The 113020-nt window shown below is 57.7% G+C and overlaps 4 protein-coding genes, 2 long non-coding RNA genes, 1 other non-coding gene and 1 pseudogene across 19 annotated transcripts; 6 read left to right on the plus strand and 2 right to left on the minus strand.

The window, feature by feature from the left end:
* The first annotated feature begins 367 nt into the window (after nucleotides 1-367).
* On the plus strand, nucleotides 368-6132 carry LOC101093872 (pyridoxal phosphatase). Its single transcript, XM_023257491.2, has 2 exons — nucleotides 368-995; nucleotides 4822-6132. The coding sequence occupies exons 1-2, from the start codon at nucleotides 422-424 to the stop codon at nucleotides 5136-5138; spliced, it is 891 nt and encodes a 296-aa protein (XP_023113259.1). The 5' UTR covers nucleotides 368-421; the 3' UTR covers nucleotides 5139-6132.
* A 4721-nt stretch (nucleotides 6133-10853) lies between these two features.
* LOC123386739 lies at nucleotides 10854-23495 on the minus strand. 5 transcript variants are annotated; one of them, XR_006601113.1, is made up of 4 exons: nucleotides 16330-16610; nucleotides 15160-15545; nucleotides 14181-14401; nucleotides 10856-13541 (listed from the first exon to the last, which is right to left on the minus strand). It is a non-coding gene; the product is annotated as an uncharacterized LOC123386739 (long non-coding RNA). The 5 variants fall into 5 exon arrangements; XR_006601117.1 differs by lacking the exon at nucleotides 16330-16610 and adding an exon at nucleotides 16617-17418 and having other exon boundaries at nucleotides 10854-14401; XR_006601115.1 differs by lacking the exon at nucleotides 16330-16610 and adding an exon at nucleotides 23356-23495 and having other exon boundaries at nucleotides 10855-14401.
* On the plus strand, nucleotides 15265-18692 carry LGALS1 (galectin 1). The gene is made up of 4 exons (XM_003989245.6): nucleotides 15265-15403; nucleotides 16644-16723; nucleotides 18029-18200; nucleotides 18495-18692. The coding sequence occupies exons 1-4, from the start codon at nucleotides 15395-15397 to the stop codon at nucleotides 18639-18641; spliced, it is 408 nt and encodes a 135-aa protein (XP_003989294.1). The 5' UTR covers nucleotides 15265-15394; the 3' UTR covers nucleotides 18642-18692.
* Nucleotides 23308-29473, plus strand: NOL12 (nucleolar protein 12). 2 transcript variants are annotated; one of them, XM_003989246.6, is made up of 6 exons: nucleotides 23308-23442; nucleotides 24781-24886; nucleotides 25377-25425; nucleotides 25980-26122; nucleotides 27269-27366; nucleotides 27788-29473. In XM_003989246.6, exons 1-6 carry the CDS (start codon nucleotides 23360-23362, stop codon nucleotides 27951-27953), a joined length of 645 nt encoding a protein of 214 aa, XP_003989295.3. In that variant the 5' UTR covers nucleotides 23308-23359; the 3' UTR covers nucleotides 27954-29473. The 2 variants fall into 2 exon arrangements, with proteins under 2 accessions (XP_003989295.3, XP_044918270.1); XM_045062335.1 differs by lacking the exon at nucleotides 23308-23442 and adding an exon at nucleotides 23669-23968.
* LOC111561574 lies at nucleotides 26476-26604 on the plus strand. The gene has a single exon (XR_002744216.1). It is a non-coding gene; the product is annotated as a small nucleolar RNA SNORA21 (small nucleolar RNA).
* A 3352-nt stretch (nucleotides 29474-32825) lies between the features above and the next one.
* Nucleotides 32826-32931, plus strand: LOC123378964 (annotated as a pseudogene).
* A 2757-nt stretch (nucleotides 32932-35688) lies between these two features.
* Nucleotides 35689-88889, plus strand: LOC101094113 (TRIO and F-actin binding protein). Of its 8 annotated transcripts, XM_045062337.1 has the most exons (25): nucleotides 35689-35808; nucleotides 36303-36432; nucleotides 37503-37737; nucleotides 41803-41942; nucleotides 43146-43335; nucleotides 44353-44521; nucleotides 48534-51198; nucleotides 56120-56234; nucleotides 56924-57808; nucleotides 59748-59825; nucleotides 60386-60463; nucleotides 62653-62790; nucleotides 72007-72063; nucleotides 74497-74565; nucleotides 74691-74780; nucleotides 75100-75209; nucleotides 76651-77170; nucleotides 77829-77939; nucleotides 82956-83103; nucleotides 84806-84908; nucleotides 85451-85610; nucleotides 85686-85799; nucleotides 86329-86415; nucleotides 87181-87347; nucleotides 88168-88889. In XM_045062337.1, the coding sequence occupies exons 3-24, from the start codon at nucleotides 37624-37626 to the stop codon at nucleotides 87343-87345; spliced, it is 6306 nt and encodes a 2101-aa protein (XP_044918272.1). In that variant the 5' UTR covers nucleotides 35689-35808; nucleotides 36303-36432; nucleotides 37503-37623; the 3' UTR covers nucleotides 87346-87347; nucleotides 88168-88889. The 8 variants fall into 8 exon arrangements, with proteins under 8 accessions (XP_044918272.1, XP_044918277.1, XP_044918271.1 ...); XM_045062336.1 differs by lacking the exon at nucleotides 35689-35808 and having other exon boundaries at nucleotides 36133-36432; XM_045062338.1 differs by lacking the exon at nucleotides 35689-35808 and having other exon boundaries at nucleotides 36133-36432; nucleotides 37597-37737.
* On the minus strand, nucleotides 77386-77830 carry LOC123386740. Its single transcript, XR_006601118.1, has 2 exons — nucleotides 77678-77830; nucleotides 77386-77590 (listed from the first exon to the last, which is right to left on the minus strand). It is a non-coding gene; the product is annotated as an uncharacterized LOC123386740 (long non-coding RNA).
* Nucleotides 88890-113020: the final 24131 nt, after the last annotated feature.

The raw sequence follows: 113020 nt of genomic DNA on the forward strand, positions 1-113020 counted from the left end.
TGATTGGCTGGGGAACGTAAGCGCGGCTCTCCGCTCCAGATTTTCTATTCGTAACTCTTTACTGGCCAAGAAGAACGTCAGTTTATCCTTTAAAAGGCTAGTCGGGGTTGAAACTCGGCGGCAACTGGCCTAGCAGAGCTAGGGGGAGGGGCGAAGGGCTAGGCTCGGTCATCATTGGCCCCCGCCCCTCGGCCGCGGCCGCGATTCACCGTGCTCTCCAGGCTCTGTTAGCTCGGGGCCTCGGTCCTCTCCGAGATTCTTGCTCCCATTGGCCCGCGAGCCAGGCCGTGACTCCGCCCCCTGGCCCTTCCCGCGCGTCGATTGGCAGCTGCGGGGAACGGGGCGGGCTGCGGGCGAGCGCGCCGTGCCCGCAGAGGGAGAGCCGCGCGGCGTGCGGGCGTGCGAGCGGCCGGCCGGCTGCATGGCGCGCTGCGAGCGGCTGCGCGGCGCGGCCCTGCGCGACGTGCTGGGCCGGACGCAGGGGGTCCTGTTCGACTGCGACGGGGTGCTGTGGAACGGCGAGCGCGCCGTGCCGGGCGCCCCGGAGCTGCTGGAGCGGCTCGCGCGGGCGGGCAAGGCGGCGCTGTTCGTGAGCAACAACAGCCGGCGCGCGCGGCCCGAGCTGGCTCTCCGCTTCGCGCGCCTCGGCTTCGGGGGCCTGCGCGCCGAGCAGCTCTTCAGCTCCGCGCTGTGCGCCGCGCGTTTGCTGCGCCAGCGCCTGCTGGGGCCGCCGGAGGTGCCGGGCGCCGTGTTCGTGCTGGGCGGCGAGGGGCTGCGCGCCGAGCTGCGCGCCGCGGGGCTGCGCCTGGCGGGGGACCCCGGCGAGGACTCGGGCGCGGCCCCGCGCGTGCGCGCCGTGCTCGTGGGCTACGACGAGCACTTCTCCTTCGCCAAGCTGAGCGAGGCGTGCGCGCACCTGCGCGACCCCGACTGCCTGCTCGTGGCCACCGACCGCGACCCTTGGCACCCGCTCAGCGATGGCAGCCGGACCCCCGGTGAGCGCGGGGCTGGCGGGGAAGCAGGTGGGGTGGCAACCTGCGCTTCACCTCCGCGCCGAGGGGAGAGGGGCGAGGAAGGGGTGTCTCCGGGTGACAGGTGGGGAACCGGAGAGATGCGAGGGCGGTTCCCACCCTGCAGGAGCCCAGGGGAGCGTTTTCATGGCCACGTCTGGTAATTCTTGAAACTGCCACCAGTCGAGGGGCAGTAGTAGGGTCTCCGTTTAACAGATGAGGAGACTGAGGCCCGTTGCGGTTCAGGGGGGTTGCAGGCGGAATCCAGGTCCTCGACCCCCCCAGCCCTAGCCTTACCGAACCAGCCTCAGGGATTCCTGTCATTTTGTCCTACCCGCCATCGGGGTGAGGTCGGAGAGTTGGGAACAAAGCCTGGGAGGATTGTCCCCCCCGTCGAGCGGTTGGAACACCATTGGCAGCGGCAGATTGTAGGTGGGTGTGCGGGGAGCCTTCGAGGTGGATGGAGTTTGACCCAGGGCCCTGTAATCTTAAATTACATAACGTCGGAGCATCTCTGTCCTGGGTGTAGAATGGGAATGCTAACCATGCCAGTTCCCTCAGAGGGAGAGTGATCAGGGTGAGTGCCTGGCACATAGTAGGTGCTCAGATGGTGTGGGTTGTATCCAGAGCCCTCTCCTGTTAGTACAGGGCTTCATGAAGTACCTTGCTGTTTGTTCTTAGTTTCTAAATTACTCTGGAGCTGGGAGTTACTGTCCCGTTTCTCAGATAAAGAAACTGAGGCTAAGAGAGGGGAAGTGAGCTGCCCAAGAACAGGAAGACCTGAACTTGGCTCTTGTGGCCACCCCAGCCCCCACCCCAGCCCCATCCAAGGCTCTGTTTGCTGCTGTCATCTGGATGTTCAGGCCTGCAGAGGAGGCGGGAGCAGGTGGAGGCTCCTACATCTTGGAGGGTTTGAATCAGTCAAGGGCAGACGGTGGCAGAAGCTGACAGTGGGGAGTGTGTGTGGACAAGTCACTACCCAAGTCAGGAGGCTGAAGGTAGGGACAGGTCTCCCATCGTTCCCTCCTCGCTGGTCACCTGGGCCATGCTATGAAAAGTGAGTTTCTCCTTGGAGGCTCACGGTTCAGGTTAAGACTGGGTTAAGGGGCCCTCTAGGACTCAGGAAGGGTGGTGTGGACGAGCCCGAGAGAGGGGCCAGGCCCTGCCTACGCCTGCCTGCCCCTTTCATCTCTGGCTCCACCTGATTGGGTCACTGGCCCTGTTGATTGTTCCCACAACCTAGAGGGGGAAGCAGAGGCTCAGCCGTGTTTGTGCACAGCTGAAAGGCGGCTTTGAAACGGTGGTATAGAAATAAACTAATAAAGGCCCCGTCGTGCGTAAAATCTGAACTAACGCAGCGGGGGTCTGTCACCCCCGTTTCCCCCTCCGTTCCCCTTCCCTGGTGGGTCTCCTAAATGTGTGTTTACCTTCTTGCCCACATGGCGGTCACTTGAACTGGCAAATAGAAATGCCTGCTGTCTGAGGACTATGTCACCACTAAAACACGTGACAGCCTTGGATGACAGGATGTTAAATGAAGTGGGATGATGGTAGTCTGAGGACAGAGCTCTCTTCACAGTTGCCCCTGCCAGGATGCCCGCTCCCCTACGGTAGGGATCCCTGTTGCATTCACTGCTCTGTGCCCAGTGCCTAGCATAGAGCCTGGTAAATATTGGCTGAGGGGATAAAGTGGGCTGGGCGGGGGCTAAGGGCGATCAGCTCTGTCCTGGTGGGAAAGGAGATCGCCGACCCGGCCGAGACCAATCTTGAGCCGAGCAAAACACTTTGGGGGTGACTCAGTTGAGCCCTTCCCATCCTGGAAGGAATTTCTAACCAAGGAGGCAAATGGCTTTTCTTCCCTACCCAGTTATCAAGAAAGCAAGCACATTCTAGGTCGGATGTCAAGGCGAACCTCCCAGGAGTGTTGCTCCGGGTCAGCTCCGCCCTGGTCCTGTGACACTGGGGAAGTTCCTCCTCCTCCCCCTCCTCCTCTGGGGATTTGCTGGGCTGAGGATTTCTTGTCTTTTTTTTATTTTTGAGAGAGACAGAGACAGATCATGAACAGGGGTGGGGAGGGGTGGGGCAGAGAGAGAGAGAGAGAGAGGGAGACAGAATGGGAAGCAGGCTCCAGGCTCTGAGCTGTCAGCACAGAGCCCGATGCGGTGCTCGAACTCACGGACCATGAGATCATGACCCGAGCTGAAGTCGCATGCTTAACCGACGGAGCCACCCAGGCGCCCTGAGGATTTCTTGCTTTTGAGCCTGCTTTACCGTTCTGTAACTTCGGCTTGACTGCTCAGAATGTCACCCTTTGTGAAAGGAGAGAGGCCCAGGGCATTTGGGGTCAACCCAGTGGTGTACTGACAATTGTTTCATAACTGGGGGGGGGGGGGGAGGGAGGGGGCTTAACTGATACCATTTCCCAATTTCTGTGGCACAAGTACTCCCACCATGGCCAATTTCAAGCTGCCAGCATAAAGTCACTGAACTGTGGAGTTGGGAAGGTTTGTGCACACACCATTCATTATACAGTATTTCCATCATTACAGATGTAAGCAATCTCAAGAGGATAGATGATGCTAAGGTAATTAGGAAGAAATGAGTTTTGAGAACTTAGTGCCTTTGTTTTCAACAGTTAATTTGACTGTACGTTTAGACGGTAAGTTGACTTTTCATCGTGGCTTTCACAAGCAGTTCACCAAATTCCTGAAAGTGAAGCACTCAGCACTCCCAAGCCGGGACAAGCCGGCCCAGCGCGTGACTGGGTCGGACCCACCCGAACACATACCCTTTGTCTGCTGCTCGCGAAGCTGTGCGGCCCCGGATAAGTTACTCAGGGTCACAGAGCGTCAGCTTTCTCATCCGTGAAATGGGCTTTCGTGAGCACCCAGGACAGCCCACTTGAGAATGTGCTCCGTAAATAGTGATTATCATCATCGTTGGTTCAGGGACATTAATGCGAAGGCAGAACCTTCTGGCACAAAGATGTGCCTGTGGGACGGGCACAGTGGACTCATTGTGTGGGGCAGCATGGTACGGGGCTGGGAGTCAGGACTGCCCTTCTCTAAACAGTCCTCCTATTGTTAAATTCTTGGGCATGTCCACAGTTTTGCTTATTATAGTTATTGGGGCCGCGGACATCTTCAGGCATGTAGCTTTTTGTCTCCGGTTTGAATTTCTCTGCCTGTGATCGCTTTCCCGGCCGAGGCCGACGGGGGCAGAGGTGCGAACGTCTCTGTGCCCTGCTGCGTTCCAAAAGGGCTGTGCCAGTTTCTGATGCCAGGAGCCCACATTCCTGTGGCGGTAACCACACTGCTGTCCGTTAAGTACTTTCCGCTTTCCAAACCGCTTGCCCCGGCGAAGCCCACAGCACCTCTTGAAGGTGGGCAATTATCACTTGGATCCTCCTTTTCCGGTGAGTCCAAGGAAACTCAGAGAGGGTCCCGTGGCTTGCCCAAAGGCACACAGCTGCCAGGGTCCAACAGTGAACCCCAGACGGGACTGGCTGAGCCAGGCCCGGTTACACGCAGTGGCTCATTCAGCCCCTACCGGGCCGTGTTCGCGATGGGAAAACGGAGGCACAGCGAGGTTAGGTGGCCTTCCCGAGGAGGGCGGAGCTGACGGAGCCTGAATCCAGGCATCTGGTCGCAGTCTGTACTCTTAACCACTACACGAAGACTGGGAAGATTTTGACCCATTGCAGTGCCTCATTTAACCCCCGTGCCACGCCGCCTCCCTGGAATTCCGTTTCCAAGCCTGCATGCCTCCCCTGCGACCGCTCCGCACTGACCACGTCTCCGTCTCCCTGCAGGCACTGGGAGCCTGGCTGCTGCAGTGGAGACCGCCTCGGGCCGCCAGGCCCTGGTGGTGGGCAAGCCCAGCCCTTACATGTTCGAGTGTATCACGGAGCACTTCAGCGTGGACCCCACCCGCACGCTCATGGTGGGTGACCGCCTGGAGACCGACATCCTCTTCGGCCACCGCTGTGGCATGACCACCGTGCTCACGCTCACAGGCGTCTCCCGCCTGGAGGAGGCCCGGGCCTACCTGGCGTCTGGCCAGCACGACCTCGTGCCCCATTACTATGTGGAGAGCATCGCGGACTTGATGGAGGGGTTGGAGGACTGAGCCCACCTGACCAGCAACAGCAACCCTCCACCCCGATCCCGTAGGTGGAGGCGATGGGCCAAGAGCTGCCGGCCCCTGGGCCCCGTTTTCTGCAGCCTGGTGGGGTTGGGACCCAGGGAAGGTGTTAGGGCCCTCGCGTCCCCTCCCAGTGGTGGCTGGGCACTCTTTGCCGTTCCGGAGGCTGTCCCCCTGCCCCTACCAGTTCGCCCTGGCCTGACCCAGCCAGGTGGCCTTATTTCCTGCCTCGTGAACTCCCCTCTTTGAAATCTGGGCCTTGTGCCCACTGAAGATTTCCCCTGACCCTGAGCACTTAATCCCCAACTCCTTCCCTGGGGCCTCTAGAGCCCTTCCTCCCTCCAGTCCTGGCCTTGGGTTCCTGCTGACCAATCAGAGGTCTAGGGAGCCACCGGCCATTATTGTCCTGATCCCTGAGTGGACCAGTCAGAAGGCAAAGTGACAATGACCCTTTCAGGTCCTCACTCCTGGGTAGACCGATCAGAACACCAGGTAATAATGACTCACTGGTCTCTTTGATCCTAAAGAGAACAACCCAGAAGTCTGAGAGAGCGTGGCCTCTTGACAATCTGGATCTGACTGGACTAGCTAGGGGTCCAGATTTCTGTCCACACGTGTCAAGTGCTGAAGACACCCACCCCTCCACAAAGGTTGTGATCCGGGGAGGGCCCACCCAATGGCTCTGGGGGCTTCTGTGGCCGAGAGCCCCACGTTTCCCTGATCATGGTACTGGTATCAGTCCAGCGTTGATGGTGGCCACAGCTGGGGGGACGGGGGGGGGGGCTTTTGTGTCCCCGTGTTGTCAGTGTTTGCTGTGCCACTTCTGCCCCGTGCCCGCCCCCGGCTATTTATTTATTTATTTATTATTTATTTATTTATTTTCGCGTGTCAGTGATGGTGGGGGCGGGGGCTGGGCCTTCCCGCCACTTCCGCCTCTGTCGTAACCTGCCGTCCCGTACTTAATAAAGTGCGAGCGGGAGAGCCTGTGTGGCCTCGAGTGTGTGTGGGCCACGGGGCGGGCGGGAGGAGGACCCCCCCCCCCCCCTGCCTTGAGCCGGGTCTCCACAGCACTGGCCGGCTTGGCAATCTTCCTCCGCAGGAAATGACCCACCCCGGTCCCAGAGCCTTTTCTTCTTTTTCTAGATGTATTGATTTGTTCTGAGAAAGAGGGAGAATCCCAAGCAGGCTTTGGGCTGTCGGCACAGAGCCTGACGTGGGGCCGGAACTCACGAGCTGTGAGATCATGACCTGAGCCACGGTGAAACCAGGAGTGAGCGTCTTAACCCACTTAGCCAGCCAGGCGCCCCCGCGGAGTGTTTTCCTGTGCCCTGTCCTACCTCAGCCCAGTAGCGCTTGATGCCCCGCTGGGTCTTTACGTCCTGATGTGTTTCAGTCCTTCCGAAAACTCAGCCAGCTTGTATCGCTCGGTCCCTTTTGCCTCTTGGGGAATGAGGATCAGAAATGGCGGAGTTAACTTACACAGCAGCACACGTCTAGAAAGCGTGATCTCCTGAGACAGGGTTTGAACTCCCGTTAGCGGATTCCGGGGGGCTACAGCGCCCTCCCTGCAGAGACCCGAGAGGAAGGAGGTCCTGGCTCTCCCGGAGCTCAGGTGAGATCCTACACCCCCATCCCACCCACCTTCGGGCTCCCTTCCCGCCTGGGATGCTCCTGTGACTACCCCCCCCCCGCAGTGAGCTGGTTGAGGGGCTGCGGGCGGGGAGGTGTCACGATTGCTCCAGGCCTGACTGTCACTGATTGGCTTGTCGCGAGCTTGCACAAGGCCTTCCCGCTCAGCCTGTTCCCTCCTGTGTAAAGCGAGGGGTGCGAGGTCTGGGCGATGTTCTCCAGGGTGGTTCTTCTGGGGAAGAGAAAGTGCTGACTGAGCCCGGCTGCATCACGAAGTTGTCAGAGCCCATTTTCCCTCGCGGGGACTTCTGGCTGTGACAGGAACTCAGCTCGGCCTGGCTAAGGCATGAGGAGTTCACTGTCGGCCCCTGCGAGGTGCTCCAGCCCTCCAGGTGCACCCGCCTTTAGCCGTGCTCATCCGACCGACATCCAAGGGCTGAGGCCACATGCCCATCTCAGAACCTGCGCCGGAGGGGATAGAGCAGAGTTCTTGGCTAGCCTGGGCCAAGTTCCCGCCACCCCACCCCCCACGCCCCCAAGGAGTGCCCACCTCCGGCTCCGCTCTGGACCTAGCGGCCCCTCCCCACCGTCCCTAGTGGACAGAAACCTGACTTCCTTGAGCGGAGCACACGGTGGCCTGTGAATCAGAAGGGGGAGGCAGCCCAGTCCCAGGAAGTGACTCTTGATTGGTTTAAAGCTTGAGTCTGAGCCAATCATGGTTATTTGATTCCCCGGCTATCCAGTGATTGGTTTAGCCGTGGACTTGCGGTACACTTCTGACCGGCAAGACATGAGGGGAGGGCTGTTGGGAGATCCTGGGAATGTTTGCCCCACTTTCAAAGAAGGACATGGTTGGGGGTGCCTGGGTGGCTCAGTCGGTTAAGCTTCCGACTTTGGCCCAGGTCATGATCTCCGGGTCCTCGAGCCCCACGCCCACCTCTCTGCTGTCCGCTCAGAACCTGCTTCAGATCCTCTGTCTCCCTCTCTCTCTGCCCCTCCCCCGCTCATGCTCTCTCTCCCTCTCAAAAATAAATATTTTGAAAAGAACATGGCCGGAGGAGGGAAACACTCTTCTGGGCTTTGGGTGCGGAAGTTGTTGGCAGCCATTCTGTGATCATGAGACCCACCCAACAGACTTCTCCACTTCAGGTGGCAGAGCAGAAAGATGGGAAGAACTTGGGGCTGGCTGTTAACCCCCAACTTTTTAATTTTAATTTTTAAAGTTTATTTTATTTATTTTTGAGACAGAGAGAGAGAAAGAGGGAGACAGCGAGAGGGGGAGGGGCAGAGAGAGAGGGAGAGAGAGAATCCCAAGCAGGCTCCACACTGTCAGCACAGACCCTGATGTGGGGCTCGAGCTCACCAGCCCTGAGATCGTGACCTGAGCTGAAATCAAGAGTTGGACACAACTGACTGAGCCACCCAGGCGTCCCAATTTTAATTTTATTCTAAAGATGTTATTTTTAAGAAACCTACACCCAACATGGGGTTCAAACTCACAACTCTGAGATCAAAAGTCCCATGCTCTGCCAACTGAGCCAGCCAGGTGCCCCTTCCCCAACTTTTAATTCAGAAAAAAAGTTTGTTGTTTAATGTTTCTTTATTGAGAGAGAGAGAGAGAGAGAGAGAGAACAAGCAGAAGAGGGGCAGAGCAAGAGGGAGGGAGAGAATCCCAAGCAGGCTCCGTGCTGTCCACGCAGAGCCCCACACGGGGTTTGATGTCATGAACAGGGAGATCATGACCTGAGCCAAAACCAAGAGTCGGACACTTAACCCACTGAGCCACCCAGGCACCCCCAGAAAAGTTTTAAACCAACAGAAAAAGTGCAAGAAAAGTACCCTAAACATCCATATGCCCTTCACCTGGATTCCCAGTTAATATCTCAGGAAGCTGATGACCCCAATCCTCGAAATGAAACTCCTTCCCACTATACTCTCTGGTGTCCATAGTTTCCCGGTTTTGTCTCCCTCCTCCACCCCCACCCCCACCCCCATCCACTACCTTCTTGGTGACCAGAGGCCTTGGAGGGACTTTCTGGTGACTGCATGATGTTTCCCTTTGGAGGTGGCTGTGAGGCCAGTGACAGGAGCTCAGATTCACGGAAACCTGAGCTCGGCCTAGCATCACCTTCCCGCCTAGCACTCTGGTGATTTCATTTTCGCCATTCAGAGGAACCACAACCAAGGGATGGTCCCTGTGCGTGGCTTTTCCCGCATTTCCTTATATGTCCAGTAGACCAAGTCCCCGTGAATTGGAGTCGTCTCTAAATTCCATGGGTAACTTTTACCATGAGTAACTCAGCACCACACAGCTGCCACGTGGCGCCTCGGCTACTCGGGAACCGAAGGCTCCTCATCCCTGCCCTTCCTTTCTCTTCCCAAACCACATGTTTCCATGAGCCTGGGCGGTTCTAGCAAATCCCACTTCTCCGACACCACCTAAAAGGGAAAGCTGTTTCCTCTACCCGCAGAACACTTCTGACACCAGATGTATGGATTTTCCTGCACCAAGGAAGTCTGTAGCCTTCTGTGGACAACTGGGTGTCCTAGAATTCGATCCTGGCACCACCCAGAGTTAGTGAAGTCTCCACAGGTCCACAGGTTAAGGGTCCAGTCCCATGAGACTCCCTTTCCCCCCACCTCCGCCTTCCTCCTCCCCTCCCCCCCCATCAGATGCCACTCGAAAGTCCTGGGTGTCACCTGAGCTTCTGACCGACTGGCTATAAATTGGAAGTTCCCAAAGCCCCCTTCTCAGATCCAATCATATGCTGTAACAGCTCACAAAACTCAGGGAAACATGTTTACTGGTTTATTATATAATAAATGATATGTAAAGATACAGATGAACGGCTGGATGGAGAGATGCACAGGGCAAGGTCCAGAAGGGTCCCAAGTGCAGGAATTTAACTCCCCATGGAGTTAGGGTGATGTATGCCTGCCAGGAACTTCCAAGGGATTTAGGAGCTCTGTGTCAGGCACCTGAGTCAAAGACCAAACATTAAAACAAAAGACGTTCCCAGCTCTTTTGTCACTTAGGAAATCCCAAGGGTCTTAAGAACACTGGTAGGAACTGGGGTCAGAGACCAAATATACATTGCTTATTATCTCATACCCCCCCCCAAGTTTTATTTTTACTGTTTTTTTTTAATGTTATTTTTGAGAAAGACAGAGGAAGTACAAGCTGGGGAGGGCCAGAGAGAGAGAGGGGGGAACAGAGGATCCCAAGCAGGCTCTGTGCTGACAGCAGAGAGCCTGATGCGGGGCTCGAACTCACAAACCAGGAGATCATGCCCTGAGCTGAAGTCAGATGCTTACTGGAGCCAAGCAGGTGCCCCTTCCCCAACTTTTAATTCAGAAAAAAATGTTTGTGGGTTTTTTAATGTTTATTTATTTTGAGAGAGAGGGGGGGGGGGCATGAGCAGGAGAGGGGCAGAGAGAGAGAGGGAGACAGACTCGAATCCCCAGCAGGCTCCGTGCTGGGCCACCCAGGTGCCCCCAACTCCCCAAGTTTTAGTTTAGAGAAGTTTCAAAACAGCAGCAAAGGTGCAGCAGTGGGATAATGAACCTGGATCCCCGGTTGTCGATATTTGACCAATGTGCTCAATCACCCTTTGTCTTTTCCACTCGTTCACGTGAGAATACTTTGCAGATGTTAACACTGTTCACCCCAAATCCTTTAGCTGGCCTCTCCTAGGGGCAAGGACTAGTCCTGGATTATGGCCACATAGAAAAGCTAGGACTGTCTCCGCAGCCATGCTCCACAATCATACAAGAACCCAGATCCTGGATGATTTCATCGACCCACTGAATCAGCTACCACGGAAACCTCCTCGGCCCAGATTTTTGTGATGTGAAAGTTTCCCTTAATTTTAAGATGATTTCTGTTGATGGGGCACCTGGGTGTCTCAGTCAGTTAAGCGTCTGACTTCAGCTCGGGTCATGATCTCACGGTTTGTGAGTTCGAGCCCCGCGTCGGACTCTGTGTGGACAGCTCAGAGCCGGGAGCCCGCTTCGGATTCGGTGTCTCCCTCTCTCTCTGCCCCTCCCCCACTTGTGCTCGCTCGCTCTCTCTCTCTAATAAACATTTTTTTTATAGTTTTTAGAATGATTTCTGTCGAGTTTTCTGTTACTTGCCACCCAAAAACTCTCCTGATCCACAGGCCCCAGGCATATTCTAGAAAACATTAAAATGCACCCCCTTCCGTAAGCCCCACATTAAATAAAGGCGGGGCGGGGAGGTTGCTATGCATTTCCAAAGTATTTTTATACGTTTGTTTGAGACATTATTTGGCCAATGGGGATCTAAGGTAGGAGTGACCAACCTCTAGGAAGACTTGGACACACTTTTGAAATAAGAAAATTCAACCCAAGAAAATTGTTTCCAAACGTTTCCGTTTTTACCACCACCAGGTTTTAAGCGTGAGTAAAGGTTGATTCGTTTCAGCTTTCCAGTTTTACCATTCCAGAGCCAATACATTTTTTCTCTTCAGGTCTCAAATATTTTCTAGGCTCTTAAAGAGCTCTCCGCTTCCTGCGAGTCTATACTTATGGCAAAAGAAAACGTTACAAAAATAAAGACTCACGCCTGAGCCCTAGAGGGCTAATGAATGGCAGGGCCTCAACCCCACCCAGACCTCCTGGAGAGGAGAGGTAGTTCCCCAAAGACGAGTGAGGGCCTGTAATCAGAAGGGGGACAGACACCAGGTGGGAAGGCAAAAGTGACAGAAGCCCACTGTGTGGGGGGAGGTGGCTGTCTGGGCAGCAGAGGAAGGCAGGGAGGTAAGACGGATGGGCAAGGTAAGTGGGGGCTGGGAGAGTGCCTGAGCTTAGGGGGCATCCCCCCACCCTGCCACAGTCCCTTCTACCCTTCATGGAACAGGAGGAAACGATCACTTGTTTTTTACATTTATTTAGTTTTGAGAGAGAGAGTCCGAGCACAAGTGGGGGAGGGGCTGAGAGCGAAGGAGACACGGAACCCGAAGCAGGCTCCGGGCTCTGAGCCGTCAGCACAGAGCCCGACGCGGGGCTCGAACCCACAAACCCGCAAGATCGTGACCTGAGCCGAAGTCGGCCGCTTAACTGACTGAGCCACCCAGGCGCCCCGGAAAAGATCACTTTTTGAGGTCCAGGTATCCTGGGATCACGTTCTTTCCTTGGCTCCATAGACGGAAGTCACTTCAGCCCTGGCTCCCTGTGTGACCTTGGCCAAGTAGCCGGTCTCTTTGGGTGGCTTCTGCTCCATCCTTAAATGAGGGAGCAGATCAGGTGCAGAATCTCTGGGGTCGTTTCCTGCTCTGACTTCTAGGACTTCGGAGCCTGCTCTGGTCACCTCCACCGTCCCCAGGCTGGGCCAGTCAGGTTGGCTGAGGGGTGTGGATGGTGTTTCAATGCGTCCGGCAGCCCTCCCTGCCACTGCCGGCTGGAGGAGGGACTGCCTTCACACGGGCAGGGCAGGAGCGGGCAGGACAGGGCAGGAGTCGGCAGGCTGGGAAGGGCCGCGCTGGCCTGGGTCCCCTGTCCAGCTCATTTCTAACAGCAGCGGCCAAGGTCCAGCCTGCAGAGCTGCCTGTTAGAATGGGGGAATATTCCAGAGAGTTCACTGCCTCTGCTGCAGAGCAGTGAGGGAGAAGGAGAGCCCCCCCGGTGGGGAGCCTCGGCCTTGAGGGTGCAGAAGAGAGAACTAATGTGGAGCCCCCCCCCCCCCACATCACCTCTGTAATCCTGCAGCCAGTCAGTGAATGCTAACATTCCCACTTTCCAGGCCTGGAAACGGGTTCCGCGAGGGTAAGGTCCTTGGCCGCAGTCACAGCCAGGCAGCCCCCAAATTAGGACTCGCCTCCCTTCTCCCGATTCTGACACCAGCTTCATTCATTTCAGGGCCCGGAGCGGCTTCCCTGTGCGGTACATCCCAGCTGGCAAGCATTAGGCAGGGGGGAGGTGTAGATGAAATGAGATAATGTATGAAAGCAAGGCGCCGGGCACAGGGCCGGGCAGATAAGTGGGTGCCATCGCTAGGAGGCCCCGAGGACTGGGCGGGAGCTCGGCACACAGAGTGCGCCTGTGGTCCCTGCCCCCACCCGGGAAAACCATGACCCCTGTTACAGGGGACACTGGAATCTGGAGAGACTCCCTGCTCCAGCATAGGCAGGCAGGGACTGTTGGGGGTCAGGTGGGGGTAAGAGGGAGACTTCCCAGAGGCGTTGACCCCAGAAAGGTAAGCTCAGCCTAGAAAGAGACAAGAGGGAAGCTAAAACCTTCTGAGATTGCGGGGGGAGGGGGGGGGTGGGGGGAATCACCTATTTAGTGCAACAGACATGAATTCCACCCCGTAGCAACCTTGGGTAGGAGAGCAGGTTTAACCTCCCCAGTTTACAGATGGGCAGACTGATTTGCCAGGATGCCCTTGGGGACGGCGTGGCAGGGCTGGGACCGGATTCCAACTCCCCAGACTCCCAGAGGGGCCTTTCTGGAGGCCTGTTCCCCACGCCATGCCAATTCTCTACCAGCCCTCAGCTGGCCAGACCCTGGAGAATAAAGCAGCCCCTCGTCCAACAGCAAACGCTTCGTGGTGCTGGGCCTGTCTTCCAACTTGGGGGAAGCAGCTCTTGATGCCCTGGGAGCCCACCTGCTGGGCTGGGACAGCCAGCCAGACCCACGCGACGCAGCCAGGAAAGGACTGTGCCGGAACCACCTCTGCTCCTCGGTCCAGGACTCCTCAAATGCCCCTATTGCTTGATCAGGCGGAGGGTGTCCGTGGCCCTTGGAGGGGAAGCACACAGGAAAGGCCTCGGAGCTGGCTCCGCCCACCCCCTCCCTGCGTTGAGGTTTAGGAGAGGCCCTGGAGGAAAAACTGAAACAGCTGTGGTTGGTTTCGGAGGCTTGGGCTCCGAGGGGTGATGGGCTCAGACAGGGGGCGGCCTGCATCGAGGCCCAATGAGCCCCCCCCTTCCCACTCCTCCTGTGCCAGGGGTGGGCTTCAGTCATCCGGAGGAAGGTGGGGTGGAGGGGGGGGCAGCGGAGGGCCTGGCCTCCAGATGTGAGTCCCTCCTGGTCCACATCTTCGGTGCTGGCAATTTCAGAAGGGAGATGGCAATGCGGGGAAGGAGGTCCCAATGACAACTCTCCGAGTAAGTGACCCACCTTGCCTAGTGCTCCCCATCCCCCTCTCTCCTCCTGGCTCCTGGGTATGAGGTGAGCACCCCTCCAATCCACCCTCAACTCTTGCTGCAGCGATCTTCCCTGTAACTCGTGTCTGTCCTCAATACTCACCTTCCCTATAACCTTCTATGGCTCCCCAGCACCCTCAGTTAAAACCATGGCCAAGCCCCTTAAAGAGGCCCTTCATGATCCACGTACTGTTGGCCTCCCGGCCCCGTGCCCCATCTTTCCCCAACATACCCCAAACTCCAGCCATGCCCAGATGTTCACTGTTCCGGTCTGCGCCTTTGCTCACGCTGGAAAGCCAGGCCCTCCTTCTTCATCCGTCCTTCAAAACCCACCTTCTTCACACTCTGGACAGTCTCCTCGGCACCACGGTGCTTGTTCATGACTCCCCTTAGGGCCAGCAACATGCTACTTACTCAGGTTCATGGCCAGGTCCGGCCCCAGCAGTGTGCTACCTGAAAGCAGGGGCTGGATGGAGTTCACCTTTGACTCCTCACAGGCCAGCGCATAGTAGATGCTCAGTAAAATATCTGCTAAATGACTAGAGAAGGAAAAGGCAGTGCCTAGCCTTGGAGAGACAGATGGGAAGCGAGCAGGAGGGGGGGATGTTCAGAGGGGGGACCCCAACCCTTCACGGCTCGGCCCATCCCGGGCCGCCTCCCAGGCCTGACTCTCAGGCCGGAGGCTGTCAGGCAGGGGCTTTTGGAAGATCCCCAGCAGGCCCCTCAGGAGGACTGAGGCCTGAGGCCTGAGGCCTGAGCCCCGGAGGCAGCGTCAGGCCTGGCACCCGGCCCAGCCTTTCTTTAGCGCTAGCGAGAAGCTTGAACGGCAGCCACAATCCCTGCTTCCGGGGGAGGCCCGGGTGGGGCCAGGGCCTTGTGGTTAATGGTCCTGGGCTCTCTGCAGAGGCCTTGCAGCGCGGCCACGCCCTGGTCCCTGTCAGGGCAGCCTCAAGAACCCCAATTCTAATTCCCTGAAGGACCCTGTATCCCCTCAGCCATCTTCTCTGGCTACCCCCGGAGCTCGGCCTGCTGGCCCTAGGCCCCCTTCCCGCCAACTCTCGTGCCTAACTCATCCTCAAACTATTTTCCATTGGCTTCCCCCAATCCCTGCCACAGCACAATTTTTTGGGTGGGGGGGTGGGGAGGGATGAAGGAGAATGGGAGGTGGAGCCTGGACCCCGGGGGAGTGGTTAAAGAAGAAGGGGGTTTACCGCTCCGATTGGTCACCTCTGCTCCCGAAGGGCTTCAAAATTCCATTGACTCCGCCTCCGGTGGGGCCCCCTTCTCTGTCCTGACTTACAATTGGTTGGGCGCCCAGGGGGGGCGGGACTCACCGGAGTCTGGTCCAGTTAAAAGGGTGGGAGCGGCCCCGGGGGCCCATCTCTCTCCTAGAGTCTTGAGACCGCTGGTGCCGCAGTCCGCAGGAACATCCTCCTGTCCTCAATCATGGCTTGCGTGAGTGCGGGGACCCCGCTCCAAGGCCCAGGGATGGCGTGGGGGCAGACAGAGGAGAGTAGGCGCAGATGATCTGGGTTCTAGTCCCCAGGGTGTGGCTTTGAACAAGGGCCTTCTTTCTTCTGGGCCTCAGTGGCCCCGTCTGTAAAATGGGGGTGGGCGCCATGGTCTCCAAAGGCCTTCTCTGGCTTCAGACTTATCTGAATCCCTCCAGGGTCTGACAGCACAGTTATTTCTGCCAAGGTTTGACATTTTGCAGCTCCCTGATAAGTGGGAGTGAGAAGGGTGTGGCCAACTGGTGGGGTAGGGAGGCACTTTAAGGACGCCCGAGCCGCTGTCCCTTTCCCCCTCCTCCACCCCAAAGAGCCTCCTGTCCCCTCCCCCTCCTGCAGCTGTCCCCAGTCGCTGGGCCAGGGCAGAGTCATCCTCTGCTCCAGAGAGCTCTGCAAAGTCGCCAGGATCTGAGACAGGCTGCCCGGGAGGGCGCCTGCCTGGGTTAGTGGGTGGAGGGTGGTTCTGTCCAGGCTAGTCGGGTGGGGGCTGGGTAACCCTCCCCGCCACTCCCCATGCTGGGAGATGGGTGCTAAGGGAGAGAGAAGGAGGCAAGCCTCTTCCACAGGCCCCGAGGGAAAGGGTTCACGGTTCTAGCAGAAGGAACCACTCATGCCGGCTAAGTTGGGCGCTGGATCTTACTAGTGCTGAACCAGCCAGGCTGCTGACTCCGGCCGGTGGCCACTCTCCCTTCTGCAGAGGGGCCTGGCTGTGCCCCTTAGGGGTCTCTTCTCCAGCCCCTGCCCCTCTCTGCACCGAGGGGCTCGAAGGGGATGGGGGGGGGGGATCTCCCAGTCCCGGGCTGTTTCCTTTCCAACCGAAGGGCGGACCTCTCCATCCCCCTTCCTTTGCCACCAAATCGCAGTGTCACTCACTCCGAGTCAGATTCTCTCCATCTATTAAACCAAGGGATGGAGCATAGCCACTCTGAATCCAAAATCCTCAAGCCGAACCGCAAAAACTTCAGATCTTGGCTTCTACGACCTCAGTCGTGTTACAGATAGGAAAAGGACCCGGTTGGGAGCAGGCACTTGCCCAGGACCACGCAAAGAGTCTAGAACTTGCTACCGATTCCCCAGGCTTTCCGCAGGCCGGGTCAGAGGATCCCGGGCGGGGACGACCCCACCCCGCCGCCCCACCCCCGGGCACTGCGTCCTCTAACCCGGCTGGTGTGGTCTCGTCTTTGCAGGGTCTGGTCGCCAGCAACCTGAATCTCAAACCTGGCGAGTGCCTCAGAGTGCGGGGCGAGGTGGCCCCCGAAGCCAAGAGGTGAGGGGGTGCGGATGGGGGGCGGGGGCAGGCGGCTTGGAGCCCGAGGGTCCCGCCCCGCGTCTGGCAGGGGCGTGGCCGGCCAGGCCCCGCCCCTCCCTCCCTCCGGCTGCTAGGGGGGTTGTCGGCGGTGGCGTTTTCTGAGTGAGTCACTTCCTCCGCGGGGTCTGGACGCCCCCTGTATACTCGCCCCCTTCCCTCCCTGCCGGAGCCTCTTAAACTAAACCAGCTGCGGCCTCGTCATCTACCTTGGCTGGCCCTGCCCCCACTGTGCGCGCGAGCCAGCCAAGGCCGTGGGGGGGGGGGGCGGGAGAGGGAACAAGGGGTGTCGCCCCGCCCTTGGCCCTCGGAGGTCCTTCTTTCCCGCGCTCTTCACTCACTCAACCTTTCGTCCCTTCGGTCCTTCCTTCCTTCATTCATTCACGAGGCCAGCTGCCTAGTTTCTCAGCAGCCATGTGACCTTGGACCAGTCCTCCAACCGCCTGAGCTTCAGTCTTACCCTATCACGGAGGGGGCAGGTGGTGGTGTGGAGGAGGTGAGATGCTGGATCTCTCTCTCTCGGGGATGCTGGTGATGACCAGCGGACGTTAGAAAGAGCCGTACATTTCACGTGCATTGTCCATTTCATTCTTACCTCCACCCCCCACCCCCGGGGGTATTGCTATTGTCTCCACTCAGCAAATGTGTTATTGCTATTATTATTTTTTTTTAAGTTTATTTATTTTGAGAGAGAGAAACAGTATATGCAAGCGGGGGTGGGGGGGGGGGAGTGGGGAGGAGGAGAGAGAGAGAGAGAGAGGGAGAGAGAGAATCCCAAGCAGGCTCTGCACTGTCAGCACGGAACCTGATGCGGGGCTGGAACCCATGAACCCGGTTATTGTTATTATGTGTTTATTTGCGCCATCGTTATTGAGCACCTACTGTGTGTCGTCATGCTGGGCACCGGGAGTGCAGAGATATACCAGACAGGACACTTGCCCTCCCAGAGGTCACCTTCTGGAAGGAGTCCCCATCCTTGACCAAAGGGACACTAACGCCGGTGAGCGAGAGCCTTGGCCGTCAGTACAGCAAGACCCTTAGCGATCCTTCTTGTACTGCCCCCCATTGTGCAGATGAGGAGACTGAAATCCACAGAAGGCCAGGGACTTGCTCAAGGTCACACGGCAAGGACGTGGCAGGGCCAGAACTAGAGTCCAGGTGTCTTGCCCCCCCGCTCAGTGATGGTGCACTGAGTGGCACCGCCGGGTCAGTCTGCGGGGGCTGCTGCTGGCCGAGAAGGCCTCAATGCCCCCTGCTCCCCCCCAGCTTCGTGCTGAACCTGGGCAAAGACAAGGACAACCTGTGCCTGCACTTCAACCCTCGCTTTGAAGCGCACGGAGACGTCAACACCATCGTGTGTAACAGCAAGGACGCCGGGGCCTGGGGCGCGGAGCAGCGCGAGTCCGCCTTCCCCTTCCAGCCTGGGACGGTCGCAGAGGTGGGCTGGGGCCTGGGGGCAGTGGGCTGGGGCGGAGCTGGGTATGCTGGCTAAACACCTAGGTCCCACCCTCCCCTCCCTCCTCTGCCCCAGTCCCCTCCCTCCCCTCACTTGCTGCCTGATGGCCAATGAGCTGAGCGCCAGCCCCTCTCCCAGCCTCAGCAGCCCCGCCCAGGAAGTGGGGCAGCTGTTAGGGCTCCTTGAGGAAGGAGCTCTCCAAGGGCCCAGGACCCGCTGGCTATGACTGCCGAGGCCGGGCTCCACACCACTCACTGCCCTTCTCTGCCCCGCCAGGTGTGCATCTCCTTCGACCAGGCCGACCTGACCGTCAAGCTGCCAGATGGACACACATTCAAGTTCCCCAACCGCCTCAACCTGGAGGCCATCAACTACCTGGCAGCCGATGGCGACTTCAAGATCAAGTGCATGGCCTTTGACTGAAGCCAGCCGGCTCATGGCCCCTAATAAAGGCAGCTGCCTGTCCTCTCCCTAGCCCAGCCTCGTGTCCTCATGTGTGTGTGTGTGTGTGTGTGTGTGTGTGTGTGTGTGTGTGTGTGTAGGGGGGAGGGTGCAGGAAAGAGGGTTGCCATCAATTCCCCCAGGCTCCGCTCCTTCCTTCGATTCCATTCACCTCCTCGATTCCATTCACCTCCTCGGTGCACACTCTTAAGTGCCAGGGACAGCTTCCCCTGGGTCCCCAGGGCCAAACAGGGAACTCAGTGCATCGGAGGGGACTGGTGTCTGCTAAGTGAAACCCAGTCACAGTCCTCAAACAGCTCCCAACCCAGTGAGCCCCAGCACACAGTAGGTGCTCAAAAGATGCCGAATAAATGAAACCAGGGGAAAGAGGCTTGGACAGACCGATCCGTGCCATGGTTATCTGACGGCACAGGGGGAGGGGGCGGGAACAATCCCTGAGGCTCCCCTCATTGGCTTTCATGGGCCAGAAAGAGATCTGGTTCAGAGTGTGGGGGCTACGAGCTGTGTGGCCCCGTGCATGTTAACTGACCTCTCTGAGCCTATCGGAGGGCTGTCCTGAAGATGAAATGATGTGTGAAGCAGGACAAGTTTAATGCCCGGCACAAGGTGGGGAGCAGTTTCCCATCCCTGCTGCACTACCTCGCGAGACATTCTTCCCCAAATTTGAAGGGGAGGAAAGCGCTTCTGCATGACGACAGGACCCCTTGGCCTGCACCGGGCCCAGCTGAGCCCTGTGGGGCTCCCCAGGCATCCCAGCTTTGTGGGGCCCAGGCCACATACCCCAATGCTGGAGTGTAAGGGCAGCCAGGGTGCTAGTCTGGAAACTTCTGGTTCTGTGGCCCCGGGGCAGGACCCTCATCCTGACTCTGGGAAAGATGGGCTTGGGCAACGGGACTTGGCCTTTTTTTTTTTTTTCTTTTCTTCTCTTTTTCCTAAGTTTATTTATTTTTGGTTATCGCTACCCCCAATGTGAGACTTAAACTCATGACCCTGAGATCAAGAGTCACATGCTCTTTGGACTGAGCCAGCCAGGCAGCCCCTGCTGGCCTGTTTCTGTAGAGGAGGAACTGGGGTGTGAGGGGACCATGCCAGCACCCCCGCCCCTGCGGAGAACCGAGCAGACTTGTAGCTTAGCCTCTAGGCCCCCAGAGGCCTCCTGCAGGGCAGAGGAATTCGGGGAACTCACTGGGCCTGAGATGAGGTGTCCATGTGTCTCTCCTCTTGGCTTCCAAAGAGGACAGTCTTCAAGACCCTCCAGGCTCTGTCACCCCAGAGGGCGGTGTTTAACCCAGCCCATCACACTTACTTGTCACAAGTGATGGGATCTGAGCTGGTGGCCGGGCCACCCTGCAGACCGACCATTTCCCAGCACCTCTTCCTTCCTGCTTCCTGCTGCAGGCCCCTACCTCCCTGAGAAACAGCCCCCAGAACCGAGCCAATGTTTTGGATGACTCAGGCTCAGAACCTCGGTGTGGGCTTCCTCCAAACCCTAGGGCACTATCTCCTGAGCTGTGTGTGTATGCGGGGCGGTGGGGGGGTGGTGGGTGGGGGGAAAGGCTGGCAAATTTCATTCTCCGGGCAGCGCTTGGTGTGGGACTCACAGTGGCACTTTTCCACCCCGAGACTTAGTTTCCCTATCTGTAAAATGGGAGTCAGTATTTGCACCTCAGCCCTTTTGGGTGGCTGATTCCCATCTCAGTGGGTCCCCTAGGGAGAACATCCCTATAAGACGGCCCCAGGAGGATGGAGTGCACACGCTGGGGTCTGCCATGAGCCACACCCCATCTCCAGGCTCTCCTGGGGCACCCGAGTGGCCGCCTGAAGGGAAACGGCTTTGGAAGTCTGGCTGTGGTGGGGCGCCCTCTGCTGGACAACGGAGAAAGTGTCTCTTGGACTGTCTTTTCCCGGGGCCTCGGGGTTCAGCCCCACTGATGCTCCCTTAGGCGGGCTGAACACCCACCATACACCAGGTCTGGGAGGCACTACAACGGGGCAGAGGAAAGCCCTGGGGCAGATAGGGAATGAAACCCCTGGGTTTGGAGGAAGGAAACTGGGTTCAGAGTCAAACACACCTGTGTTCAAACCCCAGTTCCATCACTGTGTGTCCTAGGGCCGGTTGCTAGACCTCTCTGAACTCAGCTGCCTCATCACCGAATTGCAAAAATACTCGTATCCACCCTGTGGGATTGTTGCAAAGATTAGCTGAAATAACGTAGAGAAATGCATGGTGCCCAGCACCCAGTAGGTGCTCAGTAACCATAAAAATGATTTCAAAGGAGAAACCCATCCAAAGAGGGGTAGGTGTTTTAGACCATGAGCTGCCATAAAGGGGTCTCAAGTTTTGGAGTCTGGGTGGGGTACTAGGCCCTTGTCTCCTCTCCTGGGGCAAGGGGACCTGAAATGCCCTGGGAAGTGTGGAGTAACGGTGCCTGCCTGAGGTGGCAGGCTTCGCTCTGCACTGGAAGCTTCTGGACCCGAGGTCTCCCAGAGCTCCGCAGGGGCAGGCGGGCAGCAAGGGCTGGAGAGCCAACCACCCAGAGCTCCCCACACAAGGTCCTGCAGAAGCAGCTGTCCCCTTCCTCGGTCCCCGTCTCTGTGTCAGGCTGGAAGTTCGGGGAGGACAGAAGTCAGGGAATGGCTCTGTACCCCACTTACTACTTGAGCCACTGTGGTCAAGGCACTTCCCCTGCCTGAGCTTCCGTTTCCTCACCTGTATAATAGGGGCGAGAGCATGTATGACTTATACACAAGTCACAGGGAGGTTGGGAAGGTCAACTGAGATAATCCACGGGAGGCCCCGAGAACATTCCTCAGCACAGAGGAAGACTGAATGGGTGGACGGTGGAGAGGGAAGGAACCCAGGGAAGTTTATGATTTATCAAGTCCTGCGGCACTTTTCATCTATAGCCGGTCTGCTTGGGGCAGCGGAACCTGGTAAACAGCAGGCAGCAGCCCTGAGACCCAGTGCTGGGGATCCAGGAGGAACCCCAGCATCGCTGGGGGCATCACCGGAGCCAGGGCAATGCTTCTACCCAGAGGGAGGGTACCAGGGGTGTTATTAGGGTGTGGCCACTGAGGGGCAAAAAGTCAGAAGGGCAAGTGTTCATCACCCTGAAGCCCCACCATTGGGGCAGTCCCCTGCTGTGCCCAGGGTTCGAGGATAACTTCCTCTCAGCACCCAGCATGGAACCCTTCAGGCAGAGCCCCCTTGTGAAATGGGTTCGACATTCACAGAGAGATGTACCCACTGTGTGTCTGGCCCCTTCCAAAACCCACGGTCAGGGTCCGCATCTTGCCCTCCAGAGCGGGCACGCGAGCTCCTGGGGGAGTGATCCCTCAGGCCAGTGGCCCAGGGAGCTGGACCACGAGGCCACAGACTCAGGTTCAAGTCCCAGCTTGGACACAGAGTAGCCCTGTAACCTTGGACACGTTGCGTCTGCTGAAAGAACACGTCTCTTCTCCGTGTGCCTGGCACACAGTAGGCACTCAATGCACGTGTGTTTACTTGCTCTCTGGGCTCCCGTTACTTGTCAAAGGAGAAGGGGGCGGAGTCTTAAGGGCCTTTTATTCCTCCGCTGTCCCTACTCTCAGCTAGTTCTGGGGTCACCTCCTCTGAGAAGCCCTCTGCACTGGAGGAGCCAACACTGACCTCCTGCAGCCTCCTGTGCTTCTCCCTGCACTGTGACCCGGCACTGTGACTCTGCCAGACTGGCCAGTCTTTAAAAGCAAGGGTAGCAGCTTGTCTGCGGCACCCAGCACAGATGAACTGAGATAGGGGATTCAGGCACACAATCCTAGTTACTAAAATGCTCCTGCAGGTGGTGTTCTACTGAATGCCTTCACATGCGTGCCCTCATTTTCAGGAGAGGATGTGCTGTTACATCCCCATGGCACGCTCTGGGAAACTGACACACAGACGGGGGAGACGGCTTGTGTCGCAAACACGTGCGAGGCATGTCTTACTTACACGCACTGTGACATAACTCACCTTGCCTCAGAATCGTGGTTCTCAAAGTGTGGTCCGTGGACCAGCAACCCCTGAGAACATGTTAGCGATGCAGATTATGGGGCTCATTCTAGACCGGCTGAATCAGGAACTCAAAGCGGGTGCAAAGCCATTTGTGTTTCAGCAAGTCCTCTGGGGGATTCTGACGCAAGCCAACGTTGGAAAACCACTGCCTTGCAATAACCCTACAAAGTCACTATAATTATCCCCATTTTATAAATAGGCCAACCGGGGCAAAGCAAAGGCAATTGGTCCAGAACCACAGCTGTGCGTGGACTACCAGGGTTCTAATCCAGATAGTTTGGCCCCAGAAGTGTGCTCTTGGGAGACCACCAACGAGTTGACATGAGAATCGAAAGTAGGATCAGAAATATTTGGCCCGTTTACTAATATCTCCGTACTGAGCACCTACTGCACGCCAGCCACCGTGCTAGGCCCTGGAACCTCGCTTTCACTGTTGCTAGTCTATGAGACGGATTGGGGTTAGGAATCACGGAGGGGGAACACCCAAAACGCACGACTGGGGAGGCCGGCCCCGCGGCCCCTTTAAAAGGCGGGGCCTGAGGAACGGAACGACGGAGCCTAAGTGCGCGGCGCGCCCGAGAGGGTAAAAACGGTACACCCGGAAGTGTTTTAGGCGTGCGGGCGGCGCGCTGCCGGGGGCCTCACCGCTATGGGCCGCAACAAGAAGAAGAAGCGAGATGGCGACGATCGGAGGCCGAGGCTCGTTCTCAGCTTCGACGAAGAAAAGCGGCGGTGAGTGCCAAGCCTGGAGCGGATCTCCTTCGGGCTGCCGGCCAAGGCCACGGCCTGGCCCGGGCGGCTTCCACTCCCGCAGAGGTCCCTTCCGGCCCCTCCCTCTTGGCGTGGCCCGTTGCCCCCCCCCCCCTCGACACCAACCCCCACTGCGGAATGGAAGCGGCCGCTGCCGGCCCCCAGCGTGGGGAATGGAACCGCCCGCCCCGCCCTCTCGTTGCTCACTTTGCACCTTGCTCCTGCGGGGTGCGCTTCGGCTGGGAGCTGGGAGCTGGCGGCTCGTAGCGGTGGCTTCGATCTCCCTAGCCCAGCCCAGCCGCCCCACACGCGAGACTCAGCTGTTGGTGATGAGGGAGTGAGATGAGAGTGGCTCAAGTTCACGTATTCACTCGTCAAGACGTGTGCTGAGCTCCTTCGGTGTGTGTGCCAGCCAGATCGCAGGACCCCTGAGTTGGACCCCTGAGCCTCAGCGTTCAGTCCGTCAGATGCTATCCGTTCAGAGTGCCACTTTTGCATATGGTAGCGGGTCAGCGAAAAACCTAGTGTTGGGCCCCGGAACATTTGGGGATGGTGCAGCCAGCACTAGAGAGATGAGAAGGAGCCAAGATCAGATAGGAGAGGGAAATGCTGGAACGTCGTCAGGATACACAGGGTGGCGTCAACAGGCCCTACAGTTGGGTCCAGGGGGCAGGTGTCCTGGGCAAATGTGCCAGTCGGGTGGAAAGTTTGCAGATGTCTGGATGAGGGTGGCCTTAAAAGTGGCCTTGCTAAGGGGGCGCCTGGGTGGCTCAGTCGGTTAAGTGTCCGACTTCAGCTCACGGTTCGTGAGTTTGAGCCCCACGTCAGGCTCTGGGCCGACAGCTCGAGCCTGGAGCCTGCTTCGGATTCTGTGTCTCCCTCTTTCTCTGCCCTTCCCCCATTCACACTCTGTCTCTCTCAAAAATGAATAAACGTTAAAAAAAAAAAATTAAAAGTGACCTTGCTAGAAATGGCTTAATCCCCTGGGTAGTGGAATTTGGCAATGTAGAAGGGCCCCCACTGGCCCTGTTGCTTGAAGTCGAGAGCCTTGGAGGGTGGTGGGTGGAAACAGGCAGCATCTCCCTCTTCTTCCTAAACTTACACTCTCTATGACCTTTTGCAAGTGACCTAGCCTCTCTGTGCCTCAGTGTCCCCATCTGTAAACTGGGAATTGGTGCCTGCTTACAAGTTGTGAGGAATACGTGAGTTAAACCGGTGTTAATTTTCGGAGCAGTACAGAGGTAGTGGTTTTTCTCTCCCTGGAGTGAGCCTGCCTTTCCTCGTGTCCCCTCCTGACTCTCCCTTGCCTCTTTCCTGTAGGGAGTACCTGACCGGCTTCCATAAGCGGAAGGTAGAGCGGAAGAAGGCAGCCATTGAGGAGATCAAGCATCGGCTCAGGGAGGAGCAGAAGAAACTCCGGGAGGAGGTACAGGGGGAGGAAGGGGACTAGGGAGACAGAGAGAGTGTGTGTGTGTGTGTATGTATGTGTATATATATCTATCTGAATATATGTATGTATCTGAATGTATATATATTTGAATATATGTGTATCTGAATATATGTGTATCTGAATATATATCTATATCTATATCTATCTATCTATCTATCTATCTCTCTATATATAGATAGATAGATAGATATAGATATATATATCTGACTCCCAAGGGATTTACAGCCTTGGTTAGCCTTAATAGGGGTATCTGCAGGAATGAGGGGAGGTGTGGGCAGGCCTGGGGAGCAGTTTGTACAGGTAGAATCACGGTGGGCCCAGGTCTGGGGAAGGTTTAGGATGGAATCTCCTAGCGTTTCATCCCGAGCCACACATGGTCTCACTCACCCTGGAGGTGAGCAGTGCTCTTGCCTGGGGTTGGCCGGAGAGGCCATACTCACTGTGTTCCCTTCCCTTTTGGCTTTAGCGCCATCAGGAGTACTTGAAGCTGCTGGCAGAGAGAGAGGAGGCTCTGGGTAAGTCCCAGCTTTTGCCCGGACCTGGAGAACAGCTAACAGGCCTAGGCTTTTTTTTTTTTTTTTTTTTTTTTTTTTTAATCCCTTGGTGGGTGAAAGGGGAGAGGTGTGGGGGCTGCACAGAAGCCAACTGCCCTAGCTCTAGGCGTCTTGGTGGTGACCTGGGGGTCACGGGTGGTGTTCAGGGACGTCTAAACGTGAGTGGATCAGAGACGAGGAGGACAGACGTCTTGGGAAAGCGATTCCTTAGCAGAAAGCCCAGTTTCTGAGGCCTGGAGGGACTAGGGGTAGAGGGGATGGGCAGCAGCAGCTGCTGGGGTCACATCGGGTTTGTCCTAGATGAGAACCAGATGGTGTGAGGTCCCCCTGGAGCATCAAGGGAGGAGTTGAATCACTTACGTTTGTCCACAGGCCAGGCTCTGGAGCCGGTGACTTCCCTGGACACTCTCCCATAGAGTAGCGGGGGCTGCTGCGCTCCAGGGCTGGGAGGGGGGTTAGAATCTGGTCACTTGTGCTATGAGGCTGCGACCCGCTTCTTTGCCCACCTTGCGCAGAGGAGGCAGACGAACTGGACAGGTTGGTGACAGCAAAGACAGAGTCGGTGCAGTATGACCATCCCAACCACACGGTCACCGTGACCACCATCAGCGACCTGGACCTCTCGGGGGCCCGCCTGCTTGGACTGCCCCCACCCGAGGTGGGTGTAACTTCCAGCCCCAGGAGGGAAGGGGCCCAGGTGCAGACTGGCTTGTCGGGGTTGCTAAGTGCTGGCCCATGTCCTGGGGATGGCGATGATGCCGGGGGCTCTCTCCCTGCCGGGCGCTCGTTAGAGCCCGGACCAAATCCCTGACCCTGGGGCTTCCAGAAGCCAGTTCCATGCCTGAGCGGCTGTGGGGGCGTGGGCAGGTGTCTGCCTTGCCAGCTTTCCTTTCTGCCCCAGTAAGGGGGGGGGTCACTGGTGATAGCAGTCACACGGAAGTTGTCAGGCTTTGAGCTGAGAGGTGTTAGCAGGTTGCAATCAACAGTAAAAAAAAAAAAAAAAGGATCCCCCCCCTTTTAAAAGCACTCAGCGCGCCTTGACTAATGACCCACCGAGCCGTCACTAAAGGGCGGACTGAAAACGCTGCTTTTGGACGAAGCGGCAGCGTGTCATGTTCCGCTTCCGTTGGTGTCACAAGCTGTTCGCCTCGGGGCCGGGGGCACCGACTGCTGGGGGTGTGGGCGAAGGGAGAGGCTTGGGAAGTGACAAGGAAATGCTACGCGGGCGAACTGGCCTCAGCTCTCGACAAATAAATACAAGTGAACACTTAAAGAAAAGGAAAGAGAGCAGAACGTCATTGAAAACATCAAAAAGCCTCCCAGTTAAGTGTCATCTGAAACGTTTGTTTCCGGCTGAAGTTGTGTCTGCCTGGCCGTGTGGGCCTTTCACGGAAATACCTGTACGTACACGGTTACGAGGCAAACCACACTTCCTGTCACGGGTTCACGTGTCCTTAAGTCCTGAGCTGCTGCCTTGTCACGCCCTTAGTGGTCTCGCCCTCACCTTCTGTTTTGTGCTCATTCTTCCGCACGGTCCTCCCGGCCTCCGCTTACGGTGGACGGTCAGACGTTCACAGGTGAGAGAACTCGAAAACTGGGGGAGAGGCTCTGAAACACAGCTCTTCCCCGTGTGGTCCCCGCTTTGGGGGCACACGTGGCTTTTCCACCCGCAGCCTTCTCCGAGCCCCCAAGCCAGGCCTCGAAGCGGCAGGCCATGCCCTCACGTGACATAGCCGTGACTGCTCGGGGTCAGGCTTCCCGACCTGCCACTCTGTGTGACAGTCCTTGTCCTGTGCTTCTTTAGCAAGCGGCCGGGCACGGGTCCGAGGAAGAGGCGTCATCCACGGAGAAGCTGACCAGAGCCTTACCCAGGAAGTCCAGAGATCCCCTCCTGTCCCAGCGGTGAGCCCTGGCCTGTCCTCCCCTATGACGCTGCTCCCTCATGGCTGACAGTGGTGGCCGGGCCTGTGGAGTCGCCTCTCGCTGGCCTGTGGCGGGTGGCACGGGGCAGGTGTGGAGCCTGGAGCAGCCGCTCTGCTTTGCCTGTTGAGGAGTCCCTCCCTCCTTACTGTCCCCCACCTCCACTCCTTGAGAATGGCCAGCCCTGGGTGCCTTCGGTGCCTGGGGTAAAGGCCTTTTCATGAGCTGAGGAGCTGGCAGGGCCTCTGGGGTCAGAGCCGGCTGCCTTTGGCATGGATGTGGTTCTCCCGGCACTCAAGGCCTGTTCCAATGTCCTCCGTGAGCCGGGCAATCAGTCACCCCGCCACCCAGCCTCCCACCCATGCCTTGTTCCCAGCCTCACCAGCCTTGCACCCTCCTACAGGATCTCCGCTCTCACGGCTTCGCTGCATGCACACAGTCGCAAAAAGGGCAAGAGGAAACATCCCCGACGGGCCCAAGACTCCACCAAGAAGCCCCCGAGTGCCACCCGTACGAGCAAGACCCAGCGCCGCCGGCTGACGGGCAAAGCCCGGCACAGCGGAGAGTGAGCCCCGAGAACCAGGCCACGCTCCAGCCTGGGCTGTCAGGAGCCGTCCTGTCTCCGCTCGGCGGTCCCAGGAACCCAGCACTGCGGGGGTGACTCTGCGGCCCCGGCTTGGGAGGCAGTTCCTCTGTGGCCCAGAGCTTGGACGCTGGAAGGGGGCAGGCAGCTGAGAGCTGGCTTCCCTCAGGAGGAGACTTCAGAGCCAAGTCGGGGGCATCTGCCTTAGTGGGAAGGCTTCCCACTGAGCCGTCCTCGGATTTGTGAAGCTAAGTGCCCCTGTGATCTGTTTGTCCCTGACCCTGGTGCCACGTGCCCAGGGCAGGCTTCTGAGGGGGTGGAACCTGTCGGGGAAGTGGGTCTGTCCTCACCCTCCAGCAGTCTTCCCTGTGGGGGTGAAAAGGTCGCGTTGGGTCTGGGCCCCCTCACCCGGGCTCCAGGCCAGCATAACCACTGCTAGGGTCCGGAGTCGTCCTGCTGCTCTGCGAAGCGGGCCGCCGAGGCAGGTGGCTGAGCGTTGCCAACCTCTGCCCGTTACCGGCTGAGGCTGTGGGTCTGTCCCTTCTCCGTGGCCTCCTTGGTCCCCTCAGCTGAAATCGAAGTGCTGGAAGCAGATGAGTTCCAGAGCATTCCCCAGCCCCAAACTTGGGCATCCTCCCCGGGCTTCCAGCAGCTCGCGGAGAGACACCGATCGAGGCGTGATTAACCCCTTTTAAAGAGAGTGTGTCTCGACTCACTTGAAAGCGTGGCGGTTCCCAGGCAGACCCCTCAGGAGGCCAGCGGGTGTTCTGCAAGGCTGCCGGGTTTTCACGCCCCCTGTCCCTTCCTTGTCTCCGCTTGTGAGTGAGCCGCCTGACCCCCCCATCCCCTGGCCGAGCAGGGTGGAATCCTGCCTGCAGCAGGTAGATAGATGTACAGTGAGGACCGCCGGAGCACCTGTCGAGGAACCCCGTGAGCCGCCACCACCCTCTGCCGCTCGCTGGCTCCTGGGATTCTGGCCCAGAGCACAGGACCTGTGACCGGCTCTTCAGCCCCTTCCACCTGCTCTCTCTGCTGCCTCCCGGTTCTCGGGGGTGGGGTGACTCCCTCCGCCCGGCCGACTCCACCCTGGGCAGAGGGTGGGGCCCGCCAGCTCTCCAGGTGGTTCTAGTGCTCAACCCAGGGCAGTGAGCGGGAGCCTGGCCCTCACAGGCCTCCGGGAGCAGAACAACACCCCGGGTCCGAGGGATTCGTGCACACAGCAGGGCTCGGGTTCAGATCCTGGCTCGGCCGCTTGGCCTCCGTGTGCGCCTCGCCGGGCTGACCTCTCTGGGTCTGTGGCCATGCGTAAGATGGCAGGACACCTACCTCTTAGAGCTGCCCTGGGGCTGAAGGGAGCCATTTCCCAGGTGCACCTGCAGGGTGCCTACGGCTGCCGCTGAGACATCTGACCCACGTCTCGTCTCCCATCCCCAGAGACACGGGGTCCCTCACCACCCACATCTACAGTTTGTGCCGTTTACAAGTATTAAATTCTCAGCCACTCTCTCCTGTGTGTGACATCAGTTCCTCCAGCAGACCGAGGAAATTGAGTCAGCGATTTTGCCAGTCTTGGGACCAGAAGTGGTGGAATCAGAACCCTCTGGAGAACTTGTCTTTTCTCCCCGGAGCCCCTCCAGGCTTCACACCTGGATTCTTTCCTCTTGCCGCCATCCCGTTGTGTGGCCTCCCGGGCTTGGGGCTTCCGGGAGCTTTATAAAGAAGGGTTGGGTTTAGCTGCATATAATATGAACCAAAATTTAAAAATAACTGGCTTACTTGAGAGGAGCTTACCAGGGAAGTAACTAGCCTGGAGCCGGGGGGCTGGGATGGCAGACTTTTTAGCCTTTTGTGCTATTTTTTTTTTTTAATGTTTATTTTTGAGAGACAGAGCACAAGTGGGGGAGGGGCAGAGAGAGAGGGAGACACAGAATCCGAAGCAGGCTCCAGGGTCCAACCTGCCAGCACAGAGCCCGACGTGGGGCTCGAACTCATGAACCGCGAGATCATGCCCTGAGCCGAAGTCGGACGCTCAACCGACTGAGCCCCCCAGGTGCCCCTGTTTTGTGCAATTTTTAACACCTGGCTTCCACCTCGTGGTCCAAGATGGCTGCTTGAGCCTCAGCCATCACACCTGCCTTTCAGCCAGCAGGTGGGAGGACGGATTGAGGAGCATGCCCCTCCTCCTTGTAAGAACCTTTGACCCTTGTCAAGTGCCATTAGTCCAGCAGAAGGCAAAGACGGGGCAGGAGGAAGAGAGCGGACTGCGGTCCGTTCTGGAGAACCATGTTCCCAAATAAGAATTGAGGCTTGTGCTACTACGGGGAGAGTCGGTATTGGGGTACAAGCAGTGGGGTCTCCCCCGGGAGCTGAACATACGAGGAAAGGGCTGTCGGGAGGGGATCCAACCGTATGGAACTAGAGCCACAGCAGACGCTCTTGTTCCTGGGCGACTGCACCGAGCTTCCCCGACATGTCAGGCCTGTTCTAGGAGGAGCAAGGCCATCCGCTCAGCAGAGGACAGGCTCTCCCGGTAGGTTGTGTTTTGGGGTGGTTGAGCCCTCCCCAGGGGGACGCGTGGGCAGGCCTGGCGGAGCTACCTGCCTGGGGGGCAACCACGGAGGAGACGGTTCCGGGCGGGGGAGACCTCTGCTCTCATCCTCTCCAGAGCCCCCCGGAGCCTCAGCGGCTCGAAGCCCCCGGGTTGGACTGTCAGTGGCTCCGGCAGGGGCTTCCCAGCTTCTGAGCTGAAGACCTCACTGCCTTGTTCAGTTGGGAGCGGGTCCCGCGTGACAAACGTCCTCCGGGTTTTGAGCCGACATCTGCCTCTTCCAGATGTGGTAGGCGCCCTTTAGAAGTTCACGGACTGCTCACAGCCTCTCTTGCTCTGTTCTGAGCCACCTCCTCGGGGAGGCCTTCCCTGGCCCCTCCTCCAGCCCCAGGAATTAATCCTTTTCCCACGTGGGCTCCAGTGACACTTGGTGTTGCCTCCTTTCAAATGCTGAACATATTGTAACCTGGTTATGTCTGTCTCCCAACCCCCTCGCAGGCTGACCATGAGCCCCCTAGTGAGAAGTTGTGTCCGTAATTGCTATGTTTCTCCTTCTGGCCCAGGGCCCCTCTCACTGTGGGTCCTCAACCAATCCTGGCTGCATCACATGGGACCCAATTCCCCCTCCCCACAGGTGCTCCCAGTAACTCTCGAAACAGTCTGTTCTCGAATTTTCTGGCCCCAGTTTGCAAGTTTCTGTTTGCCTGTCTGCAAGTTTCTGAATCTGTTTTCCTCCTTCCCATCACCACATCCATCTCTCCTGGGGCCTGGGTGAAACAAACCTTCCCCGTCCAATGAGCTTTGTCCTCTCCCTTGCACCCTAGTCAGCAGGATTGCCAAACAACAACCAAAAAACAAAGAGGCTGGGAAAGCAATTTATCAAGCCCTTCTCTTGTGTCAGACGGTTACATTATTAACTCAGAACAGCACTGTGAGCGGATATCAGCTCCATTTGACGGGTGAGAAAACTGAGTCTCCAGGTACATAATGTCAGAGGTTACACGTCATGGCTAAGAAGACATAGTCCCTGCATCCCAGGGAGGGGGCAGACACATGGGAGTCCCTCTGGAGGTCAGAGGTTCAGCAAAGTATTAGAGGGCCCAGAGGGGCACAGAGCAGAGACAGGTGACCCTTGACCTGAATCTTGAGGGACGATTTGGATTGGCCAGGCGGCTGCGGGAGGGGATGAGCTGGCAGGTGGGGGGCACCCAGGGAGCCCCTGAAGGGCCTCAAATACTGAGCTAAGGATCTGGACCCTTAGCTTGTGGACACTGGGACCCCCTGAGGTGGGGTTGGGGGGTTGGCAGGGGAAAGTCGGGGTCAGTGACTGTTTTAGAGACATCCCCCCTCCACCCAGTGGCAGCGTGGATGGTGCACTGGGAGTACTGGGGGCTCCAGGACCCTGTTGTCATTCCGTGAGAGGCAGGGAGGCCCTCCTCTCAGGCAGGTGTCCATCCACTCCCTCCCCAAGCATTTACTGAGCGCTAAGAAGTCCCAGCCACTGGGGATCCACTGGTGAGCAGGAGAGGGCAGTCCCTGCCCACGGTCGACTCGTGGCTCACAAGCTATAGCTGTGGGGACCGAATGGAGAAGACTGGAGGAGAGGTATTAGTAGCATTTATTGAACACTCACTGTATACCAGCCACTCTACCTGGCTTCACTCACTGAGCTCTCACAGTAACCCCACGGTCTAGGCAATGCCATTAAGCCCATTTTGCAGTTGAGGCACACTGAGGTGGCCCCCTCATGAAGCAAGCCATGCTCTCGATACAGACACGAGTACTGACCCATTGGCTGAACAAGCCGAGTCTTCCCTTCCAGGGGCGCACTCACATGGTCCACAACACGAAAGACACCCTAGGAGCCATGTGAGTCTTGTATGAGATCTCAGCTCAGCACAGTGAGCCCTTTTCTTAAGGCCGGGGAAGCAGGGAGGGCTTCCTGGAGGGGGTGCTATTTCAAGTATCACTAAGGGAATAAAAAACCTATCTGTGAGGGGTGCCCGGGAGGCTCAGTTGGTTAAACGTCTGACTTCAGGTCATGGTCTCGTGGTTCCTGCGTTTGAGCCCCACGTCAGGCTCTGTGCGGTCAGCATAGAACCCCTTTGGATTCTCTGTTCCCCTCTCTCTGTGCCCCTCCCCCACTTGTTCCCCCCTACCCCCACCCCCCGCCCTCTCTTTCTCAAAATAAATACACTTAAAGGAAAATCTATCTGTGATTTACCAGTTCAGGAACACTGCATATTAGCTTGGTCTGACTCACAGAGTATTTAAAAACAATTTGACTTAAAGAAACAAACAATTTGACTTATACTCTGCTTTCTCTTCAGATCCTAGAAGTCTTTTGCCCTTGACTAAAGATCTCTGTGAAGAGGAACAAGTCTGAGTGTTTACCCAATTTTTTGAGGCAAAAACCAAACCCAAACCAAAACAATTTGACTTAGCCATATTTTAAGATGTTGAGATTTCATGCAGAAGTTCAGGTTTCTGGCTTCTCCAGTAAAAGTAAGCCTGGCTGCAATTAAAAAAAAAAAAAAAAAAAGGTGGGGGGTGGTGGGCAGGAGCCTGGGTGGCTCAGTCGGTTAAGCGTCTGATTTCGGCTCAGGTCATGATCTCGCGGTCCATGAGTTCAAACCCCACATCAGGCTCCGGGCCGACAGCTCGGAGCCTGCTCGGATTCTGGGTCTCCCTCTCTCTCTGCCCCTTCCTCTCTCTCTCTCTCTCTCTCTCAAAAATAAACATTAAAAAAAAAGTTAAAAATTTTTAATTAAAAAAAAAAAAAAGAGAAAAGTAAGCCCGGCCGCCCCGATGGCCACTTCCCAGGTGGCCATGGGCTGGAGCCAGCCCTGATGACCCCATTAGAGACTGCAGCCTTCCTGCTTCTGCTCTCCCGGGCCACGCCCCCTGCATCACTACCGCGCCTGCCCGGAGCACATGATCCTCCGAGGTTGGGATGACCATTCCCACAGGAGTGTGAGGAAGCCAAGGTCAAGGTCAGAGGGGGTGGAGTGGGTCTAGTAATGTCAGCGGTGGTTCAGCTACCCCAGACCCCTGGGAGAGCGGATCCCAGCCACAGGGAACAGCATGAGCAAAGGCAGAGACGAGCAGGCACAGACTCTTCAGGGAGCAGAAAGGGGGGTGTGAGGCTGAGATATAATGGTGACAGTGGGGACGAGCGCTGCCCTGAGCCATCTGAGCCATCCCACAGGACTCTGGGACTGTGTTTTTTAGGCCAGGCTCTGTCATCGAGTAACTGAGTGGCTTTGGGCAACTTGCTTAAGCCGCTTCAGCCTTGAGTTTGACTCCTATGAAATGGGGATGGTGACAGCTGCCCTTCTCATCACAGGGAGGTGCTGGGAGAAACCCCATCATGTACGCAGACAGGTCAGCTTTGCCCCCTTGGGAAAAAAAAGGAGGGGCTGTTACTACTTAGATGATTAAAAGCCCCGCTTTGGGCCTCAATCACTCTTAGAGCCACGGTCCCCTCCAAGAGTGGGGCTTCTTTCAAGAGTGCCCCGGGTTCCCTGGCCTCCTTCTCCTGCCTCCTGTCCAGTTATCTCTCCTTCAGGACCCTGGCTTCTGCCCACCCTCCTACCATCGTCTCCTGCCCTCCAGGGGCCCAGCCAGGCAGCTCCAGAGCTAGGGAGGGTGCTCAGGACAAACCCGTCCTGCCCCAGGACTTTTCCCCTCCTCCCTCCCTCGCTCTACTCTCTACTCCAGCCTCCACACTCTGTCCCCCCAGCCAGTCTGTTCTTCCCCAGGGCCTGCAGGCTCACTCTCTCTTTTCCAGGCCTTTGCTCAGAGTCACAGGTCAGCGAGGCTTTCCTGACCACCTTATTTCAAATGTGATGCCCTCCCACACCAGCCCCTTCCCGGCTTCATTTTTCTCCTTAGCACCTCTCACCGGCCCACATACTCCATGTATTGTTTATCTATCTTGTTTGGGGTCTGTTGCTCTCCACTGCAGTGTAAAGCACCAAGAAAGCAGAAGAGTCAATCTTTTCTTTGCTAAGTATCCTCAGCACCGCCTACCTGCAAGGTAGGGGCTCCGTTGAGTATTTCGTGAATTGAATTGTCAGGAGTGCGACCAACCATGAGTTAGCTCCAGGTTTTATTGTTTGGTGGCGGAGGGGGGCTAAGGACCCCGGGGCCCTGTCCTGAGCTTCAAACTCACACCAGATGTCTAACCCACCCCAGGCTCAGAGTGGTCAAGTAACTTTCTCAAGAGCACACAGCCAAGAGTCGCTAGAGTCGGATATTGACCATCGGTCTCCCTGCTCTCTGTGCTGCTCGTAGTAATGGGGATCAAGCTGAAAACTCGTGATCCCTGTTACTAAACTATGTTTTCACCCATTCCATCCTGGGTCGGGATGCCCTAGTTCAGGGGCTATCTCTTCCACGGGTCAATGGGCTTCCCATCTCAGAAGGAGGCGCGTTTTATTCATGTTACCCTCTCCCCAGAGCCCAGCACAGGTACATGTGAATGTCCGAGTGAGTTAGTGAATGAAGATGTTCTGTGGTGTCAGAGGACGTCAGGCACACCAGGGTTTTAGTCTCGGCTCTGCCTCTGACTAGCCGTGTGACACTGGTAAGTTAATTGTCCTTAGTTGCTGTGAAATGAGGATCTTGGTACTTAGCCCTTTGGGTTACTGTGTCCCGATGAATGTAAAGATCTGGAACAGGAGCTGGCACATAGTGCAAAATAAATATTAGCTTAAAAGGGGGGGGGGGGGAAGACTAAAAAAAAAAGAGAGAGTTGTGCATTTTGTGAGTGAGTTCTACGTCAGTGGAAGCGAGCAGATGGAGGCTGAAAACGCCCGGGCATTTCATTTCATCCGCACAGGTACTACTACCCTTCCCATTTTACAGATAAGAAAAGTGAGGCACAGAGAATTTAAGTCTTCTAGCCCGACATCTGGGTCAAGACCAGCCTAGGGAACTGTAGAGGGGATGCATCGACGGGAAGGAGGTCAGAGGGAGACAGCCCCGCCAAGTGCCAGCCCTCTGATGGGCCCCCTGGGAACCCAGACCCAGCAGCTCGGGCTAAACGTGCGGCCGGTCCCGCGCTCGGAGGCTTCTGGGCGCCGCCCGCCTCCGCCCCGCCCCTTGCCCTCGGGTGGTCCAATCTCACAGCCCTTATGTAAATGAGGCGCCTAGAGAGAGCCTATGCGCGAGCGGCAGGGGAGTGGTCTTCGTCCACCTCCCGGGCAACGTTCTGATTCATTGTTAAAATAGGAGCTGTGACCCCGGCATCCCACCCGGGCACCTCCTGTGCGTGGAAACCCGAGCCGAGGTCAGTAGTACTGCGCTGCGGAAGCGGGGGAGGGGAGCGGGGAGAGGAGGCCGGTGGGGTAAGGGAGAGGGGCGAGGCATACGGAGAGGGACTGGCTGACCCGCTGGAGAGGTCCAGGAGTCCATTCTCCGGGTGGGGCATGAGTGTCCGCTGAAGGCTTCCCATTGTTACAGCCACACCTAATGTGCATTTTTGAGCATTCTGCCAGTTGGTTGGGAATAAGGAGGAGGAGGAAGCGGGAGCAGTGAGGGGCACACGGAACAGAGCCCCCATCCGCCCCCAGGAAGATGAGCGGCGTATTCCTTCTCAGGCGATGCTCCTTTATATGGCCAGACCAGGAAAGAACCGCCCAAGCTGGGCGGAACCGGTTCGCGCCCCCTCCACCACTGGGGCAAGCGACGTCTCCGGGAGATGATGGCCCAAGAAGGATCGAGGGGCAAGTGGGTACCCCCCTCCAAAACACACATACACAACGGGCCCTGCCACCTCCCCAGGTCTGATGGTGGAGAAGCCAGGAACCTTCGCCCTGGCTGCCCCAGGGGAGGATGAGAAATTCCGCAGCCCTCAGCTGAGATTGGCAACCAAGGCTTTATCCCCTGGTAGGCTTTGCAGGAAACTTGCCAGGTGAGGACAGGTGTGTGGGCTGGTGACCTGGGGGCACCGCAAGGTGCATGGGATTTGGGGAGATGGGTTCCTCTTCTGTCCCACCCTCCTCCTGGGGCTCTGTGTACGTGAGGAAGGGATCTTCAAGTCACTCTTGTCGGGGCATCCCCCCTTCCCCCCTCCCAGGGCGTGGCATTGGAGCTCTCAGTGGCCTCCCCCAGATGGGAGAGCTCTGTGCTCAAGTCAGAGCACCAGTTCAGCTCCTGGGACCTAGAGCAAGGTATGGACCCTTGGTGAGTCTTCGATGCCTCATCTTAAATTGGCATTGGCTTTATCTACAATGTAAGATAACCGTGAGAAAAGGCACTCGAACTTTAGGGTGCACTGAATCACCCGAGAGACTTTTTAACAATGCACAACCCCAGGCCTCACACCTCCAAGAGATTCTGACTGGGTGGATCTGGGGAGGCAGTGAGAATTTATATATATATATATATATATATATATATATATATATATATATATATATATATTTTTTTTTTTTTTTTTTTTTTTTTTTTTTTTTTTTTAAGTAAGCTCTGTGCCCAACATGGGGCTCGAACTCACAACCCGGAGATCAGGAGTCACATGCTCCACTGATTGAGCCAGCCAGGTGCCCCGGGAATATGCATTTTATGAGCAGTTCGGCTGAGTCTAATGCAGGGTCCTTAGAACAGACTTTGAGCAACACTGTGGTAACGACTAGAAATCACATGTCTAAATGCTTGGCAGAGTGCCTGGTGCTTAGTGGGTGCTTCAGGAGTGTTTAAAAAATTTTTTTGTTTAATGTTTATTTATTTTTGAGAGGGGGAGACAGAGCGTGGGTGGGGGAGGAGCAGAGAGAGGGAGACACAGAATCCGAAGCAGGCTCCAGGCTCTGAGCTGTCAGCACAGAGCCCGACGCGGGGCTCCAACCCACGAACCGTGAGATCATGACCTGAGCTGAAGTCTGACGCTTAACCGACTGAGCCACGTAGGCGCCCCGGGAGTGTTTATTGAGTGAATAAATGAATGGATGGATGACCTTATTTCCTCGGTCCTTGTCTGTCTAGGGGCAGCTGAGGCCGGGTTCCGGGTGGTCCACCAGCCAATTACCTGGCCCTTGCCTGCCCCCCTTTCTTCCCGGTGGCCACCATCGGATCGCAGGAGCTGCCGTGGCCTGACTCAGCCAATATGGAGGGGGGTGCTGGGACTGTCCCCTGTGAACACTTTGAGGCCAACGCGCTTGCCCAGGGTTGCTGTCAAAACTGCTTTCACCCCGAGGAGGCCCACAGAGCGAGGAGCCAGGTAGGCCAGCTTTCCTGAGCGGGTGTGGTGTTCTGGGATGGGGATGTTCATGACGGATTGCCCCTGGCTGGGCCACTCACTTGCGGCCGAACCCAGACACTGGCCTTCCTCCTGGGCAGAACCCCGGTTCTGCCGTCTGTTCCACGAGGTGCTGGGACCACAGTACGTTTCCCAAATGTGAGTCACTCTTCTGCTTTTATGATTTTTTTTTTTTTTTTGCCATAGCCTCACGCAATCTAGTACTTACTTTATTGTTCTTTAAATAAACACCCTTTTAAACTTTATATTGAAACGCAACTTTCTATCATCCCTATAAATCGAAAACCAGGATCATATCCTTTATATAGAAGGTTAAAAAGGAAGAACGAAAAAAAAAAAATCTGAAACGTCTTTAAATTCTAGCTAGAGAGTCTTGTCGGCTGAAGGCCGGTTCTGAGCCTGAAGCTCGCTGTCTCTCTGTTACAAAGGGAGATTGGCGGGTGTTAGGGAGACATTAAAGGCACCCCAGCACCCACAGGAGACTTTCTCCTTGAAGGCATTGAAGGAGTGAAAGGGAATGTGTTTTCTCACTTGGCAAGCCGTGTGGTCTTAGGCCAAGCCCCCGCCACACGTAATCCCAGAGCCCTAGGAGAAGCAGGGGACCTGTGAATCTCCACGGACCCCCTCCAGCCTTGACCCCGCCTGCCTCCGCCCCCCTCCCCCCGCCCCCATGGCTCCATCATTCCCAGAGGATCCCGAGGCTCCTCTGAAGGCCGGCAGCCGGTTTATGCAGGGCGTCAGGCTCCACGAGGTGGCCATTATAAGGGAGTTGCTGTTCAGCTTTGAAAGCAGGCAAGCCAGAGTTCCAAACCTGGGTTTGCCCTTTACCTGCTGTGTGGCCTGGGGCCACTTACCCTCTCTGGCTCCACTCTCCTAATGGGTAAAGCGGGGCAACGGGGCGTTCTCGCTCAGGGCGTCTGGCACTGTGTAGCCCAAGTCACATGTGGTTAATTCAACATTTATTTATTTTGGGGACAGAGAGAGACAGAGCATGAACGGGGGAGGGGCAGAGAGAGAGGGAGACACAGAATCAGAAACAGGCTCCAGGCTCTGAGCCATCAGCCCAGAGCCCGACGCGGGGCTCGAACCCACGGACCACGAGATCGTGACCTGGCTGAAGTCGGACGCTTAACCGACTGCGCCACCCAGGCGCCCCCACATGTGGTTAATTCAATACACATCAGTTTCCTCTCTCCCGCCTTCCCGGCCCGAGAAGTCAGTCTGGAGGATTCTTTTCTACCTGTCTTGACACCACCAACAACAGCGCTCTACCCTCAGCCCCAAGTTCAGGGAACATGCCTGAAAGCCCCGTGGGTCTGTCTCTGAGGCACATGCCCTTCCCCAGCGGCTGGGGAGATGGCACGTGTGGGAACAGGAGGAGAAGCTTAGATACAGACAGGTCCGCATTCTAGAGTCAATCCAGCCACTTCTGGGCTGAGACCTGGGGCCAGCTCACGTGTTCACACTGTTCATACTGAACGGGTGCTTAAAAGGTGCCAGGCGTTATGCTACCCGAGAGTATGCAGAAGTGGCCCCAGGTCCCAGGGCAACCCTCTCCCTGAAGCGTACTGTAGCTCCCCTAGGAACCTGGGTCCGGGATGCCTCTGTGCTCTGCTCTCAGCTGAGCTTTCTATAGGCTGAGAGATGGGGGAGGGATTATCCCTGGAAATCACATGGGCCACCAGGTCAAGGCCAGGGTCTGCACGGAGGGAGGTGGGAGGGTCCTGCTGTCTGTCAGGCACACATCTCTTCCAATGTATTTATTCTTTTTTTTTTTTATGTTTATTTATTTTTGAGAGGGCGCGAGAGAGACAGAGTGTGAGCAGGGGAGGGGCAGAGAGAGAGAGGGAGACACAGAATCCAGAGCAGACTCCAGGCTCTTGAGCTGTCAGCAGATAACCTGATGCGGGGCTCAAACTCATGAACGCGAGATCATGACCTGAGCTGAAGTCGGACGCTTAACCGATTGAGCCACCCAGGCGCCCCTATTCTTTTTTTCTTTTTTTAAGTTTTACTTATTTAAATAACCTCTACACCCCATGTGGGGCTCGAACTCACAACCCCGAGAACAAGAGTCACATGCTTCTCTGACTGAGCCAGCCAGGCGCTTCTCAGCGTATTTATTCTTAAATGTGTTTAACATCCTATTGATTTAACACTAATGAAATTCTCTTTAATGGTTTTACATCTTTTATTATACATACGATGTACACACCGGCTCCTGTTCTAAGCCCTTTACAGGTATTAACCCGTTTAATTCTCGTGACCCCCCTAGGAGGTGGGTGCTTTTATCACCCCGGTTTTGGAGATGAGAAACCCAGGCTCAGAGAGGGAAGCCACCCAGCTGAGGTCACCCAGCTGGGAAATGGAGGTGCCAGGATTGGGCCTGATGTCTGTCTGAGGCCAGAGCCCGTGCTGACCCGCCAGACAGGAAATCAAAGCCAGGGACTGGCTACTGGGACCGCTCACGGGGACAGTGGGTAGCGTCGGGGGCCGGGGGTGAAAGCAGGGAGGAGGTGCCATGACAGGCGGGGGGGGGGGTGTCCTGCTTGGGCCCAGCTGGGCTGGACCCCTTTTTGGTACCCCGCGCTTCTGCTCCCTCCTCATTCATGTGGCAAGGTCCCCAGGGCGGCCAAGGCGCCAGGCTGGGCTGTGGATCTGACACCTCCCGCTGTCGAGTTCTGATCAGAATCTGGCTCCGGGGCAGGGGGCGAAACTGAACCCAGACGGGCCTCCTCTGGCTTGGACGGCACGACAGATACGCCGGCCCCACTCCCGGGCGCTGCCCAGGGCCCGCGGGTGGCTTTCTTGCAATCCGGGGCAGTCTCTGCCCACCCTGAACCGTGGCCAGGCTGTGGCCTCGGCCCCGGGCGCTGAGCTCCGGGGTCCCCGGGGAGCCCGTGCCCGGGGCCCCCGCCCCGCCCGGCTCTCAGGTGAGCGGGCGGGGATCAGGTTCCTGCGGGTTTCGTGTCCCGCATTGTTCTTGGCTGGGCCCCGGCTTATGAAAGAGTAATGAGGGGCCCCTGCTCGCAGCCGGCCCCTCTAAGGTTTCGCTGCCTCGGCCGCCGCCACCACCACGGCCCAGAGTCAAGGCCTGGGAGGGCGGCAGCGTGGGGGCCTGAGCCGGAGCCCCCCGGGGACGAGGGTGCTGACAGCCGCCAGCCGCCACCGCGGAGCCCGCCGCCCAGGTAACCTGAGAGGAGGCGGGGTGCAGGGTGCTGTGGCCGCTGTCTCCCACCTCCGGGGAGGGCCCGCCACCCCGGGGAGGTGGGGAGGAATGGGGGGGCCTTCCCGGAGGTGAGCGGCCGTTCCCCCCGGGTGAGCCCGGCACCAGCCTTCGCAGGTGTGGCCCTGCTGAGGGCGAGGGAGGGACAGAAGGGCCTTGGGCTCAGGGCCCCACCCGCCCCCCTGGGGCCTGGACCCTCCCGCCCGCCCCACCCCCGGAGCCCCCTGCCCCTCCTTTAGCCCCGAAAGTCTCTCCTTCCTCCAAGGTCTTGCTCAGACCTCAGACTTCCTTTTTCACCCATTGCCTTCAGTCTCCAGGCCGGGCTGGTCCTTGTCCTCACCCTCCCCTCCTCACCCTTGTTTTCCAGCTATGGAAGACCCCACCCTGCTTTTGCGTCCCTTTGTTTACCTCCCACCCTCCGGCACACACACGTCCGCGTGCAGCAACACGCATGTAGTAATGAACTTAATGCAAACGCGTGTGTCAGCGTACCCACTCCCCGGACTTGCATACGCACGCACGTGGGCCCGCTCGCACCCGCCCGGGCTTTTGTGCAAACACCTACCTGTCCACACACATGTGCGTGCACACACCCTCTATCTCCGCCAGCCCCCCCCCCCCAGGCTTGGGTCCCAAGAGGCGCTTCCAGCCTGACGGACAGTTCTCCTTGAGAAGCCTGAGATCCCAGGAGGAGATGCCCGGACACTTCCATCCGGCCTGGTGGGGGGAGGGGCTGCGTGGGGGGGAGGGGAACCCCCACGTGGGCCAGGAGCTGCCTCCTCTCTCCAACTCTGCCCCAGGAGCGGGGGAGCCCTCCAGGTGCTGAGGTGCCTTACTGCGACCTGCCTCGCCGCCTGCCTGTCTCTGAGGGTCCTCTCGGTTCCTCGACCTCCGGCTGCCAGTCCGTGGTGGGCCTGGGCCTTGGGCCAGGGCCAGAGAGGTGGGTAGAGCCCCAGGCTTGGGGAGGGGCTCCCGAGGGGAGGATGCCCTCACCCGCCCCCCACCCTGCACCCCTTCACGATGGCAGGATCTGTCTGTGCGGGCTGCCGGTGTGGGTCATATGGTCAGGTCACACGGCCTGGGCATAGGCAGGCAGTGGGCATGTTCCTGGGGCCCTAGCTCAGTTTGCTCTGGGGAATGGAGCTGCCAGGCACCCACCCCGCAGGGGGCATGGCCCCCCACCGCTCACATTTCCTGGTTCCCTTTGCACAGCTTTAAAAGATTAAACAGTGTCAGCGCTGGAGGGGGGCGGGGGCGGGGCGCGGCACCTGTTACCACCCACCTACCTGCTCCAGGCTCTGGGATTCCCTCCACGCCCAGGCCTGAGCTGAAGTCCCTCTTTAGGCCAAGGTGCCTTGGGAGGTCGTGGTTGAGGGTCTGGAAACCTGGGTTCCAGCTTCAGTTCCATCCCTGATGGGCAAAGGGAGCATGGGCAAATGTTTCCCCTCCTCCATGCCTCAGTTTCCCTGTTTAGGAAATAGGAATTGAATCAGATTGGCTTTGCTTGGGGAACATGCATTCCTCACAGGGAGGTATTATTCTAAAAACAAAACAAAAACCAGCTCTGCCATCAAATATGTTTCAGAAAGGCTGGGATAAACAGCTTTGAATATCTCTCTTGCAAGACTTGTCAGCACCTTTAGTTTGCTAGCGGGCCTTGGGCTTTGGGGTAGGGGAGGTAGGAGAAGTGTGTGGTATGTCCGAGACTCATTTGACCACAGACCTCTTTTTCACGGCCATTATCCCTTTCCATCTTATAGGTCAGTCTGTGGGTCACTCTTTGGGGAGACTGCCATCTGTAAGCCTTCCCGGGCCTGTGGCTGTCCTGACTGGCTTCCTAAACCAGGGCTTTACTTCACAATGCAGCTGTAGCCCTTCCTAGCTCTGTGACCTTGGCCAGTCCCTTGACCTCTCTGAGCCTCAGTGTCTTCATCTGTAAAATGGGCATCATTACACACGTTTCAAAGGGAGACTGTTGTCGCTGAAAGAGCCGGTCCATGTGAAGAGCCCAGCACAGAGAGCCCTTGGTGTTAGCTCCCTCCTTTGCTCTAATGCGAGGTGTGTGTGTCCCTGGGTGGGGGTATCACTCCCTAATTCCCATGACTTTTGGGGGAAGAAGTCATAGGTCTGTCTCTTCTCCCAGGGGCCCGTCAGCAGGGTCCTCTGCAGAGGGCCCCACAGCCGCCCCCAGGAGCCAGGGCCAAGAGGCAGTGCCCTACCTGGAGGGTCTGGCCTCCTCCCTGAGCGGCAGCTTCGACGAAGGCCCCGACTCCGGCACCAGCTCCAGCCCTGAGTGCAACACCCCTGATGATCCCAGCGACTCGTCCTCCGTGGTGAGCTGGGGATGAAAAGCTGGGGACACGATCGCCCCCTCTGTGCCAGCCCTGGGGTCCCGCCCACAACTCCAGACAAGGGCTGAGCCTCTCACACCAGGGAGCCGGGCCAAGGTCCTCTGGAGACTTAGCCAGCTGGACCAACCGCCTGGGAGGGGTGCGGGGGGTCTCTGCAGGGCGGGCCCAGGGGGCTGGGGCTTGGCTGCGAAAAGACGGAAGGAGTTTCAGGTGAATCACCAACCGGGTCAGCCTTCCAAAAACTCTCAAGGTCACAGAGGGCCGGGATGTCGGGCGTGCTGCCTAGACCTCGGACAGAACTGGTCCTGAGCCCTGTCCTGGTCACACACCACTGAACTCCATGACCAGCCCTGGGATAGATCTCCGAGGGACAGAGGAGAGGGAGCAGGCTGGGGGGCCCAGGGAAGGGCTGGGGGACATCTGCCTGGGAGCTTCCGGGGGTACTCACCCCTCAAAGGGCTGTCACAGGGCAGAAAAGGCAGGCTATCTGTGAGACCTCCAAGGGGAAGTGATGGGATGGCAGGTGTGGGTTCAAGAAGACTCACCACCCGCTCAGAGGTAGAGACTTTTATGGCCCCATTTTGGGGTAAGAAAACTGAGGCTTGGAGAAGGGAAGCAACTTACCTAAGGCTACCTATCTGGGAAGTGGAGGGGCGAGGCTTTGACCTCACTTCTCTCTGGACCCTGGGAGTGCCTCTGGGGACGGGGGGCTGCTGTGCCACTGCAGGGAGTCCAACTGGCCTGGGTTCAAGTCCTCCTCCCACCTCAACTGTTTCCCAGCTGTGTGACTTTGGGCGGAGTTCTGAGCACCAACATACATGCCTACCTCGTGGGTTGATTGAAGGTTAGCTAAGTTCGTGCCTTAAGGAGCCCAGCACAGTGCAGGGCATTCAGCAGGTGCTCTTTCAATGTCGGTGCCTTTCTTTTCCTTCTGCCCGTCTCGTGCTGGGGGCACAGGCCCAAAGGCTCCAAATACGCTTTTCCTCCCTTCCCCGGCAGGACTGGGACACTGTTGGAAGGCAGGAAGAGGCTCCCAGCTGGGACGAGCTCACCGTGATGATCCCAAGGAAGCCCCAGGAGGGGCCCAGAGCTGACAGTGCCCGAAGGGTTCCATGTCCCGTCACCCGGGCCCCTGCGGGAGGAGATACCGCAGGCCAGAGAAAGGAAGGTGAGTCCTTCCAGGCCAGGTTGGTCCCCGTGACCACAGGTGTGGTGATGGCCTGAGGCCTGGCCAGATCTCCCTGGCCATCTGGGTCCCCTGGCACAGCTTCCTTTGGTGACCCGAGTAATCGTAACAGTTGCCATATAATTGAGGAGCGGCCATGGTGTGCCATACGTCAGCTGTATTTCTTTTTATTATTATTTTTAAACGTTTATTTATTTTTGAGAGAGAGACAGAGACAGAGTGCGAGCAGGGGAGGGGTAGAGAGAGAGGGCGACACAGAATCCGAAGCAGGCTCCAGGCTCCCAGCTGTCAGCACAGAGCCTGACGCGGGGCTCGAACTCACGGACCGCGAGATCAGACCTGAGCCGAAGTCGGACGCTTAAGCAACTGAACCACCCAAGCGCCCCCATGCTACCTGCTTTAAATACATCATCTCACGACTCGTTGGTTAGGACCAGGTTGCAATTGACAGAAACTGGCTGCACATAAACGGAATGACTCACATAAGTAAAAAGTTTAGGGGTTTGTGACTTCAGGCATGGCTGGATCCAGCTGTTCAAATACTATCAGAAATCTGGTCTCTGCTATGTTTCCTTCCGCGCTGCCTTCATTCTCCCCCAGACCTTCCCCCAGTCAGGGCACAATGAGCAATATCAGTACCAGGCTGTATCCTATCTGCATATCAGCTCCCAAGACAGAGGGTGCAGTCTTCCCATAGATGTTGCTCAAGTCCCAGGAAGGGTTCTCCCTGGGGCCCGGCATGGGTCATGTGCCCGTGCCCTGGTGATCAGGGATGGGGTCAGACCCCTGTGCACACCTCATGGCCTCAGAGCGGGGGAAGAGACTGCCCAAAGGAAATCAGGGCGACGTTGTGCGCAGAGAAAGGGAAAAGGCTACCGGGCAGGCCAAGCCCCCAGATGCCCATGGCACTGGTTAGCATCTCGCTGACTTGTGAACCCAGTGTGGGTGATGGGAGCATGTGGAGCATGGGAGATGGGGGGAGAGGAAGCCCGTGGGGGCGGGGGGCCACCCACAACTTGCACCTCCCTCCAAACATGGTTCTCCTGCAGTCTGTTCCATGTCCCCAGCATGCTGGAAGCTCAGGCCCCAAATCGTGTGTTCCCCCGATTTCTCTCTTTTCTTTACCCTTTATATTCAATCCTCAGCAGCTCTGGTTAGCGCCACCTGGAAAACACACCTCTCAAATCTGTCCCCTTCTTGTCTTCTGCGCAATACTCGCTGGCCCAGCCACCGCTGCCCCTCGCTGGGATTGTGGCCAGAGCCCCCTCAGAGTCCCCGCTTTGCTGCCCAGCGCTCTTCCGCCCATTGCCCACAGCAGCTGGAGCCTCTTTTAAAAACATGAATCAGGTCTTGTCATCACCCCACCCCCACTGCCTGGCCCTATCAGCACTGGGGAGAGGGTGCATGGGAAGAAGTAATCTCACAGGGAACACAGGGAGCCAACTGCCTCCCTGGAATGCGAGTGGCCTGGTAGGCAAGTGGGATTTTGTACGAAATACCTGTTCTCTTGCTTCTAACACGGAGGCAGTGGAGTGGGCGAAACTCACTGTGTGACCTGCTCGGTCGAAGTCAGTCACCACTGTCCTCCCCGTGGCAGGCTCCCAAACTGCAGGCAGGGCCCCCCCCCCCCCCAGAGGCCCAGGAGGAATTAGCCAACGCCCAGCTGGCTGAGAGACGGGACACAGTGCCCTAGGACATCTGTAGAGCTTGGCTTGTGTGTGCCCACGAGTGGGGCTGCAGGAGTGAAGTCAGATCCTGGGTGGGCCAGGCTGAAAGGGATTCTTGAGATGGGCGGGCAGGGGAAGAAGCCAAGGTTGGGGGCGATGACCCAGCTGGGAGCACTGAGAGGAGTGACAATCGCCATCTCAGCCAGCACCCAGGCACGGCGTGGGATGCGGCGCTCAGAGCTGGAGGGTGGCTGCACAGTATCATTGAGCTCCTCTGCTGTGCTTAGCACTTTTCCGAAGCCCGGGAGACACAATGGAAAACTAGAAGGTGAGGCCCCTCCCCAGATGGAACTGGGAGGCCAGTGGGGGCGGCCAGAGCCTTTGCCCAGCCAGGGGAAGTCTCTGGAATTTAATTCAAATGCAGTTGGGAGCCCCTGATGTTTTTCCAGTCTTTTATTCTCAGATAATTTTTTTTTTAATGTTTATTTATTTATTTTTGAGAGAAAGTTCGCACAAGCAGGGGAGGGACAGAGAGAGAGGGAGACACAGAATCCGAAACAGGCTCCAGGCTCCGAGCTGTCAGCACAGAGCCCGACGCGGGGCTCGAACTCACGGACCGTGAGATCATGACCTGAGCCGAAGTCGGACGCTCAACCGACTGAGCCACCCAGGCGCCCCTGAGATCATTTTAAATTTATAGAAGAGTTGCAAAGCGTACAGAGAGTTTCTGTTCTACCCCTTGCCTGGTTCCCCTGATGTGGACATTCTTCCAGAGCCATAGTATAGTTACCAAAATTAAGAAATCAACATTGGGACGCTACTAGTGTCAAAACTATAGACTTTATTTGTATTCACCTGTTTTTCGACTCCCGTCCGTCTGAGGTCCTACCGTCCCATCCAGGACCCACACTGCATTTAGTCTCCATGTCTCCCCAGTCTCCTCCAGTCTGATGGCTTTTCGGTCCCTCCTTGGACGCAGGGGTGAGTGATCTAGCCAGGTTTCCTTTTGGAAAGGATCTCCCTGAATGGGACGGCGAACCTGGGGGCCCACAGCACACACGTTGGGGCATCAGTTCGTCAGGCAACAACGAAAAATTTAAGCGCTGCTCTCTGTGTGGTTCTGGCTCCCGGCTAGGCGCCGGAAATTCAGACTTCGGTGACAGCAGCTCAGAACGTGTGGAAAGAGACAGAGCTTTCCCAAGCAGGAGGAGAGGGAATCTCAAGCACGGCCTTTAACGAAAGCAGTTGTGGTTCCTTCGAGATGAGGCCACAGTGCCCTTTGCTTCTCTCCTGATGAAGCAGCGGCCCGGGGACACGCACAGAGCCGGCGGCCACCCCACGCCGGATGACCAAAGGATAAGGGGGCTGGTGGGTGACCCCGAGGTCATGGCGGCCCCTTCATGAGGACGGGAGTTGTGAAGAGGTGCCTGCTTAGGACAGTTAACAAAAATCTCTTAGACCAGGGCTGCTTATGCAGTAATGTGCATGCAAATCACCTGGGCATCTTATTAAACGTAGATTCGGGGCAGGGTGCCCAGGGCGGGGCGGGGCAGGGGGGTGAGGGGGCTGAGATTCTGCGTTTCTAGCAAACTCCCTGGTGAGGCTAATGCTTCAGGTTCACAAAAGGCCAGCCCATCCTCATGGCAGCTCTGACAGGAGCTTCTAGGGCAAGGGCCTCTCTGGGTGTAGGGAACGGGAGCTTTCTAGAACTATCACAGTGAAAGAGGCTCATTAGAAGAGATGGGGGAATTTCTCAGAACCCAACCGCAGGAGTAGAACAGGGAAAGGGAAGTTGCTAGGTGGCTGCTGCTGGACCCCCCCCCCCCCCCCGCCTCTCGGGGGTTACATGGGCTGTTGCCAAAACTGCTCTCTATGAATTTGTTCCGGGACCCGCAGGCCATGTGCCTTTCCAGCCCTGGAGCCTACCTCCCATGGACTGAGTCAGGCTGGGTTTTCAAGTTCAAATCCCAGCCTCAGCTTGAGAGAGGCCACTAAGCCCCCTCCAATCTGCCTTATTTACAGGGGCGCAGTCACCTCGTATGGACAGTGGAGCCTCTAAGAAGGGGCTGTGGGCTCTGCCTTCATCATCTCCTCTCGGGGCGCCTGGGTGGCTCAGTCTGTTAAGCATCCGACTTCCGCTTGGGTCGTGATCTCGCGGTTCGTGAGTTCCAGCCCCGCGTCGGGCTCTGCGCGGACTGCTTGGAGCCTGGAGCCCGCTTCTGATTCTGGGTCTCCCTCTCTCCCTGCTCCTCCCCTGCTCACGCTCTGTCTCTCTCTCTCAAAAATAAGTCAGTGTTAAAAACAAAAAAATCATCTCCTCTCTCCAGACACTTGCAGCGGGAGCCTAAGTGCTGGTCAGCACTGGGCCAAGCTCCGGGGAGAAAGTGGATACTTCTTGGAGCAGCACCGCTCAGCGCTGACCCAGGCTTCCTGTGCAACGCCACAGAGCGGACCTCGAAGTGCCACCCCCCAGGCTTCCTCTCTCCATCGTTCTACCCAAAGGGACGTTATCCAGACTGCTTCCACGCAGCTCGCTAACCCCCGAGCCTCCTCTCCCCAACAAATCACCCAACGGGACAACCCCAGGACCTCTTTCACACAGCAAAACACTCCCAGCGCATCCTCTCCTTCAAGACTTGTCCAACGGGATAACCCCAGAGCCTCCTCTCCCAACAGAACCACTCAACGGGACAACCCCAGGACATCCTGTGCCCAACTGGACAACGCCAGAGTGTCCTCTCCCAACAGAACCACTCCAAGGGACAACCCCAGGACATCCTGTGCCCAACGGGACAATCCCAGAGCCTCCTCTCCCAACAGAACCACCCAACGGGACAACCCCAGGACATCATGTGCCCAACGGGACAACCCCAGAGCCTCCTCTCCCAACAGAACCACCCAACGGGACAACCCCAGGACATCCTGTGCCCAACGGGACAATCCCAGAGCCTCCTCTCCCAACAGAACCACTCAACGGGACAACCCCAGGACATCCTGTGCCCAACGGGACAACCCCAGAGCCTCCTCTCCCAACAGAACCACTCAACGGGACAACCCCAGGACATCATGTGCCCAACGGGACAATCCCAGAGCCTCCTCTCCCAACAGAACCACCCAACGGGACAACCCCAGGACATCCTGTGCCCAACGGGACAATCCCAGAGCCTCCTCTCCCAACAGAACCACTCAACGGGACAACCCCAGGACATCCTGTGCCCAACGGGACAACCCCAGAGCCTCCTCTCCCAACAGAACCACTCAACGGGACAACCCCAGGACATCATGTGCCCAACGGGACAATCCCAGAGCCTCCTCTCCCAACAGAACCACCCAACGGGACAACCCCAGGACATCCTGTGCCCAACGGGACAACCCCAGAGCCTCCTCTCCCAACAGAACCACCCAACGGGACAACCCCAGGACATCCTGTGCCCAACGGGACAACCCCAGAGCCTCCTCTCCCAACAGAACCACCCAACGGGACAACCCCAGAGCCTCCTCTCCCAACAGAACCACCCAACGGGACAACCCCAGAGCCTCCTCTCCCAACAGAACCACTCCACGGGACAATCCCAGGACCTCTTCTACCCAAAAGGACAACCTTAAAACCTCTTGTACCCAATGGAACAACCCCAGAACCTCTTCTACTCAACGAGACTACCCGCAATCTTCCTCTCGGCGGGACAACCCTGGAACTTCCTCCCCTCGATGCTCCACTCAACGGAACAATCCCCGGAATGCTTCTCCCCATCGTACTAACAAAGATATCCCCTGGGCCTCCTTTCCCCTCCGCCCAACCCAGAGTGAAGGCCCCCGAACCTCCTCCCCATCTCGCTCCAAGCAAAGTGAGGTCCCCTGGGCATCCATTGCCCTTCGGCCAACCCAAGGTGACAGGCCTCAGACCTCATCTCCCAGTAGGCCAGCTCAGCGTGACCCACCCTTGTCCTCCTCTGGATCTACTCAGTATAGCCCACCACCCCGGGCCACTTCCTCTTCCCATAACCTGGGCCACCACAGTGCCTCCCGGACTTCTTCACCTCTGTACCCTGCTACCCGCGGGGCACCCCAGACCTCTTCTGAGCCCTCCCAGCCTCCATGTTCTGTGTGTATTGGGCATCGGGATGCTCCTCGAGCTTCTTCCCCTCCTCGCTATTTGCAACATGACCCCTTCCCTTTCTTCCCAGACCCCCACGCATCTGAGAGTGAATCGCCCCACCACAACCCCCCCTATATACCTCCAGCTGTGTGCATCGGACACCGGGATGCCCCCCGGGCCTCCTCACCCCCCCGCCACGCCCAGTTTGATCCCTTTCCCTTCCTCCCAGACACATCAGATGCTGAGACTCAGTCCCCCCAGCACGATCCTCCTCAGTTCCCCCCACCTGTATGTATCGGGTACCGTGATGCACCCCGGGCCTCCTCCCCGCCTCGCCAGGCCCCAGAGCCCTCCCTCCTGTTCCAGGATCTCCCCAGGGCCAGCACCGAGAGCCTTGTCCCCTCCACAGACTCTCTGCACGAGCCTCCTCACATCCCCACCCCCGTGTGCATTGGGCACCGGGATGCCCCCTCCTTCTCATCCCCACCACGCCAGGCCCCTGAGCCCTCCCTTTTCTTCCAGGATCCCCCAGGGACTAGTATGGAGAGCCTGGCCCCCTCCACCGACTCTCTGCATGGCTCCCCAGTGCTGCCCCCCCAAGTGTGCATCGGACACCGGGATGCACCTCGAGCCTCCTCCCCGCCCCGCCACCCCCCCAGTGACCTAGCGCTCCTGGCATCCTCACCTCCGCCGGGCAGCTCCGGGGGCTCCCGGGGCTCGGCGCCCCCTGGGGAGACCAGGCACAACTTGGAGAGGGAGGAGTACAGCATGCTGGCCGACCTGCCCCCGCCCAGGAGGCTGGCGCAGAGGGAGCCAGGCCCCCAGTGCGGCAACGGGGGCCGTACCCGCAGCCCTGGCCGTGCAGAGGTGGAGCGCCTCTTCGGGCAAGAGCGCAGGTGAGCTCAGGGCGGGGTCAGCTGGGCGGGGTGGGGAGGAGGCTCGGCAGCAGGACAGGTGGAAGGTTCACAGGCTTAGGTTGGCAGGTGGAAAGGGTTCAGACCCCCCACCCTGCCACTTACTGGCTGTGTGACCTTGGGCAAGTCACTTCATCTCTGTTTCCACATTTTCAGAGGCGTGTGTGTGTGTGTGTGTGTGTGTGTGTGTGTGTGTTTTGACAACCAAGTGATGCTATGTGTAGCCTAGTGGTTAAGAGCAAAGACCAGGGTCAGGCGGGCTGGGGGTCAAATCCTGGGTCAAATCTAACTCCCCAACCTATGGGATCTGGTAAAGTGATTTAACCTACCTGAGCCTCAGTTTCCTCATCTGTAAAATGGGGAGAACGTTAGTATGTTAATTTAAATAAGGTTTTTGCTTTTTTGTGTGTTTCTCTTTATTGTTGAGAGAGAGACAGAGACAGAGACAGAGACAGAGCGTGAGCAGGGGAGGGGCCGAGAGAGAGGGAGACACAGGATCAGAAGCAGGCTCCAGGCTCTGAGCTGTCAGCACAGAGCCTGACGAGGGGCTCGAACCCGTGACCTGCCAAAGTTGGGCACTTACCTGACTGAGCCACCTGGGTACCCTTAATTTAAATAAGGTTTAACTCTCAAACCCTTTGCTTGATCCAGAATCATAGGTTCATTTTGTTTTTTCCTTCTTACATGAGGGAGAAGAAACTACCCGTGGTTCTTTTCTGCTTTCACAAAGGAAACTCATGGGTCCCCATGCGTTTCAGAAAACAGAGAGATGTCAGTTTAAAACGAATGGCCAAAGCCACCTATTTTAAATAAGAGAACGCACAGCATTACAAATTTTTTAGAAGTTAAAGGTCGCTTTCCTGGGACGTGGCGACAATGCCTGAAGTCCGGGTATTTTATGAGTCTCCTCCTCCCGAGTGCTGCGCGGGCGGTTTATGGCCCCACACCGTCTGCTTTGCCACAGCTGCGGGGAAAGGAAACATTTCCTCCCGATCTGGCTGAGATTTCTTTCTCCAGCAGTTCCAGCCTCCGAGTTTTCAAGGATCGGGGCTGGAATGCCATTAGTTAAGGTCAAGAGAACAAAAAGTTGGTCTGGAAGGCTCAAAACTTACAGCGTATAATTCAATGAATTACAGCGTATTTACTAAGCCTGAGTTGCACAGCCACGCACAACCTAATTTTAGAACCTTTCCATCACCCTAGGAGCGGGTAATATTTTGCATTCCAGAATTCCTCTTTGTTTTCCTTTAGGCAATATTGTCTCTTAGGTTGGATTCTACTTGAGAAACCTTATCTCTTACTCTTCAAATTTCCTTTTCCAGTAAGTTTTATCCATTTAGTACCCAGGTGACCACCTTTGTGGTCCCCGGCATTAGCATAATTCTTTCTTTGGCCTTTTTGAAAAACACATGAAGAAATTTTTTAGAGCAGTTTAAAAACAAATTTTTTTTTAAGTTTATTTATTTTTGAGGGAGAGAGAGAATCCCAAGCAGGCTCTGCACTGTCAGCATGGAGCCTGATGTGGGGCTCGATCTCATAAACCCTGAGATCCTGACCTGAGCTGAAACCAAGAGTCGGACACTTCACCGACTGAGCCACCCAGGCGCCCCTAGAGCGGTTTTAAGTTCACGGTATTGAGTGGAAAGTACAGAGGTTTCCCATTCAGCCCCTGTCCCTCCCCGCTCCCCCCCCCCCCCCCATACACAGCCTCCCGGACTATCCACATCTCCCACCGGCATGAAATATTTGTTAGAAACCATGAAGCTACATTGATACATCATTATCACCCAAAGTCCAGAGTTTACATTAGGGCTCACTTTCGATGTATATTCTATGGATTTGGACAAATGTATAACGGCGTGTATCCACCATTGTGATATACAGAGTAGTTTAAGTGCCCTAAAAACTCTCTTTGTCTTTGGTCTTCTTATGATGACTGTTTTTGGTCCCATATCATTTTGCATACCTTTGATTTTATCTGATAACTCAGCAGGGACACTAAAGTCTTTAAACCAAAGTTAAATTTTCTCCTCCTCCTCCTCCTCCTTCTCCTCCTCCTCCTTCTCCTCCTCCTCCTCCTCCTCCTCCTCCTTCTTCCAGGGATAACTTTGAGACAGACCAAGTGTTTAGAATAGGAGTCTGGAAGGTGTTTGTACTTTTGTTGACATTCAATTACTTTTACACGGATACTTCTATTCATTTTATTCTGCTCTCTTTGAGGTTGTTGACCTTTTTAAGGCTTTATTGCAGTATCATTGGTATATAAAAAATTGCATATGTTTATTGTATACCTTTTGGGGAAGCAGACTGTTTGCTTTGTAATCAACGTTTTATAACTCTACTGCGTAATTCATTTTTTCCTCTCGTATGGCGCTTTTTCCAAATAGGAAAACATTTGTCCCCTGAAGACGAGCCTTTAAAACCTATTTCAGTATCTGTAAGGGACAGACCAAAATTTATGAGTGGCTAGCTATAGAGCCATACTTTTATTTTCTCCCCTATGTTCGACATGTATTTATTGAGCATCTATTCTGTCCAAGCATTGTCTACCTGAGCCCGGACGATTTCTCTTAAAGGGCTATCACATTCTTCCACATCGTCTGGCACTGGTTAAAAAAAAAAAAAAAAAAAAGCTATCACATTAAAACATGAGGAGTTTGGGCTTGATATCTTGATATCTTCACACACACCCCCCCTCCTCAGATGCCTTTGGAATCCCTTATCTTAGCATCATGTAAGCATTTTGTAATCCCTTGAATTCAAAAGAGTCTTCATGGAATTTGCTAGACTTGATGGCTCTTGTCCTTTACTACTCTCTGGAAATAGAATGGAGCCCATCCAAGCTTCCAAGGGAAACGTGTTTCCTTTGCCTCTCCCTTGGGGTAGCCACATCAACACTGATGGCCCAAGGGGACACTGTTGCTTCAGCATCGCAAAGGCTGGGTCTCTGTTGGCTTCTCGGAATCTTCTGGAGTCCTTTCCTCCCATGTCTCAAATCCACATGGGGGGAAACTTCTCAGAAGGGCTCATTGTTGAGCACGCTGGAGTTTATTCAGCGCATCCACTCGAGAAAGCGCACATTGGCCGGTCCACCTGTCCACCTTGCCCTGAGGTTTTTTTTCGTCGTTATGCCCCCCAACCCAGTCACGTTTGGGGCTTTCGCTTCACGGAGCCTTCGGCGCCTGGTTCTGTGGAACACTCTGTGACCTCAGATCTCACAGAGCAAGGGACTCCCGTCGCCTCAAATAGATTAAAAATGGAAGCTGACCAGGCAACCCTCAAACTCTGAAACACTTGCACCAGGGAAGAGAAATTTGGTTTTCTGTGAGTCAGTCTCCTTTTTTTTTTTTTTAATTTTTTTTTTAACATTTTATTTATTTTTGAGACAGGGAGAGACACAGCATGAACAGGGGAGGGTCAGAGAGAGGGAGACACAGAATCTGAAACAGGCTCCAGGCTCTGAGCTGTCAGCACAGAGCCCGACGCAGGGCTTGAACTCACGGACCGCGAGATCATGACCTGAGCCGAAGTCGGCCGCTCAACCGACTGAGCCACCCAGGTGCCCCGAGTCAGTCTCCTTCTAAGAGCTGCTAAAATCTCAACGGACTTTATGGGTCTGGTTCTAATGACATTGGAAAAGCTGTAAGACCACCCCCAAAAATGCCAAATTCATATATGTGTATTTTTTTCTACTCTCCAAAGTGTCCGTGGAGTTCCCGCGCAGTTCCCAAGCCAGAGGCAAGGCCGAAGGCAGGCCTGGCTGCGCAGAGGTCCCCCCTCCTTCCCTTTTGGCTGGCTCGGGGGGAGGCCTGGCACCGAGTGGTCTCTTTCAGGCTTCCCTCACGTCAGCCGTTAGAGACCCAGCTCCCTTGGTCAATTTAGATGAAGTCAGACCTGTTGAAATAAAGTTCCACCGGAGTAGTTGGGTCTTTGGTTTTGATGACCTTACCTACGGGAGGGGAGAGGTGTGCCCGGATTCTGTTTGGTTCCTACCTCTCAGGTCACGTTAAATATTAACAGCCACGGCTACCAATTATTAAGCAAGACGGTGGACTGAAACCAGGGACTTTTTACAGCTTAGAGGTTATGTTCATCGGACTGGGCAACCGTGCCTGAAGTCCAGGTGCCTTAGAAGTGCCACTTGCGTGGACAGTTTGTGTTGGTCTTCTCTGGAATTGTAGAGGATGTTTCTTCCTTCCGACCTTGCTAAGAGCTCCTTTACTGACAGCTCAGATGGCCTGGAGTGTTCAAGGCTAGGTGCCGGAACCCTCTTGGTTATGGAGGGGGGACAAAAAGACAGGTCTGGGAAATCCAAAACTCACCATGTAGATAGGAAAAGGGCAGAAAGGATGGGATGTGGGGGCACATTACACTCTATCTCCTGCCGCCACCTCACCGGTTGTGTGAGACGAAGTGGGGTGGTCAAGTGCTTGGCACCTGGAACATAGAAAGTGCTCAATAAATGTTTGCTGTTCCGATCATGTGCGCGCAGTGCCTGGTACACAGTAGGTGCTCGATAAACCTTAATTCCCACAAAGGCCCGTCTAACCTTTATCTAGGGGTGAGTGGTGGACTGCTGGCGGGGTGGGAGTCAGAAACAGGAGGTCCTGAGTGAGGCGGGAGGCAGTCAAGACCAAGGCGAAGCCCCCTACCTGTGTTTACCCCTTTTTCTCACTTCACCCCATGAGGTGGGTAGATTAGAGCGATGTCGACCCTCCTCATTTTTCAGAAGGGGAAACTGAGAACCTGAGAGGATCATCCCTTACTTAAGGCCCTTCAACCAGCTCGTGGAGGGTCCCTGGATCTCCCACATCTCCTGCCGCCGTTGGGGGCGGGAGTAGAGGAGCCGGGATGCTGGGACAGTCCCAAGGGCCCTCAGAGGGGCGGCTGCATTTGCTCATAGGAAGTCCGAGGCGCCGGGGGCCTTCCAGGCCCGGGACGAGGGGCGGTCGCAGCGGCCCAGCCAAGGTCAGAGCCAGCTTCTCCGAAGACAGTCCAGCCCTGCCCTCAGCAGGGAGGTGAGCACTGCCAGTCTGCCCCGGGCCCCTGCACCCCCCCCCCCCCCGAGAGGTGGGCCACCACTTCTTCCCTCCCCCAGGTGGCAGGCAGGCGGTTCGAGAAGGGAGGTCCTTTGTGAAACTATCAGAGTCCCAATCGCGGGTGTCCAGCTTCCCCCGACCAAAGAGCCAGCAGCTCTTAGCAAAATTGAGAAGGACCCCAAATCACTGTCTTAAAGGGGACCCTTCCGTGCTGGCCCCTTCCTTCATTAGACACCTGCTATCTCGAAAAGTTTTCAGGAAAAGCCTCAGACGGCATGAGTCCAGCTCTAAGGGCTATCTCTTCCTCGCTGGGGATTTGGATTTTTAAAGAAACTCTTAGAGAGCAGGGCCTGACCCAGTGGCGTGGGGTGTTGGTGGTGGGAGTTCCGGCACCTGCTGGCCCAGGGTGGAATCAATATCTCGGGGAGGGGGGCACGGGGGAGCCCGGCAAGTAAGCAGCATTTTGAAGATCTCTTTCTGAAAGTGAGGAGACTGGGTGAAAGGGAAGAGCTCACACCCCCAGGGAGGAAAGACCCTAGGTGCTTTGCGGCCCGCTTTCATCCAGCCTGCTGTGAGGACACAGCCTGCCTCTCCCCAGTTTCCTGTACTGGAGAGAGACCACCCCGTCAGGGTTCTGGAGCGTCACGCACCCCCTCACTTATCCTCAGGTAGCCAAGCCCCTTGCGAAGCAGGCAGAACCGGCCCGGCGGAGCCAAGCGGAGCCCCCTCATCCCAGGAGCCCCGAGAGGCGGCCTGAAGGGGACCGGAGGCTCCAGGGGTCCTCGCTGCCCCCGAGGACATCAGCCCGGACCCCTGAGAGGGAGCGGCGGCCAGAAAGATCTCTGGAAAGTGGCCGGGCAGGCCCAAGACAGCCTCCGGGGGGCCGGCAGAGTCAGGAGGAGTCTCCAGGTGCCCAGGGCCCTCACAGATACCTGGAGAGAGGCTGGGGCAGCCTGCCAGAGCTGTGTCCTCACCAGCCTACGAGCCCCCCGGAGAGCTCCAGGGTAGGCCCCGAGACCCCCACCACCACGGGCCGGGGTGCTGAGGGAACATGCCCACACCGGCATAGCCCTGAGAGGCGACCCGAGCTTGACTGGAGGGACCTCGTGGGCCTCCTCGGGGCACTCCGAGAGGGGGCCTGGGCCTGCATGGAGGCGTCGACGCTCGCCTCCCGTCTTCCCAGGCTAGACTGGGAAGGCCTCCTGGAGCTCCTGCAGGCCCGGCTGCCCCGCCAGGACCCAGCTGGACACGGGGGTACCCTGGCCACGGCTTCGGGGCCAGAGGTGGGTTCCCCCGCCACAAACGGTACCCTGGAGCGAGAGCGACAGGGCCAGCCTGACGGCTGGGTGGAGGCCACCCTAGTCAACGGACAGAAAGCTGGGCCGTGGCCCCAGAGCTCTGCCCAGCCACCCAGCCCTGACTACGTCTCCACCCAGTGGCCAAAGACCAAAGTGACACGTGGACCGGAGACCTCGACTATGGCTAGTCTGGAGGAGATGGGCCAGCCGGGGAGCAGGAGCCCTGCAGAGGGTCCCAGCTTGCCAGAGTGGGAGGTAAGTCAGTGTCACGTCCAAGGGGCAGCCTGAAAGTCAGCCTCACCCGGACAAGTGCACACCTTCCGAGGCTCAGCCCTAATCCCTCCTCCCGGCCAAAACTTTTCCAACCGCCCCCGCAGTGATACTGACCAGCATTTACCAGATGCTAAGCCCCGGTCTGAATGTTTTGTGGGTGTTTTCCTCATTCAATTTCCATAGCAACCTGATGCGAAAGGCACTGTTTATTTACAGATAAGGAAACTGATACTCAGAGAGGTTAAGCCACTTAAGATCACACAGCTAGTAAGGGCTGGGGCAGGGGTGGACCGCTTCAAGCAGGGTGCTCTGACCAGGCATTCTCCCTTCCTGGCTGCACAGTCCTTGGCTTGTGTTGCCTCTGATGGCTCTTACCTGACCCTGGCTGGGACGGCAACCAGTGTGGTCGAGTCCCTCTGACTTTCCTGCTGTATTCTTTTTTTTTTTTTTAATCTTTATTTATTTTTGAGAGAGAGAGAGAGAGAGAGAGAGACAAAGCACGAGTGGGGGAGAGGCAGAGAGAGAGAGGGAGACACAGAATCCAAAGCTGGCTCCAGGCTCTGAGCTGTCAGCACACAGCCCGATGTGGGGCTCGAACTCATGAGTGGTGAGATCATGACCTGAGCTGAAGTCGGACACTCAACTGACTGAGCCACCCAGGCGTCCCTCCCTTCTGTATTCTAAGTTCCTCAAATGTAGGACAGCTTCACTTACTCCTTTCTGGCCCCTACAGCTCCTCTCAGAGGAGCACAGAGAAGAGGCTGTACAAATGCTCATTGGGTTGAGTTGAGTGCTAAGACAGGCTAGTTAAATGAGGGCCTACTATGTGCAGGTCTGGGGCCTGGCACATAGTAGGAGCTCACCAAGTCCCTTGCCTGCCTCCTTGGCTCAGGGGCAGGGTCACAGGGTCAGTGGTACTCTGGTGCTGCCCGGAGCGTCTACCTGAAGATGGTGGGTGGGGAGGGTCCTGGAGGCCGAGGCCGGGCAACCTGGCCTCAGCTCACTGGGAATGCAGCGTGTGGTTTGGGCACCCGGCCTCTCTTGCCCTGGTCTTACCCTGTAAAATGGGACCAACTTCTTCCCTCATAGGTACCCACTGGCGTGATATGGAGGCTCCTGCTCGTTCATCCAAGCCCCCTCACTTCCTTGATGTGCAGCCCAATGCTGCCTCCCTCCTGGATGGCAGGGGAGGGTTTCCAGTGTGCCGGGCCCTGGGCTTGGTGTTTTACGTGCTTTGCCATCTATATGCCTCAGCCTGACCCGAGGCTCAGCCTCAGTCCGCCATTTGCCGCAAGTCACACATGTATACGTTGTGAGAAATCAGATCAAACCTTTAACTCCAGAGCCCGCGCTTTTAACGGCCATGTTGGTGAAGCCTCTGAGCCCATGGCCGTACTGGGGAGCCCCCTCCCCTGTATTTCCCTGAGGCTTTTATCAATCGATTCTCTAGTCAACTCAATGCACAGACCCGAGATTTGCAGAGATGAGCCAGCTTGGTCCTATCCTCCTGGTCAAAGGGGGGCTGGGGGGCTTGGAGCCCCCCGACCCAAGAAGCTGCTGTCACTGGGGCTCCCGTTGGCCACCCTTTATGAAAATCCTTGGCATGGCTTCCTCCTGGCCTTCCTTCTGGCCCAGATTTGCTCTCTACTTTACTGAGCCGGCTGCAGAGCTCTCCAGGGGCATCTCCCCGCCTTTGCACATGCTGTTCCCATTGCCTACGATGCTCTTCCCTTCCCTCTCTTCACTCACCAGACACTTGTTCGTCGTTCAGGTCTTAGATCAGGTGCCCTGTTCTGAGGTCCCCTCTGGGCTTGGTGGTCCTGCTGCCCTCCATCTGGTCACACTCAGCTGTCACTCCTCCTTAAGAAAGATGAGCTGCGTGAGGGCAGGGGCTGTGCCTACTTTATCTCTGCACTTCTAGCCCCTGGCCAGACACACGGGAGGAGCTCAGCCCCAATGGATGAGTGATCGGTGCCTGCAAGACACAAATGGAGGATGGGTGGGTTAGCCGGGGGGCGGGGGGGGGGGATGATGGATGAATGATGGACGGCGGATGTGTAAATGGGTGACGGACAGATACACAGATATGATAAATGGTAAAAAGATGCTGGATGGAAAGTTAGATGGGTGAGGGTGGAGCGGATAACAGGTGTCGGACAGATAATGTTTGCTTGGATGATAGATGGGGCGACGGATGGATTGATGCATGAACATGAGTGGAACATGAACGGATGGTTGGATGGTGTGTGGAGAGGTAAACGTGGAATACGGATGATGGGTGGCGAATGGATGTTGTATGGGTTGAGAAAGGATACTTGGCTGCAGGATGGATGGGTAGACCATGGATACATAGAGGCTGGATGTATGCGTGGGATAATGGATGCTGGATGAGTTAGTGAGTGGAGAACGTAAGGCAGACGTTGGACCGTTGGATGGACAATACATGGGTCTATTGATGTTGGATGCTAGGTAGATGTTGGATGGATGGGTAAGAAGGTGGATATGTGAATGGAACCTGGCGAATAACCTGGGCTAAGCTTTGTTCCTTCTTACCTCCAGTTCCAATCAGAGGAGCCTGAGGAATCAGAACCAAGCAAAGGCCAAGACTCACTGACCGACCAGAAGCAGGCAGATTCGGTAGTTGGGTCATGGGTGTGGGCGCACAGGGAGGTGAAGGGGAAGGGAAATCAGGTTGGAGGCGGGCTGAGGTCCTCTGATACGCTCTAGGGTCGTCCAGACCGGGGTTGGCTCTGCCATGGGGTCATCTGTGTGCCTGGTAGGGCCTTGAGAGAGGGGCTCCAGGGGGGCTGGGCCGCAGAGCCACCTTTTGGCTTGGGGACCGGGGCAGGTAAATGATCCGGGGGTCAGAAGCCTGGGGCTCTGCTTTTGACTTGCTAGGACGCCCTGAAAAGTCGCCCCCGTTTTTCTGGGTAAATGGCAGTTTGAGCCTGATGGTCTCTGAAGGTAAGGTCCTTCTGGTTCTGGAGGGCTGGGCAGGCCGGGAGAAAGCGTAGGGATTCCAGGAGCTGGAGCCAGAGAACCGCCGAAGAGGGCCGAGGAGGTGCGGCAGTCAGCTGAGCCTGGACGGTCTCCAGGATCCTCGGGGCGGGAGGGATGTGTGCAGGGGGTGGGACCCAGCGAGGCTGCTGGAAGGCCAGGCAGCAGCTGGAGCACAGCGCTGTGCCCCCCCCCCCTCCCCTCCCCACAACCTGCCAAACAGACTGTTCTCATCACCCTCAGCCTCCAGAGAGGTGAGGTCAGAGCTGACAGCCTGGGGCAGGAGGCAGGGAGGAGACGGGCCGCTTGGGGCTATGCTTTCCTCCTCCTGCTCTGGTTCCACTGTTTCCGGGTGCTGCCTCCAGAAAAGAGAGCGAGAGGGGGGCATCTGCCTGGCAGCCTGGAACCCCCTTTCTGGCCCTGCCGCTAATCAGAGCTGGGGCGATTCTGCCCAGGCCCTCACTGCAGAGGAGGAAACGAGGGGCAGGAGCGTCATCCCAGGTCACACAAGCCAGGCAGCGGCTGACCTCAAATTAGAACCTGGGGCTCAGGAACCCCATCCCGCAGTCCCGGTGCTGCCTGGATGTTGCTTCCTGGCTCTGTCCTGACCCGCCGCGTGGCCTCCTGAGGCAGCAGCAGGACTCTAATTGCTTGGTGGCCAGTCTCCCCGTCGGTGAAAGGGGAGGAGACAGAGGACTGGTCACTAAAGGCGCTTCCAGCTCTCACAGGGGCTCTGGCAACTTTGCTTCTTCCTCTTTCTGGGTCATTTCTTCATACTTCCTGGGGCCAGAGCTTCGTGAACGAACCGGAAATAGCAATATAGGGGTCCCCCTCTAATCTCCACGAAACGGGCCCATCCCACCAACGTGGAAACCTCTCAGTCCATCCCCAGGCGACCTGGATTGGACAGAGCTGGTAACTGCCTCGTCCGTTCGCTCGTTCGTTCGTTCATCGAGTCATTCATTCATTTATTCACGTACACTTAGTGAGCGCTTTCTGCTTGCCTGGGTGTGGGCCAGAAGTAAATTGGAGCGCGTGGAGCTCCTGGTCTAGTGGCCGGGGCCCTGCTGGGGGAATGTGGTGGCAAGGTGGGGAGCGGACTCCTTCCCCCCAAGCCCTTACACCCCACCGACAGATAAGCTCCGGACCCCGAAGAGTGGGGACCCCTGGGCTCTGGCCTACCTCTCTGCCAGTAAGCTGCTATGGGACTTTGGGTAAATGCTGCTGCTTCCTTGGGGCCTGTTTCCCCAACTAGGATGACTGCAAAGGGGGTGCATTTGGGGACCTTGCCGGGAGCGGCTGCAGAAGTCTGTGATTCCTTCCTTTCCTAAAATGGGGAGAGTAGGCGGACGCGGGATAGAGATTAGGGGCACTTGTGTGACCTCTTGGTGCCACACGGGTTGACGCCATGGGGAAGATGGGCCCAGAGGTCTTCTACCTTGAGAAACTGGAAATATGTAGTTACGCGTCAGTCTCTTGATTATTTAACACTGGAACCTAATGCAAAAACAATCTGAAAACCCTATGCGGGCTGAACGCACATCTGGGGCGTGTACTCCCCTCCTTCCTACTGGCCACCTGTGGTTTGGCTTTAGGGGGTGAAGTGCGCGTCCCCAAAGGTGCTGAGCCCCGAGAGCCCTATCAGCCAAACACCCCGTAGTGTGAATGAGTTAGCAAGCTCTTTTCGTCAGCTCTGTGAGCTAAGAAAGATGAGAGCCCTGGGCCTTCCAGGTAGGCATGGCAGAATAGGCAGTGGAGACTGTAGTCAGAGACCCCCCCCCCATCCCACCCAAGGGACCTGGGGGCCAACACTGGACCCTGTTTGACAGGCAGACAAGAGGCCAGCGGAGGGCAAGGCTGGGAGCCCACTCAAGGGCCGACTGGTGACCTCATGGCGGATGCCCGGGGACGTTCCCACGCTGTTCAATCCGTTCCTGCTGTCTCTGGGGGTCCTCAGGTGGCAAAGGGTAGGCTGGCTCCAGCGGGGTGGGAGGGATGAGGGTGGGAGAGAGGGGGAGGGGAGGAAGGAGGTTGGCGTTAGTCAAAGGAGGGAAAGTGGGGGCTGAGAGGAGGGAATTGGGGCTCCCACACGAGAAAGGAGAATCCCACCTCCAGGACGGGGCTGGGGCTGTTTTCAGTTTTCAGGGTGAGGGGGAGGGGGTTGAATAATCTATACAGCTGAAAGCGGCCAAGCAGCAACTGAGCCAAGGGGAGTCAGGTTGGGGTGGGGGAGGGAGGGATGGCCTGAGGGGGGGCTCTGGGATTGCAAAGTGTGTCTCAGACCTGGGTCTCAGCCAGTTTCACAAACATCTGGCATTACGTAACCTACCCCCTGCCCAGAGAGGGCTGTAAACACTCAGGCCTCTGGTTCAGGGTTTCCTCAGGGGCAGGGAGGGCAGGCAGCTGTGACTCGCTTCCTCCTGCCCCCTTCGCAGCAGAGAGAAGGGGCCTGGTCTCTCCAGGGGCCACTGGCAGGCGCGTGGGGTCTCTTCTCTTGTCGACAGGATGACTCCTGTACTCTCTCGTTGGCTCTGGGTCCAGCACGAGGCTGGGCACGTTAGAGACAGTATACCCATTTTGCAGATGAAGGGACCGAGGCGCAGGGAGGTGAGCTGGAGTTGCACGGCTCGGCCTCCTGCTGATTTTCCTCATTCTTAGATGAGAGACTGGCTGCAGCTAACCCACCCCACGCCTCAGTTGCCACATCTGTTTAATGGGGCAAAATCTATAGCGATGCTCAGGGCTGCAGAGAGGAGGGCTCAGGGAGATCAGGAGGCACGGAGGTGTGGCGGTTGGGGGCGTCCAAACACTAACTTTTCCCACCCGCTTCCTAACTTCCGCTCTGCTGCTCTTTGGGGGTTAGGGCACTCGGGTGATGGGACAAACACGGTTATCTGGGCAGAGTGGTACCTTCGAGCCATGGGCGGGAATTACCTTGTCACACTAACTAAAAGGTCACCAACATGCAGCCGGTCTGGCAGGAGGGAGCAGGTAAGTCCCTAGTGGAGAGAAGGGGAGAGAAACGGGGAAAGGCACCTGGGACAATGGTGCTGGTGATGATAACCAGCATGTATTTGGCACCTCGTTTGTGCTCAGCTCGGTGTTCGGTGCACGGCCTGCCTGATTGCGTTTAATCCTCACCACCGGGCATACGCGGTATGGTTCGTGTTGTCCGTCTTACAGAAGGAAATGAAGGGCACTGAGGAAAAAAAACGACTTGTTCTAGGTCACACAAGGGGCAGAGCTGAGAGGTGAACCCTCCCATCTCTGGGCATCCTGATCTCCCAGCCCTCCTTGCAGCCCCGAGAATCCCCACAGACTTTTTTCCCCGTTAGACAGATGCGGTAACTGAGGCTGAGCGGGTGTGCAGCCGTGTTCTCATCTGGGAATGAGGCAAACCAAGAGCTATGGGACAGAACTGCCAGCGGAGTCTCCCAGACGGTTACTTAGAGCAGCTTCAAACATCTCTTGGGTCGGAGGGTGACATCGCTCTCCAAGGTCAAAGGCCAGGAAACCTGGGCTTGAGTTCTGTCTCTAAGTTGTACGGCTTTGGGACGTTGTGGCCCTCTCTGAGCCTCATGCTGCTATCCTCAGTAGAGTCAAGTTTAACAACGGTTGGATGGATGGATAACCCCCAAGTTTGGTGGCTCTGTTTAATAACTCACTCCTGGGTCCCTGAGTCAGTCCCATCTCTGTCCCACTAGGACAAGATGTGGCAAGGGAGTCATGTCTCCATTTGTGCATTCGCTCATTTGACCTATGTTTACTGAGGACCTACTGTGGACTCCGAGATCTAGGCAAAAACGCTCTGTGCCCACAAGAAGCTCAGTCTGGCGAGGACACTGACACGTAACTGGTTAGAACACATTGTGGTCATCATTTTAGTGGCGGAATGTCCAGATGCAGGGAGCAGTGGACAAGGAGTTTCTACCTCTGGGCTGGGGGCACCCCGGCTTCCTTTGGACTGAGACCTGGAGGGTGAGAAGGAATTTTCCAGGCAAACGAACATTTGGAGAGAGGGGAAGGAGGGGTGGGAGAGGGGGGGGGGGTGGAGTGTATGTGTGTGTCGGGACACAGAGGACAGGAAGAGAAGCTGTTCCAGACCCTGCAGAGAACAACATGTGCCGTCCCATCCGAGGTACAAAGGACCTGGTTTATTCTGGGAATTCCCAGCAGTCCAGTGTTAGGTATCCCTAGCATGTAAAACGGGTGTGGGCAATGATGGAGGACAGCAGGCAGGGGTCAGATTCTGATGGCCGCTGACCGCCTGCACCAAGAATGCAGAGCTGATCTATTAGCACTGTTGAACTTTGAGCAGGGGAGTGAACTGATCGCTGGGTCGAGGGCACTGGAAGAGGAGTCCCAGAGGCCAGGAAACCAGCAAGGAGGCTGGTCGGGAGCCACCGGACCAGGGCGCGGGTGGTGGTAGGGGAGGTCTTCTGTTTATTCACTCGCTCTCCCAAGGACCAAATGCCTAAGTGAGGTAGAGGGGAGAGCGGGAAAACTCAGCACGTGGAGACAGGAAGGCCGGTGTCTAGAGGGAGATAGGCTTGTCCTTGGCCTCATGCCTCAGGGTGGAGGAGAGACACCCCCGGGGGGGGGGGGGAATGCTAGGACAGAACTTCAGCCCCTGGCCCTCCATTTCTTTATCTGGGAAATGGGGAGAGCAATCATAGCTATGAAAGCAATAATGTCTGAACCCCAAATTGAGACGGCAGAAAATTGGAATGGCAGTTCCTCCAAGCTCCCCTGCCTCCCCACCTAAAAATAGCTAAGGATAAAGGGGACGTTCTAGGGGGGGGTGACTTAAATTAACAATTAATCCTTACAGGAACGTCAGGCGATAGTAAGGATAAAGGGGACGTTCTAGGGGGGGGTGACTTAAATTAACAATTAATCCTTACAGGAACGTCAGGCGATAGTAGCATTCTCCCCTTTTACAGAGGGTGAAGTTGAGGCCCAGAGAGGGTAAGTAATACTTTGCTTCAGGTAACTGCAGGGTTTGAATCACCATGCCACACAAGCAACCACTGCATTTTCAACAAATTCCACGAAGGTCCCTCCTCTGCTACGAAGCTCAGATAGATGAGCTCCTGCCGGCGAAATGGCCTCTTACAAACCGCCAAGTGCTGGGAATGTGAGAAAAGTGTGTACGCCCACATCCAAGAACCCAAAATGGGGTTCTCAAGCCGAGAAAGACCCGCTTGTAAGGAGGGGCCATTTGGAGAAGGCCCTGCCATTCCAGAACTCGCTTTGTGCTTAGATTCCGCGCTAGGAATCCCGTCTCTTCTTACTGTGTGACCTTGGCCAAGTCGGCTCACCTCTCTGAGCCTCTGTTTTCTCATTAGTAAAAGGGGGACAAGGACACCTCCCTGTCAGGTCTGTGGTGAGGACGAAATTAGATTACACAGGTCATGAGCGGGGCTCGGCGAGTGGGACCTGCTGAGTTTTAGTACTGGCTGCACTGCCCACGTCTCCGTCAAACCGAGGCGCCGAGCCCTTAGTGAGTGGACCCATCGCTCGGTCCGGCGGCTCGCGGGAGCCACCGCCGGGCGACTGGGTGCCACACCCGGCTGTCCCCGCCCAGCACTCCCGCGCCGGGGCCCGACCGAGTCACCTGCACGCAGGGTCCTTCCTTCCTTCCTCCCAGCGCGCCCGGGGCGGGAGCCCGGCCCTCGGCTCCCTCCGCCCCCATCCGCCGGCCGCGACCGCCCTCGCGCGCCCGTCCCGTCGCGGCAGGCCCCGCCCCCGTCCCGTCCCGCGCTGCCATTGGTCCGCCCGCGGCCCCCGCGGCTGTTTGTCCCGGCTGCCTCGCCGCCCATTGGCCCTCCCGGGTCCTCCCAGGAAGTTTGAAAAAAAAAAAAAAAAAAAAGTTTTATGGGCGGATGGAAGGGGCCGGGGCAGCGCCGGGGAAGGGAAGGGCCGGAGGAGCGGCGGCGGGCAGCCGAGAGGGGCGGCGGCGGCGGCGGCGGCGGGATTCCCGCGCCGCTGGGCCCGGCCCGAGAGCCCTCTCCACTTCCCTGCCTCCTGCTCCCGCCGCCCCGGGGCGCCGCCATGACGGTGAGTGCCCCCCCCGCCCCCCGGGCCAGCCCTTCTGCGCCCCAGGCCGGGAGGAGAGTGACGGCCCGAGCCCCAGCCGAGCCGCTCCCCTCCTGGGCACCCCCTTCACTTCCCGAAGGCGAGAGGAGGTCTCGGCCGGAAGACAGGGCGACCCCAGCGGCCCCAGCTGGCTGTTCTGCCTCGACTTCCCCCAGCCTCTTCCTCACCTTTCCGGACTAGGAGCCCCGGCGACCCCGAGGAAACGGGAACTCCCTATCCTGGGCAGTCCCCTCTCCGCCTACTTTTGTGGGACCAGTCACGGACAATTTCTGATGGCTCTTTTCCACCTCCCCTCCAGACCCCTCGGTGAAGACCTGACCTGATTCTCCCAAGCTGCCAGGCCCGTAGGGACTCCCAGGGCTCCGGGCAGTGGGAGGAGCGGAGAAGGGCCTGGCCTGGGTCTGGGGTCTCGCCCAGGGCTGGAGAGGGGCGCTCCCCGGCTCGAATGGGTCGCGCTGATCCAGGCCTGGGAGGACTGCCTACCCGCATGGGCGCCCGAGGTTGAGTGGGTGAGAAGGGGCCGCCCCGTCCCACCCCGTCCGGGAGCCCGTCCTGGGATTTCCGAAGTGGCACGACGCCGTGTTCTCCTCGGCCTGCCACTTCGCAGCAGCACTGGGGCCTTGGCTCGGAGCAAGCCCACGAGTGGGGTGGGGGACACGATGGCAGAGATTTGTCTTTCTCTTGGGGATAGGCACTACTCCGGTTACATCAATACCTATGCCTTAACGATCATGCTGAGCCTCGCAACTGAGTGGGCCTTTATTCCCATTTTACAGTTAGATAAACCGAGGCTTGTGGGGGGGGGCGGTGGTGAGTTGCCCGAGTTTACCCTGAACGTAAAGGAACGAGTAGCCTCTTTTCAGGTCAGTCTGGCCCCTTGACCGTGATGTTCTGGAAGAGGAGGGGCGGGGCTGCTTTTGGTTTCTGGCTAGAGCCTTAGGGAGGCTCTGACAGCCTTGGAGGGTGGGGTGATGGAGTGGAGCACGGTGCGTTTGCGCATGCGCACATCCCCTTTCCCCAAGCAAGCGGAGACCCTAAGAAGTGGGCTGGGCTGCTGGGGGTGGGCCCTCAGGGCCCCTGCCCCTAAGAGTGTGATGACCTGGCCGCTGCTTGGACTTCCTCGGCCTCCGCACATCCTGCCACCTCCCTGCTGGCTCTTCCTGTCGTCAGCAGCCTCCCTTTGGTCAGAGAGCCAGAGGGATGTGGGGGGAGGAGCTGAGTCAGTGTCCTGGCCGCCCACCCCCAGGCCCCAAGCCCTTGGCCCGGGGAGGGTGGTTGCATTGCCTTCTGGGTGCCTGCCAGATCCTGAATTGGGTGCTTTCATGCTACCAGAGTTGATCCTCTAAGGATGATTGTAACTCCCCATCTAACAGATGAGAGCACTGAGGTGTAGACAGGGGAAGTAACATGCCCCAAGTGACATAGCTCCCCTGGGCTGAGCCAGCATTTGTATCTAGGTCTGCCCCAGTTTTCTCGCTGGGGCTAGATAAGAAATGTGCACAGCCGCCTCTCTCGAGAAGGCCCACGTTGAACGTGTGGGGGCACTTGAAGGAGGGACAGCATATCCCTGTGGTGCGAAGGGGCTTTCCAAAGGAAGATGCCCAGCTGCGATTGTAGGGCTTTATCAGGTGGAAATGGACGGAGGGAGGGAACAGCGTAGACAAAAGGCTGGTGGTCGCGTTTGGGGAGTGGTGACAACATAGAAAGGGGACCTGGGAAGGAAAGCCTCCAAGGCCAGGAGAAGCGGTTTAGGCTTTGGTGGGGGACACTGGGGAGCCAAGAAAGGTTTTGGAGCAGAGAGGCGGCTCATGATCACCACTGACGGTGCTTTCTGGGTTCATCATGGCTGCCTTCATGCCTGAGCCTGCCCCAGCCTGGTGTCCCTCCTGGGCCTCTTCACACCCTTTCCCTCTCTCCTGACCTCTAGCCCTGAGCTCAGAGAGCTGCAGGAAGCAAATGGTAAAGTGGCCTCGAATGGGTAAATGCCTAAAGGCCTGGAGTCAAGATCTCTTCCCCCTCTTTCTGCCTTAGCCCTGTGTAGCCCTGCCCTTGGAGCCTCATTCCCTTAAGCCACCGCCTGGCATCAGATTATATACCCGTCCCTTGTTTATTGTCTGTCTCCTGAGTTCCACCAGGGCAGGGGCCACATCTCCCAATCGCAGCTGATTTCCTGGCCTAAAACAGTGCCTGATGTGTTTTGTTTTGTTTTTTTTAATTTTTTTTTTTTTTAACAAACATTCCCTTAGCCCCTTGGTCCTGGAGGGTGAACAGCGCATGTCCCTAATGGAGTTGCTTCTACTGTAGCCTGTGAGGGATAAGTAACTGGCTTCACAATAATCACAAATGCAACAGAGGCTGTGGGAGGGCAGCTGCCATTGGTGTGTGTTGTGTGCAGGGAAAGGGGCCTCAGAGGTGGCAATTAAGTTGGGTCTTAAGGCGCGGGTAGGGGTTTGCCTGGTCAACGGAGGAGGAGGGAGCCTGGTACGTAAGCGGAGGACTCGGGCTGGTGCGGAGGGGCCTGGAGTCCCGCTGTGCCGGGGTTCGGAGAGCATACGTGGTGATATAAAAAACAGGGTTCCCTACACGAAGGGGAGGCCGGGCTGGGAGGGTGAGCTGCGGCCTCTGTGCCATCAGGCAGCTGGACCTTGGTTTGAAACCACCTGGAGCCGTCCCTGGAGGTTCGGAGCCCACTCGGGACCCTAGGCCTTTTTGAGAGGCTCTGTGCTTAGAGGAGGCCGCGTCAGTGGTCCAGGCGGGTGGGAGGCAATGCTGAGCTGTGGCCGCGGCTGTGGCCATGGCCAAAGGAAGGAGCCGTGAGAGCTGCCGGCCGTGAGAGCTGGCCGGTACTCCTGAAGGGACAAAGGGAAAGTGAGCTGCCTTGGGTGGAGGGAGGGTGGCTGGGCCTGAGTGGAGGTGTGGCATGAGAGATTTAGACTAGCAGACCTCTTGACCCTGGACAGAGGTTCCCAGGTGACTGCAGGACCTGTCCCCCCCCCCAACCCCCGCCCCGCTCCCGCCAGCAGGTTTAAAATCTCACATTGGCATCCTCCTCCCTCCAAGGTCACTGTGCCCATCTCGTACCTGACACGCTCGTAGTGTGTTTGTACCAGCTTCCAGAGGGTCACCGAGCTCCTCCACACGTAGCTCATTCAGCCCTCTCACAAAGCTTTGGGGACGGCAGGACCCCCACCCCCCGCACCCCTACCCCCAGCATCATTTGCTACATTAGGCAGCCAGGGCTCAGGGAGGGGAAGGTCACAGGGACCCCTCCTCCCCCCCCCCTGCTTCCCAGGCACCCCTTGGGGTCCCAGCCTGTCATTCTAGCTGGGGAGCCCTTGCTCAGCTCTGGAAGCCTATGGCTGATCCCTCAGCCCTGGCCCAGTCTGAATGGCCCGGTGGTCTGCTCGTCCTTCCCAGGGGCTTTCCCCTGGAGAGCAAGGCCAGCTCTGTGGGCCATCCCAGATAGCCTGACTTCTCAGAGGCAGGGGGTGAGGGTGGAGACTGCCCCCAAAGCACAGGAATTTCGATCAGGAAGGTAAAGGGGGGAGGTGGTGGGGGAGTGATATTTATTCAGGTTTTTGCCGAGGCCTAGTCACCGTGGGCCAGACCTTGGGGGTCACTGGAGGTCCCGGTCTGAAGGGAGGTTACCCAGGTGACTCGGTGGCCCCGAGTGTAGCTGCCAATCTTCAGTCTTCGCTTGGGACCGCCCCGGGCAGCCTCTGGCACTCGTGGGGAACAGGGTGAGGAAGAATAGAGAGAGACAGGGCAAAAACACAGCCCCAGGGTTTCCCAGCTCTGAGCCGAGCCTGGGTCCCCTCCCTCAGACAGGTATGCAGGGAGGGGCTGCCCTGCAGGGGTGGGGCTGCTGGCCTGCTGAGATCCAGGGGCCCTGGCTGCACAGCCTGGGCTGTGGCTGGCTGTGGATGTCCAGGCCCCTGGCCCAGGCCCCTCTTAGGCCACTTCCTCCACCTGAGGAAGAGGAGAATGGGGAGGAAGGCGGGTCAGGGGAGGTGGCCAGGTCAGGTGGCTCCGGTTTCCAGCTACTGTCTCTGCTGCCCACCCCACGGAGCCGAGCTGCAAGCTCCTTCCCAGGCAACCAGACACCTTGGCCTGGTGAGGCTGTGATGCCGGTACTGATAGGTGGGCTCAGGGCCATAGCGACAGGTGGCCACCTCCTCCCTGCCCGCAGCTTGGCCCGCCCTGCTCTCCCCCCTGCCAGCGGGCAGAAGCTGACACTCTGCGGAGGGACCAGGCCTCAGACACGAGAGAGAAGTCTGCCGGTGGGCAGGGAGGGTCAGGTGGCTGGCGCCCACCAGATGGGCGTGGCCAGAGAAACCACCCGGAGGAGCATCTGTTTCATCTAGGTGGGGGTGGGAGGGGGTACCTAGCTCACAGGCCTCTGGAACATGCAGCGGCTGGGAGCCCCCCGACCCCGGGGCCGCGCCCCCCTGGGCAGCACCCGGCAGGTAGGGCTTGCCTCCACCCAAGTGCTATCTTCCTGGCCCTTCCGGAGATCTCTGATCCCACCCTGGGCCTGGCTCCATCTTTCAGAGTCTCCAGGGGACAAGGAAAGGGCAGGGCGGGGCTGGTTGGACCACAGGAGGGTCAGTGGGTTGGGGATGAGCGGGGGGGGGGGGGGGGGGGGGGGGGGGGCCGGCGGGGGGGAGCTTTAAGGCATTTTCCCGATGGGCCTCCTGGCCTTGTCGGTGAGAGCGACTGGACACTTTGCTCAGCCCTGCTGGTTCAGGCTGTTCTCAGAGCCCTCCGGGGTCTCTCTCCCGCTCTTTGGTGAGGAAGTAGGCTGGCAGGAGGGGAGCCTGGCCACCTGTGGTAGATGTGCCAGTCACCCTGCCTGCCGTCTTGGTTGGCTCTCAGACGTTGTCGGGGACAGGGGCCAAGGCTATCTCAGTGGTTGGGGAGCCTGCCCGGATTTGGGGGTTACCTGGGCCCTCAGCCCCCTCTCCTGGCTTTCCAGGACCCCAGTCTCACAGGACTCAGGGGGCAGGGTGGGTACAACACTCCCTCCCCAGCCCCAGTTGGTTCTCCACCGGGCCTAACGTATGTGCCTCCTTATCTCTCCATAGCCCGATCTGCTCAACTTCAAGAAGGGATGGATGTCGATCTTGGACGAGCCTGGGGAGGTAGGAGGGCCGCAGTCAGAGGGGAGGGCTTGGCCTGTGCAGCTTCAGTGCCCCAGGGGGTCTCTGGGGGCAGCCCAGGAGTCTGAGCTGCTTCTGTAGCTTGTCTAGGCCTCTAGAGAGCCTGGCCTCTGAGCGGAGGGGTGCAGGTGGGCTCAGGGTGGGCACCCTGAGGGCGGGCCTTTCTCGTGCAGTCAGGGCGGGCCTTGGGCTGAGGGGGTGGGAAGCAGAGGCTGCTGTCATCTTGGCCCCCTGGGACAGTCTGCAGGCGTACAGGGTGGCAGGGGTAGAGGCCTCCTAGCCCCTCACGCCCTACGCCCCATCCCCTCCTCTCTCCGAGAGCCCCTGGGCCCTCTCCCCTCTTGATGACCCTGACTGGGTCTGAGGGGTTCACAGAGATCATCTGGCCTGAGACATTACAGATTCCCCAAGACTCAGCCATGCGGGAGCCTCTCCCTCCCCATTAGAAGTGGGTCTCAGAGCACGGGCTCGGAAGTCTCACCCACCTGGGGCTCCCCTGGTTACGTCCTCTGCGAAGGACTTAAGCGGAGTCTGTGAAGATGTTAAGTCCACATCTGTGAAATGGGCACATGGATAATGAGGATTCTTTCCAGGGTAGACAGCAGGGTCAGAGAGGTCGGGCCGTGTAGGGTCTCTGCTGTAGCTCAGCTAACGACCCTTCCCTGTCTCTAACGTGTCCATCACCAGGAGGGACAGCGGCCTGTCGCTGGCTCTGCCCTTTCAGCTGCCAGGCTGATGGAGTCTGGGAGCTGGAGCTGGCTTCCTGCCCGCTCAGCCTGGGAGGGGACGTCTCCCCACCCCTGTCCTGCATGCGCCCGTGGCTCGGGTCGGCACGCAGCCCGCATGCCGGGGAGGGCCCGGAGCCAAAGGGAATCTCATTGTGTTTCTTCCCCACATGTTTTATTCCCTCCAGCCCACAGCCTTCCGTCCCTGCTGCCTGCTCGCCAGTCCTCTGGTGGCTACGCTCCAGGCTCACACAAGGCCTGGCACCCTGCCAGTGACCCTTCCCAGCCTCCCCACCCAGGGTCTCTGGAGGGCAGAGATTACAGGCCCCACCCAGAGCTGGCCACTACTCATCTTCTTTCACAGGGTTTTGGAATGTCCGAGCTGGAAGGGCCCTGGGAGTTCAGCCAGCCCAGCCCCTTGGTGCACGGACAGGGGACAGGCCCACAAAGCTTACTTCTCCTCCGGGCCTAGTCACCGCTTCGGTAGACCCAGGCCTAGAACTCGGGCTGCCTAAGGCCATAGAACTCCATCTAGCTCCTCAACTGTCATAGACTAGGGAGGGATAGACACTTCCGACCTTCTTATCAGCCCTCCTTTACAAGTGCCAAGAGTGGAGCTCAGAGAGGCCGAGATACTTGACCAAAGACACACAGCTAGGGATAAAATCATTGTAATCTAGGTCCCTTGGAGGCTCAACCCCTATTTCTTCGGGGAGGCCACGTAGAAAGAAGTTGAAAGTGTCATCCCAGCACACCCCTGAAAACTTGCCATTTCTTGAGGAAAGAAGCCTAAATATTTGAAATAACAACGTGGATGGAGTTTGGTGATGTGGGGGAGCCCCCGGAGGGCTGAGGACTGGGTGATATGTGCTGACCCTGGTGGTGGGCGGACCTTGACTGGCATTCCAGTGAATGGTCACAAGCCCAGAGGCGGGTTGAGCTTGGCACATTTAACATCAGGCTGTTGTGGTGCCCCTACCCTTCGCTGTGCGTCCTGCCAGCCCAGCGCCCGCCGGAGCAGAGAGCGGCACTGCAGGAAGGGGCCCAAATCATAAATGTGCAGATAACGCACTCACAAGCCGAACACGCGTGTGACCAGCAACCCGATCAAGAAACAGAACAGGACCAGTGCTCAGACACCTACCTCCCCCCCGCCCCCCCCCCCAGGCCACCTTCCAGTCTTACTCTGGGAGACTTGTCCTTGGTTACTGAGGGGGTCCAGAGGGCCATGGGGAAAACGACTCGCAAAGCTCTGCTCCCTGACTTGCTAGCTGAATGGTCTTACACAGGTCACAGCCCCTTCCTGGTCTGCCCTGGGGCGGGGGGGGGGGGGGGGTCGTGCACTTGTAGGAGCCTTGGTGATCTTGATGGAGAGGGTCTGGAGGGCTATGTCTGTCAGCAAGTCAGAGAAGGGCTCCCAGGAGGACAGGGAAGGTGTGGTCACTGAGGAAAAGCCATCCCCTTTCACAGACACTGCCCCTGGAAGGGCCAGGCTGCAAAATCTGGATTTTCTGACTCTTCTCTGTCCCCCTCCCCCCCGGCGCCCCAACAGGGCGGCTGAGGAGGCCGGGGCCCCCACGGTTGACCTGGCCAGACCCAGGACAGCTGTAGAGTGGTGCACGCACACACCCTTTCGTTCCACCCTCCCTGCTGCCCCGTCCCCTCGTTCACCGCCACGTCTCCTTCACAGTGGAAGAAGCATTGGTTTGTGCTGACAGATTCAAGCCTTAAGTACTACAGGGACTCCACCGCAGAGGAGGTGAGACAAAGTGGGGAGGCTCCCTGCCGCCATCAGGTGCTGGGGGGGGGTGTCCCTGGGAGGGGCTTGGGGGGCCTAGGTGGGGAAAGTGGAAATCGTGGACCGTCATGGCCTTCCCGCGGCAGGCAGACGAGCTGGATGGCGAGATCGACCTGCGCTCCTGCACAGATGTCACCGAGTACGCGGTGCAGCGCAACTATGGCTTCCAGATCCACGTGAGACTCTGTGCGGTGGGGGGGGGGGGGGGAGCTGATCGGGGGTGATGGGCTTCCCTCGTTCACCTAGAGCCCCTGTCCTCAGAGCCAGTCAGAAGCTCTGCCGCCGGCACTTTGCGTGTCTGGGGAGACCCCGGCTATCACTGGGGCTGAACGTTGGGGAGACCTTGGAGCCAGCTGGCGGAGGGGAGCTCATCCCCAGGCGCAGGACCTCAGATGCCCTCCTGGGGGGGACGGGCCACCCTCCCTGGGGGTGCACGGTGGCGAGGGAGCGGTGGGGCTGGCCGTGTGGCAACCTGCCCGTGGGGTGGACTTGCAGACCAAGGATGCTGTCTACACCTTGTCGGCCATGACCTCGGGTATCCGGCGAAACTGGATCGAGGCTCTGAGGAAGACCGTGCGGCCAACCTCTGCCCCGGATGTCACCAAGTATGTGCCGAGCTGGAGCGGGACCTTGAGGGAGGCGCTTCCTCCTGCATCCCTGAGTGGGGTTCTGGCACACGCCAGAGGGCCCCGCGGCTGTGCCTCCCGGGCCTCAGTTTCTCCCATCAACAAAATGGAGAGAGGGCAGTGAGCGTTCTTGGCACCCCCCTGAAGATACTTATTTGAGGTTTGACTGCCATGCCTTTATATTCTGCGACATCCTGAAAGGTGGGAAGGGGCTTTGACTCTTTGGAGAAGATGACAGTGAGTCAAAGACACCCCCCTCACCCCCCTCCGCTACATCTAAGCCAGTTAGGCAGAGGGTGTCTGGATGGGGAGCTCACCCTCTGGAGGTGCCTAGAGGGTAGGAGGGCTGAGTAAGCTGGTGGCAGAACCCGCATACAGTGTGAACCCTAGCCGCCTGTGCGGGGGGCGGGGAATCGCAGCTGTGGGACAGCAGGAACAGGGTATGGTATCGGGAGGGCCCCGGCGCGAGCCCCCCAACCTGGCCATACCTTGGCTATTCGGCGTCCGGCCAGCGACTTACGTGTCTGAGTTTCACATTCCGTATCTGTCACGCTGCGTGCGGCCCCTCCTTCATGTGAGGGATGTGCCCAGGAGCCCTCTGTAGACTCTGCAGGTCTATGCAGCCCGACCGTTACTTAGTCTGTAGTCTCAGCTGCTGTAACAAAGAAGCCCCAAACACAGTGGCATAAATAAGGGAGAGATTTCTTTCTCTCTCCAGAACAATCCAGAGGTGTGCCCTCCAGGCCTGGTGGGGCAGCTCCGTGGCCCACGACTCCCACCTTTGGCTCTGTCCTCATGGAGTCCCAGCCAGGGGCCAGGCCAGGGCACGTTTGGTCCTGGAAAGGGTGCCGCCTCTCACACCACTGGGCAGAATGTAGTCACGTGGCCCCACAGCCGCACGGGACGCCGGGAGGCGTAGTTTTTGCCTGGGCAACTAACGGAAGAAGGGGCCGACTGCCACTGTTCGCGCTCCGTGCACCCAGAGGTCACTGTTCACCCCCTCAACCGTGACCGTGGGCATCTTCCCCTTTCCACCGTGAGCCTCTTGAACCCAAGACCCTGCCTCAAACCGCACCTTTGTAATAACACTTTGATCAGCCTTGGCGGAGGGCTCGCGGTTGCTTTAGGCACATTCACTCGCCTAGTGCTCACGTCCATCCTGTGAGAGGCACCGCTGTCCCATGTTACAGATGCGGTCACTGAGGGTCCAGGAGGGAGGCCAGCTCTCCTGGTCCCTCTGCTGCTAAGCGTTGGAGCTGGGATGGTTCCCAGGGTCCTTTAATGACAAATCTCTAGTTGTAACCTCTAGGTTGGGTTGCTTCCCCCACCGGGGTCTGGCACACGGGTGGCGCTCCAGAAGCGCAGGCTTGGGGGCTGAGCGTCACACGTCCCTCCTGACGGGGCTCTGCTGGCACCCTAGGCTCTCGGACTACAATAAGGAGAACACGCCGCACAGCACCCAGAAGGGCTCCCTGAAGGCGGGGGAGCAGCGGGTGGGCTCTGAGGTCATCGGTCGGGGCGGCCCGCGGAAGGCGGACGGGCAGCGGCAGTCCCTGGACTACGTGGAGCTCGCCCCGCTGACTCAGGGCTCCCCGCAGCGGGCCCGCACCCCGGCCCGCGCTCTCGACCGCCCGGCCAAGCAGGAGGAGCTGGAGCGGGACCTGGCGCAGCGCTCCGAGGAGCGTCGCAAGTGGTTTGAGGCCACGGACGGCAGGCCCGTGGAGACGCCGACCGGCGAGGCGCCGCGCCGGGGCCTGGGGGCCCCCCTGACCGAGGACCAGCAGAGCCGCCTCAGTGAGGAGATTGAGAAGAAGTGGCAGGAGCTGGAGAGGCTGCCCCTGCGGGAGGACAAGCGGGTGCCTCTCACCGCCCTGCTCAACCAAAGCCGCGGGGAGCGCCGCGGGCCCCCGCGTGACAGCCGCGAGGCGCTGGAGAAGGAGGTAGGCATCCCGGCCGGCCTCGGGGAGCCCCCTCGCCCCGCCAGCGCCCCGCCTGTCCCTGCCGTCGCGCTGTGGCATTTATCTTGCATTCCTGAAGGGACGGGAAGCTCACCCCTGATTCACCGTGTGGTGCCCCAGACTCCCGTGAACCGGAATCTTGCTTCCTGGACCTCGGTGTTTTCTTGTTTTGGGGTGGTTTTTTTTTTTTTTTTTTCCCCTCCTTAGTTTTGTCCTCCGCAACCAAAGAGAAGGGGAGAGGAGGGAGAGAGCGCTTATTAGGCATCTTCTGAATACCTCGTCCTAGGCCTCCTTTACCTACATTGGCTCATGTAACCCTCACAGCGGTCGCGTGGTCCCAGAGGGTAGACCTTGTCCTGATTGTCCTGGCGGGAAACCGAGGCTCAGACGTTTCCCTGCCGCCTGCAGGGATAAATATCTGTGATCACAGTGACCTGCTCCCAACCCCGTTTAGTCTTCTCTGGGACAAAGTTCTCCTGGGTCACTGACCTGGCCATCCAGGAAAGTGCTGGAATGTCCCCTTGGCCTGCATTTCGGCCGCAGGCCACCTCCCTTTCTCAGACCCAAAGCTCCTCACTGCCTGCCACCAGAGCCTTGCCGGCTTCCAGGTTCCCGCTGACCTCGCCTCCTCCCCCTGTAGGTCCAGTCTCTGCGCGCCCAGCTGGAGGCATGGCGCCTTCAAGGAGAGGCCCCTCAGAGTGCACCCAGGCCCCAGGAGGACAGCCATATCCCCCCGGGCTACATCTCGCAGGTGAGGCCGGGGGGCTGTTTTGTGGGGGCTCGGGGCAGGTTTCTGGTTGCCATGGCTTCAGAGAACAGCTAACGTTCTGGGAGCGTAGCGGAACCCGTGCGAGGCATGTCGTATGCGTCCTCGTATTGAATGTACCCGGCGGGTAGACGTGATCACTGTGCCCATTTTACAGACAAGCCACTGAGCTATGAGAGGTTATGGGACTTGCCCGAGGTCAACTGAGCTGCAGATGTCAGAGGTGGGATTTGAGTTCGGTTCCGGCTGACTGCAGAGCCTGTGTGTGAGCCCCCATGGGACATTCTGCACGTGGACCCCTTCTCCCACACCACCCTGGGGAAGGAGGGCCAGTGGGGAATGGGATCCCCAACGGGCAGGCCCCCAGGGTCACTCCCTAAGCACAGAGGAATCCTGCCCGTGTTTACCAGGCCAAGGCCCGCGGGATGTGGGACCCTCCAGTGGCCCCCAGGGGACACTCCGTCTGCCTGGGACAGTGGTCTGGTAACCGTTTGACAGAAAAATCCATGTGTATGTAAACACATACACACTAACGTACGTTTACCGTAAATTTCACTGATCGAAAGGATGTGTGGGACACAGCGTACGAGTACAAAATATGTAACTTTTATTGTGAATTCCACATACATAGCACATTGCCTTTTCTCGGAATGGACTGTGACTTTCATTGGTTTTTCCAAACGCTTGTACGCACAGCTAACTGACAAGCGAGTGTCGTTCTGCCGTGCGTGTTGGTTGACAGTTTGGTTTATGTTCACGAGTAAAACAAAAAGACATCTGTCAAAACTCTAGTTGGTCAATGTCACTTGCAGCTTCTTGGCCGAATTGGAGAACAGTTTTCTCTTTTGAGAATATCCCATTTAGAGTTATGTTCTCAGGTCCGTGTTCTAGTGACAATGTGATGGTCGTAGATGTGGCACGCTGGGAAGTTGAATCTGCATTATTAGCGTTCTCTCATCCCTCGCTTAAGTCAGCAAAACAGTAAATCAAGCCCTGACGTGCCATGTTCACCAATTTCCGTGGTGTAAATACTCCCACTGTGGCCGATGTCCCTGAACACCGAATTGGGAAGATACACGTGCACAGAATTATAGAGCGTTTCCACCATACAAGATGCAGAAGACGTAAATAAACTCAAGAGCACAGGAACACCTGGCTGGCTCAGTCGGTGGAGCGCGGGACTCTTGACCTCGGGGTCTTGGGTTCGAGCCCCACGTTGGGTGTAGCGATTACTTAAAAATAAAATCCTTAAAAACGAAACAAAACAAAAACCTCAAGAGCATAAACAATAATAAAATGCAGTGAAATAATTAGGAAGTGATGAGTGAGTATCACCTTTGTTGTTAATGTAGTTAATTGTAAACGTATAGACTTTAACTTTTAAAATGGCTGCGCTTAATCATGTCACAGAATTGCAAAATATATGACCATCAGCTGTCGGCAGTCAGCCCGCCATTGCCTAAAGTAGAAAAGAGTGCTGGGATCCTAGGCTCTGTGTGGGCGGGGCCTTCTAGAAGCTCCAGGGTTGGAGGTCGCTGTGCGGGGCTCTCAGGCAGGCTTCTGGGGGGGGCGGGCATTGAGCAAAGCACTGGTTTGGGGTGGGGGCACGGGCTGGGGCCAGAGGTGGAGGGCCGGTGGGTGTCTACAGTGGAGACCTCCAGCAAGCCAAGGAGTTGGGATCTCATTCCGCAGACCTGAGGAGGTTTGGGGTCTGACAATGACGTGGGGAAAGTGGTGTTGGGGTGGGGGGGGGGGGCTTGGGAGGGCACAGGGCCAGCGTCAGGAGCTAGGACGGTGACCGAAGGAGAGAGGGCTGTAGGAGGGTGTGCGGAGAGGAGAGGTTAGGACTGGGTGACTGGGCCCAAAGCAGGTAGAGGAGAGCCCCTAGGGGCCCTGAGGCTGGGCGGCTGTGCAAGGCCAAGGAGCCGTCTGGAGCTGAGTGGTGGGTGAAGCGTTCAACTGAAGGGAGACCCGGGCCGAGGGGAGTTAGGACCTGAGTAGGGGAGGGGGCGTGACTTTGGGGTCACCTGACATAGGGAGGGGTGCGATGGGGGAGGGACCAGTGTTGTTAAAGGCTCTCTAGAGGTCAGAGGACAGAGTGGGTGGGGCATCTTCAGGCTGGGTGTGGCTTAACACCACAGCCTGAGGCAGCTGGGACACCCTCAGAGACCCCCCCCCAGAGGGCCTCAGACTGTACTTGGAGCCCTTCGACGCCCCAGGGGCTACCTTTCTGGGTGGGTCCATTCATAGCCAGGGGTATCCGAGCAGCCTCTTGGATTTTCCTCTTAGAACCTGCATTAGATTTCCTTTGGGAAGAGATTTCTGTCCCTCAAATGAAGTTCGAAAAGCACTGCTCTGACTTCTCAGCTTCTCGATGGGGAAACCGAGGCCCAGAGAGGCGGTGAGACCTTCAAGCGGGAGGCAGACCCGTGTCTGCATCCCAGGCTTCCTGGTCCCCGTGGGGCCATTGGACACCACAGAGGCTGTCGGTGTCTCATCCTGTTAGGTTGGGATGGGAATGGTGCAGACGGAATTGGGGGAGGTGAGAAGAGAATGATGAGGAAACAAGCCAAAGACGGGAGTGGAGGAGGGGCCCCAGATGGGGAGGGTGCCAGACAAGAGGAGCTGAGCTATGTGTGTCCCCTCGCCAGCCCAGGAGGAGGTGGCTGGGGATTCAGCAGACCCTGGAGAGCGGACGGCTGGGGAGAGATTCCCCAGCCTGGTATCTTCGTCCCGGAATCTTCTTTTAGCTTGTGGGGCTTCCATGGACAGCAGCTGGGGGGGTGGGGGTGGTTCTGGGGCTTCACCCACTGGGGCTTTAGTGCCTCCTTTGCCTCCCTCCAGCCTAATGTGGGGGGGGGAGGTACAGGCATTTCTTCATCTACTTTGATCCCTGTCAGAGGTGGCTGCTGGACACCTTGGGCCTTCGGGAAGATATGTCAGAGAGAATAGCACTTGGCCTTCTAGGAGCCCCTCCTCCTGGTCTCGGTCCTGCCTCTGACCCCCTATTAACTGCCGGGTCCGCCTGCCTGATCTGGCCCTTTAAGAACATCGGTCCCCCACCCCCTGTGCTGCTCCCATCTCTGTAGGTGGGTTTATCTTAGGGACCCTCATGAGTTGGCCTTATGGGCCTGTTTTGTTTTGTTTTTTTTTTAATTTTTTTTTTCAACGTTTATTTATTTTTGGGACAGAGAGAGACAGAGCATGAGAGACGGGGGAGGGGCAGAGAGAGAGGGAGACACAGAATCGGAAACAAGCTCCAGGCTCTGAGCCATCAGCCCAGAGCCTGACGCGGGGCTCGAACTCACGGACCGCGAGATCGTGACCTGGTTGAAGTCGGACGCTTAACCGACTGCGCCACCCAGGTGCCCCTTATGGGCCTGTTTTATAGATGAGGACACTGAGGCTCAGCGTGGGGAAGGGGCCCGTTCAAGTTCACTCCGGTACAGCGAGGCTCTGGACCCAGTGTGTGGAACTCCAAAGCTATGTTCTGTTGTTGTCACTGGAGGGACTTGGAGGACACATGCAGAGGGACGGATGTTCCCTGCCCCCCACTCAGAACACCTGGACCCAGGAGGCCTGGCCCTTAAAGCCCTCTGGTGTGGCTGCTGGACAGGTGGAGGGCGGTCCCCACCCACCGTGCCCTATGGTATTGGGTGGGGGGGGGTGGAGCATACTGTCTTATCTGGCCCTCTGCTTCGATTTCTTCTTGGGGCTCTTGCCCTTCCCTTTTTAATGATCTTAAATTTAAATACATAAGAAATATGTTTACATTTTCGAAAATAATTCAAACAAATCAAAAGGTTAGAAATAAACACCCGAGCTCTCCTTCCCCTGCCTGCCCCCACCCCAGGGGTCACCTTGGTTACCTTCGAGCACATCCGTAGAGTTTCCTGTTGCTCTCGAAAGAAATTTACCACCACCTTAAATAACCCAAAGTTATCATCTCAGGGTTTTGAAGGATGGTAGTCTAACTCGGACCTCGCCGGGCTCCAGGTGGGGCCCATTTCTTCACCTTTCCCGGCGGCTTGTGGCCACCTGCGCTCCTTGGCTCCTGGCTCCTTCCTCCCATCTTCAAAGCCTGCAACGGAGAGTCTGGTCCCCCTCGCTTCCTGTCATTGACTTTCCGTGGTCACTTCTCCCTCTCTGCCCTCCCGCCTCCTCTTTTGCAAGGCTCGATCCCATCATTGATTTAAGGGCTCCCCCATTAGGGATCCGGACCGTGTCCCGTTTTCATCTGTTGCACCCTCGTCCGCAAGTCTTTATACATGTGACTTTCTGCTAGTTCGAGGGATGGGGTTACTGAAAGTGTGGTGACACGATCAACTGCCCTCGGCACACCCGTCACAGCTGAGTCTCCCAAGCGGTGGGCATTAGCAGTCTTCTAAATACTTGCCAGTCTTCTCTGCAGGCCCTGTGTTGCGATGTCATCAGTTTCCGTTCACTTACTCAGCACCTGCCCCATGTCAGGCCCTGGTCCAGACGCCGGGGACTCCGAGCTGGGCCAGGTCTTCCCTGTCTTGGGAGAACTTCTAGTCCAGCAGAAGCAGAGCCTTCGGAGGCAGGGGAGAGGCCGTCCAGAGGCAGAGCAGGGAGGACACTGAGCTGGGCTGCAGGCCAAAGTCAGTTATCCCGGAAGAGGAAATAGCAGAAGAACGTCCCAGGCAGAGGGCTTAGCCTTAGCTAAAGCTCAGAGATGTGAACATGCCGTGACTGGCGTTCCTTGGTGGGGAAAGGCCCAGGCTGAGGCCACGAGGGTCGGACAGGGGAGCAGGGACTTGGCCCCACAGGAGAGGAGCCTCGGAAGGGTTTGAAGCAGGAGAGTGACAGGGTGAGGTTTGTGGACCGGGGGAGCAGGCGCAGGGGCGGCCGGTGGCTCCCGGCTCCAGGGAGGCGAGGTGGAGAAGCCTGCCCCTGAGGCTCCCCGCCTCGGGCTGGGGAGGGGGCCCGTGTCCTGGGCAGTGGGGGCAGCCCCGGGACGTGCTGGCCTCCCGCCCGCAGGAGGCGTGCGAGCGCAGCCTGGCCGAGATGGAGTCCTCGCACCAGCAGGTGATGGAGGAGCTGCAGCGGCACCACGAGCGGGAGCTGCAGCGGCTGCAGCAGGAGAAGGAGTGGCTCCTGGCCGAGGAGACGGCGGCCACGGCCTCGGGTGAGAACCCTGCGCCCCACGGGCCTCCCAGCTGCGGCCCCTGGCTGAATCGGGGAAGGCTTTCGATAGGAGAGGGGGGGTCTCAGTGCCAGACTTGGGAAAACGCACCGGGGGGTTGGAGCCCCTAGAACTGGCCTCTGCTCCTACTTGAGAAAGGGAAACCAAGGCAATAAAAGGTGCCCCCCCCGCCCCTGCTGTCCCCCTGGGTTGTGACTCCTCTCCCTCAGGGGCCTGCGGCCACTGGGGGGTTTCGCCCCCAAGCCGTACACACGCACGGAGCCCCAACTCCGTGCCCAGGTGCGCGCTCTGTGCTGGGGTGGAGCCTGCTCAGCCACAGAAGTGCCATCTCCCCGGGTGAGAGGGCCGGACCCTGGGCAGAGCGGGAGGAAAGGCGTGAGCCTTTGCCAAGCCCCGTTCTGGGGAACGCGGGCACCCTTGGCCCTTGCAGTGCCTGATCGAGGGCCCCCATTTAACAGATGAATAAACGGGCGCAGAGAGGTTGGTGACTTGTCCAGATGGCAGAGCCGGGGATGGAGCTCAGAGCACCCTGATTGCAAAGCCGTGCCCTGAACCCCACCCCCTGCCCTCCCAAGCCGGAAACAGGAATGCCCGAGACGTTGGACAGCTCCCTCCCTCCCTGTGTTCACTGCGCACCTGCTGTGTAGGTCTGGTACATCCTAAGCACTTCCGAGCGGTTTGCAGAGTGATAGGAAAGGACGAGAGAAGTCACGTGATCCAGAACTTTCCCACCTGCCAGCGCTATGCCACGTGCTTCACACCCCCGGCCCGTTGGCCCCTCATCGCAAACAGCCTGGGGCCAGTGTGTTTTGCATTTTAGGAAGATAACTTAGTACATCAGTTAGCTATCCTTCCCAGCAGAGTCTGGACTCTCCCCTGGAATCTAGCACCAAGGTTTTTACAGTGAAATTTCTCAGAGTCATGCTGAACGTGGGCTGAGATTGACCGCAAGTGGCCCCTGCGTCTGTTCGGGTCAGGGATTGCCACCAAAAGAGTTATGAAAAGCTCTCAGTGTTCAGAGCCTTCGGATTTTAGAATTATGGATAAGATTATGGGTGAGGGCTCATTTAATCCTCCCAATAACCCTGCGTGAGTGTGGAAACACTTGGTCCTTGGTTGCTCACAGCCCGAAAAATAAGCCAATGGGAGCATTTACTGGGCATTTACTTTGGACCAAGCATTGCTCTAAATGTTCTGTCTGCATCTTCCAATAACCCACGAGAGAAGGTGCTATTGGTAACCCCGTTTTCCAACAAGGGACTGGAGGCAAAGAGTGGTTAGGCGCCCTGCGTAAAGTTGCATAGATTTGTACCAGCTGCGGCCCCTGCACTCCTGACCGCCGGGCTGGGCAAGGGAGCTGGGCCTTGTTAAAGAACCCTCCAGGCTCTGCAGGGATGGCGGGCTGTGTGGGGCCTTACAGGGACATGACCAACAAGACGTACCAGTGGTCAGACGCTGAGGCGTCTCCCCAGCACTGTCCCGTCAGACAGGGATTGTCACCCTCCCTTGATAGATGGGCTCAGAGAGGTCTAGCAACTTACCCAAAGCCCCTCAGCTCCTGATACAGCCTGGTCCAGTGTTCTTTGCTCCTGCCTGCATGGTATCTGTGGGGCCTTGGAGGAGGTGGAGCTTACTGTTGCTGACCCCTCCCCAAGATCCCCCCATGCCTCTGCCCTGCCTCCAGCCATCGAAGCCATGAAGAAGGCCTACCAGGAGGAGCTGAGCCGGGAACTGAGCAAGACACGGAGTCTCCAACAGGGTCCAGATGGCCTTCGCAAGCAGCACCAGTAAGCTGGCATCCGGGCCCTGGGGTCTGTGGGCTGGGCCTCGTTCTGAGCTAAGGGCCCAGCTGCCCACCTTGGTGTTTATGAGGCAGGAACCTATGCCGAGGCCCCTCGGCAGAGGACACATCATTTTGCCCCCAGCTGAGACTCCCGATCAGCCACCTGGCACAGGGAACAGAAGCGGTGGGGCCTCAGCCAGACCCCCGTGCCAGTCCACAGAGATAGCTGTTCAAACCCCTTCTTCAGCCTCCACCTCCTCTTCCGGTTAGTGTCCCCTAGAGCTGGGCTGCAGTACCACCCTCGGCCAGTAGGTGTCCCTCCTGGCCACGGAGCACAGTTCTGGGATGTTAGGACCTGGGAGGCCTTTGAGGCTTAAGTCAACCCCTCATACGGGAGGCACCTGCGGCCCAGAGAGGCTGTCACCAGGTCACAGCCCCACAGTGGGCTGAAGGCAAAGCTAGGGCGGGAACCCGCAGTCTGGAGCTGCTTTGAGTCTGTCTTGCCCCGAGTCCCATGCCGTCCTTGCCGTCCTCCGCCCCGCACAGGTCGGACGTGGCGGCGCTGAAGCGGGAGCTGCAGGTGCTGTCGGAGCAGTACTCGCAGAAGTGCCTGGAGATCGGGGCCCTGACGCGGCAGGCCGAGGAGCGTGAGCACACGCTACGGCGCTGCCAGCAGGAGGGCCAGGAGCTGCTGCGCCACAACCAGGTGAGCCTGGCCCGGGGTGGGGGGCTCCGGGGACGGCGGTCCATCGTCCCCGCGCTGACCGTCCCTGCCCCCCAGGAGCTGCACGCCCGCCTGTCAGAGGAGATCGACCGGCTGCGCGGCTTCATCGCCTCGCAGGGCACCAGCGACGGCTGTGGACGCAGCAGCGAGCGGAGCTCCTGTGAGCTGGAGGTGAGCGTCCACCCCTGTGCCGGGCAGCCTGGCTGGTTCTCGGGGCCCCGACAGGCCGGCTGTGCCCTGCGGCAGGGAGTGGCATCGCTCCGCGGGGCTGGACCCCCGGGAGGAGAGCCCTACAGCCAGAGTCCAGCCCTCCCCCTCGGGTCCTGCCCCCTCCAGTATCTCCTCTGTAAAATGAGGCTGGCACCCCCCTTACTGGGAGAGGCTGGAGTGAGAAAACGTGTGTGATCCTAGGATCACCCTCGTGTTTTATTTTATCGTACGAAAATTTATATATGGCTCTACTCTGTCTGGAACTTCTGTCAGGCCTTCATATCTGTTAACTTCTTGAATCTTCGAACCAGCAAGGAGAAATCAGAGAGGGCTTCCTGGAGGAGCCTGCCCATGGGGTGCGGTGGGTCTTGGTGCAGGTTGGGGGTTGCATCTTAGGGGCCTGAGGCAGAGAGAGCCAGGCTGCAGGGTGCCGTGGGCCGGGGTAGCCCTGGCCTTTGGCCCTGGGTCAGCCTGGCGCCCATGACCCCAGGTGCTGCTGCGGGTGAAGGAGAACGAGCTCCAGTACCTGAAGAAGGAGGTGCAGTGCCTCCGGGATGAGCTACAGATGCTGCAGAAGGTAGGGCCTGACTGGGGGCCGCTGGGGAGGGAGCCTCTGGACCCACCTGTGGGCGCCTGCTCTGTGCCAGGCACTCTCCTTGCCTCCTCATGTCATGGCTCTCCTCAGGCCTCTCCCGAGGACAAGGTGTCCTTGTCCCTATTTGGAGACAGAGAAACAGGCTAAGAGAGGATAAGTGACTTGCCCACGGCCACACTTGCTTTTATTCATTCGGCAAATTTTTATTGAGCATCTACTGTGTGCCGGGCACCGTGCTAGGCGCTGGGGAGGCAGCTGTGAACAGAAAAGACCCAAGTCCCTGCGGGGTGGAGCACGCGTCCCGGTGAGGAAGCTGCGTGGCTGGCAGTGGGGAAGGGCCCGGATTTGGGTCCAGGGCTGTGAGCCTGGCCTGCCTGGTGCCACGTCCCTAAGTCTTTGACATCCTCTGTGAGCATGTGTGAGTCAGACTCATGGAAAGGGCCCAAGGCTTGGGCCAGGCCGGCCCGGTTCACATCCTGGCCGCTCACTGCCGAGTGGCCTTTGCCTCCCCGAACCTCAGCTCCCGTCTCGAGAGGTGGAAATGATCCTGGAGGCTCACTGGGCCGTGCTGGGAGGGTGTACTCAGGGCCAGGGGTTGCCGAGGGGGCACCCCAAGGGACAGGGCCGTAGGGCCGTGCAGGGGCCCGGCTGCTCTGTGCCGGCAGAGAGCGCCGTGGGCCTGGGCCAGGTAGGCGGGGCCAGGTCGGGGAGGCCTCGTGGCCTCACGGCCCCTCCACGCCCTCCCAGGACAAGGAGCGCTTCACTTCGGGAAAGTACCAGGATGTGTACGTAGAGCTGAACCACATCAAGACACGGTCAGAGCGGGAGATCGAGCAGCTGAAGGAGCACCTGCGCCTCGCCATGGCTGCGCTGCGGGAGAAGGAGTCGATGCGCAACAGCCTGGCCGAGTGAAGGTAGGTGCCGAGGGGTGGGCGCGGCCGAGCGGGGGCGAGGCCAAGTCGGGCACTGGGCCTGGAGGTGCGAGCCCAAGGCTCATCCACACCCGACTCGCCGTGCCAGCGGGCCCAGGGCGCTTCCTTCTCGTGGCCTCTGTTTCCCTTTCTAGAATGGGGACAGCCACACCCGCAGCCTCATCAGCCCGCGGCCCTCCTCCCCGCTGCTGGCTCAGCCGCGTCGGCCGCGGTGGCAGGTGCCGTGCGCTGGCCCCACCTTCAGGCCGGGCAGCGTGGCGCGCATCCCTCACCGGCCACAGCGCTCCTTCCACCGAGCTCCACACCTCCGACATCACGGATGGAGCCTGGCCCCCGACTTGGTCTTACGGCCATCTCTGATTTACCAGGCTTCGGAGCATTTTTATGGTGGCTTTCCTAATGCCGGGTCTACCTGGAGCTTCTGCTTTCTTTCTTTCTTTTTTTTTTTTTTTTTTTTAATTAAAAAAGGTTTTTTTAGTGTGTATTTATTTTTGAGAGAGAGACAGAGTGCAGGCAGCAGAGGGGCAGACAGAGGGAGACACAGAATGTGAAGCGGGCTCCAGGCTCCGAGCCGTCAGCACGGAGCCCGACGCGGGGCTCGAACCCGCGAACCGCGAGATCGTGACCTGATCCGAAGTCGGACGGTCAACCGACTGAGCCACCCAGGCACCCTTGGAGCTGCTTCTTTCTGACCAGTCCTTGTGGACTTCCCGAGACGCGCGGGAAAGGCCACCGTGTGGGCCAGGCCCAGCGCCGCCCTTGCCTGGCCTAAGCCTGCTGCTCCCCGACTCTTGTCTTCCAGGTCCTGGTGGCCCAGCCCCGCAGCAGACGCCCCCAGACTGAGGGGACCAGTCAGTCGCCCTCCTTCCTGCTGGATGGAAGTCAAAAGCCAAGCTTTCTCCCCGCCCGCTGTGGGCCGCACGTGCACTCGTCCCCACCACACACGCACACAGGTGCACACACGCGCGCGCACACACACACACACACACACACACACACACACACACTCTGCGTATCTGAGCGCGCCCCTCGCACTGGGTCTTACATTTTGCACCTTCTTCAGGATTTTATATGTGAAGAGATTTTTATATAGATTTTTTTTCCTTCCCCCCCCCCCCAACACTTTATACTTTGAAAAAACCAATTCCCGGACGCTGGCTCCCCCTCTGTCTCCAGCCACGGGGGGCTCAGGCTTCTGGGCCCGTGGCCCTGCCCCAGGGGGGGGGGGGGTCCAGCAGGGGCGCAGCAGCGGCCACGGCAGCGTTGACTCTGATGGGAGAGGCAGGGAGCCAGCCAGCCACCCTCTTCCTACCCTACCTCCCACTAACTACTTCCTGCCCCGAGGGGACCCACACCTTGGGACTCTGGACGGAGGGACAGATGGGCAGAGGGAGCCGGCAGCTCCCTAAGGCTTCACCTCCTCCTCCGAGGGGGTGCTGGGCACGGAACCACTGGAGCCGCCCCATGAAGGCGTTTCTCTTCTGCTCCATGAGCCTTCTTAACTTAATAAAATATTCCCGTGGCTCTGGCGTCTAGGATGGCTGGGGCAGGGCGGGTTATGGAGGTTGGGGCTTCACCACCCTCCCCCCCCACCCCCCCCACTGGCACTCCTTCCTGAAGGGCGGCCTGGGAGCTCTGAGGGCGGAGTTGAGAACCTAGTCCCTCCATCAGGGCCACGGCTTTGCAGTGCCACGTGGGGTTTGCAGACCAGCCGCCGCAGCCGCGTCACCAGGGAGCCGGTTAGAAACTCCCGAGTCCGGGCCCCGCCCCTGCCTACTGAGTCAGAATCCGCCCTGTGACACGGACCCCCGGCGATTCATGTGCACCTCAAAGCCTGGGACGCCCTGGAGTGGGCGTTATAGGTCTAGGCCTTGGAAAGAGGAGGGGAGCTGAGGCTCTGTCTCTGACCTGGGGCCAGCCACATCCCCTCTCTAAGCCTTAGTTTGCTTTCCTGTCAAATGGTTGCCTTTCAGCCTCCGTCCTCTATTGAGGCTGTGCCCAGAGGTCACGTCCAGCCCTGGGCACGGTGGGGGCGGGTGGTGGACGCGGCCACCCCAGGCCCACCAGGCTGGAGGCCTCATCCCAGCTGGGCCAGCTGTGCGGCTCCCGAACCCTGGTCCCGGTTTTGCCAGCCACTTCAAGCCCAGCCCGGCTGTCCGATCTGCAGGGCTGTAGCGAAGGGGGGAGGGCAGGTGAGCTGGCCTCACCCCCCACGGCCTTCCCCATCAATCCGGGCCGGGCACCGGGGGAGGTGAACAAGGACTGACCCTGCCCCCACCGAGGGCACAAAAACAGGTTGGGTCCCGGAGGTCGTGGGCACCCAGCGAGGACCCCGACCCAGCCTGCGGATCGGAGAGGGCTTTTGAAGGTGGCTTTGAACTATGTCTTTTCCGGATGGAAAAAGCAGGAAGGGCATTCCAAGTGAGGGAACGGCATGAGCAAATGCCCTGTGAACATCCCTGGTGTGTCCAGGGCAAGACCCACAGGGGAGCAACCATGTGGGTTGTGGGGAAGATGTCCCATTCCCTGGCCAGTGATGGGTTTAGGAACGGGCCCGGGAGGCAATTCCAGCCAGTGAGTTGGGGGGGGGGGGGGGGGAAGACTTGAGTGGGGGTGGAGGGTTGGAGGGGGTCATCTGGGAGGTGTTCCTTGCTCTTAAAAAAAGGGTACAAGAAAGGGAGGGCCTCTCTCTCCCCGCCTTCAGACGGTGTTGGGTGAAGTCCCCATGTCGCCACCACTTTGCCTCATCGATACGCTAAAAACGGCCACGTAGAGAGAAGGAAGAACCGGGACCCCCGAGCCATCAAATCGTCCAGCCTCAGCACTGCCCTGGTTTGGGACTTCTTGTCTCTCAAGATACGGAGCATCCCTGAGCCACTCAGAGAAGGGGTGTCTGTACCTGGCTGCCCCAAGATCCAGATGGTTGACACCAGATGAGCCCCCACTGCCCGTCCCCACCATACTCTGTTGCCTCCCGCCAGCCCCCCCTGACATCCCTCCACTCCGTCCTCTGCCTCCGGGACCGCCTTAGCCCAACCCGGGGCCCCCCCATCTAGCACGTGGGCCGTGGCAACATCCTTCTCGGTGCCTGCCTCCCACCCACCCCTTCCTCGGCCTCCGGGACAAGCTGGACAATTGGGCCAACGTGGGAAAAGTGCTCCACCTCTGAATGAACGAGTAGATTGTGGTCCATTCATACGTTAGAATACTACACGGCGGTAAGAAAAGAATGTTACACGCGAAAACTTGGGGTGAATCTTCCAGAAGGTTGAGTGAGGCAGCCAGACACGAAAGAAGACCTGCGGTACGATTCCGTTTATGTGAAGTTCAAGGCAGAACTGTCACTATGGTGACGGTCATCAGCACAGTGGGTGCCTCTGGGCCGGGGACGGACATGGGCTAGCAGTGATCACGAGGGAACTTTCTGGGGTGCTGGCAACGTTGGAGGTCTTGACCTGGGTAGGGGCCACGTGGGTGTATACACATGTAAAAACGTACCACGCCGTGCACTTGGTGATTTGTGCATTTGTGTGAATCGTGTCCCCAAAAAAAACCCCCCAAAGACAAAAAACCTAGGGTTCCAGCAGGTGCCCGGGTGAGCTGCCCTGGGGAAAACCCAGTAACCTGTCACACGGGGAAATTTGGCCAAAACCACGCGATGTGGCTGCAAGGTCCGGCCTCAGGCAGCCAGGGATGTGCTATGGAAAAGAGCACAGGCTGAGGTACCATATCTGCCTGGGTTCAAACCCCAACTGCTGCCTCCAGCTGGCTACGTAAACCTCCCTGAGTCACATCCCTCCCTGGGCCGGAGTCCCCTGAAGGCTAAGTTGGGTTGGACATCCAAGATGGCGTCTTCACTCATATGTCTGCTGCCTCGACTGGGATGGCTGTGACAGCTAGGGAGCCCCTGGGCAGCTGTCTCCTCTTCTCCACGTGGCCACTTCACGTGGCCAGCTAGGGCTTGCTCACGGGATGGCAGTCTCAGGGAAGTCTGCAATGTGACTTCTTTCACGGTGGTTGACTTCCCCGAGAGAGAGTTTCAGGAGACCCAGGTGCCATCTACAAACTTCTTACGACGGAGGCTCGAAAGTGCTGTGGTGTCGCTTCCATCACATCGGTCAGAAACAGGTCACGGGGCCAGCCCAGATGCAAGAGGAGGGGACCACACCAGGGCATGAATGCTGGGCGCCATCTTTCTTCCCCACACCTGCCGAGGACTCTGTGGAGTTGTGTCCCTCCGCCCAGCCCTCTGATGCTGGAGTTCCCCGGAGTCTGTCCCCAGCTCTCCTGCCACCGTCCACCTGTTCTCCTTGAATACTCATCGTTGGCTCTTGGCCGTCTCCAGCCCAGACCTTTCTCGGGAACGCCAGACCTGGGCAGCCTCAGTCTCGAGGCCACTGCCAAGGCCCTGTCTTCCCTCCAACCTGTGGCTCTTCAGTTAGCTACAGGGAGCCACCATCAGCACAGAGGATGCAGCAAACCCAGGCTGAGAGGTCAGGGGAGGCTTCTTGGAGGAGGCCGTGCTGGTGCTGAGCGGGAACCAGCTAGGCTAGGAGGGTGGAGAGCATGTTGCAAGTCGGGTGAACGTCATGTTCAAAGGCACGTAGGAACGTAAAGGCCATTCTGGGACAGGGCAGCTGGGTTTGGCTAGAGGCATGCACGGAGGGATCCGAAATGAGCCCAGAGGGTCAGGCTGGAGCTGGATACCCGTCTGCGTAGACGGTGGGGACCATGGATCCAAGCTCTCACTTCATTCTTAACCCGGTGGGGAGCCACAAGGGAGTTTTAGGCGGGCAGTACCCTGACTCAAGGACAGCTGCCTCGGTGGAGACGGGGGTGTGGGTGTCCTCAGCTCGTGGAGGGTAGAGAAGGCCGAGGGTTGGCTGGGGGAGGGGGGTGGGGGGTACGTAGCCTGGGGCAAAACGTAGGCCGGAACTTCCACCGCAGCCAGAGCACACGCGAATGCTTCCAGAAGGGAGTGGCCAACAGGGGCTCGAAATAAAGGCCCACAAAGAGGCCACCGACTTTTGCCAGGCCACAGAAGGTGGGAAGCTGTGTGGGGTACGGGGTCCTCTCAGGGAGGACAGAGTTCTGTTGTTTCCTTGACACCCACGAGGCCCCCTTTATTAGACCTCCAATCACCCAGCCCCACCACGTTCGGGGCCTTGGGACCCTCACCCACTCTCAGCTCCAGGGCCCTGCGGCCGCTCTGGTGGGGCAATGTCACCCCACAGTGGCCCCCCCCTCAGGAAGCGCTACCCTTGCAGACCCTCCCCCTCCCCCATCCTTCTCCCCTGCTCTGAGCCCGGATGCCCCTCCCTCAGCCTGCACACACCTGCGGAAGGCACCCCCCCCCCGGGGGGAGGCGGGGGTGAGATCTCAGGCCCACGTCCCCGTCCACGTCCACGGGCCGCCAGCCTCCATCACCTCCTCGCTCCTAGCTCTGCCATGCGCGGCCAGTTACAGAACTTTTCCGTGCCTCGGTTTCCCCGCCTGCAAGTTGCGGATAGCCGAGCGTGCCTCACGGAAGTATCGGGAAGCACCAAAATGAGCCAATCCACGTAAAAGGCCGAGAAGAGTGGCAGGGCCTAGCGGCGTCATGCAAGCATCGGCTGGTGCCGTCCCTGTGACGGTTGCCACCGTGCCTGGGGGTCACGGGGACTCCCTGAGACAACAGGAGTGAGACGTACAGCCTGGGGCCCGGAATACAGGGCGCGTTTTGAAAAGCGCAGCCGTCGTTGCGCGGTCTGTAGTCGGAAGTCAGCTGGACGCCCCCGCCCCCGCCCGTCCCAGGAGGTCTGGTTAAACTTGGTCCAAACCCCCAGTTCCAAGGCCCGCGAGCATCCAGACCTCTTCCTTCCATTTTGCCCGGTTCCCACCTGTCACTCCCCTCTCTCTCAGGGCAGGACGCGTTGCCAGGTCCGAGGCCAGACCCTTCAGTGCAAAAAATAGTCTTCGAGAGTGTCCCATCGAGGAGCTCACCACGTCTCGCCTCTCGCGCCATCACCACCGCTGGCAGGCGGGGGGGGGGGGCACCCGGCAGCCTGGGGGGAGTCCGGCCTGGCCAGCGGGTAGCGACCCTTCCTCCCCACTGCGTCCCGCCCTTGGATGCGACGGTTTATCCCTGTTCATTCTCCCCTCCTCCCGTCCCCAGACGCTTTGCTCTTCCCCTCCCGTCCGATCTGCGCCCCATCGGCCTGGACTTTTTTTTTTTCCTAACATCCATTTATCTTAGGGAGAGCAAGACAGAGCATGAGCGGGGGAGGGGCAGAGAGACAGGGGAGACCCAGAATCCGAAGCGGGCTCCAGGCTCCGAGCTGTCAGCCCAGAGCCCGACGCGGGGCTCGAACCCACGGACCATGAGATCACGACCCGAACCGAAGTCACCCAGGCGCCCCTCTTTTTTTTTTTTTTTCTTTTTAATGTTTATTTATTTGCGAGCGAGAGAGCTGGGGCGGGGCAGAGAGAGAGGGAGGCAAAGGATCCGAGGCAGAGCTCCACGCTGTTAGCGCGGAGTTCGAGGCGGGACTCGAACCCACGGAGTGTGAGATCATGACCTGGACCAAAGTCAGAGGCTTAACCAGCGGAGCCACCCAGGCGCCCCAGCAGCGTGGGCTTTCTGAAACAGAGCTGGCGGTCGTTTCCCTTCACGAAGCCCTGCCCCGTCCCCTCAAGTCTTGGCACACGAGCCCCTCAGCCTGCCCCTTTGGACTCCCTGGGCCCCAGGCTTCCCCAGGAAGCCCCCTGCCGCCCCCGAGGGGGACCAGCCATGTCCTTGACTGCCTTCCCTGCTCTCTCCCACACCTACCTGCCCACTCCCTGCCTCTCCCCGGTAGAGCCGGGACTTGGAGCAGTCATCATCTGCCACCTCCGGGAAGCCCTCCCAGATACCCCAGTTGGGGCTGACTGACGCTCTGGCTTCCACAGCTCCTCCGCTGGACGTGTTCTTTCCACATGGCTCTCCCAGACTGTGAGACCAGCTCTGGGCCTCTTCTGCTTCCCCAGGGCCCAGCACAGAGCACACGGAGCCTCCGCCAGAGGTGCGTGTGTTGACTGACCGACTGAGCGGCAGACCAGAAGCGGGCGACTACCCAGCCAGGCACCCTCTAGACAGGGCACAGGCACGGCCTCGGCCTCGCCGGCGCACCGGATGGCAACGGGCCGGGTCTCCTTGCAAACCGACCGGGGCGCCTGGCAGCCGGCCCGAGGGGCTGGGAGCGGACGGCAGTTTCTGGCACCTCGCAGGGCCCGGGGTGGAGCTCTGAGTCACCCTTGTCACCCCGGCGTCCCATCTGGACTTTATGAGGGCCCTGCAGGCTCGGAGGCCAAAGCGGGGAGGGGCGGCCGGTTTTGACCGAGCTCCCGCCGCGAGCATTCTGGAAAGCATCCCTGTTAAGGCTCACAACAACCCTTTGAAGTAAGCACCTGCTGCTGTCCCCATTTTCCAGAGGAAACTGAGGTTCAAAAGGGGGACGTGACTCACCCGGGTCAATAATTCAGAGGCTCACATCTCGGCCCGTCTGTCTCCAGCGCCGCCTCCCCTCTACCTGTCGCAGCGTCTGCCTTTGGTCGGCCCGGTGAGGCAGGGGCACAACCATCCCCACTTTCGAGTTGAGGGGCCCGAGACTCAGGGCAGTAAAACGAGTCACCCGGTCACAGAGCTGGTTGCGTCCCCGGGGCCTCCCCGCCCGGGGTGGGGCTTCCTGAGCTGACCGAGGGCGTCCCATTGGACGCTGCCCGGAGAACAGGTGCTCCGGGTCCCCCAGCTGGGGGCGTAGGTGTGAGGCGAGGTCCGGGCGCACCTCTGCTGGGATGACTGGAACGGGCTCCACGCTCCTGCCTCAGTTTCCCTAGTAAAGCAGAGCAAGAGCTTCCTCCCCCCGGGGACCAGGAAGGCTGGGGGCCCCCAGAAAGGACAAGAGGGGGTTCCAGAGGTGCCCGCGTCCCTGGCCGGCCCTCGTCCCCTCACCATCCCGCAACTCCAGACTCACCCCGCGTGTCGTGGGAGGTGCCAAAGCCCCTTCCGTGTTGTTTCCTGGCTAGACCCCCGGCCCTGCTCCCTCCACTCCCGGCTCTGGCCGCCCTAGACGCAGGCAGTCGGCTGCCTCCTCCAAGCTCCCCTGTGGCTCCCCAAGGCCAGCATGAGTCCTGGCTTGGCCACCCGCTGGCCCTGTGCCCTCGGTCGAGGCGTCTCCAGAGCGAGGCCCCAGCTTGCAGAGGGGGGGCAGCTAGCTGTGACCTCCGGCCTCCAGCCGGTTCTCACGTGCTCCCGATTCCTTAGGGGGAGACAGGTGGCCGGTGTCACCAGCCCCACGCCCAGGGCCCCCCCCAGATCTCGGGCCCCGACCGCGTGCTGTCTCTCGCCTCTTCCCTCTTTTCCTCCGTTCCGTGGCTGTCCGCGTCTACACAGGACCATGCGCTGCAGCACTGGAAATAGGAAAGTCACCCCCACGCGTGCCACGATGTTTAAAATCTCTCGGGGGAGTTTCATACCCACACGCCCCCCCCTCCCCCTCCCCCCGCCCACAGTGAGAAAACCCAGCGCGAAGGGGCCCCGGACGCACAAGAACCTGGGACAGTATTTGCCTCTGGGAGGGGGCGGGAAGGCCGAGGGGGGACAGAGGTGGAAGGACACTCATTCCGAGATCATATGCCTTCATTTGACCTGAACTGTTTTTCAGGTGCACGCGACACGTGTCCCAAAATAAATAAAAGCCGGGCGCCCCAGTGGCTCAGTGGGTTCGGCATCCAACTCTTGATTTCGGCTCTGGTCGTGATCTCACAGTCTGGGGGTTCGAGCCCCGGGTCAGGCTCCGCGCTGATGGTACAGAGGCTGCTTGGGATTCTCTCTCCCTCTCTCTCTGCCTCTCCCCTGCTCGCTCGCTCGCTCTTTCTCTCTCCAAGCCAATCGAGAACCTTAAAAAAAAGTGACAGTTAAAAAAAAAAATGAAATAGCCCTCAAGGGAGCCCGGGAGGGGGAAGCCACAGCCGGAGCCTGGTTCAGCCACGGACCTTCTGTTGACTCGTTTGCGTCTCTCCTGAGAGGAGATTAACAAATGCAATCGGTCAGGGTCACGAGGGCGCTGGGCCCGCACACGCCTTCCCGCTGAGCAGCAGCCCTTGGCATCCCTGTTAATGTCCTCGTCGGGCCTGTTCCGGGAGCCCGGGTGACGCAGAAGTGAAGGGACACACCCTCGCCCCGCTTGGGGACGACAACGCCCGCGCGGGCTGATGGCACAACCGCCCGGGCTAGAGGATCCCGGGCGGGCGGCAGGCAGAAGGGACGCCGGCCCCCGGGGTCTCCGAAGATAAGGAGGCCCCGGCAGGGGACAGAGGGGGGGAAGGGGGGTCCAGGCTGGGGGACCAGGCTGGACACACCTGTAGCCACACTGCGCGAACGGCAACAGATGCGCGGTCGCGAGCGCCTTGTGCGCACCCCCGGCCCGTCCGACACACGCTCTCGCCCAGGCTCCCCTGCCCCCGTGCACGGCCCCGCACGGGCCTGGACGGGAGGCAGGTGCTCGCCAAGCAGGAAGGCGTGGGGTTCAGGGTGTGGGCTGGGGACGGACGGCGGACTGCCTGTGTGACCCCAGGCAGGTCCCTGGACCTCTCTGTGCCTCTGTTCCCTCCCCTCTCACCGGGGGACAATAACAGCACCGACCTCATAGGGGAGACCTGAGGATTCGATGAGGCAGTTCCTGTATCGTCCAAGGGCTGTTCACCGGTACGATTTCTAGCATCGGCTCGGGTCACCATCTCGCGGTTCATGGGTTCGAGCCCCGCGTCGGGCTCGGGGCTGACAGTTCGGAGCCTGGAGCTGGCTTTGGGTTCTGTGTCTCCCTCTCTCTCTGCCCCTCCCCGGCCCACGTTCTCTCTCTCTCTCAGCTGCCTTCGCAGACCTGCTGAGAAGGATGGACCCAGGCTGATGGGGGACCAGGAGCCACACTCTAGAGCCACTGAGTCAGAGGCTGCTGCTCTGGAGGGCGCGAAGCCTCCAGGCTCACGGAGCGTGTTCTTGGCCTGGGAGCCCCTCGAGGGCCGGCACAGGTGCCCCTGCGCCCGGCACGGAGCCTGGTGCCGAGCAGGGGGCCCAGCTCGTGGCAAGAGTTGACTTCCTGTAGACAAAAGTCGTGTGGAATTCCGAAGAGTTGCCTTGGGGGCTGGCCAGTTCGTCCTCCCCTCCCCTCTGAGCTGTGCGTTTCGTGAAGACGGGGCTCACGCGTGACTTGCCTTTGTCCCCAGAACCAGCTTTTGGCAGAGCGGTCGTCAGGGAGTGGATTAGTGAGGATGTATTTGATTGTGAGTGGCAAAGGCAATAAAAAAGAAAGATATTTATTTATTTTATGCAGAAAAGTCTGAAGGGAAGGGTGCCTGGGTGGCTCAGTCGGTCCAATGGCTGACTCTTGAATTTGGCTCAGGTCATGATCCCAGGGTTGTGGGATTGAGCCCCACGTCTGGCTCCACGCTGAGCATGGAGCCTGCTTAAGATTCCACACCCCCCCTTCTTTCTCTCTCTCTCTCTCTCTCTCTGCCCCTCTCCCCTGCTCACGCACCATCTCTCTCTCTCTCTCAAAACTAATACATAAGCATCTTCTTTTTTAAGTTTGAAGGGAGGGATCCCAGGCTGAGCCACAGCGTCTGGGATCCACTGTTTACATAGTTAGATCTAGAACCCAGGCTCCATCATGCACAGCCTCCATTCACAAATGCGCCTCTTGGCGCAAAATGGCTGCCCTAGTGCCAGCCAACACATCTGCACCCCAGCCAGCAGGTAGGAGAAGTGAAGCGAAGAAGGGACGAAGGGCCTAAGCCAGCTTTCTCTCGGGGAAGTTCTAGCACAAAACTTCCACTTATATTCCTTTGGCCAGAACTTGGTCACGGGGTCACTCCAGCCGGAGAGAAGCTGGGAGAGGCAGTCTCCGCTTCAGGTGGGCCTGGGCCGAGAGGCTGTGTCACCGTGCTCCGAGGGGGCCCAGGGTGTGGGCTCCACGTTATCAGTATTTGCTCACTCAGCCGTCTAAGAGGCAGAGAGCATTTCGGGAAGCCTTTGTCGGGCTGGGGACACATCACCCGTACCCAAAGAAGGAGGGACTCTAGTGGCACCCCGGCCCGTACTGCCTGTGCAGAGAGGGGCCGGCAGTAACTCCCGCTGCCCAGAGCTCAGCGGAAGAGTGAGAAGGACCAGGTGATGGTGAAAGGCATGCTCTTTAAAATCCAACCTGTTTGGGGGCGCCTGGGTGGCTCAGTCGGTTGAGCATCCGATTCTCGATCTCAGCTCAGGTCTCGATCTCAGGGTCATGAGTTCAAAGCCCGCTTTGGTCTCCATGCCGGGCATGGAGCCTACTGAAAAGAAAGAAAAAAAAAAAAAAAGACCGTTATTTACCATACAAGTGAGTTACGTGAATTTTTGAAAGCGAGAATGAGCAAATGAGCTAAAGAGAAGAAAGGATCGTCATAAATCCACCACCTAGAGCTCAACTTCATTACTTTGTCGACTATCTTGTCGGTTTGTTCTATGATCCTATGGACACACATAGCTGTCCATTCTTATACGATTCTTTTCATGGAAAATGTACATACTTTTCATAGGCTCGCACTACACGTAGGCTATTTAAAAAACCCCGAACTCTAGGAGCTCCTGGGTCAGTCGGTTAAACGTCCGACTTCGGCTCAGGTCGTGATCTCACGGTTCGTGAGTTCGAGCCCCGGCGTTGGGCCCTGTGCTGACAGCTCGGAGCCCGGAGCCTGCTTCCGATTCTGTCTCTCTCTCTGCCCCTCCCCTGCTTATGCTCTGTCTCTCTCTGTCTCTCAATAATAAATACACATCAAAAAATTTTTTTTAAAAAGTTGTGATCTCTCAAACTACATTCAGAAATAAGAAATTCCTACTTTAAAAAAAAATTAAGCAAAGCCATACGGAACTGCCAGTCAGAGCTTTGGAGGAGCGGGAAAAAGTCCACAGCTCCCACACTGAATTCACGTACATCTTAGCCAAAAGGGAAGACACGCAGCACGCTTATGAGTCTCTACAGCCTTCTTGTGGGTAAACACATCATTTCTGTCCAGGTGTCTGAAATACCAACAATGAGGACAAGTGGTGACATTTAAACCACGCTGATCACGTGTCAGGCACTCTTCTACGTGATATATACGTGATATACGTCATTTGATGTATCACGTGATATATATCGTTCATTATATACCTATTACATACACATATCTGTATACACCTATGTATACATTTAGTCTTCCTGGAAACTCTATCAGGCAAGCGCCATGATTCCCCCCAGTTTACAAGAAGAGAAACTGAGGCACGGAAGGGTCAGTTTGCCAAGAGCCTCATACCTGTAAGTGGTGAGGCGGGGATTTAAACCCAGACAGCACGAATCTGTGGTGCTTGGGACTCATCACTATGCGAGACTTTGTGGATTTCTTGTGGGTGGGTGAGGTCCCCTGAGTTTCGAGGAGAGAACCCACAGGCCCAGAGAGGGTTAGGGAACGACTTTGGGTCACACAGCAGATTTGGGTGCTTCATCCACCCGAAGTGCCTTCTACAGTGTTCATTTTATTGATTTATCTTTTCAATGTTTATTTCGGAGAGACAGAGCACGAGCAGGGGAGGGGCAGAGAGACAGGGAGACACAGAATCCGAAGCAGGCCCCGGGCCCTGAGCTGTCAGCCCAGAGCCCGACGCGGGGCTCGAACCCACGGACCGCGAGATCGCGACCTGAGCCGAAGTCGGACGTTTAAGCGACTGAGCCACCCAGGCGCGTCTACTCTCTACGCCGTGAGAGATCGCGACTCCAATATTTTACATTTTAGAACTCTCATACAGTGAGTATAGAATTCTCGGCTTCCCTAATTTGATTATTTGGAAATCTTGGATTCGAGGAGTCTTTGCCTTTCGTTGCCAAAAGCTGGGGCTAAGGGAGGTCACGGCTCCTTCCTCTGGGCAGCCAGGAAGCGGGCCGCCTGGAGGACACTGGAGCATTGGGAGGTCGCTGGTTTAGGCCTCTCAGGGGAGAGGGACCGTGACCCTTTTGCCGTCTTGTCCTGGAATCTCCGGGCTTGTTTTGTGTGTTACTTTCAAATGCCCTAGTCCCCCCACCCAGGGACCCCTCCTTATCTCCTCCTCCAGATGGGCTCTTGCTCGCGTGAGGGGCCCCAAGGTCAAGCCCAGCTGCCCGCTGTGAGAGGCAGAGCACATGTCCTGAGGTTCGGAAGCTGGTGCTGACATTGGGTGTTTTTGAAAAAAAAAAAAAACAAAAAGAAAAGAAACGCGAACGATCCATCCATGCGCCCTGGGCTTCAACGGCAGGACCCGTCGTACGCCGGGTGACAGAAGCGGGGCCCCAGGCTTAGGACAGCGCGCTCCGGGGCCTCTTCTGGGAGACCCCCACCCCCAGGGCCTCCTGTGAACTTCCTGGCTGTGACCGTCCTGTCCGGCCTGTGCTTGCCCACGGCTGGAAAAGACCCAAACCCTGAGCAGGAGGGAAGATGGGTGGGTGAGTCCAGCAAGGAAGGGGTCCCAGAGCAGGGCTAAGCGGGAGACGCAGGCAAAGCCCACAGGCAGAGCTGAGACTCACTGTCCTTAATAGAAGCCAGGCGCGACCGCCGAGCTCGGGACAAGGTTGGGGTTTGGCCTCATCCTGAGATTGATGTGGGACGAGGGCTGGCTCAGGGGTTCTGGAGTGGGGGCCCGGGTGGGGGGGGGGACAGCCCATGGCATGAGCCTGCAAGGGGTCTCTGGCCTGGAGGTGCCAAGGGGTGGGGCTCTCAGGATTGGGAAGAGCAAGGGCAGGTGGGGATGGCACTCGGCTGGCAACTTGCCTCTGTCCCTCGGGTGTGGAGCCGAAAACAGGCTTTGGTGCTGAGTTCGGCCTTGCAAACTTGTCCTCCAACTTACTCCGTACATTTTCAAACCTATAGATGAGCTGCAAGAATCGTACAACAGGGGAGCCTGGGGGGCTCAGTCGGTGAAGCGTCCGACTTCGGCTCAGGGCACGATCTCGCGGTCCGTGAGTTCGAGCCCCGCATCGGGCTCCGTGCTGACGTGCTCAGCGCCAGGAACCTGCTTCGGATTCTGTGCCTCCCTCTCACTCTCTGCCCCTCCCCCCCGCTCTGTCTCCCCCAAATAAATAAACATCAAATAAGAAATAAAATAGTATAAAAAAATAAAAATAGAATCCGAGCTCCAATCAGGGATCGCGCGTTGCGTGTAGTTGGGGAGTTTCTTTTGTCTCCTTTCACCTGGAACACGCCTCCTGCCTTTTGTCGTCTCTCATGATTTAACGAGGCCTGTCGTCTTGGAAAACGTCCCTCGGTTTGGGTCTGTCCAGTACTTTTCTGGTGATTGGATCCAGGCTGAGTTTGAACGGTCTAAGGCTCCTGGCTCCTGGGGGGAAGCTGTTATCCAGGCGTGTCGACCTAACGTCGGGTGCCTGTGACCTGGGGGAGGGGTGCCCGCCCGGCTCCGGGACTGTCGTCATTTCTAAAAGCCTCGGGTAACCCCAAAGGTGACAAAGGTGATATTTCTGTGGGGTACAAGTGCACACCCCTGCTTACTCACGGGATCAAAGAGCTGCTGATATTGACTTGTCTATCACTGATTTGTTCGTGTCTTTTCTCCCACTGCCGGGGTGGGGGGTGGGGGGCGGGTACCATTTTTCTCTTAAGGATTTGTAACCACTATTCCCTACGCTACAGGTATTTACCGTTCATCATATTTACTCTGGAGGGTTTCTTTTCCGTATTATGTTTTGCCTTTTCATCATGTGTATGTTTTTGGACATTATGAAGTCTCTCTCTCTCTTTTTTTTTTTTTTTTGGTCAAAGTCTCACATTTAAAAAATAGTATTATTGGGGCGCCCGGGGGGCTCAGCCGGTTAAGCATCCGACCTGGGCTCAGATCCTAATCTCACAGCTCGTGAGTTCAGGCCCCGCATCGGGCTCTGTGCTGATGGCTCGGAAGCTGGACGGAGCCTGCTTCGGATTCCGTGTCTCCCTCTCTCTCTGCCCCTCCCCTGCCCGTGCTCTGTCTCTCTCTGTCTTTTGAAAATAAATACGTGTTTAAAACAATAAAATAAAAAAAAAAAAGTAGTAGTGTTTCTTTTAGAAAATAATCATAGGACACCAAAAATATTTTGGGCGGTTTGTAAATTTGTGCTGTCGTCACAGGCCGCTATTAACCCCGGTTATGCCTTTTTTTTTTTTTTTAACATTTTTATTTATTTATTTATGTAATCTTTATCCTTGAGAGACTGAGCGTGAGCAGGGGAGGGGCAGAGAGAGAGGGAGACACAGAATCCGAAGCGGGCTCCAGGTTCCGAGCTGTCAGCACGGAGCCCGACGCAGGGCTTGAACTCACAGACCGCGAGATCGTGCCCGGAGCCGAAGTCGGACGCTGAACCCACTGAGCCACCCAGGCGCCCCTCACTTTATTTATTTTTTAATTGGCATCCAAGTTAGTTGGCATATTGTGCAACAATGATTTCAGGAGCAGATTCCAGTGATTCATCCCCTATGTATGGCACCCAGTGCTCACCCCAACAAGCGTCTTCCGTAATGCCCCTTGCCCATTTAGCCCATCCCTGAAGGCTCTGTTTTCATTGCAAAATGCATGCGTGTTGGTCACCAAATTGAAAACAATATAGAACAATTTTAAATAAAAACTTAAAAGAAGAGAGCTGTACAAAGTAAAACCTCAGAGCCCATCATGACGCAGGTCGGCTTGTCGGAGAAAACGGGTAGGAATACCGTGGGGGGTAAGCGCGCACACATCCATGGCCCCCCCCCCCCAGCTCGGACCCTGGCCACAGTGCTGTGCGGTTGTCTCTTTAACCGATCTCTCAGGCACCGGCGCGCATTTACTGGTAAGAAGCCCAGTGTCTCCCTCTTGAGGTTTCTTCCAGAACAGTCTGATAATCCCAGGGGATCACGCAGTCCAGAGGAGGCCGGTCTCATTTCCACAATGCCCCTGAGCCCCGAGGTTACAGCCTTCTCGTTTATACCAGGAGCTTAGTCCTCGCTCCCGGAAGTGGGAATGACTCCAGAATTCGGTGGGTCCAGCATGGCTTTCAGCCCCAGACGCACATGGGGTCTGCCCCCCACCCCCACCCACCGTGAGGCATTGTGAAATGCCTTGGGCTTGGGTCACCTGGCCACACCCCTTTTCCCACAGAGTGAATTCCCTCTCTGGGGGCATAGGTGTCCTCTTTGCCGGCTGACCTCAGTCAGGACTCTCCCAATTCAGACGGCAGCTCATCTGACCCACTGACCGGCACAAGGGAGAACTTGGGCACCCGAGCTCGCTCCTCCCGGGGCTCCCAGCCCAGCTACAAGTGTGCCCGCTTCATTCCCAGATTAAAGGAGGGTCAGCTTTGACGGTTAGTTAGGAGCATGGGGCCAGACCCCTTTAGGCAAGTTCCTTCCCCATCCGTTAAAGGACAATAATAGAAGAGGTAATACATCAGCACTATGGACAGAGCACTTAGCACAGCCCCCGGCACATAGTAACTGCTCAATAAGTGTGAACTATTATTTTATACCCAACACATATAGGAGCTCTCTAATTTCCCTATTTTGTAAAAATGAGATCGCCCACACACATTTTTCTTAGCTTGCTTTTCTCAAGCAGCCTTCCAGAGACATTTCCCACGTCTCCTCATGCAGCCTCCTCACCTGTGTAAGAGACGCAGAGCCCTCCAAAGGATAGCGTCCGTGAAGTAGATTAAGCCATCTCCGTAAAGTCAAAAGCCTTAGTCTTTTCCTTGGTGATGCTTCCCGTTGTATTAAATCTTAGGAAGTTCGTTCAAGTTTGACTGTGAAGCTGTCCCCTGCATTTTTATTCCTGCATCTCAGGAGTGTGTGTCTTTCTCTCCATCATTTGATCTCAGTCCACACGGGATTGCAAACGTCTTCCCACCAAGGGAGCAGTGGGCGAGAGGTCAGCTTCCACCGCATGAGGAGGGACCGGGAGAGCTGTCTGTTAGGGCAGGAAAGGGGAAGGCCGGCCAAGCAAGGATCCTGCTGTCAGAATCCCCGGCCACGACCGTCTTGGGACCCACCCCATCCTCGCTTCCGCTCCAGGAACCTGGGAGTCTTTCTGGTTCCTCCCTCACCCCCAACAAACCCTTTAGCAAGCCCTGTGGACTTGTTCTCTTAACTATTTCTCAGGTCTGCTCCCTCTTTCCACTTCCAGGGCCCCGCCTCTTTAGTTCAGTACCCACATAGCTGCGATGGCCCACCCCCCATCCGTTCTGCCCTTGCCTCACCCGTCACCCATACCGCAGCCTGTGAGAAGCGGTTGGAACCACCTGGCAAAGCTGAAGCTACGCTTTTTGCCAACTCCTTCCTGTTTGCACCAGGACACCTGCTGGAGAAGGCAGCCCGGTCTGGAAAGCAAGAAACCAGAAACCGGAAACGACCCAAATACCCAACCAATACGGAGGTGTATTAGTCTCCTGGGGCTGCCGTAACGAGTGTCTCCAGCTTGGTGGCTTAAAACAACACAACTCATTGCCCCACAGTTCTGGAGGTCGGAAGTCCAGGGGCGCCTGGGTGGCTCAGTCGGTTAAGCATCCGAGTCCTGATTTCGACTCAGGTCATGATCTCACGGTTCGTGAGATCGAGCACCGAGTGGGGCTCTGTGCTGACAGCGTGGAACCTGGAGCCTCCCTCAGATTCTGTGTCTTCCTCTCTCTCTCTCTGCCCCTCCCCAGCTCATGCTTTGTCTCTCTCGGTCTTTCAAAAATAAACGTTGAAAAAAAAAATCTTTAATGTTTAATAAGTCCAGAATGGGTCTCACTGGGCTTAAAGTCAAGGTGTCAGCGGGTGTGTGTTCCTTCTGGAGGCCCTAAGGGGAGGATCTGGTTTTTGCCTTTTCCAGCTTCCAGAGACTTCCCGGAACCAAACACTCCAACAGGGGCAGCTCGGGGGACCCCTGGCTCGCAGAAACCCTGTGTTCTGTCAGGATCGGACATTTTGGAGATGGGACAGGTGTGGGAGGCTGACAGACCAGGGTTCCTACTGAACCTCTCCCTTTACAAATCGCTAATAATACCCATTATATAGATTTTTGCTTAAGAGTTCAATATGGGAGCTTATGTATACACCCAGCATCTAATAGATGCTCATCTCTGGAAAAGAAAGAAAGGGGAAGAAAGGAAGGAAGGAAAGAAGGAAGGAAGGAAGGAAGGAAGGGAGGAAGGAAGGAAAGTAGGGAAGGAGGGAAGGAGGAAGGAAGGAAGAAAGGGAGGGAGGCTTGTGGGCTCTTTCCATCTTAAAAGCCAGCAATGATGGGTCAAGCCTCTTTCGTGATGCCATGACTCTGGTTCAGGCTCTTCCCCCTCCCACTTCCCCCATTTAAGAGCCCCTGTGATGACACTGGACCCCCTGGATAATCCAGGCTAATTCCCATGTCAAGATCAGGAACCTTAATTCCTCCTTGCTACGTAACAGAACACGTACACAGGCTCCAGGGACTAGGATATGGATGTCTTCAGGAGTCGTTCTATCACAAGGAGAACGGAGACAAACTGTGGCCTTTTCCTCTAGTAGAACAGACGAAACAGTCGCCCTGGGACGGTTGCCCTGGGCAGCGGACCTCACTGAAGACTTCCTTGCCAAAAACCCCCCGACGTGGTCCCGTGAGGTGTCCCCAGGTCCCTTGCAAGGCCTGAGAGGGATACCAGCAATGTGGGTCAGACGGTTCATTAGTGAGAATACATTTGTGGACTTTGTGACGCTTGTGCGATTTACCAGCTTTAAAAACAAAAATCTGTAATCTGTTGTGAACTCTCTTCTCCTTCTAAATAAAGTTTTTACCTAATTTTACCTCTTGTAGTATAATTTTATATGCCTTTTAAAAAGTGTATTTACTTATTTTGAGAGAGAGAGAGAGAGTGAGCATGAGCTGGCGAGGGACAGAGAGAGGGAGAGAATCCCAAGCAGGCTCCCTGCTGACAGCACAGAGCCCGAGGCGGGGCTCGAATTCATGAGCCGCGAGATCGTGACCTGAGCTGAAGGTGACGCCTAACGGACTGAGCCACCCAGGCGCCCCCCCCCACACTTTATACACTTCTAAAAGAACCTCCCAGACTGTATAAACCCCAAGCCCTACAAACCCAGAATGTGCTCCAACCACAGCAGCGAAAACTATTTGCACCAACGTGGATGACCTTCCAACACACACCGAGTGAAAAGAAGCAAGTCACAGAAGACAATACTTGTGTGTCACAGAAGCAAGTCACAGAAGACAACATTTGTCTGTGGCCCGACCCAGGCAAAAAGTAAAAGTAAAAAAGTAAAAAGAAAAAAAAAAGTAAGCTATATCGTGTACGTGGATGCACACATATATGGGAAAACTATAAAGAGAAAACGAGAGAATTCTTTTTTTTTCAACGTTTATGTTTATTTTTGGGACAGAGAGAGACAGAGCATGAACGGGGGAGGGGCAGAGAGAGAGGGAGACACAGAATCGGAAACAGCCTCCAGGCTCTGAGCCATCAGCCCAGAGCCCGACGCGGGGCTCAAACTCCCGGACCGCGAGATCGTGACCTGGCTGAAGTCGGACGCTTCACCGACTGCGCCACCCAGGCGCCCCGAGAATTCTTTACATAATTCAGGATAGAGGCCACAGACATGTGATCAAGGAGGAGTACAGAGGGGGCTCCTGAGGGACAGGAGACGCGTGGCGTGTGAACCTGAGTGGTGAAACATAGATTTTTGTTCCCGTATTACCTCTAGAATTGCATATATGTCGCATACTCTCTTGCATGAGCGGTGGTCGTTAGAATTCAAATTTTTGTTTTAAAATAGCTGGAACGGGGCGCCCGGGTGGCTCGGCCAGCTGAGAGCCCGACTCTTGGTTTCAGCTCCGCTCGTGATCTCACGGTTTGTGGGTTCGAGCCCCGCGTCGGGCTCTGCGCTGACCGCGAGAAGCCTGCTTGGGATCCTCCCTCCCCGTCTCTCTGCCCCTCCCCTACTCACTCTCCTTGTCTCTGAAAATAGATAAGTAAACTTCAAGAGAAAAACGGAGTAAAAAAAAATGAAATAAAATAGAACGACTGGATTAACTTTTTAAAACAACTTAAAATTTTAAGCTGGAAGACTCTGCCGTGGCTTCTCGCTTGGAACCGAATCCACGCCCCTTGCTGTGACCCAAAAACGCCACGTGTGTTCCGGCCTGCTCACCTCTGATGGCATCTCACATCCCCCACGCGGGCACCGTCTCTATCCAGTCGCACAGTCCTCCCCGGCACCTGTTCTGCGTAAACGCGCCCGTCGCCCCCTTTCACCGGCCCCTGTTTTCCTGCGTGGAGCCTGACCATCCCAATTTGCGATGTTACCGATGCCACTCCCCCTGCCCCCTGCGCCGTCACTGGACTCGGAGCCTCAAGAGGCCAAGGGCAGGGTCTGTTCTGGCACCCCCTGGGGCTCCCCGACTCCTGGAGGGTTTTAACTGGTACGGTCTCAGACTCTGAGCGGCACGAGGCAGAAGAAGTCTCCAGAAGAACAGCAAACAAGGCCCGGAGGGAAGGGGGTGGGGGAGGAGACGGGGTCAGTGGACGGTGGTCCCCTCACTCAGGAGGGCTGGCCACTACACCCGGGAGGGCAGGGTTCCCGCCTGTCAACAAGGTTCTGGGGGTAATTCTTTGTCTGGGCACCTGCCGGAAATAAGAGCTGCCCCCTCCCCCCCCCCCCGGTGAGCTAGGTGTCGCTTGGACCTTTTAAACTGAAAACCAACTGACTTTGGGGGGCACCGGAAATCTAACAGGGACTTTACAAACGTCCCCCTCCTTCCTGGGGCGCCTGGGTGGCTCAGTCGGTGAAGCGGCCGACTTCGGCTCAGGTCATGATCTCGCGGTCCGTGAGTTCGAGCCCCGCGTCGGGCTCCGTGCCGACAGCTCGGAGCCTGGAGCCTGTTTCCGATTCTGTGTCTCCGTCTCTCTCTGCCCCTCCCCCACTCACCCTCTGTCTCTCTCTCTCTCTCCTTCAAAAATAAATAAACATTAAAAACTTTAGAAAAAGAAAAACAACAAATGTCCCCTCCTTCCCTACCAGTCACACCGCTGTTGCGATGACCGGACGGCGCCCGCCCTGCCTCTAGCACACGGAATAGCCCTGGAAGGGAGCTGGGACGCACTTGGTGCCACGTAGATGTGGAGGGATGTTGCTCCCATCCCCCCATCCTCTGTACCCCATAGGCGCGTGGGTAACTGTGGGGGCCGGGGGGGTGGGGAGACCAATGGCTTCCCAAAGATGTCCAAGGCCTGATCCCCACCAACCGTGAATGTGTCTATGCTGCGCGCCAATGGGGGATTCAACTGATCTTGAGACGGATATGAGCCCGGATTATCCAGGGGGTCCAATGTCATCACAGGGGTTCTTAAATGGGGGAAGAGGGAGGGGGAGGAGTCTGACCCAGAGAGACGGCATCACTCCGTGTTGTTTTAAATCTCCGTGTTTGGGGTACTTTGCTGCAGGGAGTTGTCTCACGGGGCCAGGGCTTTGATTTTGCAAGACGCAGGGTTCTGGCGATGGGCTGCACAAGAGCGTGAATATACTTAACACTACTGAACTGGAACCCTTAGAAATTATTAAGATGGGAGGGTGCCTGGGTGGCTCAGTCGGTGAAGCGTCCGACCCATGATTTCAGCTCAGGTCATGATCTCGGGGTTGCGGGATCAACCCCGAGATCCTACTTGGGATTCTCTCTCTCCCTCTGCGCTTCTCCCTGCCTCACCCTCACTCACTCTCTCTCTCTCTCTCGAAACAAAAACAAAACAAAAATAATAAAAGCAAAACAAACATGGAAAGAAGGGAGCATCACCTTAAAGGAAGGATTTCTCACCGGAAGATAAATCTGCAGGCCTTTCTCTCCCCTCATCGTAGGTATAATCGGTTTAAAAGGAAGGGACACACGCATTCATTCGCTCATTCGATGAAATGAAGCGAGGGGTCGCTTACTCAAGGACAACGGCGAGAATCTATGACCTTGGTGAGACGGAAGGATGGCCCCCGGTGATGTTAAAGGGACCCCGTCCCCTGAGCCATCAGCCTGGCCCGAGGACCTCATCCACTGCGTTTCCTCTTTAAAAAGCAGCGGATGGGGCGCCTGGGTGAAGCGTCCGACTTCGGCTCAGGTCATGATCTCGCGGTCCGTGAGTTCGAGCCCCGCGTCGGGCTCTGTGCTGACAGCTCCGAGCCTGGAGCCTGTTTCGGATTCTGTGTCTCCCTCTCTCTCTGCCCCACCCCTGCTCACGCTCTGTCTCTCTCTCAAAAGTAAATACACGTTAAAAAAAAAAAAAGACAATGAATTTTCAGTTAGGCCAGGGCTTGGACACACGAACCCGCGTGTCCTTCCCAGCAGCAAGGCTCGTCCCAGCTCACCCTGCGTCCGTTAACAACCTCTGAGCATCTCTGGTAAGAAAACTCCTGTATTCAGCATGGGGACCGTCAGAACAAGTGAGGCACGATCCCCCGCCCTCAGGGAACTCCTGACCTCGCTGATTTCCTCTGACTGCATCGGTGTCTCCACCTCGGCACGATGGACACGTGGGGCCAGATCATTCTTTGCTGGGGGTGGGGGTGGCTGTGCTGTGTCCCCCCCCCCCCCCCCGCCGGCGTTCCAGCCGCATCCCTGGCTTCTAGCCACGAGATGCCAGTCGCATCCCCACACCTGTGGCAATCACAAATGTGTCCCGGCCCCGGGTACCTGGGTGACTCTGTCAGTTAAGCTCCGACTTCGGCTCAGGTCGTGATCTCCTAGTTCATGAGTTCGCGCCCCGCATCGGGCTCTCTGCTGGCAGCGCAGAGCCTGCTTTGGATCTTCTGTCCCCCCTCTCTCTCTGCCCCCCCCCGCTTCTCTCTCTCTCTCCAAATAAATAAACTTTAAAAAAATATTTTTTTAATGTGTCCCAGCATTGCCAAATGTCCTTGGGGAACGCAAAATTGCCCCCACTTGAGAATCACTGAGCTGAGACATGCAGCTCTGGAGACTGGGAAGTCAGGCGAGCCTCCTGGAGGAGGCGCTCCAGGGGCTGCGCCTTGACTCTGGCTGAGATCCCAGAGGAGTGGGGTCATCATTCCGCCCTGGCGCTCACCCCCACCCCACCCCCAACATTTTTGGCTGGCTCGTCTTCCTCCACCGGATCCTGACATGCTGGGATCTCACCTCCGTGGCCCCTTCCCCTTCTCTCTCCACCTCTCCCTTGAGAAGGGCGGCACTTTGCTGCAAACCCTTCCAATTCCCCGTCTCCAGCCCCCGTCTCTCTCCAGAGCCCCTGACTCTTTGTCCAGGTGCCTCTAGACACCTCCACCCGGAGCCCTCCAGGCTCTGCAGGCCCCATGTGGCCAGAGTAGTCCTCTCCCCTCCCCAGCACAGCCCATATCTTGGCCTCCGTGTGGACACCCTCAGCTTTCTCCCCCTCTGAGACTTGTTGGTGTGATCTCTTAAATGTCACTGAAATCCAGCCCCTCCCCTCCACCCCCACAAACTGGTGTCACTGCCCTCACACTGGTCTGATAGGAGACTTGCCCTCCAGGCCACCATCACACTGCAGCCGGAGCTCCTTCTAAAACGCCAACCCTGGGGGCGCCTGGCTGGCTCAGCCTGTAGAGCATGCGACTCTTGATCTTGGGGTTATGGGTTCAAGCCCCACGTGGGGTCTAGAGCTCACTTAAAAAAATAAAAAAATAAATGCCAACCTGATCACGTCACACACACTCCCCTTGCACAAAAACATCCCATGCCCCTTCTGCCCAGCTGCGAGGCCTGGGTTCCACTCCTTTCCGATCTCTGCCTGAGTCACTCAGTCAACTCCCTTCCGCCTGTAAAGTCACCTACATTCCCATGGCCAGCCTTCACTCCTGCTCTTCCATCTGACCGCAGGGCCACACCCCCCCACTACCCCCCCCCCACCCCCCAGCCCCCCCCCAAGCCCTGCCTGAGTCCCAGAGAGCTGGAAAGGCTCTTCGAGACTCTCTGGTCAAACGTCTTCATTCTCCAGACGAGGGTTCCACGAGGGTCTCCGGTTCCATGAGGGCAGATGACGGCCTTTGCTGCCCCGGCTGGTGGCACCTGAGAGGTTGGCCTCTCCCCCGCCCCACCGTGACACGCTCTCCTTCCTCACTGGCCTCCAGGACACCCCTCCTCCCCAGATCTGCCTCTTACCTCCCTGGCTGCTCCTTCTAGGTCCCCGCTGCCGCTGCCGGTGTCTCCTCCTCACTCCCACCTCCCCAGGTCAGTGTCCCCAGGGCCAGGCCTTTGTCCTCTTCTGACGTGCTCTCCCTCTGATCAGCCCACGGCTTGAAACGCCAGCTGCCTGCCCCCAAACGGGCATCTGATATACCTCAGACTCTCTCCCTGAACCACAGACTCAGGATTCTCCTACTCACCTGCCTCCTCGGCATCTCCACGCACAGACCTGGGAGGCATCTCAAACCCAACCCACGGCCAGACCCCTCAGACCCGCTCCGCCTTCGGTCTTCCCTGCCTCAGTTCACCAGAGCTCCGTCTCCCAGTGTTCCAGCCAACGTCCTTGGGGTGCCCCTGCGACCTGATCCCTTCCTATCCCCTCCACTGCTGCCACCCGGGCCGGAGTACCATTCTCTCTCACCTGGGCTATCTCAACAACCCCCTAGCCCCGCTTCTGTCTTTGCCCTCCGCAGCCTCTTCCCCGCCCAGCGACCAGAGTTAACCGGGGTTGATTTTTGACTGTGGATCCCAGAATGTCCCTCCTCTGCTCAAAACTCTCCAAGGGCTCCCATCTCATTCGAGGAAGAGCCAAAGTTCCGTAAAACCCCATCTGGCCTGTGCCTCCTTCACTTCGGCAGCTCTTAGCTTTGTAAAATTCATCTCCTCCTGTTGTCCTCCTCAATTCAGCCACCCCGTACACTCCTACCCCAGGGCCCTTGCACTGGCTGTCTCCTTTGCTTAGAAGATTCTTCCTCCAAGAAAAAGAACGGCTCCTTCCGTCACCTCCTTTGAATCTTTGCTCACGTGGCGGCTTCTTTTTCTTTTTTTAAAATTTTTTAAATGTTTGGTTATTTTTGAGAGAGACAGCATGAGTGGGGAAGGGGCAGAGAGAGAGAGAGAGAGAGAGAGAGGAAGACACAGAATCCGAAGCAGGTTCCGGGCTCCGAGCTGTCGGCGCAGAGCCCGACGCGGGGGCTCGAACTCACCGACCGTGAGATCATGACCTGAGCCGGAGTCGGACGCTTCACCGACCGAGCCACCCAGGCGCCCCACACGTCGGCTTCTTAATGAGGCTTCCTCTGACCACCCTGTTGAAAACTGTAAACCACCGCCTCTCAGCACTGCCCATCACCTCCCCCTTACCCTTCTCCAGTTTTGTCTTTGCAATTATGGCCTTCCAACACACTGTATAATTGACTTCTTTATTTGGTCTGTTGCTTATCTATCTTTTCAACTAGAATGTCAGCTCCAAAAAGGCAGGAATCGCTTATCTCTCGTTCACAGCTGTATCCCACTGCCTACCCCAGTGCCTGGCACTTATCTGGGCTTCAAAGCCCAGAATGAGACCGCAGGTGGCGCAGTGGGAGTCACTGGCTTGGGAATGTCACCCTGCCACCCTCCTTCAGGCTGACCCACCTTGGACAAGCCGTTCAGCCATTCTAGACCACCCCTCTGG

The sequence above is a fragment of the Felis catus genome, chromosome B4, assembly GCF_018350175.1.
Source record: "Felis catus isolate Fca126 chromosome B4, F.catus_Fca126_mat1.0, whole genome shotgun sequence".
In the NCBI taxonomy this organism is placed as follows: domain Eukaryota; kingdom Metazoa; phylum Chordata; class Mammalia; order Carnivora; family Felidae; genus Felis; species Felis catus.

What these genes read in the sequence shown, in the direction of transcription:
- LOC101093872 (XM_023257491.2), top strand. Translation starts at nt 422, where the DNA reads ATGGCGCGCTGCGAGCGGCTGCGCGGCGCGGCCCTGCGCGACGTGCTG. An exon ending in CGATGGCAGCCGGACCCCCG is followed by an intron (nt 996 to 4,821) that starts GTGAGCGCGGGG and finishes GTCTCCCTGCAG; the next exon opens with GCACTGGGAGCCTGGCTGCT.
- LGALS1 (XM_003989245.6), top strand. An exon ending in GTGGCCCCCGAAGCCAAGAG is followed by an intron (nt 16,724 to 18,028) that starts GTGAGGGGGTGC and finishes GCTCCCCCCCAG; the next exon opens with CTTCGTGCTGAACCTGGGCA. An exon ending in AGCCTGGGACGGTCGCAGAG is followed by an intron (nt 18,201 to 18,494) that starts GTGGGCTGGGGC and finishes CTGCCCCGCCAG; the next exon opens with GTGTGCATCTCCTTCGACCA.
- NOL12 (XM_003989246.6), top strand. Translation starts at nt 23,360, where the DNA reads ATGGGCCGCAACAAGAAGAAGAAGCGAGATGGCGACGATCGGAGGCCG. An exon ending in AGAAGAAACTCCGGGAGGAG is followed by an intron (nt 24,887 to 25,376) that starts GTACAGGGGGAG and finishes TTTTGGCTTTAG; the next exon opens with CGCCATCAGGAGTACTTGAA. An exon ending in TTGGACTGCCCCCACCCGAG is followed by an intron (nt 26,123 to 27,268) that starts GTGGGTGTAACT and finishes GTGCTTCTTTAG; the next exon opens with CAAGCGGCCGGGCACGGGTC.
- LOC101094113 (XM_045062337.1), top strand. Translation starts at nt 37,624, where the DNA reads ATGGAGGGGGGTGCTGGGACTGTCCCCTGTGAACACTTTGAGGCCAAC. An exon ending in CTTGGGCCAGGGCCAGAGAG is followed by an intron (nt 41,943 to 43,145) that starts GTGGGTAGAGCC and finishes CTCTTCTCCCAG; the next exon opens with GGGCCCGTCAGCAGGGTCCT. An exon ending in CCAGCGACTCGTCCTCCGTG is followed by an intron (nt 43,336 to 44,352) that starts GTGAGCTGGGGA and finishes CTTCCCCGGCAG; the next exon opens with GACTGGGACACTGTTGGAAG.